Source organism: Megascapheus bottae, chromosome 6, assembly GCF_031878675.1.
Source record: "Megascapheus bottae isolate mThoBot1 chromosome 6, mThoBot2.hap1, whole genome shotgun sequence".
NCBI lineage: Eukaryota > Metazoa > Chordata > Mammalia > Rodentia > Geomyidae > Megascapheus > Megascapheus bottae.
Window position 1 is genome coordinate 26642129 of NC_143514.1, and position 144179 is coordinate 26786307.

Genomic DNA, 144179 nt, shown 5'->3' on the forward strand with positions numbered 1-144179 from the left:
GAGATTTATTCACTTAAGGGAGGTCTAGTTTCCATTTACTATGCATGTACAACTCAAATTAACACTAAGGTGGGTCATGTTTTTCATGTCTTGGGAAAAATAAACTTAAGTGCTTTACAAGGCTTTTATTTTGGCACAGGGACAGGGCCACCTTTTGTTCTCTGAGCTGCTATAATATGAAATCGTTGATTCGTTTTGGTTTCTGCAGCATTTTTTTTTCAACAGCAGAGAGGTAATCTCAGCATTGTGATATACTACAAACCACAGTGTATTCAAAGTAATGAGCACATTCGAAATGGAGGGCACTGGTAACAAGAAGATTGCTTAAATTGGTGGACTTTTTTTCCTAGTTCAGAGCCAAAAGCTGTTGTCTTGTTAGAAGACAACATCATCCACTGTTTCAAAAAAAGTTCCAAATGGTAATACGTAAGAGAAGCATCTGAGTTTTGTAAAAGATGAAGTTTAAAGTGCTTCTCTTGTGTAACAAATGAACCTTAGATGAAAAGGCCCACTGGGTGGAAAGAAAGGTAAGTTTTCCACATGACTGTGCATATTTTTAATAAATAAGCAAAGATCATTTATTCTTCCTGTGTCCCAGAAGCCTCCTGTCTGCCACTTTGCAGTTCAATTTACAGTCACTTTGACATGTTATTTTTACCTTCAGGGTACAAAATACTGCAAGGCAGCAGCCAAAATGCAAAAATCATGGCTTGTTGGACTGAATGAGCTTAGCTTTTTTTCTAGGGTTTTGGTCTGGTCACAGTCATACAATGCTTCTTGTCAACCAGCAGGAGGCATCACTGATTCTAGGCTGAAAGCCCTGAGGTCTTCCAACTTTTGAAACTGTCCTTCCCCACCCTCCATGAAGCCACTTTCCCATCTGCACTGAATTTCTTTGTACAGAGGGAGAGGGGTGAGTGCTACATGAGAAGACAAAAAACAAAACAAAACAAAACAAAAAACAAAACAAAAAAAACCTTTCCCTTTACATCTGCACTGAGAATAAGCAGGCTCTGGGCAATTTGTTTTTCCAAAAGTCATGTTAGCTAAGTGTGTATTACCTATATATTTGGTGAAAAGGAAAAAAACTGATCATATTTATCATTGAAATGCATTATTTTCAACAATCAAAATAAAGACATCTCATCATCCTATAAAACCATGTCAGCAGATCCAGAGTCTTTATCCTTAATTTAGAATCCACAAGCTCTGGAGGAAAGGGATCAAGTATCTCTTCTAGTACATGCCACACAGTACAGCTTTACAGTGTTAAAAGACAACCCTGCATGGACTGCCTTATTCATTTCCGGTTTGAAAAGTTAAATAGGTAAATAGGTCTTTTTTTTTTTGGCAAAGTGTCATTATAGGCCTATCCAAATTAACTCTGCACAGGATACCACCTTTGAATACAATCTTAGAGACTGTTGCTGCCTAGGGAAAAAGAGGAGGAATTAGTTCATTTAACTTACTATAAAGATTGGAACACATTTCTTTTTTTATTAGAACTTGCTATTAACACTGAATTTTTACATCCTATTTCAAATGTCATATTCTACAAACAAGTATTCAAGAAAGAAATGCTCTATGTGCAATCACTGGCACATAAGTTTAAGAACAAAATTAAAATCAAGCTGAGTCTTTGTATGTCATAGATACATATGGATACATATTAATATATGTCTATAGAATATATATCCTATCTAATTATATCTCCAAATGCATGTCAATGAGCTGGAGTACCTGAGTATTAAGTCATCAGTCTTGTATTGTTTAGATCTAATAGCAACATACCTTTGGTCTTGGCTTATCTCACTCAACATGATTTACTCTAGTTCCATCTACTTCCCAGTGAATGCCATTATTTTATCTTGCTTGGTGGCTAGGAACACATTTCTTTTAGAAGTTATATAAACGTGTGTCATGAATCCTGATGAACATGTGCGTTAAATTCCTGTATAATTATACTTTTTATGTAATCTTGCTAGGGCATAACTCAAAATATTTGGATTCACACATGATGTACGAAGGAGAACTTTCCACACAAAGAAATTCTCTAATTATATATAATGCTTGTCTCAGCTAGATGGCATGAAAGGAGGTGGAGAGGAGCTATTGTTTGCTTTTTCAGGATTTATTGTACCCATTGGTCTATTTCATCATGGAACTTCTCTATGCCCAGGCCATTAGGGTAAAGAAAAACACATATTTCAGAGTGTGTGCCAGCTGAAGAAAGGGCATCCTCCAGCAAATAAATCTTACATCAAAACTGTCACATGGCTTCTTGTCAGAGCTGGGCTCACAGTGTCAACAGGAACTGAGCTCTTCACATGAGCAGAGCGTGATCTGTTGATCTAAAATGAGCCCAGGTGATGGGCACGATGAGGATGGAGTCAGACTTCCAAGTTCCCACATAGCACCTAAATTTCCCTGTTTAGTTTTCTTTTGTTGGCTTTGTCCTCGGGTTTATTGACAATACTTTAGGTCCAGACTTGACTCCGCGAAGATCTGGTGTCCCATTTTTTGTTATTCTTCAAACTTTTTTTAGCCACATTCTTGCTATGGGGACTGAGTTTTGTTCATTCTTTTCTTGAATTTTAGTCTCTGATGTGAATTATGTAACACCTCAGCACTGTGAACCTTTATATGAGTACATCTGGGGCAAAGGTGTATCGACTAATCAAATTCAGTTTCTATCTTAATGAAAATGATTGCCTTGCCGGGTACAGACATGTAAATAGGCAGTTATAATGCACTGTTAGAAATATGTAAGGGAGGATAGTTTGAGTTTCAATCTGGTAAAGAAAAAGGTGACATGTCAGGCCTGGAAAGTGAGAGTGTTAAATAAGGAGAATGGAAGATATCTGACCTTTTCTGTTTAAACAATAGTTACGTCAAATGAATTTTGGTGGACATATGCATCTAACTCCTCATTATACTAGTCCACGTTCTAAATATTCTCAGTCTTTTACTCCCTCTTCTTTCATAATTTTTGTTGTTGTTGGTGGTGGTTGTGGGACTTGAACTCTGAACCTGGGCATTGTCCTTGAGCTCTTCAGATCAAGGCTACTGCCCTACCCCTTGAGCCACAGTACCACTTCCAGTTTTCTGGTGATTAATTGGAGATAAGAGTCTCATTGACTTTTAATGCCCAGGCTGGCTTTGAATCGTGACCCTTGGATCTCAGCCTCCTGAGTAGCTAGGATTATAGGCATGAGCCACTGCACCAGAGCCTTGAGCTCAGGACATGAGCTTGGGCTTTCTCAAGGGTAGGACCCTACCACCTGAGCGACAGCCCTATTTCCAGCTTTTTTTTGTGTGTATGCGGTACCTCGGAATTTAACCAAGGTCTTCGTGCATGCTAGGCAAGCACTCTACCACTGGGCCAAACTCCCAGTCTACTTTTGATTATTTTTCCAGAGAGGTTCTCACAACGATTTTCCTGGACTAGCCTCACACCATGATTTTCCTGTCTGTACCTTTTGCCTTGAAGGGATTAAAGAAAGGCATGTGCCACCATGACCAACCCATTTGGCAAACTTAAAACATCTAACATTTTTTTTAAATTTCATATTTCTGTAGATCAAATATCAGACATAGGTCTTCAACAGGCTAAAATCAAGGTGTCAGTAACACTGCATTTTCTTTCAAAGGGTTCACGAGGAGAGCCATCCTCTTGCTTTTTGGATTGTTGTTCCTTGTGATTTTAAGATGGAGATTTTTTTTTCAGGGATTGTTAATTGTTTGAAGATTTTCCACTATTGTGCCATTGCATACATGCATGATCAGTAGTTATGGAGCCCCCGGCTTAATCCTCCCTCCTGTCATTTTCAGTAACTTTCCTTTTCCCACACTCATTCACGGATGCAATGTTTTCCAGTACTGCTTCTCCCTCAGCATTCACTTTCCCTCCTTACAAACTCTTTCTTACACTTCTACAATTGCAAACATATTTTATTTATGCATATGTATAAATAAACCTGTATTCTATTTATGCATATGTATAAATAATCCTGTGCTTGTGATTATCCATATATTTTGGGAGGCACTTAAGGATATTCACGGTACTCTATTTAAGAAGCAATATAAAGTTAGAAAAGTGAAGTTCATTCCATAATAGTGATAAGCAAATGTATCAGGAATTACATCACAGGGGATTTCAAACATGGCTCCATGATCCTTTATCCCCAGGAGTGTTTCTTCCTCCAAGATGATCAGACTTCCTCTTTATGGCCTTCATTTCAGGCTACTCATTCTGAGTGGAGCTCTAAACACAAGCCTTTCTATTAATTTCAAATGATGCATTTCTTTTTTTTTTTTTTTGCCAGTCCTGGGCTTCAGCTCAGGGCCTGAGCACCGTCCTTGGACTTTCTCAAGGCTAGAGCTCTACCACTTGAGCTTCATCATCACGTCCAGCTTTTTTCTATGTATGTGGTACCAAGGAATTGAACCTGGGTCTTCGTGCATGCAAGGCAAGCACTCTACCACTAGGCCAATCTCCTGGCCCCAAATGATGCATTTCTATCTGTGACTATAAATAAAACAGATCAATGCCACCCCTCCCCCCCAAAATAAGTGAAGTTCAGTCTAAGCAGCAGAACCTGGTAAAATGAGAGGCCTTGACATTGAAATGTCATTAGTGTCTCCAATATCTAATACTACCTTTGTTTTACTTTGCACTTTCCTGCTCCAAAGTTTCTCTTTCACCTGCTCATTCCTGGATTTTATTATTATTACCATTTTTGGTGTTTCTATCATAGAGATAAAACCCCACTTAATTGACTTCTTACTGTCTCTGACCTTGTGTGACAGGAACCATGTAAGAAATGAGTGCTTAATTAGCATATTTATCATGTACTTATTGATTTTCCACAACACGCAGGGCACTGATCTCAGAGCAGTGGACACGATGATGATGCCATATGCTACAGTATGTGAGTGTCTTGGTTCTGACTGAGTGAAAGAATTCCTGAGGGTAGACAAGTAGGATTCAGAAGACAAACCTCTGAGACAAACTAGCTGGAACAGAATCAGAAGGCATGCTGTAGGAAAGTATGTCTCAAGACAGAAGATTAAGCAAATGTGAGAATCAGAAGCAGAGTCAAAAGCTCAAGGAGTTGGAAAAACAGACAGGTTTTACTTACGGATCCCATATGATATTCAAGAGAAGAGCCCTTGGAAACAAGTTGAATCTGGAGATTGTAGTAAATTGGGTGTGGTTTTGAAAAGAAACTTCATAAGAGCACTCTGCCTGGTCCTTAATTGCTCTTTATAATTCACCTTGAAGTCTTAATTTGGCATCAAAATCTTTTCCCAGATTTTTTTTTCATCAATCTTTTCTCATGTCAAGAAATACTTTAGGTTGTTAATCTCTTACAGACACTGTGATGTTTGACACATACTGTATTACTGGGATAATTGAAATTATTAATAGAAATTCCTGGGAAACTGAAGGCTCCTGGGAAACATATTTAAAATGAAAAAGTCAGGATTTTTTTTGGAAAGTCTTTTAATGAAGGCACAGAAAGTATAAGTCTCAAAAAGTATCCAATACTTTATATTGTATGCTTAGTTTTTGTTGGTATACAACTAATAATTTTGTGCTAAACAATTGCAGTCTGACAGATCTGGAGAATTTGCATGTATTTTATAGTACTTTCTTCCCTTTTATGGCAGTACTTGTTGTTGAACAAAGGGCTTCATGCTTGATAATAGTCTACCACGTAAATTACACCTACAGGCTTCGTTTTTTTTTTTTTTTCTGCTAGTTAGTTCAGAGAGTGAGTCTAGCAACCTTTGCTGCCTAGACTGGCTTCAAATCCACTCCTCAGCCTGTTAAGTTGCTGCATCTACAAGCATCTAAGAATCTTGATCATTTTGGTTAATTCACTTTTTGAGCTTTAAGTATTTAGGCTATACTCTCACCCACCCAACGATATACTTTCTGATTAATATATTGCTTATGTTTTTCCAGTTGTAGTGCATTCAGAAACTGTCAAGCTGGTTAGTTCACTGCTCATGGGAAATAAAAAAAGAAACGAGCAGAAAAAGATCCTAAATTAAACCTTTTAACAAGTTTAATCCTCCCATAAAATATTTGGCTATCTTTCAGCAATCATCTTCCTTTGATTCCCCTCAAATAAAGCAGGAGTACTAGGGAAGAGAGTGTAATCTCTTTCCTAGAGCTATTTTTTTTTTTTAGGTTTGATGAAAGCAAGAAAAGAAGGAATATCTGAATAGTCTCTTCAACTGCACGGACTTTGATTAAAAGCAGAGAATTTTCCTCTGTGTTAGAGCACACACTGAGGTAATACTGTCCCTCTTTAAAATGTGTCAGTCTATATTGCAATCCTTAGTTGGACTGATGGATTCCAGTAAGTGGTTGTGGTTATCCACAGAATGAGTAATGTAGTCTATTGATACTTTGTACAGAAAGGAGATTGTGTAGGTAGGATAGGAACAAGTATTTTGGATATAGGTTTAAACAAATTTATGATCATTTTATCATTAATTTATTTTGTCACTAACTTGTGTGCATACAGTACATTTTGTAAAGAGTTTTGTTCAGGCTTCCTGAAGCTGCTGTCCCATTCTCACATCATTTTATTCACAGGGAAGTAAATGAATTCAACCTGTAAGTAAAATCACGTGTGGAATACTAGCCTGTGAGTATGTTAGTTGTCTGCCTTAATACCCAGAGCCATATTTGCAACATTGGAGATTTTTATACGCTCCTTGGACAGTGGGAACAGATATTCTATTTATCTGCAGGAAAAGTATTTGACTCCAGTTAATGCATAGATGAGAAGTTGACTATTGCTTCAACTTAAGGGACACAGAGATGCATTGGACACATTTATATTGTGGGTTTTGACTTAAATCTCTCTTCTTTGCCCTGAAAGACACATTTGACTTTAGAAAATACCAGTGACCTTGAGATATTACCATACTTCTAATGACATTTTAGCTTTATAGAGAGCATCTGAAAACATTCCTTTATGTTGATTTTCTCAGCTGTTTCAGCTCTGTACACAGACACACATACACAACAAAACAGATGAATCACATTACTAACAAGGGTATTTTCTTAACAGCATGGATTGAATTGAAGGACTGGGGGGAGATGGCAATGAAAAAAAGAAACTTGATTGCTTCTGTTTGAAATAACTATCTGATTAAAACATCCGCAACAATAACAACCACACCAACAAAGAGGAAAATATACTCTACCACCAAAAACTACCACAATTTTCACTTTGGATGGACCATTTCCTTTGAAATGAAAAGAAAAAATGAAGCAGTTACACCATGGGTGTCCCAAATGCTAGATGTATCCAACCTATCACTTCTGATTACACAGATATTCACAGAAAGTAAATCCAGATAGGATTAAGGAAGCCTCCAGGGATGAACAAGTAGGAGAATATTTATCTGTTTGAACCAAATAGTTGACTGAATAATGAATAACTATTAGCTTAAATTGCAAGAAACACAGTTATTTAACTGAGACCTAACAGTTTGCTTTTTCTTTTCTTTTCTTTTCCTTGCTTTATTTTTTCCCCTCAACCAAACAAGTCTATGAAGTGGAATCTACAGAATATCTCACTATAATCTTTCTCACTGAATAGCAATATTTTTATTGTAATTAATAGAAGGGTTACATCAGATTTGCCAAATAGAAGGTGCATTACCTGACAATCATTATTACCCCTTCTCATGTTTTTGTTCCCATTTCCCTCACCCACCTCCTTCTGTCATCTTGTTTTCCCCCCTTCCCTATGTTATTTTAAATAAACATATATACAGTATATCAGATAACAAGGTAAGATACTGTAACAATATGAGATAACCAAGGGACAACAGAAGAGATGAAAAATAACGGTACATTAAGAAAAACAGTCACAGTTTATATGGCTCTTGTTTCTATATCTTGGAGGGCCTTTCATTTAGGTCATCCTATATGACCTTAGGAATCCAGGTTTTACTCTATTGTAAACCTCTGCAAGGAGAGTCCAAGGTTTATACTAATTATGACAAATGAGAGAAACCATTGAGCCTATGTTGCTTTGGGTCTGATTTACTTCACTTAATATGATTTTTTCCAAGTCTTTCCATTTCCTTACAAATGGGGTGATACCATTCTTTCTGACAGCAGCATAGAATTCCATTGTGTATAAATACCACAACTTCTTGATCCAATCATCTACTGAGGAGCATCTGGGTTGGTTTCATATCTTTGCTATGGTAAATAGTGCTCCAATGAATATAGTTGTGCTAGTGGATTTAGTATGTCCTTATTTCTGGACGATTGGGTAAATGCCCAGTAGTTGAATTGCTGGGTCATAGGGGAGCTCTATGTTTAGTCTTTTGAGGAACTATCATACTGCTTTCCATAGTGGTTGAATGAGTTTGCACTCCCACCAACAGTGCAGTAGTGATCCCTCCTGGCCACATCCCCTCCAGCATCTGTTGTTATTAGATTCTTGATTCTGGCCTGAGTAGCAGTATTTTAAAAAGCAATTTTGTGATTCTTTCCTTTTGTTCTTCCCTGTAACACTTACTAGAATATAGGAACTAATGTTCATTAAAATACTTCCAGTCATTAGACAAGTAAAAAGTACTATTGCTAGAAATATGTTTTATTTGCTATATGTAGTTGTCCTGTGAGATCTATAGGGCATGGCTTCCAAGACCCTTACACAGACATTAAAATCTACGCATGCAGCCCAACACTAGTGGCTCATGCCTACAACCATAGCTATTGAGGAGGCTGAGATCTGAGGATCATGGTTCAAAGCTAGCCAAGGCAGGAAAGTCTGTGAGACTCTTGTCTTTAATTAACCACAAAAAATTGTCCATGATGGTATGGCTCCAAATGATAAAGTGCTTCCGGGAACAGAAAGCTCAAGGGACAGCTGCCAGCCCCTAGGTTCAGGCCCCGAATCTGACAAAAAAATCTACAAATGCTCAAGATGCTTTATGTAAAATGATACAGAATTGGCACTTAACTCATGCATTTCTTCTCATTTACTTAGATCTCTAAATTATTTATGATACACAATGCACTGTAAATGATACGTAATGACTGCAAGAAATAAAAAAGACCCCCACCCCCAATTTGTTTTTTTGCTCTTTCTTCTCTGTGTTCAACAGAATATATGGGACTTATAGATACAGTGTGTTGGTGGTAAAATAATTAGAATCAGAGCAGAAGATAAAGTTTTGAATTAAAATTATATTTTCCTGAATCTGGTTATTACCACCTTCCCTTTAGCTGCATCTTTGCCAAAACTCTAAGTACCAGAGTCCTGATTCTATGAAAGTTGCTGCAGGATAGCATTCTCAGAAAGCAGAAACAGAAAGAGTGGTAGTATTTCTCAAACTTTGGGCCTTAGAACCTCTCTAAAGTGTTAAAAATTATTAGAGATTCCCCAGAGAGCTTTTGTTGATGTAGCAAAACTTATGCAACTGAGATATAATAAGGTTATATTGTGCTCTGCAGTAGCACAAAAATGCAAGTAATGAATTCACAATTCATTGTGAATAGCTGCACTGCTATATTTACTAAATGAAGAACAACAGTGTTACCCTGTTTAGAGTGTTGATTGTGCAGCAATCATTGGACAGCTTCCTTCCTGAAATATCTACAATTGTTTCTGTTAAGTGGACCACAAGAAAGGTCAGAATGTTATTTTAGGAGTAAAAGTATAAGGGAAACTAATTTGATCTACTCAGACCTGAAATAGAGGTATTAGCTCCCACAGTATCTATCTAGCTTGAAATGTAGAGGTATCCAGAAGGAAATTGAAAGAGGAGACAAAAATAGAAGTCCTTTTGACCTATATACTGTGATCAATATTTAGGTAAAGAATTTTAAAAAAGAAAGCAGTTGAATGAATCAATGAATAAATAAAACCAAGCATATATGAAGACATGCAGAAAATTTTAAGTACACATCTTAACAACTTGTATCTTAGACACATGTTGAAGCACATGAAGACACTGCTTCTTGAATACAAGCTGGGTGTCTTAATCAGATTTGTCAGCTACTTGGATTTCTATGTTATATTCCTTATCTTCCTTAAATAAACTATGGATAGTTACTGCTCAATAAATTTTAGATTTGATTTCTAGAGACTAAGAATTTAGACACATGCAATAATCTGGCCACTGATTAGTTTCCTGATTATGTTTATTATTCCAAATGCTTAGAAATGCGTATTCACAACAATTCTTCATAAGAGTGAAAAAGAGAAAAACTTACTCCTAATTTATTTTCTTAGGAAGCCTTTCCAAAGTACTCTATTAAAACTTTATAGAAAACACCATCTTTTGTTTATTTTTTAGTTAACTAAAATTTAGTTATCATAATGCTACTGGCAGAGAATGACTTTATCCATAAAGGGAATACATACATACATTGTGATAGTTATTGTAGATATATTTAAATATCATTTATATGTAACACTACTTTGAAATGATTGACTTTATTACACTTAGTGATAGATATTGTGATTTAATAGATAATGAAGTTAATAAAATACTATACTATAAATTCATTTTATTAACTAAAATTTGATACTATAACTGATTCCATATATTGTTTATTCTGTATATTTAACTTATTATCTGAGAAGTTTTTTTTATTAGAAGGTGAACCAATAAGGTCCATTTCATAGAAAGTTATGGTGTATTAATAAAAGTTATAGACCATTAATCTGAAGTTTTTCCAAAGAACTTTGATGCTACTGAGAATGGTAGTGACAAACTTTTCTAATAATCACAATGAATGATTTTAATCTGGTCCTCATATTTATTTATACAATAAGTTAATGAATACTTAGTAAGCTCCTATTTTAAGTCAGATGATGCTTTCCATCTTTAAAAACAGCAGTTAGCACCCTCCCCCCAAATAATCTCCACTCACGTGCAGTTCATATAGGGGAAGAGTGATGATAAGCAACATGAATGAAAGTGCTTAGATTATGAAGTATTCCCTAAAAGACAAAAGGAGGATTGGAATGGCAGAAAGGATTTGTGGCTGCTTTAAATAGTGTAGTCAGAATGTGATTCACACTGAGGTCTAAAATGTTAAGGGAGCTAGCCACTTACTTACAGACATAATTTTCTAGGCCAAGGAAACAACCATTACAAAAACATGAAGAAAGAAGCATGGCTTTTGCAGGAAGGCAAAATTAGAGGGGTAAGGGAGGGAGCAAAGGAAGGGAAGAAAGAGAAGAGGTCAGAAAAATAATGTGGGAAAGGACAGGAAGTGGTGCGCCTTGAAGACAATTGTGAGGACTGAGGATTTTAGCATGAGATAGGTGGAAGACACTTACAGTTTTGGTTTTTTTTTGCCAGTCCTAGGCTCGAGCTCAGAGACTGAGCACTGTCCTTAGACTTTCTCAAGGCTAGATCTCTACCACTTGAGCCTCAGCACCACTTCCAGCTTTTTTCTATGTATGTGGTACTGAGGAATCGAACCCGCGTCTTTGTGCATGCTAGGCAAGCATGTTACCACTAGGCCAAACTCCCGGCCCCAGGTTTTAGTTTTTTTTTAGTTCACTTTCTTTTTTTAAATATTTTTTTATTGTGATTAATAGAAAGGTTACATTATATTCGCCAGATAGAAGGTGTATAACTTCACAAACATTGATACCCTTTGTCATGACATGGTCCTCATTTCCCTCCCACCCTCTCTACCCCTGCTTATCTTGATTTTCCCCCTTCCCTATCCAATTTCAAATAACCAATTAAGCACATATAAAATATATCCGATAACAATGTGAAATATTGTAATAATATGAGATAACCAAGGGATGGCAAAAGAGATGAGAGATAACATAGTAAATTAAGGACAACAGTCACTCGTTATATGGCTTTTGTTTCCCTATCACAGAGGTCCTTACATTTAGTGTCATACTATTTGGCCTAATGTCTCTAGATTTTTTATTTTGAGGAAAAACTTCAGACTTGATTTATGTTTAAAATGTATCACTTTGAGTTCATTATTGAAAACAGGATGGAAGGGGTGTACAAAAGCAGGTAATAGTCATGAGGCTTGCTGAAAACTAGCAAGCCAGGCCACAGAGTTAACAAGTAGAGAAAATGACTACACACAAGAAGACTTTTTGTGAATGATAGGGATTAAGAGACTCTCCAAGGTTTTTGTCCTAAGTACTCTGGCTGTAGGGTTTTCATCTACTGAGATGGACAAAAAGCTATTTGGGGGAGATTTCCCCTGTGACTCAGCAATTCCACTACTGGGCATTTACAAATGAGGGAAACCTTTGAGCCTATGTTCCTTTGGGTCTGGTTTACTTCACTTAATGTGATTTTTTTTCCAAGTCTTTCCATTTCCCTACAAGTGGGGCAATGTCATATTTTCTGATGGCAGCATAGAAATCCACTGTGTATAAGTATCACATCTTGTTGATCCAATCATCTACTGAGGGACATCTGGGTTGGTTCCATATCTTCACTATGGTAAATAGTGCTGCAATGAACATCGTTGTGCTGGTGGCTTTGGTATGTCCTTGTTTCTGGACATTTTGGTAAATGCCAAGTACTGGAATTGCTGGGTAATGCGGGAGCTCTATGTTTAGTCTTTTGAGGAGTCGCCATACTGCTTTCCATAGTGGTTGAATGAATTTACACTCCTACCAACAGTGTAGTAGTGATCCCTCCTGGCCACATCCCCTCCAGCATCTGTTGTTATTAGATTTCTTGATCATGGCCATTCTAACTAGAGTGAGGTGGAATCTCAAAGTTGTTTTGATTTGAATTTAACATAACAAGAGCAATTTTGGAGGAATTGTATTGATAAAATCTGTCACAGTAAAGGGTATCAATATATGTAAATCAATGCACCTTCTACCTGGCAAATATCATGTAACCCTTTTATTAATTACAATAAAAATATAAAAAATAAATAAAATCTAAAAAAAAAAAGTCTGGTCACAGTGACTCCATGAGATAATGAGAAGACAGAAGTGATAGGCTCAGTGTAGAACATCTTTTACAGGTGTTTGCTGTGAAGGAAAAATAGAATAATGTCAATTAAAATAAGATAAATAAGGAATAAATAGAGTAGAAACTGGTAGAAGAGTAGGTCCATAAAAAGATTTTAATTTGGTTTAGATTTTTCTCCCCTTTCCAATGCTTATATAGGATTGAATCAGACAACCACATGTTGGGAAAAGGTTCTTTCACTTGAGACACAGCCAGCTTTTAGTTTTGCTTTCCAAAATTGGATGACTTAATAGGATTTCGGTTATTGATGAAGAGCAGTTGGTAAGAGAAAAAGATAAACTGAGTGCCAGTGGTTGACCATGCTAGCTAGCTACTCAGAAGCCTGAGACTTGAGGATTATGGTTTGAAGCTGGCCCCAGCTAGAAAGTCTGATCTGTGAGACTCTTACCTCCAATAAACTACTCAAAAATGTCAAAAGTCACACTGTTGTTCAAGTGATAGAGCATTGGCCTTGAGGAAAAGTGCTCAGCCAAATTCATGCCAAGAAGTGACAAAGAGAGAGAGGAAAATGGGTGGGGAGAGAGAGAGAGAGAGAGAGGGAGGGAGGGAGGGAGGGAGGGAGGGAGAGAGAGAGAGAGAGAGAGAGAGAGAGAGAGAGAGAGAGAGAGAGAGAGAGAGAGAGAGGGAGAAGGTCATGGAGAACAGATGGAAGACACAAAGTGGGAGCCAAGGCTTGGTGTCTAGTTCATGTATGGGAATACTGGCTCTAAAATCATCTCAGAGAATTCATCTTTCAATTCATAGCCAGAAAGGCAAAGTGAGCATAGATGCTTGTGTGTGACTGAGGAAATGTGATGGTGAGAGTTTAGAATAGCCTCTTCTGATTGCTTCATCTCAATAAAAGAGAAAGAAAGGTTGTGTGCTGAGAAGACCATTGAAGTAGCAAGCATTGCTTTAAAGTAGATATGCGGGCCGGGAGTTTGGCCTAGTGGTTAAAGTGCTTGCCTAGCATGCATGAAGATCCGGGTTCGATTCCTTGGTACCACATATATAGAAAAAGCTGGAAGTGGTGCTGAGGCTCAAGTGGTAGAGCTCTCTAGCCTTGAGAAAGTCCAAGGACAGTGCTCAGACCCTGAGCTCAAGCCCAGGACTGGCAAAAAAAAATTAAAAAAAAATGTAGATATGCAAGAATCACCTAGTAGAGAAAATTGAAAATGTTTAGCTCAGCAGTTCTTTTGGATGTTTTCTTGGACCACCAACATTAGTATTATTTGGAAATGTGCTAGAAAGGCATATTTTCCCAGTTCACAAATACAGAATCAGGAACTCTGAGGATGGCCTATTATTCTGTGTTTTAACAGAATAATTCTAATGCATACTGAAGGTGGAAAGTCATTGGATGGGTACTTATAACTGCTCAATGGTCCCAAAGACCTTGAGTATCAAGAACAGTCAAAGTATAGCATACTTTTTCCAGCCACGATTGAGTTACTTTAATGGAATAGAGACAAACTTGGATTTCCAGGCCCTATAGATTATCATCATTGTTTTATGAAGGGCAACATGATGAGTCTGTAAAAATTAGAATAATAAGATTGTTAAGGACTAACTTGTCCCCCTCCTCAAATCACATAAAAGTCATGACCCATTACAATTCAGAATGTGACTATAATTTCACTAAAGGGCTTAATAGAAACAACTAAGATTAAATGAAATCAATAAGGCTGTCCTAAACCATTATAACTTGTATTTCTATAAGGAGAGGAGACTGGGATATAGACAATTATAGAAGAAAGATCATACCAAGTCAAAGAGAAAGGAAAACCCAAGGGCAGAGACCTCAAATGACAGTACCTTGAGCTTGGATTTCTAGCCTCCAGAATGAGGAGAAAACACATTTCTACTGTTCCATCCATCCAACCATCCATCCAACCATCCATCCATCCATCCATCCCAGGAGCTCTATTAAACAAACAAATACCAGGATGCCAGAAAAAGGTCTTATCATCTAAACACTTAATATAAAGATATCTGGCTTGTTTCACTTAGTCAATACCTTGGCCAACTGAGTTAATCCTGTAAAAGTCTTTTCTGTGTATGTTAAGGGGAAGAACAGTAGCATCTACACAGGAAGGCTGAAATAATGAAGAGTAAATGGGAGACTGAGCACAATTACTTAACTCAGTACTAACCTACTATAGGTCCACAACAACATCAGCATGAAAGCATGGCCATCACCTCAAAAGAGCATGTGTTCTTGCCAGGATAGTTCTCCCTTGCTCTGGAATCCATAGAGCCCAAATTGTGAGGTCCTCAGGGGAATCAGGCTCTACAACTAATGATTTGAGTTCTGTGTTCTCTAGCCTCGTGGCAGTGCCCTTTTATGCTCTTCTGGGATTGATTTCTGAAGGGATCCCTAAAGGCCACAATGCAGGTTTGAGACTCTGAATTGATTTTTTTTATGTTGACACAGCAGGCCAAGCCCTGTCTGGTTTATACACAGATGCTAAATTATTTTCCAAGTGTCTTATGAAATGGAATCAGGAAAATCAGTCTTGTCTAGAGGGCAATGGAAGTGAGAACAGGGAAAAGGAGAAAATCGACTGAGATCCCTTTTTTCTTAATTTTGTAGTCATTTGAAAACATCACAATGGAAAAATACTAGTTAGTTGACACTATCTTAGTTTCTTGCATAAGACCCAATTTAGGGTAGGAATGCTTTGTTATCTCTTTCTGCTACAAAAAATTGTAAATGATAGATTTTAGTAAGCTAAATTATATCCTCCTTTAAAACATAGCTTTTTAGAGAGAGTTAATTAATATTGGTAAGGATGATAGTAATAGATTCTGTTCTGGGTAATTGAGTAATCCCTTGTCCCAGTTTACTTTATGCAGATCTGTCATTGAACAAACATCTTTGATTGGTGTTTAGTCTCCATTTAAACTAAAGCCAGTATCCCATGATCTCAAAGCACTTTCAAGATTGGATGCCACTGAATTTTTCTGTTGTGTTACTTAGTATCTATCTTCAAGTCTCTGCTGTCCTGTTTAGTCATGGAACTAAAGATGAGATTTATTGTCAAATCAAACATAACTTTTTAAGTGCTTGGTTCATTTGTTGGAGTTTAGTGGTTTTCTTCTGGCTGCATATGACTTTGATTTAATAAATATCACAACCCAATATCTTTTATATTTGTTCTGCTTTTTTGCAAGACAGTATTGGACAAAAATTTATTTCTGGTGTTTTCTGGTGAGTGGTATAACATTTCTATATCTACAAATCTACGCTTTTTCATTTGATATCTGGAAAAGGTTATTTCATTACTTTTTTTTTTGCAATAGCTCACTTAGTAGTTACTCCAACACCTACTCCTTGCTGTTGGAATACCTTCCTTGTTATATAGTATTTCTCTGCATATGCTAGCCCATGTCTGTCTAGCAGGATGAGGAAGCTTTTATTTTGTCTAAGGCATGTGAATATTGAAAATATCATTTGGAACCATACAAAATTATCAATACAGGCGCATAGCTGAGGGAAGCTTTTGAGAAGCATGCAAGAATGACCCAAGAGCTGGTGAAATAGATTTTTTTTGCCAGTTTTGGTGCTTGAACTCAGGGCCTGAGCGCCGTCCTTGGACTTTCCTCAAGACTAGAGCTCTATCACTGGAGCCACAGCACCACTTCCAGCTTTTTTCTATATATGTGGTACTGAGGAATCAAACCTGAGTCTTCGTGCATGCTAGGCAAGCACTCTAATACTAAGCTAAACTCCCGGCCCTGAAATAGAATTTTTTAGAAAACAGTAATTAATTAAATAATGTAAGACTATATGGAAGCTTGAAAAGGTATTTCCAAGTTAAAATTAAGGGATGTAGCTATGAATTATATATATCTACACACACACACACACACACACACACACACATATATATACATATATATATATATAAAGAGTTTTGATGTGTAACAAAACTAACAATATAGAATACAGATGAAATATGTACTATCTAGAAAATTTTAAATATTAAAGTGGACTCAATAAAATTAGGTAAATAATTATGAAAATAGTAAAATATAATCAATGATTTTCATTTAAAAGAACATTTATAGACATTGTTTTAGCAAGATATTTTAGAGTGATATTTCTTATTCTCTTAATGTAATGGACATCAATATGTAAGATTAATTTTGTATTGGTATTGAATCAACAACTATGACATAGGAAGAAAGGATTAGTAAAATGCTAGGAAATCAATTCCTAGCATTTCCAGGAAATAAGAGCATGACTGTCGAGCTTACATGGTGTGCCTTTTGGTTAGGAAGGAAGCAGCCCATTCGTTTTTATAATAAGAGTCTAAGGCTGTCAGGAGGAATTTCCATAGAGTTAGTTCTGGGAGGATGTAGAGTTGTGCTGCAATTATAGGTAGCAGGATATCAGTGAAGTAGAGGACAAAGAAAATGGAAGAATTAATGTTGGAAAACTAAGGAGAAAGAAGCTGTTACAGTGTCCACTATTATTTCTGGGCTCAAATCTGGTATAGTCTCCTTTCCACATACTCTTTCTAAAAAGAAGTACTTGGGAAATTATAGTCAAATAAAACAAATATAGAACAAATGCATAAACACATATAAACCAAAAACAACTAGGCTGTATGTATTAAAAAATAAAAAGAAGCCAGGTGCAGTGGCTTACACCTGTAATCCTTGCTACTCAGGAGTCTGAGAACTGAGGATTGTAGTTCAAAGCCAGCCTGGGCACTAAAGTCCCTGAGACTCTTTTCTCTAATTAATCACTAGAAAAAAAGTAAGTGGGGTTGTGGTTCAGGGGTAGGGAGCTCATGGACAATGACCAGGGGTATGGCAGTAGCCTTGAGCTGAAGAGCTTGGGAATAATGCCCAGGACTAGGGTTCAAGCTCCAGGACTGACAAAATAAATACATACATACATAAATAAGTAAATACATAAATAAAGGAAGAGAGTATATAATTCAAATGGCAAATATAGAATGCACTGTAAAACAAATTTGCCAGATATGAATGAACATTCTTTTTTTTGAAAATTCTTACTAAATGTATTCACAGAATTAACATAGAATTTAGATCAATCACTTTCATAAAACAAAAGCATGAAGAAGATATACAAGAGTACAAGGAAGGTGTGGGAAAACCATAGTAACAAAGATGAGATCAAGTGTTTTGGCATGTGATTATAATCCCATTACTTGAGAGGCATGGATTGAGAGGATCACAATTCAAGGCCAGCCTGAGATAAAAGATAGTAAATACCCCATCTCAACCACAATTTGGGCGTGAATGTATGTGTTGTTCATTATCGCAGCCTTTTGAGAAGATATAGGTAGAGGATTTCATTTTAAGCTGGGTCCTAGACAAAAACACAAGACCTAATATTAGAACTAAACCAAAAATAAATACATAGATGAATGAATGAATAAATAAATACATAAAAAATAAAAGGACTTTTTGAGTGTGACTGAAGTAGGTAGAGTTTTTGCCTGGTAAGTATGAGACCTTGAGTTCAAATCCCAGTACCCACAAAAGAAATAGTAACTGACATTTTGGAAAAGAGATACATAATTAAGACCTACTTGATTATGTAATTCACGCCACTGTTCTAAATAAAAGAAAAAATTTTAAATGTATATTTTTTGCCAGTCCTAGGACTTGAATTTAGGGCCTGAGTACTGTCCTTGGACCTTCTCAAAGTTAGTGCTCTACCATTTGAGGCACAGCACCACTTTGTGTGTATGGTACTGAGGAAAAGAACCCAGAGTGCCTTATGCATGCTAGACAGGCACTCACCCACTAGGCCACACTCCTGGCCCTTAAAAACTATTTTTAAAGGATATACTGTATTAAAATTACAGGAATAGAGAGAAATGAAGAAGTCCTCTGCCAACCAAAGAATTTGATTTGCTTTTCTAGTAGGAAAAAAATTGAAGACAGATTTCTTGGTTCCACAATAACATAAAATTATGGAGTTGACTGGAGTTATTACCACCGATTTTAAGGAAAAGAGGATATGATTAATAAATTTCTACCTAGAAAGGCTGTTGTTAAAAGGTAAAAGACATTTAAATCTACAAGGACAGATTACTTTCCCTAATCAGACTGCCAAATAGCAATACATTTGACAACATTGTGTTGGCAAGATGTATATAATGGACATAACTTTTATAATGTTGAGCAAAATGACAGGATCTATTAAAATTATTTCTGCATAAACATTGATTCAACAATTCAACTTTCAGGATGTATTTCTTTCCTTCAGAAAATAAAAATGCAAGAATAAGACAGTGGCTCATGCCTATAATCCCAGCTACTCAGGAGGTTGAGTTATGAGGATCTCAGTTCCCAGGCAGCCTAGTCAGAAAAGTTTGTCAGATTTTTATATTCTCACCCCGCCCCCGCAAAAAGCCTGATGTGGAACTGTCAGTCAAGTGGTAGAGCACTGACCTGGAGTTAAAAAGCACTCAGAGAAAATGAACAGATGCTGAGTTCAAGCCCCAGGACAGGCATCAGAAAAAAAAAAAAGCAAGGACATAGGATTTTCATGTATCAATTTGGTTACAGAAAATTATTTGAAGTTGTCACAAAATGGGAAATGTTTAAATACATCATCAATATTTCAATATAGAACTAAAGTATAATTTTCATTTAATAATATACACAAGGTAAATACATTTATATCAAAATAGCTAGATAAGATGCTTTTTTATTTTTTAATTTAATTTTTATTTTTTTACTCTTTTTTTTTTGCCAGTCCTGGGACTTGAACTCAGGGCCTGAATGCTGTCCTTTGGCTTTCTCAAGACTGGAGCTCTGCTACTTGAGCCACAGCATCATTTCTGGCTTTTTTATGTATGTGGCACCAAGGAATTGAACCTGGATCTTTGTGCACGCTAGGCAAGCTCTCTACCACTAGACTAAACTTCTAGCTCAAGATATTTTTTTTTAAAGAGCCATTTGGTTTCTGATTATATGCTCATATGTCTATGAATGTCTTTTATTCTAGGAATAAAACTTCTATCAGCTCCTGCCTTCACTTTTTTTTTCTAGTAAATGGCTGCCTTAACCCATACCATCTCCTTCCTCTAAGAACTGTTGTAGTTTGTTTCCCATTCTGATCTATTAAACCTCTAAGACGAGCGATGCATTGTATTTAATGCATAGCTGTATCCTAATGTCACTTTGTATTTATTTGATACTGAAGAGAAGACAACATTTTAGCAGAAAGAATGAATATTTTATCATAGAGTATCAATACCAGCTTGCTTATTGATAAGTTACTTGGTATATAATTTGGTGGGATGTAGGGGAATCATTTTCCGTGCTTCCCAGGTTTTGCAGTCTACTTATAATCCTGTCCTGGCTCAGAAATGCATGTTTGCATATATTGGAGAAAAGAGTTTTTTCTCTTTCTTTGAAGTTATGGGGAGTTGTTCCATACCTCTCATGAGTATTTGTGTAGAGAATTTGTTGGTTTGTTTTATGTCCCCACCATCGAATTAATGTGCCAGATAGTATTCTACAAATGTCTTGGGAATTCAAGATAAAATTTTTTTTCTAATTCAATATTTCACGTGCAAATCAGGTATAAGTACCCTCCAGAGCATTACAGGATACATTAGAGATTTTGCCTGAGTTTTATCTCAGATTATGATTCACTCAAATCCCAAATAAATAAGAAAGGATTTATTGATGCTCTCCCATCACTTTTAAAGTTCCTTTCTACTTTTTAAGATGCTTTCAACAGTCTGGCTAATTCATTTACTTCTCTACAAAGCCATTGTTTATGTCCTCAAACACAGTGATTGTATCTCTGGAAAAAGAATGAGCTCATATAACCCTTATTGAATGTATCTATAATGTGATAATCTACCAAAAATACAATGTGTTGTATTCTGTCTTTGGCATGATGGCCTCAAGTTCCAGTGTCAACATTTTATGAATGTGCTTCATGAATTGTAGCATTTGTTAAGGAGCATTTGTTTCACTGAACTAATTTATATCTATTCCATTTATATCAGTTTTATAAGCAATGATTTCGCATTACATTCACATGCTTAGTTCTTCTGAAGCTAGATAATTGATTTAATTATGTGTTTTTAAATAGGAAGGTATACTCACTCATTGTGCCTATGTTGGGAAATGACTGACTTGGAAGGTTTTATCAAGTCATGGAAGATGAATTAGAATGAGAAATCTCGATTTTTTTTTTTTGCCAGTCCTGGGCATGAGCTCAGGGCCTGAGCACTGTCCCTGAATTTTCTCAAGGATAGGGCTCTACCACTTGAACCACAGCACCACTTCTGGCTTTTTGCTATATATGTGGTACCGAGGAATCGAACCCTGGTCTTCATGCATATTAGGCAAGCACTCTACCACCAGGCCAAACTCCCGGCCCCGAAATCTCAATTTTTCATTCTTGTCTCAGAACCAAGTATTCCTGCAATATAGAATGGAGTCTACTACATGTTCTGTCCTGGGTTGGTTGTGTAGTCTCTGCTGTTTTCTGATTCTACTTTTTATTTTACTATTATTATTTTTAAATTTTTTGTTGTTGGGGGTAATGTATAGAGGGGTTACAGTTACATTCTCCAGGTAGGAAATGCATTACTTCTCATACACTGATTCTCCTTCTCATGTTTTTGCCAGGTTGTTTTTACTTACTCAGTCTTAAGATTTGGAATGCCTTTTTAGAAACCCCGTTTATTTAGACATATGATTCATGCTTTTTTTTTTTACCATTTTCCTAAGACTTTAGTGATTTATATGCTTGTATGTATGTGTATAAGTGAGTTTCTAATAAATATCCAAACCAAATATTCAATGGTTTTTTAGAATGCAACTAGTTCACTATGCATTCAGGGTTCCTATATCAAACAGTGGTTCCTTAAGAAGATTCTAAGTATTTTCATGTGCCCAATATATTGCTGCAATTGCCTCCTGTAGAAGGCACAGACCACAACAGATTTTTTAAACTAGCAATATACTTTGGCTGCCACATGTAATACATAAGACTGTGCTCCCAAAGTAGCTTGAAAATGTCAACATTTTCCCCCAACTCTGCTCCATCCTAGATTCAGGAAGAGTAGAGAGAAGACCTGGTAGCTGCCTCTTTCTTCACAAATGCTTACATTCATAGTAAGAAATGTTTTGAAAGATTCACCATGAGCTTACCAGCAGCCAGTTCTGACATTTGTCAGCAGCATTTTAAAAACTTGTTTTAGAATATGGGACATCATAATTCCAGTTCCAAAAGGAACCAATGGATGTTTTGTTTGAGTAATGGTGAAACACCACACACACACACACACACACACACACACACACGCGCGCGCGCACACACACACACGCACACACACACACACACACACACACACACTATGATTTCCAACCTTATTACTCTAACAAATGTAAAAGGTAGTGGTAGCTGGACAGCTTAACATATCCTTCCATGAACATGAGAATTGACACAGAGAAAATGGACCTGCAGGCAGCTTCCTATCTTTGCTTTTTGAATGCCTATATGGAGCAGAGTTAGAAGTACAGTTAACTGACATTGGAAAACTAGTCTTCCAGTAGCCAAACGACCTACTGGTTCAAGACTCAATCTACTCTTTCAGATCACATCTATTGGTGAGTCATTATCTCTTGGCATAAAAATAATGCAAATACCAAAACTCTTATTGGCCATAGTTCAGTCAGTGGGATATATCTTGAAAATGCAAAATATATCTCTATTTGATAAAATAAATGATCATAAATGATACTTTCTAAGGAATGTGCTTTAAAACCATCTTTTCATAGGTTATCAATAGAGAACTAATTCCGAAGTACACCCATATATATTTACAAAAATCTGCATAACATTATTTTAATGTAAAATTTTGGTTTGTAGCAATGATTGCTTCCAAAGCTTCTTTGAAAAAAGCCAATTATGATATTGGATGATCTCATATGAATCTTAGTTCAGCCCTCTTCCAGGAAAAGTGGGAATCTCATTGGAAATTTCTTTTACAGTTCATGGGAAATTTGGTAAAATCATATTAAAATAATAAACAGGAGTTGAATTATCTCTACAGTCCTGGAACATGTTTAGTAATACACATAAATAGTTCTTCTTGCCAGAGGACAGCTTGAAGATGTAAGAAATGGAGACCTATAAACCTTCCTTTAAAAGGACACTGCATCTAAGCTTAAAATTAAATCCTCCTGGAAGAGGATTATTTATTGAAATAATTATAGAAGTTGACAATTTTTTTTGAGAAAGAAAAATTCCTTATTGTTTTGTTCATAATTGAAGCAGTCTGAGAAAAAGGCTTCTTTTGACCTACATTCCTCGGTTTCCTCTGTAACAATAATTCACAGAACATAAATGTATATATCTGACATTTCATCAAACATAAAAATATTTCTGAATATATTCAATAGTGAATAGTGCAAGAAGTGAAACTTATTTCATACACCTTCTTTCATTCCTTCACCCATGCCATTACCTGCCCATTTCAGGCTATATAAAGGGAGATTGAGAGACTGAGAGTTACTTTAACAGCTGCTTGCAGTGTGCTAAGTTGAAAGCTTAGTGCTAGTTGAACTGATAGCAGTTCTACTTTATCACTGAGGACTATTGGAAGTGCTCCTACACAAAGTACAACATGGTTTAAATAGTGGAGGATATATTTTACACCAATTAAATATCTATCTACTTTACTTACAGCAGTCACAATGGCTTGTTTCAAAGATCAATATATCACCAACACTGAGCCATGAATCATAAAATCTTTTAGGTAAAAGCAAACTGCTTCTCTATCACTTTATGGAAGTTGGCTGTTGGCAATATGGACCTGCCATCTTTCCAACTGGTATAGACTTTGATAATTTATTTTGCCAACGGCGAGGTTTATATGTGTGAACCACTTTCATTCCAATAATAAATGCATTACTTTCTCTCAAGTGTACAGTGAAAAATTACTATGAAATCATTATTCTTGCTCAGTTGATGGAGCAGGGAATGAGGAAATAGTCCTCTGAAAACTTTTTGGCTTCTCCTCCTCCTTCTACATTTATCTTCTTGAATTCTCTGTCTTCAGGATCCCATTTTTCTACCAATGTGAGATGTACATGTGCTAGATATTCTAAGAGAAAGCCTATTCCATCTTGAGGATAAGACATGCCATTCTTTAGTGGACTCTTCTATGTGACCAAGCTAAAAAGCATACACTTCCAAGAGTCATTTGCCTCTAGGCTCTGTCACTTAGATGTACTTGCAGGAAACCCAGGAATCAGAAATGAGGCAGAAAATATTTTCTTGCAGCAGAAGTTGCTGAAATGTAATTTGACAGTGGTGAGGATTAACAGTGGAGCATTTAGTCTTCATTGCTATGAGTAGGCTCTGGTGGCTACTATGGTGGAAATTTTAGTAATAATTGTGGGTGCCTTACCTTGAGATTGCTTGTATATTGATTTGACATTGAAATTTAAAGGTTCAAAGATAGTTTACTGACACCCATCCCTCCATCCCTTCTAAAAGTTTATCCTACGTGTGGAAATTTTAATGGCTACAACCTGACTATGGCAACGAAGGTTATAAGGTTCATTTTTCTCACTAAGAAAGGAGGAATGGCACATATCTATACTTGTAATTAGATTGAAACAAACTGAATCAACATTGAAACCCTGGGCTAGTAACTATTGTAAGGCAATCTTTTATATATGAATTGGCCAATGTGAAACACTATCTGGATTTTTACTCTGGAGTTAGGTGTATGATACTCACCTAGAAATTTTGGGTTCTGTAGAGAAGAGAAGAAAGTTACTGGTAAGCCAGGTGTCACTGACTCACTCCTGTATTACCAGCTGTTCTGGGCATTGAGATCTGAGGGTTGTAGTTCAAAGCTAGCCCAGGAAGGAAAGGTGTGTGAGACTTTAATCTCCATTTAATTACCAAAATAAACAAGGCTGCAAGTGGAGTTGTGATTCAAGTGGTAGAGTAGTATCCTTGAGCACAAAAACTCAGGAAGTACTCATGTACTGAGTTCAAGTCCCTGTAGTTTTACAAAAAAAAAACAAGGTGAGGGTGGAGGGAAAGGGGGACAAAAACATGAGAAGGAGTATCAATATTAGAGAAATAATGCACTCACTATCTGATGAATGTAACTGTAACCCTTCTATACATTACCATGATGACAATAAAATACAACTTAAAAAACAAAAGAAAAGAAAAGGAAAAGGAAAACAAAAATTTAGCTACTGGCCCGACGATACATATTGTACACAATGTCATAACCAAGCACCTAAAAACATGACATGTATTCAATAGCAGTTCACTCCTTTGCCAAACACTGATGATGCTTACTTGACTGGCTCAGTCCTAGGCCAATCTAAAATAAAATCACATAATTTTAGAATCTCCACATGAAGGACTATATACTAGATATATCTAGGGAGGAGTCTTGTTATTACATAAAAGTATTCACTAAAAAGCATTTTTTCAGTGTCTTAGAGTTTTCAAATTAATTTCCACATATACCAATTAAAAAAAGAAAGAAAGAAAACCCAAAGAACTTGTTGCTGTGTTGCAAGGGAGAATGACATCAAGTTGTAATGTACTCTTACTACTACTACTACTACTACTACACACACACACACACACACACACACACACACACACACACTCTTAGTGAGAGAGAATGTCAACCAATGGTAGAAGACATAAAAGCCTTGGCATTTACTCATTCATTGATCACCTCATTATTCAATGTCTCCCTGTGTCTCACTGAACTGAGTGGAAAAGGGTCTCTGGTCTCAAGGCATCTATTAAAATGGGTGAAGAGTGAATAAACACATGACCCAAAGCAACTCCTTTCAGAGAGTGGCAAAGTGCTGTGAAGATGGTACAGGTAAATATAATCACAGATGCCTATGGGGTTACATTGTGTCAGAGGTCAGACCTCTTTAAGTGGGTATTTCATCCTTTAAGATGAAGGTGAAAGTCTTGAGAAAAAATATATATTCCTTTGATATAGTTGATGAGTTTTTTTTTAAGGTTTCATTGTTAGGGTTATAACTTTCTATTTGTCTCTTAAGTGTTTTCTCTGTTGAGAAACTTGCATGAGTCTTCCCCTGGGAAAATACCTTGTATTGAAAGAAGGAAATCTGGGGAAGGAGAAACTTTAAAATTGTTTTTGAATGATTTTATTCCAGAATTATATAGCTAAGGTTGTGTAAACTCTTCTTCAGCCTTTATAAAAGTTACACTCACATTTTCAAGCCTGGGAAATGGATTTTAGACAATAGAAACTGATGAATTCTGGACCTATTGCAATATCTTTTTATACCAATCAAATTACATGAAGAGGCAGAAGAACAAATAACACTCTACGACTGCTCAAGTTTCAAAGAAGCAAAGTAATTTAAGAGACAGTCTAAGCATTTTGCTACTTAGATTTTAAATTGCAACTGGAGTTTTCCTTTGTGCATGGATAGCACTTCCTGTTGTCTTGGTCCCTTGACCCAAGATAAGCTGGTGATGTTACTGTTCAATTAATGCTCTTGTCTCTCTAACAAGTATCTTCTTCATTCATGTTTCCCACCATTGAATCCCAAACCCTTCTTTCTGCTACAGAATGTTTCTCAGAGGAGCTTATAAACATTTAGACATTTGAATGTATTGCTAATGTGAAATGTACAGAAGAAAAATGGGATAATCTGGGAAATACAAAGGCAGCATAGGAAAGAATAATCCTGCCTGTAAGCAAAATTGACCCGGTTAATGTTTGTAATGATGGGTTTGCATGGATTTTAAATTTTTTTTTATAAAAGTCAGTTTTTCTTATCTGTTTCTAGTCATCATGGTGCTGAGGTAAATAATGACTATATTCTTTGCTCTGGAAAAATGTTAACTCATCTGTAATACTGCTTAAATGAAAAGTACAACTTATACATGAGTGGAAATACCACAATGAAATCCCTTATACAATTAATAATAAAAATTTCAAAATAAAACATCACGATTGAAAATTATTCATAAATGCTAAATGGTTTGAAGAAAAGAAAATAATATACTGCTCTAAATAAGAAAAATATTTTTAAGTGTTTTGCATGCTTAGGATATATCATGTCACATCAAAGTATCAATTCTGTAGTTAAATTCTGAATATTTAAATCAAGATTCTATGTAACTATCTTCTCTTTTGGTGGTTGAAACAGTCTTCATATTGACAGGGAATCATGGGTAAAAAGACATTGAATCTATCTTCCTTTCAAAAATGGCCATGAGAAGTCTCTCTGCAAATCGTTAACTCATTTATTAAATGGGTTGCTGTTTTCTGAGATTTTATTTTGGGGGATTCATTTTTTTTAAATATTTGAATATTAGGCCCTTGTTTTATGTATAATTGGTAAAAAAATCTCCCATTTGTGGGTTTTCCATTTAGCTGATAGAGTGTCCTTTGCCATTCAGAAATGTAAAAGTTTGATGTATCTATTTATTCAGTCTTTCTCTAATTTGTTGTGACTCTGAATCTTTACTTAAAAAGTTTCAACCCATGTTCAGAAGCCCTAGTATAACTCCTAACTCTGGTCTTATATTGAGTTATTTAATCCATTTTTAGTTGATATGGTTCAAGGTAATATATATATATATATATAGTGAATTAGTTTCTGTTTTCTGCATGTAGATAAATTTTCCAGCATCTTTTTGTTGAAGAGGCTGTCTTTCTTCCAAAAAAAAAGACTTCTCAGAAGTAAAAATGGATAATAGACACATGAAGAAATTTTCAACATCTCAGGCCATAAAGTAAATGAAAATGGAAACAGCACTGAGGTTCCACCTCACCCCAGTTAGATTGGCCAGTATCAACAATAATAAATACTGTCTTGGACATGGCCAAAAGGGAACTCTATTATACTGTTGGTGGAAATGTGAGTTTGTTCAACTACTCTGAAAAGCACTATCGAGGTTCTTCAATAAACTAAACATAGAGCTACACGATGACCCTGCTATTCCATTCTTGGGCATTTATACAATAGAGTACAAATAAAGCCACACTAAAGCTCCTAGCAAAATCATGTTTGCTGTAGCATTATTTACCATAGCCAAGATATGGAATCAGCCTGGATGCCCCTCAGTGGATGAATGGATCAAGAAAATGTGGTATGTATGCACAATGAAATTCTACTCATTCATCAGAAAGAATGATATTGAACCATTCATAAGGAAATGGAAAGACTTGGAAAAAATATAACTGAAGTAAGCAAGATCCAGAGAAGTATAGGTTGCATTGTTTCTGTTATTTTTGGAAACCTAGAAGTAAACACACTGGGTGGTAAGTGAGGGATTACAAATTAACTGATGTATAATCGATGCTACCAAGTGCACAAATAGTGTACTTCTTCAAAAATATTAAGTCAAAGCCCAATGAAATAAGTACCAGAAAATAGGTATTTGCAAGGGGGCTGGGTGTGGCCATGAATAGAGAAGAAGAATGAAGAGAAGTGGGGAGAACACAGGGAAGACTTATATATACCTTATATATACCAGAGAATTAAGAAATATAAGAAAAGGGGTGGGTGGAAGGATGCACAACGATTCTGTGCACAGAAATGGTGGGACAAAGGGTATTCAAATGCAGCAGTGATACTCACTAGGCATTATGTTGAAAATGAACTATAAAACTTGTGGACCTGGGACCAGGAGTTTTGCCTAGTGGTTAAAGTGCTTGCCTAGCATACATGAAGACCCAGGTTCAATTCCTTGGTACCACATACATAGAAAAAAGCCGGAAGTGGTGCTGAGGCTCAAGTGGTAGAGCTCTAGCCTTGAGAAAGTCCAAGGACAGTGCTCAGGCCCTGAGCTCAAGCCCAGGACTGGCAAAAAAAAAAAAAAAAAAAAAAAAAAACTTGTGGACGTGGGTAAGAGGAGAAACTGGGACAGAGTGAGGGAAGGGATAACATTGTTCAAAAATATGTATTTTTTATCTTATGTAATTGTAACCCCTGTTCACATCACTTTTACAGTAACAACAAAAAATGTGTTATAGAAAGATGCATTGTGTACAAAAACTGCTTTGTCAAATGGCAAAAAAAAATTCAATAGAAAACCTAAAATTAAGAGAAGTAAGGGAAGCGATGGGTGGGAAGGGGTGGGTAAGAATGTTGAAAAAGGTGACATTGATTAAGATGCACTGTATTCATAAGCTGTGCTGGTGAATGGCAAACCCATTGCAGAACTACTGAAAAAATAATTTAAAAAAATGAAAATATGAGAGTGAGACTGAAAACCAGAAATTTCTTTGATTCTCCAAAATTTCCTAAATTCTAAATGACTTCATTGAAATTTGGATTTCAGCTCATAGCTACATAGTACCAAAGTCTTTTGTTACAGCTCTATCATATACTTCAGTTCACATAAAGCCTGAGAAATTTTTGCCACCATTAATTGCTACTTGGATAAAACAACAATACCCATATAAGTGAATGGAATTATTGAATTATTTCCCTAAATTCTAACCCTTGAATTTTGCTTTATTTTGCTTCATGTCTATCCTGAGACTTGAACACAGGCCCTGAGCTCCGTACCTAATCTGTTATTAAAACTAGTGCTCTATCACTTGAACTTCAGCTGTACGTCTGGCTTTTGGTGCTTAATTGGAGATGAGTCTCACAAGCTGGTCCTGCATAAACCAGCTTTGAATCACCCTTCTCAGTTGTCTGCTTCCTAAGTAGCTAAGATTAAAGCCATTAGCCCCTGATGACTGGCTCTAATCATTGATTATTTTCACTCAAGATTACAGGCTAGATTACATAGGCTAAATTTTCCATGTGGCATCTTGAAAGCAGTTTCCAGCAGTCCAAATTACAGGTCCACTTATGACACCTTCTCCCCTTCCCTGAGCCAGTACTTGAGAGAAGGGATGTACAATTAAATGTCTCAGTTGAAGCTTCTTGACAAAAAGCCAAACATCTGGGGAGAGTTTTGGGACAATGTTCAGAGAGAGAGAGGGAAAGGTGACAAAGAAATATTGTTCAGTCTTACCGGGTGCCTGTGGCTCACACCTGTAATCCTAGCTACTCAGAAGGCTGAGATCTGAGGATCAAGGCTCAAAGCCAGCCTTGACAGAAAAAGGCCTGAAACTCTTGTCTTCAATTAGCCTCTAGAAGATGGGAAGTGGGACGTCCAGCCCTCAAGGGTAGGGCAATAGCCTTGAGCTGAAAAGCCCAGGGACAACACGCAGGCCCAGGGGCAGGGCAGTAGCCTTGTGCTGAAGAGTTTAGGGCCAGTGCCCAAGCCAAGTGCCAAGTTCAAGCCCTATGACACACCAAAAAAAATTTAAGTCGGCTTTCTACCCATCTCTAAACATTTGAAAAGGAAGAGAACATATTGGTTAATGTGGGTTTGCTACGATTTTAAAATAGAAAGTGTCCTTAATATCCATGGTAAAGGATTTTAGTTCTAAGTCTGGGCACTACAAAAGTTTTGTCATGTCAGTGGTGGTTATGCCTCTCCTAGCGATATTGTAGAATGCACAACACAGAATACACAAACACATAAGGAAAAAATAAACATCTGCTTTACTAAGAGGAAGAACCTCTCAAAAATTGCTGTTTCAAAGGGCATTGGTGGCTCATATGTATAACTGTAGCTACTCAGAAATCTGAGTATCACCATCATAAGCCACAATGGTCAGACAAGAGATTCTATCCCCAAAGAACTAGCTAAAATCCAGAAGTGGGGGTAGACTCAAGTGGTAGAGTGCCAACAGAACGTGTAAAAAGCTGAGCAAGAGCACAGAGCTCTGAGTGTTCAAGTCCTAGTACTGTAAAACAATCCTCCTTGCAAATATAAATTCAACCAAGAAGGAATTGCTGAATTAATGGTGACAAATGAAGGACAGTCCTTGTACAACATGTATTTCCTGCCTCCGAGCAAGGATTCAAACTACTCTAGCATGTATAGGGGACAATAGTTCATGAATAGAATTTACTTGCTAACATGTATTTTAATTCTAAAAGAGTCTGGGATCACCATTTCCTAAGCATGGTGACAACATTTTTTATCATTTATCACACAGGTGACTTCAGAAATTTTAATACAACTCAATGGACCTCCAGAAGTCAACAAAAAAGATTTTGAATTACTGGTGAAAGACTATTTGAAAACTTTTTTGAAATTTCCTAAATTAGGAGCTCATAGTCAATTGTTTTATTAGTAGGACAGGATTTCTGGAAGAAATTCATTCTTGCAATATGTATTAAGTATTATTTATGATGAAAAAATTTGTTATGTAGAAAGAACATTGAATTTATACTATGAAACATTAGGAGCTAAATAGTTCATTTGGCATTTATTTAGCCATCTACTTTTTGCTTTAGCTTAGTTCCCTTTGCTAGAATGAAGAAAAACCAGCAACAAAGAAGTCTAGTCTAATTTATTTGGTTTGGATTTAGAGTTAATAAAAATTTTCCATTCATCTTATTCACAAGAGACTTTCTTCAATGTATTTTCTGTTTGGTATTTGTAACTCATTTTTAAATTTGCTTAGTTTTTTTTACTTTTTTTAGATATGTCTACTTTGATACAGTCATTAGAAATATCTTCAATATGGAGAATTATCTTGCCAAAATATGAAGTATTTTGATACTGAAGTATCAGATTTAAAGACTGGTTTTGAAGTTTGTATCTAATGCAGTCAGAAAGTAAGTCTCCAATTTAAAAATTATGTGCTTCAAGTTTCCTAGTGGAAACCCCATATTGGAGCCATGTAATAATGTCAAAGTCTATGTCAAACAAAGTCTATATACCACAATATGATTTATAGGTTCATATGTAGCTGGGTACCAATGACTCATGTCTGCACTTCTACCTACTCAAGAGGCTGAGTTCTGAGGAGGCTGAGTTTGAAGCCAGCCTCAGGGTAGGAAAGTCCCTGAGACTCTTATCTCCAGTTAGCCAGAAATAGAGCTGTGACTAAAATGGGAGAGTGTGAATCTTGAGCCAAAAAGCTCAGGAGAGTGCCCAGGCCCTGATTTCAAGTTCCAGAATTGGTATACACACAAGAAGCTTGTGTGTAAAAAAAAACAAGAACAATTATCATGTTCTAATGTTTGTGTTCCTCCAAAATTTCTCTGATGATTGCATCAGGTGATGCAATTAGAAGATAAAACCTTTGTGACAGGAACAAAAACCTACCGAATAGGATTAGCACCCTTCCCAAACATAGGGACAAGAACAATCTCTCTCCTCTTCTACCAAGGGAGATCACCATGAATTCAACAGAGGGTTTATCCTCAGACACTAAATCTTCTAATGCCTTGTCTTGGGCTTCCTCCCTTCTAGAACTATGTGAAAGAAACTTCTCTTGCTTAGAGGGACACCTGTTGTGTTTTATTATAGCAGCCTGAATGAACTGAAAGAATACTATGTCAGCAGAAATAATATTGGACTACATGGTGTTTTATTTTATTGGAATATGTCTGATTTAAGAAAAAGCTTATCTACTTTGTCTCAAGTAAAATCAATACTTATTTAAAATTTTAATATTTTATTATTACTATTACTATTTTTTCTTTCAATAGTTGTACAAAGGAGTTTCCATTTAACAGTTTGTGAAAATAATATATCTTGATCAATGTTTCCTCTTTCAATATTCCTTTCTTACCTATCCTGACACCCACTCTTCTTAACTTTGTAGGATATACATTGGATTCTTGACAACATTCCAGTCCCCATCTCCTTGTCATTTGTCAACCTTTCCTTTTGACCTCATTCTACTCCTTTGTAGTGCCTGTTTCTGATATATTATTTCTCTGATCTTTGCCTTTGCCTTTATAAGGACTTATACTAATTGAATTTACCTTTAGATGTACTGTATTCCAAAAGCTAAAAATCATTTTATGTGATAAGAATAAGGACAGAAAAACAGTGCATATTTTATGCCTACCACTTTACTTTGAGAAGCCAGGTTAGGTTGAGGAAAAGACATTGGATTATATTTCACTGTACTTTCATAGTTGATTTTCTTGGCCAAAATAAGCTACTACATGTTTCCAATGAGGAACAAAGATAATATAGAGGGAAAAAGAAATGGCTCTAAGTTTATTGTTATATTTAAAGGGTACTTGGCAGTCAATTTTTCATAATTACTACATGCCCGCATTTCTGAAAACAACATAGTGACTGCCTCAGTTAGTATTTGAGTGCATTAGTTGAACAGCATTTCAATTGGGGTTAGATTTAGAGTGACAGGTTATTCATTGATAACTATTAAAAAATCAGTTTGAGAATAATCAAATTTAGAGGTTAGATTATTTTAATCCAATGTTCTGTGTCCTCGGTTCTTAAAGCTTGTTATTTAACCAGTTTCCTTGGTTAATAACATGACACTGGTTCAGTTTTTTTCAAAACTGATAAAAAAGGACCTGATTATTGTGTGTGAGTTTCTCATCCTTGTTCTTGTGAGAACTGGTAGAGGTACCCTTAGGTTGTCCCTCTTTCTTTCTTTCTTTCTTTCTTTCTTTCTTTCTTTCTTTCTTTCTTTCTTTTTTTTTGCCAGTCCTGGGCTTGAGCTCAGGGCTTGAGCACTGTCCTTGGAGTTTTCTGAAGGCTAGAGCTCTACCACTTGAGCCTCAGCACCACTTCCGGCCTTTTCTAAGTATGTGGTATCGAGGAATCGAACCCGGGTCTTCATGCATGCTAGGCAAGCACTCTACCACTAGGCCAAACTCCTGGCCCCTGTCCCTCTTAAGAAGACAAGACGTTTATCCGTTAAGTGTAGCTACATCTCTAATATGTAATTAGCAGGCAGGTCTTTCCTGAAACGTCAAATATTCACACTCATTCTTATATTGGTATCATTTTCTTTTGAATATTTATTTCCCCCAGTGAAACAAAACTATTAATAAATAATATTAACATTCAGGAAAATGTTAAACTGCTTTTGTTTTCCCTCATAGAGTTTGTATTCCATGCAAAGATATATGTATTTATATACACATACCGTATTTATAACTTACATACTAGAGATACTTGTTGAATTCACTTTAAATCACATTTCTGTCCAAACAGGGCACTGGTTGCTAAAAATTATAATCTCAGCTAATCAGTAGGCTGAGATCTGAGGATCTCAGTTCAAAGCTGACCGACAAATCTAAAAAAGTCAATTAACCAATAAGGCTTGAATAGAAAAGGCCTTGCTTACGACACTAAGCTCTGAGTTCAGGACCCAGTACTGGGCATGCATAAGTACACACACACACACACACACACACACACACACACACACACACGCACTTGTGTAGTATTCCTCTGAGTAGTTATATCTCTTCTATATATTAACCACTCCTCTATTAGAGGAAGGTACAAAATGTGCAGAAATTTGTTTTGCCCAATTTCTGAGACTCTTTATTGTCTGTGAAATTTCAATAGTGCAATGTTTTTGACTTGTAGAACACAGATGCCATCTCATATTTTATTTTAGAAAGTTCTGAGTTACGAACATAGATCGTAAGGTAGATTATTTTTTCACATTTTCAGAGACTTACTTTGAAATGTGACAAACATACCTATGACAAAATAAACTTATGAAAAGTATATTTTCTTTCTCAGGTAATTGCTAAGTTCAACACACAACTATATTTCCAGGTTGCTATACATAAATGCTATGTGTTATTTTAAAGAAGAAAAACTTTCAAATATATATAGAAGACATAGAAATTGTTTCTATTATGTTAATTATGTATTATTGGATGCCAATATGCATCAGGACAAACTAAAATATGGATTGACCTAGTTATGAAATTGTGATTTACTCAAGCTGAAGAGAGGCTGCTACTTCTGAATTTCTGGGTATGGTAGCAGATCTGTATGCTGACTTTGCTGACCTTATTCTTGCATCAGGGAAAATTATAGAATTATCTTTAAATAATACTCACTGATAAAGAGTGAAAGAGGGGAAATGAAACTGGTTGAGAGTGGAAGTCAACTTTAGATGCTTAGCTTGTACAACACTTAGAGAGTCCCACCAATGTGACAAGGATTAGCATGATTTCTCTATATTCTTCCAGCTGAAGTTAGACTCTTTCTGTGAGCTACAGAGCAGGCCATCTGCTTGAAGACTCCTGAGACTATACTTCTTCCTACTTAGCAACCAAGTAGAAATAACAAAGAATTCTTTCAAAAAAAACCTTGTAGAATTTAATTTAATAGCTCTTCATAGGTGAGGATAATTTAAACAATAGTAATCTATTTGGTGAACAAGATAATATATTTGCTGGTCTTATGCTTTCCTTAGTTACCCAGATACCCACATTTCAATCAAGAAACAAAAAGCCTCATGATATACACGAAGTTTTCTAGACATTAGCAAAATGTTCTGAAGCCAGTGGACCTTCTCATGAGCAACTTAAGTGTCAGTGAACAAAGAAAATAAGCCTTTGGAACAGTAGTCATCTATGTCTCCTGTCAATTATACTTCCCTTTGTTGTAAATCCTTTTCCCATTAGCTCCGTCAAACATTCACATTAGAAGTAAACCTATTAGGTTAAAATTTTCTTTGTGTTAATATCTCTTGTTGATATTAGGGATTAATAATAAACATCATTATTCTTGTTGAAGAGGTACAAGAAATTAAGACTGTAGTGACAATAAAGTTCCGAATGTATTGGGCCATGTAGCCTCCTCCACCCTTTGTCATTGCTACAGTCAATTGAAATACTTTATTAGCAAATCAATTCAAAGGTTCTGAACCTTAGTGCCTTCCAGGTGTTGGACTTCTTCCAGTTCTATGAAGCACATGCTACCTCACAATATAGGCTTATTTGATTCAGTCTTCCCCATGCAGGCCCTTCAGAGTTAATTTGGAGCATGATCTGTGATTATCATTGTTGAATTTTCAACTTGTACGCCTCCTTCCTTAGAGGTATTTCATCAACTACAGAACAGATTTAAAACTATTCCACAATGTTGAGTACATGTCCAGAGTGTCCAGGGTTTTCCTTCATTTTGCCCGAGCTACTCATATCTGTAAATGGAAACTTCAGTCTGCTGGAAATGAAGGGAAGGTATGAACACATACAAGGTCCTGATAATTTTGTATTTCTGCTAAGTGACAGACTAGAGGGGAAAATCTGCTTTCTGTTCTATGGGAAGAGAGTTGCAAAGACGTTAAATGAGATGTGGAGTGACACTGGGCAGGGAAAGGTCCTTTCTAAACCTCAGCTCTGAAGTGTGCTCTAAGAATTGGAACATGAAATTCCTAAAATTGAATAAAAAACTGTGGTTATCATTAGTGTATTCTCACTGCACATATAGCTACAGGCAAGCTTCTTAGCTTTTTTGTGCCTATTACTTAATGGATAATTCAGTATGGAGAGTGCAGCATTCAACTTGAGTGACACTGTACCTGACAGTGAGTTATCCCATCTCTCTCCTATTCCAAATGAGGATTCTTTTGATTGTTATGAGCAGAGAGTGAACTAAGTATCTTTTCAATAATTTATGTTATTTTTAACTTTTTTTCCTAAGGTAGAATTATAGAGCAAAACATAGTTTGTTTTTTGGTTAGTTTTTATCCTGATCCTCTGTATATGTTTTTGGTTGAATGACAATAGAACAATTATGCTCTAGAAGCGTTTTATTTCTGTCACCAAGGATTATGTATACCAATGTGATTTGGCATGTATTAACAATGTAAATGGACCCAATAACCACCACAAGCTAGTGTTCATGTTGAAGTCACAATCCACAGCCTTCTACAAATCATGCTTGATTTTAGTAACAGTTTTGCAAGGACTAACCAATATGTTTCATAGGTAATTCATAATGAAGAAATGAGCCAATAGGGTCACATTTTTAATAAAAATGTCCAATAGTTCCAAGGGAGATTGTTTACAAATTTACCTTAGGAAGAACTTGTGAACTTGTTTTTATTGTTGTGTAATAGTAGTACTTTGATGTGTGGAATTTGAAGTTCAGATGGTTGATGGATAGCATGTCCTGAATGTTAGGGTAACAATGGACATGGATATTCTCACTAACTTGGAATATCTGAAAGTTTATATATATTTGCAGATTCCTAACATGTTTCTAATGGAAACAAATGAAGATTCCAGTGCATACATGACCTTTTGAAGTTAACACAGGAAAAATTATGTTCTCCTACAAACATTCTGGAATGTCTTTGATGGCAAATTTACAACTGTACAGGGAAAAAATTGCATCTCTCTTAATAGAAAAGAAATAACTTTTAAAAAGTAAAAGTAGTTACAGAGCCTTGTTTTTTTTCAGATTGTTCTCTTTCATGTATAATTTGCAATTCTTACGAGATGACTCAACATCTGAATCATACTAGATTTTAAATGGATTCTGGCTGAATAAATTAATCATGAAAAAGAAGAACTGGAGGTAAATTCGGGGAGAGAGAAGCAAGGTGATCCTATGGATTACTATGTAATGTTTTTACTCACAAATATTAACCATGACTGCAGCTCCCTCTCAGTCACTTACAGATATCATCTTGTAAATAAGAATAAATGTACAAAATGAGGTAATGAAGTAAATGCTACTCTGTCATATGAGAAAACTGAGGCTTAGGAGGGCTACAAAATGGGACTCAAATTTTGTTAGTATGTTGCCAATTCCAAAGTCTGTGCTTTTAGCTTGTATATGAAGAAATGAGCCAACATTTCCTTAAATTTTCTCTGTGTATGGACTGTACTGATATATATATATGTATGCATACACTTATACACATATATACATATATATATAATTTTTATATGATACAGGTAGAGATTGATGCTTTTTTGCCATGAGCATTTACACTTCTTTCTGTTCTACTTATTGGTTTTTCCTATTTCATTGATGTATCCACCACTGTTTTTATTCATTTTCCTTGTCTTCTTCTTTGTTGCATCTGTTGACTTGAGGTAAAGCCCACTGTGGCATGGCCCATCTACTCATCATTAATGCTAATTGTTGTGCTGTCACTAGACTCCAGATTGTGGCAGTTCTACGATAACAGTGGATTTGACACCTGGGATATCTGCCATTTCTTTTGCACAAATGGACACTACATGTCTTTCTCTTAAAAGGAAAATGAAATTGTCCTGAATATCTAATTCATGACCTGAGATTTTTGTGCTTTCATCAAATATATATTCAAAGCCCTACTTAATTACAAAGTAATTCCAGAGAGCCAGTTGTGCCATTTTCTCTTAAAAGAAACTTCAAAAGTGTCAAAAAGTCATCAATTATTGAATGCAAATTTCTTGAGTTTGTCTCTCTGTGTAGTATTCTATAAAGAATAATATTTGAAGGAGAAGGTCATCTTAGAGGCAGCAGATTTAAAAAGTCTACTTTATTTTCATTGTATTAAGACCTTGCGTCTTTTGCTTCATGACAAGTTTTTTTTTGTTACCCTTTTCTTTGTAGTGTTATCATTAATCCATCTGTACTGAGGCATGTGATACATGTTTGCAAAGTCCAAAAGCCTTTATTTAAACTCACAACTTCTTTTTCCCTTTTCACGCCTTTTAGCTACTTCAGAAAGAGCCTAGCACTTTAAGAAGTAAGTCCTTGACAAATCTCTGTGGACCCTCAGAAGCATTGCTTCACAAGCCAGATAACCAGGAAGCCATTAAACATCCAATCTAGGATTGTTTCCTTGCTCTAACTCTTTGGATCTATAGTCTGTTTACTTTCTCAAACAAACAGGATTACCTTTGAAGAAAGGCTAGTGCCTCCTAAAATTTTCAATTAAGTAGTAATTGCACCTATGAATGGAAAACAGAGTAATCAACAAGTAAATGTTAAATTTTTCATGAACTCTAGGTGATAGTTATAATGGACATTAAAAGACAAATGATCTATCACCTTGTTAAAGTTAATGTTATTCTCTGAATGAATCTACAAACATTAAGTATCTCTTTGTATAAAGCATAAGTACTGTATCCTGTTTCTGACCTTTTTAAAGTTTTCTGTAAGGCAGAGGAAATATTCATTAGTATTTAGCCTTTATCCAGATTTGAGCTAAGAAAAGTTAGCTCATTTATGAAAGAAATCCCAGTAACTTGCCTTTCTGGGATTACAAATTCTTACATGAATCATTCTGTATTGTCTGATGTGTTTTCTAAATTTAGGATGCAATTCATTATCTAGATCTTTGTATGTTTCAAGACTTTTGCCCTCCATTCTTCAGTATATAAAAATAATATTAAAAAACACCTTAAATTCACATCACTGTGGAACACAAGAAAAAAAACTTCTTTGTTTTAGAAAATTACATGTCAGTAATGGATAATCTATTATACCAATTAACCAACAGTGATAATTATAAGGTTTTAAAACTAGCAAATTTGTTGCTACATCTTAGGGATGCTGTTGCTTTTAAAGAATATTATTTTGAATACTTTCTCTGTGCTTCAACTTTAATGGCCCACTATTTTTCAGGGCATAAAACAATTTATAAGAAAAGATACTTTAGGAATTGGAAAACTCTGAATCCTAGATGGAATAGCAGAATAGACCCTCAAGGAAAAAATGGGATTTATTTATTCTTAGTGAATTCCAAATATACAAAAGTGAAGGGTTTGCCAGTTGCAGGTGGGAAATGAACATAATTGTGACTTCACAGCTGCTTTTTCTAAAGAACAAATGTAGACACACACACACACACACACACACACACACACAAATGGAGAGAGAGAAAGAAGGAAGAAGAGAGAGGAAAAAAGGAGAGGGAGAAGAACTACACTTAAAAAAGCTTCTGCATTTAAATAGTGTATGCACAAAGTTACTATATTTACTCTCAATATTTAAAAATAGTACCAAATTTGGTAGTATCAAATTCATGTGAAGAATTTTTAAAAATTTTATCAGACTGTAAATCAGAATTAGAAATGGACACTGTTCTAGTTACTAGAACAAGATATACAAAACCAAATTCCTTAAATATGCTCATTAGCTCATTAGCTTGTTTTACATGATGGAAGAGAGTCGACCTGCAGCAAAATTTCCATCATCTGCTTTATACACTTTATATTTGCAAAGTGTGTCTATCTAGAAAACCATTCAATAGGGTCTGACTTCAGGGTGTGTGGTCTCAATAAAGAACATATGGAAAACTTTGCTTGGTGGCTGATAAATTAAATTTTATAAGTGTTGTGATATACTCAAGGTTACTGTTCCCAAATGCCAAGGTTAACAGATTGTATAATCTACAATAATTATTGACAACATTTTTTTGGTAATAGGATTGTAAATATTTTAAACTCTGTAGACCATATCATTTCTTCCCCAGCTACTTAACTTTGCCAAAAAGAATAATTGTAAACCATATGTAAATGGACAAGAAAGCTCCAATCTTTCTCTTCTTCCTCTTCTCCTTCCTCTTCTTGTTTCTCTTCCTCCTCCGCCTCCTCGTCCTTTTCCTCCTCCTCCTCCTCCTCCTCTGCCTTCTCATCTTCCTCCTCTTCCTCTATTATCCCACCAAGTGCTGGAGACACCCAGAGCTTTGTGTATGCTAAGCAAGAGCTTTACCATTAAGCCCCAGCCAAAAGATCTAACTTTAAAGCCAGAAGTGCAGTAGTCAAATGGTTATACAAATATCGATGAACAGCAGTATTCTTTTAATGTAATTAGTGCTTTTCAGAATGATTTGAAAATACAAAGTAATTTTGTTCAATACTTTTTCATTTTGAAGTGGAACGTTAGGCAATTACAAAGCAAAGAGCTATCTTTTATCAGAAATACTACAAAATCCATGGGTCCTTCCTCTATTACAAAATCATTATGGCAAGCAACTGCATGCATGAATTTATGCTGAACTTCAAACTCCAAGTGTTCTTAACTTCATTGGCCCCCTAAGAGATATATCAAATAGGAAGAAAAATCAACCTGAATCCAATATAGACATTTTTAGAAATGGAACAAGGTGAGAAAGGGATACTATTTGAGCAAGAGTTAACTATGAATCTGCTTGAGAAAGCCTCATAAAGAGACAATCTCTTTAGTACACCTCCTGAAATCATAGGTCACTTCAATCTGCTGAAGGAAAGTTGAATGCTCTCAATAATGGCTATAGTTTAGTGCAGGGTGATGTCTTTCTCTGTCTTCCAGTAATCTGTATCAATCTCTATATTCCCTTTAACTTCAATTTGATCTGTTTTTCAATTTATAAAATAAAAAAGAATAAAGAGATGTCTATACAGTGGTTTGAAAGAACTGGTGAATGGTCCTAGGAAAACCACACTGGTTAAAGATGATACATTTTAAAATCACCTAAATGGACACACTATATTTTGTGAATGCCATTTTTAGCTCATTTGCAGATAAGGAGAACATGCTATTTTCACATTTAAAAATGGCATTAGACAATTCCATATAGAAGCTAATTTTTCACTGAGAGTTGTCATTTTATGATATCAACATAGATCCATAGAAATAAAGTCACCCAGATATATTAACAATGTTTTATCTATAATCATCTTACTTACTTTTTTTTTTTTTGCCAGTCTTGGGCTTGGGCTCAGGGCCTGAGCACTGTCCTTGGACTTTCTCAAGGCTAGAGCTCTAACACTTGAGCCTCAGCACCACTTCCAGCTTTTTTATATGTATGTGGTACCAAGGAATCGAACCCAGATATTAGTGCATGCTAGGCAAGCACTCTACCACTAGGCCAAACTCCCGGCCCCCTACTTACTTTTTTAATGTTGATTCATTTTGGGTTACTTCTTTCTTATTCTGTTTCCTATTGTTGTCTTTCTTTCTATTCTTACAAGGCTCAATCTAGAATATTTTTAGAAATTTATATTGCTAAAGCATCTATCATGGAACAGCATAAAGTAGCATAATCATGTTGGAAATATATCAGAATGTATGTGTACATTGTCATATCCTCTGAGTTTTTTTATCAATAGGAAGAAAATAAAAAGATTCCAAGTCCTTTAAAAGGCTAAATGAGACACTGACTGAGAAAGTACTAAGACGGCATAGAAGATCAGTAGTGAAGACACACATGCAAGTCTCAGGATGGTTGCCCTTTTAAATGAGACATCTGGACTTGGTTGATTTCTCTAAGAGACAAGGTAGAAATCATTGTAGTTCTGTCAACAAAAGAAACATTGACAGGACAGCTTTAGTTGTGTCACAATGTTCTCATTGCAGGATATTTAAACTCTGTTGAACATGAAAAATGCCAGAGCACCCTGCCATGGTATTTTGAAGACTAAAAATCTTGTTTCATGTTTCTTCCAAAGCATCAATTTGACATCCAAAAGATAATGTAAATCATCTGTGAATCCAAATATTTATGTTTGCTTTGGTATTTATAAAGAGTTGTAGATACTCATGAATATACCATCTAGTCCAATCCCTTTCCCTAACGACCTGTGTTCAGTGTCTAAGGGTTGAGACAAAAACAAGGAATTTTATAAACTAAATACTCAACAAAGTCTGGCCCGGTTAATTATATCCATATCCTGCTCTCATCACTGCCTCTTGGCCGGGCAATAAAGAGTCATAGCAAACAGAATATGTATGTACCTATGTGTCCCAGGCCAATGGAAAAAAAAAACTGAAAGATAGATTGCCAGCTCAAGTCATTCAGGGATAGTGATGCTAAAGTCTTGGGGCTGGCTAATTTATAATTGAGTTCAGAGGAGCGTGAATGCAAATGAAGTGATAGGAAAAAGGGCAAGGTGGAACAGAGTTCTGCAGTCCGTTTTTACAAAGACATGCTCTTTATCAAAAGTCAGAGAAGGGGGGCAGTGAGAATTAGAATTATAAGATCATTTAATTGTATAATGTAATTGGGGAACACAGTTTGGATACATTGTGAATTTTAGTTCCTATATAATAAATGGTCAAAATAACTATGACTTCAAGGGAGGTCATGGGAAACTTAAGAATTTATGAAAAACCTTTTCTAATGCTTTATTTGTAGTATAGTATACTAGGAATTGATTTAGAAACTTCATGTCTGCTATCTTCAAACAGAGTACAGGACTAAGTGATTTGGGGACAAATAACCCTACAGTAACACCATCCATTAGTTATGTCTTAATATGTACAACTATTCTCCAAATAACGATACATATTCAGTTGTTCTCTTCATTACACTTATTGCTTACATTATCTTTGGCCTCATTTTCAGAAGGAAATTTAAAAGCTTGATAGTTAAATACCTTACTTGAAGACACAAAGTCAATAGGAAGACAAAGGAACCTGAGATCAGAGCCACACTGGTAAGGCCTAGCTATTTAGCCTATTGGAGAGTGAGGGTAGGTAGGTGTGAGGAATTGTAATTCTTGAGAGAGCAGAGCAAATAAATACTAAGGCACTTAGTATTATATCAATAATACCAATGATATTTCTTGGGATGCTGTATGTAGAGACCTTTAGGAAACCATATGCTTAGATTTTATAGATATCCACATTCTATAAATATCTATTCACTTTAATTAAGACTTCTTGTTCTCCAGAAAGGAGGTATCTGTATACCCACCATGAGGCAAACGAAATCACCAAGTGAGAGAATTATTGACATGTTCCTTTGAAGCCTTTTTCCATGTCATCCTCTGAATCTAAAAGAAGATATTCAAAGAAAGATATCAATGCATATGGGGTGGCCATGAATTTATCCTTGACTCAGAGAAAGATAAAAGCACTTTGACTTCAAGTCACCAGGAAACAGGAAGTCTCTCCCTTGGTCTTTTGATCTTTTGTTGTTCCTAGGAGGCCTACATATATCATTGCTTTGCCACTTTAAGCCATTAAACACGTTTTCCTCCTTTATATATCTGCTAAACATAGACACTGAAATGAAGAAATACAGCCTAAATAAAGACACCAATAACTGCTTGCAGGAAGTATTGGAAACAATTCTGCAGAAGGCTGGGGGTCGGTGCCTTTCCCATTGTGGGCTTTAAAGGTGCTCTTTTTGATCAGTTACAAGGTCATTTCACCACAGGTATGAAATTAGAAATTTTGAGGATTATTGAGCACTGAATTTTCACAGTGGATCAGCAAGAGGTTATTAAGCACAGAGAACGTCAAAGTCATAATATGATGTGAAGACAGGGAACTTGAGAAGACTCCTGTCTCTTGTTCTACAGGCCAGCCATAACTGCAGCCACTGTTGTGTCACCTGTCATTCTGCTCTCTCAGGCTGTGCCTAAGCTACTGGAAGGAGGACCTGAAGAAAAAGACAAGTAGGAGACTAGCTGAGCAAAGACCACCATACAGATAGCATAGCAGAACACAGACTCAGAAGGTTCCTCTCCCCTGGTACATGATGGCAGACCCTAGTCTCTTGTAAAATTACCTGACAATTTCAATTATATTCCCATTTAGTATAGCATAGTAAGTAAGCTTGATTCTTTTGGAGAGAAACAGTTAATGTTCTGTGAGTGTGTGTGTGTGTGTGTGTGTGTGTGTGTGTGTGTGTATGAATAATGAGGCTTAACTCAGGACTTTGTTTCCTTTCTTGGATTTTTCACTCATATCTGAAGCCCTATCACTTAAGCCACATCTCCACTTCCACTGTTTTGCTAGTAGAAGGTTGTCAGCCTGGGCTAGTTTCAAGTACAATTCTCAGATCTCAGCCTTTTGGGTAGGTGGGATTATAGGCACGATTACTGGTGATAGATTAAACAGCTGAATTAGATTCCTGACACCATGAGGTCACATATGTGGTCGTTGGAAAAAAACACTTCTTTCTAAGGGAACTTTCTATTGTCCATAAACTGGGATTAGCATTAGTTGCTATGGAGATTAAATGTTTCCTACACTATCTGACTTTGTTCCTGGAATCACTGATATTCAGCAATCCAAGGATAGAGTCACATGGCTAATATATTCTCTTCACCCTAAACTCAGTTGCCCCTCTCTCACTGATCCTTGTTACTGACCATTCCTTACTAGATAATTAGAGAAAGGAAGAGGGAATAGGGAAGTTTGAAGTTAATAAGTACAAAATATCTAATAGAAAACACAGGGCTGCCCATATAGTATAGGGTATAGAGAATGGTTTAGGGGAGCCCTCAGAAAGCCATTTGACCTTTAGAAACACTGGAGAGGCCCATGATATAAATCCATAAGAACAATAGACAGGAAAGCTTCTCTTCCTTCCCATGAAAGCGATGACTATCTGGCCAGGCCTTCTAATGTAGTCAGAGCTTCAGAGTCTCATAGCCCTTTTTCCTAACTACCTGTTAGGCTTTATCCCAGAGGCACTTCTGCTCTTCTTTGACTTTTTTATTTGTTTAAAAAATTGTGAGTTTTTTTTCCTCTTTACCATTCTCTTTTTTTGGTCTCCAGTTCTCTCTTTATTCCTTTTTCTCTTTAGTGGTCTGGCTTTACTGCTGACCCCTGGGTACACTCTCAAGGCAGAGCTGTTGTCTCAGGCTCAGGTTTTCTCCTGTCCTCTGACCAGTAATAGAACAAAGAACAAGAGAGCACCTCTCCCAGTAACAATATCTCTTTATCGAAGCTTTGTTCCTGTTTCTTTGGGCCGCTTCTCTCTGATTCACTAGCCTTACATCTGAGTGACTCACCCATTACTTTTGCATCTATCACCTCTCAACTTCTGCAAGCAGTAGGCTAGACTTACTGTGTCTGGTTTCTCTCTTCCAATAAATTCTCCAATACAACCTACTAAAATGTGATGGCAATATGAGAAGATGGAAATATCAAACCAATGCCAGTCTCTATTCCTAGGCCCCTTACTCTGGCTTGCTGGAAGGAGCCAGGGTTCTGTAATTCCCCTTAAACCACCTCTGAGATTGGCCTCCAGATGCTAAGTCTAGATTGGCTGTTGAGACTGGTGATACCAAAGGCTTCCCACTTAACAGCCCCTCCCTAAATGGCCTGGTGGGATTTGGAAGCAATTTCAGAAGGCTGTGGAAAGGAGACCATCAACATCCAAGCCAAGCCACTATGTCAGGGATTACTTCTGGTTCCATATTGTATTTCTACTTGTCACTGCTTCTCTGGTCTTACATCAAGTTGAGTACTGGCCCACCATTCCCCTCGGCTCTGTTGTGCTGCCACTGCCTTAATTCAAGATCTTATTACCTCTTGAATCAAGTAGTCCCGAATGTTTATATTACTTTAATAGGACTACCATACAAAACATTATCACTGGGTAAGGGCCTTAAGAAACCAGAAATTTATTCTCTCCCTGGAGTCCAGAAGTTAGAAACAAAGGTGTTCACATGGTCATACTTTCACTAAATGCTCCAGCAAAGAATGTATTCCTTTCCTATCTCTTAGCTCTGGTTTTTACATATTCTTTGTAGCTGCATCACTCCAATATCTTCCTTGGTTATCATACAATTTTCATTTCCACTGGTTTCTGTCTTCTTTTTTTAGGTTCCATCCTAAGGAACACATCTTAAGTAGATTACATCTTCAAAGATACGACTTGGAGTTATTAACTCCCATTTCCTGCACTGAACAAAGGAAATGTTTCTTTCTTTTAATATTTCTGCCTACTATGACTTTGGTATATTGAAATAAGTTCTTGGGAAACCAATCTGTGCTAATTTTTTAAATTTGAAAGCTTCCTGGAAAAATCAATTAATGGGGCCTAGAGTTTGGCCTAGTGGTAGAGTGCCTGCCTAGCATGAACAAAGACCGGGGTTCGATTCCTCTTTATCACATACACAGAAAAAAAGCTGGAAATGGTGCTATGGCTCAAGTGGTACAGCTGTAGCCTTGAGAAAACCCAAGGACAGCACTCAGGCCCTGAGTTCAAGACCCAGGACTGGCAACAAAAATAATGAATAGATAGATGCATAAGTAAGCAATTTAATAAAATTATTGCCCAAGGGTTTACACTTGAAATTAAAAATTGTAATTCTGGATTCTTTTTCAGGTAAAAATCTTCAGAAATATATTTCAGGAGTCTCAGGTAAGGCATCTACTGTCGTCTGGCTGGTATTCTGGAGCTTCTGATATACTCTCTTCTCATTCACAATCTGAGGTATTATTTTTGTTTGTTTGTTTCATCTTAGCCTTATTTCTTTATTAGATGAGTCAATTCACCAGATATCTTCCCATTACCCTTAGTTTATTGTATACTATTGAGATTTCTCACATTATACCACTGCCATCTTCATCTTACATTTCTTAATGCCTAGATCCTATTATCTGAAAATAAATGATTTTTAATAAGCAGTTCCATAGAGGAATATTACTATTTATAAATCCAACAAATCTTGTCTCTACTGTGATCTTTAGAAATTCTTACTTGATAATTGACATGTGTGAAGGTAAACATGACTCAGATATGTACAGCTCAAGGGCTATGACAGCAGATTTTGAAGCCAACCTGGTTCCATGTAGTTACATGATTATAACTTACATGACTACATTGTAACTTATATGATTGGATGTTACATGATTTTGAGTCCTTAATTTAACTTCCTTTTGCTCGAATTTTTTTTTTCATATCGGACAGGAACATGAGTTCCTAATCTACCCATTTATTTTCAAGATAAAAATAGATCCATAGACCATATCATGAGAAAGGGTTTCAATGTTTGTGAAGTAATGCACCTTCTATCTGGTGAATAAAATGTAACCCTTCTATTAATTACAATAAAAAATCTAAATAAAAAAAGAACAACAATCACAAAGATAAAAAAATAGATCCATAGAGCAGTAACAGATGAAGACAAAATAGTTCAAGTTTGTTTGCTATCATGTTTATGAATAATACTATTATCAGTCTTATTAGTTGTCAATTATTGACTCAAAATTATTCAGTATATGGCTTGAGGATTTAGTTCATAGTTCTCTTTTCCTATCAGATCACAATTCAAAGTCACAATAGGAGGAGTAATAGATATAAATAAAATTTTATGCTTCATTTTTGACAAGACTGCTGGAGACTATGGCTTAGGTGGTTGGCACTAAGTCTTCCCATACTCCCTATGCTCAACTTTAGTTCCCAGTCCTAGACAAAACTAAGAAAGCATATGTTTCTATAGATGCCTGGTTCCAAAGGAACCTAAATCTGTGCAGATCTCCAGTTAGATTTATTCTTAATCCAGACCTGTTTTGCTCCTTTCATTACTGTTCAACAATCATTCATTATATGGCTTTTGTATCAATATCCTGGAGGTCCTTTCAATTAGCTTCATACTATATGGCCTTATGTATCTAGGTTTTGCTCTATTGCAAATCTCTGCTAGTAGAGACCAAGGTTTCTACTGATTATGACAAATGAGGGAAACCATTGAGCCTAAGTTCCTTTGAGTCTGGCTTACTTCACTTAATATGATTTTTTCTAAGTCTTTCCATTTCCTAACAAATGGGTCGATGTCATTTTTTCTGACAGCAGCATAGAATTCCATTGTGTACAAATACCACATTTTGTTGATCCACTCATCAACTGAAGGACATCTAGGTTGGTTCCATATCTTTGCTATGGTGAATAATGCTGCAATGAACATTGTAGTGCTAGTGGATTTAGTATGCCCTAGTTTCTGGATGGTTGGGTAAATGCCAAGTAGTGGAAATGCAAGAAGGAATAGGAGATACACTAGGCCTCCTTGGCACAAGTTGAAACTTTCTTAATAAGGACCAAGAATCACAACAAATCAGAGAAAGGCTGGATAAGTGGGACTGCATTAAACTGCAGAGCTTTTGTATGGCAAAGGGCATAGCTAGTAAATTAATTAGGAAGCCTACAGAATGGGAGAAGATCTTCACTAACCATACAATGGACAAATGCCTCATATCTAAAGTATATCAACAGCTCAAAAAATTGAATCACTCCAAAAGTAATCTCCAAAGTAACAACCATCCCATTAAAAAATGGGCCAAAGACTTAAAGAGAGTCTTCTCTGAAGAAGAAACAAAAATGGCCTATAGACACATGAAGAAATGCTCAACATCTCTGGTCATAAAAGAAATGCAAATCAAAACAACTCTAAGATTCCACCTCACTCCAGTTAGAATGGCCAGCATCAGGAAAACTAATAACAACAGATGCTGGAGGGGATGTGGCCAGGAGGGATCACTACTACACTGTTGGTGGGAGTGCAAACTCGTTCAACCACTATGGAAAGCAGTATGGCAGTGCCTCAAAAGGCTAAACATAGAGCTCCCCTAAGACCCTGCTCTTAATATTTAAATGTAAAGATACTACGTAAAACTACCACTCTGTAAACCTTTGTATAAACCTTGGATAGACACATAGAAGTACCTACAGAGACACTTGTCAAAACATAGGTAATTTATAATATGGCCTTTCTAGCTTGTATCTCCAAAATATACAAGCTACACCTAATCTGTGTGATGAAGGTGTATGTTTTCCTTATAAATTCTCTTTCATATCTTAGTTTGTGTGACTTTTTTGGGTCCTTACTTAATTTCATAAGGTTCTTTATTTCACGACAGCTCCTATTGGACTATATTATTGCTGAAAATGCTGTGGTTTGGTGATTTGTTCAGTTTGCATTTAAGGGGAGTAAAACATCTATTACTTTGTTTCAAGTTCTAATTATTTATCTCCCAGCTTCTATTTGTACTTGAGTCCATTTACTGCTGCTACACCTAGGCCATGTGTGCTTCCCATCCTCTCTTCCTGTTCCTCCCTACTCACACCTGTGTTTTCTTCACATTCTCCTCTTCCCCCATTTTCATGGAGATTTCTGACCATGCTATTTCAGATACCAAAAGGCTTGCTGTATTAATCAGCAAATATATGTTACAGTAAAATTTTTTATGATAATGATAAGTGATGGAATTATTTGTTAGCTTTCTAATTAGAGTAGAATAATTTCCAACCTGGAAAAGAAATCTGTAGTTAGAGCTCTGAACAAAATTGTCACGTTTGTGTAACATGATCAACTCTTCTTTCAGCTCGAGTAGCCAATGGCAGTCTCTTTAACTATTTTACTAGTTAAATTTCTACAGGGAACAATTATATTTTATATCAGCAGACTCTGTTATAATTAGGAATATTATATCTTGTTGTCTCCCTCCAGCCACCCAAAATTAAAATATTTAGTTTACAATCCCAGTGAATTAAGTCCCTATTGGATAGAATTAAAGATGGCTTGAAGTATAGTATCGTGTTTAGGAATAATAGCTCTAACTTTTCTGGAAACACAAAGCTCTTTAATAGTTACTGCTTTTTGATGGGAAATTAATGATAGCTATCACTGTACATAATCTTAAATCACTCAGAAAGGTATTAAGTGTATATGCCATATATACATTCTATTAATGGCATATATTCTTATGAGACTAGAAATGTTTGTTTCCAGTCCCATTCAAGTGCATGGTATAAAGCAGTTTCTCAAAAATGGCTTTTTCATCTATATAATAATTATTTTTGTAGGGATGGTAGCACATACCTATGATGAAAACATGTGGGAGTCAGATGCAGAAGGATTAGAAAGTCAAGACCAACCTGGACTACATACATAGCAAGTTTGAGGCCAATTGGGTCTATCTACCAAAACCCTGTCTCAAAAATAAGTATAAATATAAATAAGAATTGCATATAAGAGTAGCAACAACTGATGGTACTGACTTTTCTTTCAAGTCATATAAGTAACTTCTAAAACTCAAATGTAATTTTTACATTATATGCAAAAGCATTTTTTGAAAAAATTGCATGTATATATGTACAGCACAAAAGATTCAAATTTAGAGAAAATGCATTCATGTCAAAAATTATATTCAGAATTTAATTTTATCAGCATTTAGCTTTGGTTAACTTTCCTTTGGTTTTGCCAAAGGAAGCAGAGGCAAAGACTGAAAATTTGGTCTCCTATAATCTTTCTTCCTCTGTCTTCTTGATGTACATTAGTTCCCATGAAAACTACAATAGGATGGCTTGAGAGTGACATCCACAAATGTAGTGTAAGGTCATTTTTGTCTAATGCTTTGAAATTTAAACCATGATTTGTGCTGTACAGTGACACCTCCTTAACATACTCTGAAAGACTAAGAAAAGCCCATATTCAGAATGCAGAAACAAGAAGTCAGACTTCACATGTCAGAAAGTTCAGTTCTGCTTTGTATAGTGAAAAACAGAGAGTGTCATCTCGTCACTTTGCCTCAATGGGAGGCCTGGAAACACATCTAGCCCCCTTAGCACAGAGTAAAGGAAACTGCTCTTTCCTTCTCCCCTTTTCTTGCTGATATCCTAGAAGGCCACCAAGGAAGAAACAAGTGTTCTGGGCTTAAAAGGCTGAAATATGTAACTGCATGTGGTCAGTGATAAAGCTGCAGGGAAGATTCTTACTTTCACTGGATATCTAACACCTCCCTGGCTAGTCCTCTTAGGGGACTAATGTGACTTTATTAATTTGCCAATACTTCATTTATAATTTCTAGGTGATTTTAATGTAAAATATATTTCTAAAGAAGGGAAGTAGAGTTCTGAGATAAAAAAATGATTGGAGATTTAATGGTATAGAATCAGCTGTCTTCTCTTTAGGAAACACATACACATACACACTCACACACACACACACACACTAAAAATACACATGAGGTGAGAGGTTTGGGTTCAAATATTTACTCATTTCCTTCCTCACTATTTGTCTTGAGCAAGTCAAAACCTTACTGAGCCTTAGTTTGCTAATCTGAGACAGATCATGTATAGGACAGTGCTTAGTATGATTTGCATTTTTAGCAATGCAGTATGTTCGCGTTGCATAAATGAAATAGTAATTTCATACAGCCTCTTCAACAAGTGGTACTGGCAGAACTGGTTAAGCACCTGCAGAAAACTAAAGTTGGATCCTTCTTTTTCACCCTGCACTAGAATTAACTCCAAATGGATCAAAGACCTCGAGGTAAAAGCTGACACACTGAAAACTTTACAAGAAAAAATAGGAGACACACTAGGCCTCCCTGGCACAGGTCGAAACTTTCTTAACAAGGACCAAAAAACACAACAAATCAGAGAAAGTCTGGATAAGTGGGACTGCATTAAACTGCAGAGCTTCTGTATGGCAAAGGACATAGCTAGTAAATTAATTAGGAAGCCTACAGAATGGGAGAAGATCTTCACTAACCATACAATGGACAAATGCCTCATATCTAAAGTATATCAACAGCTCAAAAAATTGAATCACTCCAAAAGTAATCTCCAAAGTAACAACCATCCCATTAAAAAATGGGCCAAAGACTTAAAGAGAGTCTTCTCTGAAGAAGAAACAAAAATGGCCTATAGACACATGAAGAAATGCTCAACATCTCTGATCATAAAAGAAATGCAAATCAAAACAACTCTAAGATTCCACCTCAATCCAGTTAGAATGGCCAGCATCAGGAAAACTAATAACAACAGATGCTGGAGGGGATGTGGCCAGGAGGGATCACTACTACACTGTTGGTGGGAGTGCAAACTCGTTCAACCACTATGGAAAGCAGTATGGCAGTTCCTCAAAAGACTAAACATAGAGCTCCCCTATGATCCAGCAATTCCACTACTAGGCATTTACCCAATTGTCCAGAAACAAGGACATACTAAATCCACTAGCACAATGATGTTCATTGCAGCACTATTTACCATAGCAAAGATATGGAACCAACCCAGATGACCCTCAGTTGATGAGTGGATCAACAAGATGTGGTATTTGTACACAATGGAATTCTCTACTTCTGTCAGAAAGAATGACATCACCCCATTTGTTAGGAAATGGAAAGACTTAGAAAAACTCATATTAAGTGAAGTAAGCCAGACTCAAAGGAACTTAGGCTCAATGGTTTCCCTCATTTGTCATTATCAGTAGAAACCTTGGTCTCTACTAGCAGAGATTTGCAATAGAGCAAAACCTAGATACATAAGGCCATATAGTATGATGCTAAATGAAAGGACTTCTAGGATATTAATACAAAAGCCATATAATGAATGATTGTTGTCCTTAATGTACTATGTTATCTCTCATCTCTTTTGCTGTCCCTTGGTTATCTCATATTGTTACAGTATCTCACTTTGTTATCTGATATTTTGGATATATATTGTATTTGGTTATTTGAAATTGGATAGGGAAGGGGGGGAGGGAAATGGGCACCAAATCATGAGAAAGTGTATCAATGTATGTGAATTAATGCACCCCTATCTGGCAAATATAATGTAATCTTTCTTTTAATTACAATAAAAATATATGAAAAAAAGCCTGGGTTTCTAATTCCTAATCCAGAATTGACAAGCAGCCCCTCCATTTTGGCTACAAAATCCAACCAAACTAGAGAATTAGGCTGAATATGGAAAAGTCTTGCACACACTGTCTTTCCTACAATTAAGTAAGTTGCTTATTAAAATTCACTTCTTAAAACTGATGGCAATAAGAAAAAGTATATCATAAAAATCACACTTCAAAAAATATAGCAAACAAACTTATTTTCCAGTGACATTTTTATGACTTGCCATTCGAACACTGCTAATTTTATCTACACAAAAGGAAAAAGAACAATACATTCTTCATTGATAAAGTAAGACACATTCATGTCTCCTGCCTCCAGACTTAAATTTTAAGAGGCATATAAATAAGCAACTTAGCATATGTGACCTCCTGACCGTGAAGTGTTAAATTCCAAGAACTATATTACTCCACCACTTTTATTTGTCTGTGGGAAATCACTTGATTTATGCTTGATCCCAGGATACAATAAAAATGTGCAGGTATGCCAGACTGGAACTATTGGAACCTGTCAAATAAAAAAATTTTGTTACCCTTAAAATGTACAAATAAAAATAACCTTTGATTAAGGATAATAGGGTTTATATCATACTTTTATCAGTGTTCAGCCACAAAACATATCCAAACAATTTAATTTCAATACAGTATAGTACACCATAACTCTTTTGGAGAGGAAGAGCTCATGTGTGCTGAAAAAGCGAGTCTTGTATTTGTGAGATAGTTGGAGCCGAATTGCTGTTCCAGGCCAAAGAAGCTAAACCAGCCTAGACAAGGTAGATTAACAGAAATGTTCGGTCAAGCAGGATCTGAAGTTTCTTATGTTTGGTATATTTACATTGACCATTCTTATTTTATAGGTCTTAGAACTTCATATGGGGTTCAGCTAGGATTATAAACCAAAGTGCCAGAATAACACTGCAAAAGAATGCCTGGTGAAATTTTCAGACACTAGAGTTTGTGATCATTCCAGAATGATTCTCAGCTATTATGTGTTTAGGCATGTCTATGATGGTGCAGAGTGAAACTCAAAAACCAACATTGAGCAAGATGCTGGTGGCTCATGACTGTAATTCAGGAGTCTGAGACCTGATGATCATGCATTGGCGAAAGCCCTGGCAGAACAGTTCATGGAACTTAACCATCACAAAGTTGACCTAGTGTTAGAGGGCTTTCCTAGCATGCATGATGACTAGGGTTCAATTCCTCCGTGCCACATACATAGAAAAAAAAGCCAGAAATAGTGCTGTGGCCCAAGCAGTAGAGATCTATCCTTGAGAAAGCCCAAGAAGAATGCTCAGTCCCTGAATTTAAGCTCCCAGATTGGCAACTAAAAGTTGGAAGTGGAATTGTGAGTCAAGCGGTAAAGTGGCAGCCTTGAGTGAAAAAGCTGGAAGACAAAGTCCAAGACTGAGTTCCAGTTCAGGCACTCTTCCTTTCTCTCTACTTCAAAATACCTTGAGAATTTCTATCTCATGAGGACTTCATTTATAGCATGCCTTTGTCAAGCCTTAGGCTTGGACTCTGGTCTTAGCTTAAAGGAGTGAATTAACACTTCTCTGAGAAAAAGTTCTGTTTTGCATGGTCACAGTTAAAGCATTCTCACATCACCTCTGAACTCAGACCTCTGAAGAAATTGAGTTTCTCAAAATGATGAAATACTTAAAAATTTTATGTTTTATTTTTATCATTAAACAATGTATTCTTATATTCCATGATCCTTCTCAAACTGGCTATTTGCTGGTTTAAATTAACAAAACAAATTATTTATATTTGTCCTTATACATCTTTCTGAAACATTTACAGCCCTGTGAAAAAGCTCTATGTAAACGGGTGTCTAATAGAATGCCACTACCATGGAAATATAGTAGCTGTGAACTAGGGATCATGCTTCACTCATCCCTGGTAGTAAAAGATGTACCTGTCAAGTTGCAGGTGCCAGTGCTTGGGAATGAGGAGATGGATGGCTGAATGAGAATGAAGTCTTCCTGAATTCTTCCACAGTTTACTTCAGACAGACTTTGGTCAATGCTTTTCTGTGCATCAGAACAAGACTTTTGTCAAAATGTGGACTGCATAAGATGATAGAGGCATATAATCTCCTGGCCTGTGTCAGGCAGCAAATAAGCAGGAGAAAATGAGATAGACACCAGGATCTGGTAGAAATAGTATCAGAAGCTTGTAGGATCTGATTGCCGGGGTGGAATCCTGTGATACTAAGAAAGCATAGGAATAAGACATGTGTCTAACAACTTTCAATTACTTATGATTGTGATTAGCTGGAGAAAGGTAGCAGGGGCCTTTAGCATTATTTGTATTAATTTTGGTATGCTATGCATCAAATTTGTATTTTTCATTATGACTCTCACAGGTAAAGACTAACATCAGTCATTCATACTGTTTTATTCACTTTCACAAAGCTTGTTTAAGATTGAAAGTATGGGGCCGGGAGTTTGGCCTAGTGGTTAAAGTGCTTGCCTAGCATGCATGAAGACCCGGGTTCGATTCCTCGGTACCACATACATAGAAAAAAGCCGGAAGTGGTGCTGAGGCTCAAGTGGTAGAGCTCTAGCCTTGAGAAAGTCCAAAGACAGTGCTCAGGCCCTGAGCTCAAGCCCAGGACTGGCAAAAAAAAAAAAAAAGATTGAAAGTATGATGCAAAAATTTAAAGATCACACAGACTACATGTACTCATAATGAATACACCATATACTTATCAAATTTTCATAAACATGCATGGTTACATAATAGCAACTCACATACAATTCTGTTTTATGCACAACAATATACTGTAACTATGCTTGTATTATATTCAAATATAGTCCCTTCAATCTTTAACTATTTCACATCAAGGTTTCATTCTCATATATGCTACATAAAACACTTTGTTTATATAATATATGCAAAAGGTATTTGTTGAACAGATGATATTGTTATAAAAATATGTATAGCTTGTGTGGCTTACATCTCTAATCTTAGCTACTCAGCAGGCTGAGGTCTGAGAATCGCAGTTCAAAGCCAGTCCAGGCATGAAAGTCTGTGACTCTTAACCTCCAATTAAGCAAAAAATTGGAAGTGGCACTGTGGCTCAAAGGGGTAGAACCTTAAGCAAAAGATCTCAGAGACATTGCCCAAAACTTGAATTCAAACCCCACAACCCACAAAAAAATGCGTATATACAGCCATGTGCTCCTCTGTTTCTCAATCTTTCCACTGTTGTGATATATACCTGAGAAAAACAAAAGAGGAAAGATTTATTTGGGCTCATAGTTTTAGAGTACTCAATCCATAGTATTTGGCTAAATTGACTTTAGGTAGTGGGCAAAATACTGCTGTTAAATCGCGTGGCAAAGGCTAATCACTTCATGAAGAAACAAAGACAAGAAACAAAGAGTGAGACTGCTTGAACCAATAGACTTTCTATTTTTTCCCTTTTATTCCCTCCAGCCCATTCCCCTTCATGGGGGTAATGTCCACACTTACCACAGATCTCCCTCAGTTAGTACCCTAGACACACTCTTTCCAACACATCAATGCTGTGCTTCCTAGTATCCTTAACCCTTCTCAATCCAATTACAAGGATAATCAAATGAGCCATGACGGCTCAGTAACAACATTTTGGTCAATGAAGTACTGTCTTTATGACAGAGGGCTTGTAAGTTTATAATGAAGAGGAAAAGCTCCTATCACCTAGAGACATTATTGAGGTCATAATCCCACAGCCCAATGTATTTCTCAAGTATTTGTGATGAAATGGTATATACAAAGCCATCATATGACCAGTTATAGAGCAAAGATTAGTATTTACAGTAATGGATGATACATAATATTTGATAATGATCCTAATGACTAATGAGGCTGTATAATTAAATATTGCTAGTCATATATCTATTATAGCACCAACTATATATATCTTGTATTTACCAAGTCTCATGATTGCATCAACACGCCATCTGAGGGATTGCCCTGTACCAACTAATTTTTGAAAATGCTCAATGACACTCAATGAAATCACCTAGTAATATATTTCTCAGAATAGATCCTCAGTAGTAAGCAATAGATTTTTATTTCTCTGTAAGTATATGTATATGCACATACATATTCTCACCTAGCAGCAATACTTTGCTAGCTCCTTATTATATATAATGTCTCATTCAATATGTGAAAAAGAATATCTATACATATATAATACCTATGCAAAAATTGCAACATATGGAATTTTATGGGTGCTACCAATGTATGCATACATGCATGTGTGTATTTTCTTCTGTGATAGCAATATCCATTATTCACTGAATGATTATTATGTATAGGGATGTACTTGGAGGGTGCAAAAAGGGAATTTGCCAGTCTCTTTTTGCAAAAATATCATAGTGTAGTGGGGCAGGCAGACACATAAACCTGTAAATGAGACACTGATGTATGCAGATATCGTGCAGAGGGCTAAAGAAAAAATATTTCAAATAATCACCCATGTTTCCACCTACCACATGCAACTCCTTCCTCATTTTTTAAAATCCTATCCATCTTCCAAATAATGACACTGCAGATAGCTTTTTTACCTTAATAAAACCTCAAAACAGTTGAAAATGTTGGTGGGAAGGCTTTGATTTATGTTTCTTTTTCTTTTTTTTTTTTTTTTTGCCAGTCCGGGGCTTGAGCTCAGGGCCTGAGCACTGTCCTTGGACTTTCTCAAGGCTAGAGCTCTACCACTTGAGCCTCAGCACCACTTCCAGCTTTTTTCTATGTATGTGGTACCGAGGAATCGAACCCGGGTCTTCATGCATGCTAGGCTAGCACTTTAACCACTAGGCCAAACTCCTGGCCCCTTTGATTTATGTTTCTATGGGCTATGAAACATTTTGCTTTCCCCATGTCACATGAAAATCTATTGTCTGAACTTTGGAGAGGGTTCTTCCTTTTTGAATTTATCCCCTTTATCGTATTTTAATTTGTGAAATATAAAAACCTCAAGGTTTATAGAGCAACCAGAAAGTAGGCACAGCTCTGTAAATGTACACACACACACACACACACACACACACACACACACACACACATATACATGTTCAGATAGACAAATGGCATGGTTGCTGGGTGCTGATGGCTCATGGCTAGACTCCTGGCTACTCAGGAGACTGAGATCTGAGGATTACAGTTCAAAGCCAGACTAGGAAGGGAGGTCCATGAGACACTTAACTTTTAATTACACAGAAAAATCCAGACGTGGTGCTGTATCTCAAGTGATAGAATGCTAGCCAAGCGATAAAGGAGCTTAGAAAAAGCACCAGACCAAGAATCAGAACTAGCCAAAAAAATAAAAAAAGAGCAGTCTGTATCCTAATCTACAGTGGAGGTTATGGTTGGAAATTTCTGGTGTATTTTGAACATTTTCTCTCAGGATATCATCTGTAAAGCAGAACTAACTTCCCTTCCCGATCCTTAGTACTGCCATGAATTTCAAATTAGATAATATGAGAAAGTGGTTTACGAGGTAAAATATACTGTATAAGTACATGTCTGGCCAAGGTGTGAGAGACATCTGGCTGTATGTCAGTCTCTCACAGGTTCCTCAGCTTGCAGGATGGCGTCTGCAGGTAACTACAGATTGCCCTTTATATGCATACTTTTTTCCAAAACTCTCTTCTACCTCTGTCAAAACCCAAATGCTGTCATTAACTTGAGATCTAGGTTCTGTCTTTGCTTCTGTCTTGGCATATAATATTTTCTACGAGAAACATTTTCTTCTTTAGCAACACCATTGTATTACCCAGGTTATGTTGTCTATTCCCCAGTTTTCTTACTTTGACTCAAAATTCTTCTGTCCTCAAGTGTCCTGTCTCTCAGACTCAATCCCCTGTGACAATGTGGTTTTCATTTGACTTTTTCTTCATTTCTGCAATGTAGCAGATGCTAGAAATTGTTACTTAACCACCTCTCTTTTATAGCAGTTAAAAATGGCTGATTATTTATTTTCAAAAAATGGCTGAGATTGATGAGGATATTCTGGTCATGATCATCTGAACCTTTTTTTGAAAAAACAATAGGAAATATTTGTACTTTAAATTTGCTTAGAGTAAGAAGTTCATTAACTCATTGGCAAATTGCAATGTTACTTCCAGTGTGCCATTGGAATCACAAGGGAAATGAATAGATCTGACTAGACTTAAGATACTTAAAGTGTGGTCCTGCAGTGATAAAGTCACACAGACTGCACTATCATATCAAGATAAAGGTCTTTACTTCAGGAAAATCTGAGTTTCAGATATGGTCATGACATTTCACAGATCTATGATACAAGGAAATTCCCTTGGCCTTCCATAGTTTCAATTTTCTCACATAAAATGGTCATACCTGGTTCTTTTTTCCCCCCTAAGAAAGTAGAAAGCTGCAATATAATGTCATTTTGTCCTAACTGAAAGAAAAAAAGATGACATCATGTATGACTATTTTTAATTTCATACAAGGGATGACACTTTTGATCACATGAACTAATGAGACACTTTCTTCAAAGGAGGGACAAATAAATTACTTCATGTTGTAAGATTACAGACACAAGGTAAGGAAAAAAATAAAATTTTAACACATTTTTAAAAGCCAAGTATTAGTTAATGTAAGAGATGGGAAGAGATGAGAGTTGTAAATGATGTCCATGTTTTCTCAAGTGTTCCTTTCTTTTCTTTTCTTTTCTTTTCTAGGTCTCTTTGTTCTCAGGGCATGAGGGAGGATAAGTAAGTGAAGCCCTTCAATGATGCTTTTTCCCTTTCTCTCTAATGAAACAGATGTCTCCAAGTTTCTAGGAAAGGGGTAACACCCAGGCAACTATTCACTGGAGAGCATAAATCTAAGTAGTTTGCTTTGCAGGGCAAGGGTGAAAAACCTGCCTCCCTCTCTCCAGAGGCAAAAGAAAGGAGGAAGGAAAATAAGCAAAGATGGCCCTTGTGGACCACTGAAGATGTATTAGACATTCTCTGCCAATAGGAGGAGCAAAATATAAACTGAAGGTGGAATGGAAACAAATATCATATACTTTATAGGCTAGAAAGAAAGAGAGCAGAGCTCATAATTTGGTGATATATGTTATCATTCCTTCCCACACAAATCCTCTTACCTTCTTATAGGAATAAGGGAGCATTTGCCTATTATGAGGCTCTGTAGGAACATGAAAAACTCCATTCCGAAGACCTAACATATAGAGATTCCCTAAGCATGACATTTGTTAAGAGAATAATAAAGATCCCACTTTGCCTACTCTTAACAAAACACAATAGCAAGTAACATTAGTTTGAAGAGAAACTCCTTCAGTTGCTAAAAATACAAGGACCATTCAATGCTGAAATTGGAGGAAGACCATCGGAAAAAAAAATTATCCTACAACAATACCAAAACTAAGAAGATTTCTGTCATGAACTGTTCAAAGACTATGAAGTTATTGTTGAATAGGATATAACTAGAGCAATACCAGAACTCAAAATAAGTCCACAAACCAATTGCAATATGTAAAAGTTTCCAACACAACATACACACAAATGGTATGAGAGAGGCATTACACATTTTACTGAGTACATGCTATTCAATTCAACTTTATTGTCCTGTGCATAATAGTCAGCACTTAACCAAGATACTGCTCTCATCTACTAATTGGTAGAGCTGGTAGATAGAACTTTGACAAGAATGGATTTGGATTTGAGTATCTAATTGCACTAACCTATCTGACCATGCAAATCTAATTGATACTTACAAAGCACTACATTCAAAAATAGCAGAAAATTTAAAGTTTTTAATATATGCATGGATTACTTACCAATATAGACCACGTTGTAGTTACAAAATTAAATAATCAACTGGGGAAAATAGTTTATTTTCAAGTACAAAGCTGTCCATAATTAAGAAAGAGAAAGTACTCTCAATGTGATAGAGGATATCAAAGAGAATCCTGAAACTTTTAGATTCAATAGTAAAAGAGCAATATCTTCCCTCTAAGAATAGCTACAAAGAAGGGAATTTACTTGCAATGTTTATTCAACATTGGAATCACTGCTCAATTCATGTAATACAGCTAGAGAGAGCAATTGTATACAGACAAAAAAGCATATGGAAACAGGAGGGTTTTTTTCTTGATTGCTCGTTTTGTTTCCTTTTTATTTAATCTCATTCATTCATTTAACTGTCCTTGAGAGGGTAAAGAAATGGAGGGACATAAGGTGAATAAAGGTAGCAGGGGTACTTTCTAAACACTCTTGTTGAGAATGAACTTTACAAGGTAGGTGGGTCAGGAGAACTGGGAGAGAGGGAAGAAAGGGCTGACATTGTCCCCCCAAATACAGACTCTTTACTTGACTTGTGTAACTGCAACCTCTCTGTATGTCACCTTTATAATAACAAAGTAAAACTTGAAAAAATGAAAATTAAAAACAATAGCCAGAAGCAGTGTCTCGGGCTTGTAATCCTATCTACTCAAGAGGCTGAGATCTGAGGATCCAATTTGAAGCTAGTGTAGGCAGGAAAGGCCATGAGATACTTATGTCCATTTAGCCAGAAGTGGAGATGTGACTCCTGTCCTCCTCCTCCTTCTTTTCTTCTTTTTTCTCCTCATTTTTCTTCCCCTTATCTTCCCGACTCTTCCCATCTGTTTATTTCATTCTCCCATTCTCTCTCCCTTTTACTATGTTACCTTCTCTATTGCCTTAATCAGTTCTTTTCATTCTAGCATTTTAACAGAAAGTTGAATTTGGATTTTAGAGACGTTTCTAAGTGTAATACAGTTACTTCTCATCTGAATAAAATGGCTTCCAGAAATATTTCTACTGTCTTCTATGATAACTTGGTATTTTGTTATAAATGTTGGAGTAAAGGCAAGTTGTGAATATCAGCCTCATAGTTTGGTAACTATTTGAGTAGTGGAAAAGAAACAGAATGTGCAGTATCAGGAGCTAGAAACAGTGGAAAGGTCTTTTAGGCACAAAGCATGTAAAATTGCAATGAACTAGTGTGGATATAAATTCTTGCAGTTGCCTAGTCAAAGTGGAGGATATCTCCTACTAGAAATATACCTGAAGTATATGCAACTATAATCCAAACAAGTGCATCTTAATGAGAATCGTGTAAAACAGAATTTACCAGGAGTTTTACAAACAGCATACCCCTGGGGAAAATGCATCTCACTGCATCTGACCGTACGGAGTGTATCTGACATATCTTCTGCAGAGGAAGTCTGGCAGTTCCTGAAAGAACTGTGTACAAAATTGCTGCAGACATGGATAAGCAGCCTGAAGAAACAAGTGTCTCAGTGACAGATCATCCTCACACATTCATCAATATGTCAAGGTAGGGAGTATGTGAGAGCAACTTGATTATATACTTATCCAGCCTATTGCAAAAAGAGATTTGGGAGTACATTTGAATTTCTCCTATGTGTGAGAAAAAATTCAATATTACCTGTTCACAGAATCAATGCTTACTTTAAGAAATATAAAGATTATTACATAGTGTTAAGCCTATAGGTTTTTCATAAAAAGCATCTACTAATTATGACTCTGATATTATGGGTTTGAGAAAACAATGCACCTTTGACAAACAGCAACTATTGATGCTTAATAATGCTGTCTGGTTGCTTATTAAAGATTTCTCTGAGAACTTTCCAGTGAGAGATGGTATACAATGACTTGAGGACTTTGAACAACACATATTTCTGTGCTGTTCCTCCATCCATGACAGGATTCTTGATCTAGATTTACCCTGCTTTGAGTTTAGGCTCTAAGCACTCCTCCACCATCCCTTCATTTCTTGTCATTCATGGTCAGTCTGTGTTCTTGTCACCTTGCTAAGACAGTTTCCAAATGAATTGTGTTTAACTGTACATTTTTAAAACTCCAGATATTTTGGCATAACAATATAATGATCATGGAAAACAGAGACTGGATGTGTTACCAGAACTAAAAGGTATTTTATATACAGCAACCCTACAAATTCCTTTATTACTTGACTTTGAAATATCTTAGCAGCATTTTCTACCTTTCATGCAGTCTCTTCTATAAATAAATGCAATGTATATTAAAGATACATAATCAATACAGATGAAGATATTAAACTACTAATAATCATATATGGTAGTATTTTGCATATAATAAATATACATTCAGCTATATGCAGTCAGTTGTGTGGTCATATAGAAATAAATATTTATGTGAAGGCTTATTTTCCTTAAACATTGTAAGTTAGGAAACAGTGAAAGGCTTTTAAAGCACATACTAATGGCAGAGAAACACAGAATCCTATAGATTGTTTACACAGGTATGCTGAATTTGTGTCTTTGTTCTGTTAAATACCTAGTAATAATAAGATGGCTACTTCACATCCAACATCACATTCTCTTTTCAAAGAAAAACAGAAAGCATTGCAAGGGAAACAGTATTATATTACATCTGTCCACTTTTCAAAATATCATTAAACTAGTTTTCCTAAGCTCTAATCTGCTTCCATCTCAGCCAGCCTTGGGCTGCATATGGCATAAATGCCAGCTCTCAGACAGCAAATGAGTGTGGAGTGTACATAGGTAAGCAGAAAAATACATATGCATGCATATATTTTGAAGAGTGCTCTGCTCCCACAAACAAAATCTGGATTGTTTTAGGGAGCTAGAGAGACAAATATCTTGAGAAGGAAACAATCTAATGCTGCTATACTTGGAAGTCTTCGTGAAAGTCCTCTGTGCTATTATCCCTGTGGTCCTGTCTATAGAAGTTGTTTCAAATTAATTTTAAAAGTTAAGGCTACCTTAGAAAAATCACATTTTGTGGGATTTATTTCCTACATAGCTCCTCCTCCTCCTCCTTCTCTTCCTCCTCCTCTTCTTCCTCCTCTTCCTCCTCCTCCTTCTGTGCTGAGGATTGCAGATTTTTGGGTGTGCCAAGCAAACCTTATACCACTGGCTTATGCCCCATATGACTATGGTACTGTTTTTAATTTTTTCTTTTTTGGTTCATTGACTTATACCATATATTAGATTTGATGTTTGATAGATGGTAGAATCAATATGTATGTTTGCTTAGTTTCTGAATAACTATATTCTGAGTGGGTTGGAATCCTGTACCGGTGAGGAGTAAGAGACTGGGCACCATACAGATGTCTTCCAGGATCTGTTCAGTGTCTGTAATCCTGTAGGAATCATGGATGGTGGTAAATGGTAAGATTTCGGCCCCAGATAAATGGCTCTACCAAGCACAATAAAGCCTGGGAGTGAGCGTGAACAATTACCAGACTAAAGTCAAACCATCAGGACTTCTGGCATAAGACTGGTTGGGTTAGTAATGGTGTTTACATGGAATGGTGGGAAGAGAAAGCACAGAATGCTTTGTGTGTCTTTGAAGTCTTAGAGCACTTATTGCATAGACATCCGGCATGTCTGGAAAAAATGTATAACTGTGCAGAAGGCACCAATTCCTAAGACATGTGGGTGACATGAAGTATAGTTCTGAGGAAGGCTTAATTCAACCCAGAGAGCTCAGGAATGAGCCTCTCAGAAATCTTTAATTCCATGGTTATGAATGTTTACTTGAGTGGAATAATAACTAAAGTGTTTTCCCCTTGCATAAGAGAAGGAAAGACCTTTATGTTCTTAAGCAACATTTTCCCCAAACTATGAATTGTGATCCAGCATGTTGTATTTTGCTTGCAGATGTTACAAGTAACAGCAGAAACTAGTGGAGCTTCTGAAACAACTTAAAAGGTTAAACTTGTGACTTTAAATAAAGCTGGTAAATTGTGCTTTGGTTACTCATAAATGTTTTCTTTTTCTCAAAATTTGGACCAAAGTAATTCTAAAAAACTGGCTTTTTTGTTCTTAACATGAGAGATTATTTCAGAGATTTTACATGATTTTTTTTCTTTTAAACAGGCAAAACCACCTGCATTATTCTGTATGGAGATTTCCCCCTGGCTTGTGTTGACAGTAATCTCAAAATAATCCTTTGAAATAAAAACTTATAAAAAATATTGTGACAGGACAAAGAGATAACATGTGTGGCAGAAGAAATGAAACTAAAGTGTTTATTTTTCTGATAAAATAGGAGTGCCTCTTCTTTCCCAGTTGGAGCATAGTGACTCAGTTCAGTGAACTATATAATTCTCTCTAGAGCTCAATTAGAAACCTTGTAAACTTAGTGCAAGAGGCCAGAATATATGTTGGATGAACACAGAAAAGGCTTTTTATGAAAACAGAAATTCTCTGTGAATCACCTTGCAATGGGGTCTAATGACTGTAATTGGATTAGCCCACTGGGTTCAGTAAAAAGGATCTTCTCTTTGAAACAGAAGTATGATGAGAAATATGTTCTTCACATGTGTACAGCAAAAGCATTCTTCCTTACTTCCATAAATTTCAGATGTATAAAGTACATTGTTCCAGATTCTCCTGGGAGCAGACTTAAAGACTGAGTGAAACATTGCAGTAATTTTCAAATAGTTCCCTGATTAACAGAGAGTAAATTCTAACTCTTCCCCAGGTATTAATGTTCAATGAACACACACACACACACACACACACACACACACACACACACACACACGCACACGCACACACACCAGATATAACAGGCTATCTGGAGGGCAATCTATGCAGTTTTCCTTGAGTAATTGCACCCACTAGTTCCTCTGTTCAGATAGACAAAGTGAGGACTCCTTTTAAATGGGTCAGTTGATTTCATATCTCTTGAAAATGAATGCACTCTCTATTTTATAACAGAAAACAAACTGAGGGTGCCTTCTAAATATCTTCTGCCTTTTTATTTGCCTTTCCATAACATTTTATTTATTCCTCTATGCTGTAGCTTTTGAACTCTTGTGTTAGAATGGGAACTTCCACTATTTTTACTCTTATTCTATAATTTCTCACTTTTGGATTATTAACATTTAATGGGAATGGTCTCCATTTTGAAATTCAGTTAGAGTCATTCAAAACCTATTTTTTATAAGGGTGTCTACATTTGTCATTCTTAAGCTAGAAAATGAAAATACAGTAGCAAGTAAAATGGATAGGTGCTTGCCTTGAAATTTACAGACTAGGCTAGAATGATTATTTCAGAAGCTACAAACTCCATTCATTATAAATCAAGATGCATTTTGATATGCATGGCACCACATAATCCTGTAAGAAATATTTTATGACTCTTCTTCATCAGATATCATTACATATATACTATCATTTGTTTAATTATCTGACACATATACTAGTATGTCAGTTGCTGTAAATATAAAGACACAGAGTTTGATACCTAGTTACGTTCCTTCAATGCATAGATTTTCAATTGACCACATTTCCCATTTTCTCAATGAGGTTGAAAAGTATACGACCTTCAGATAGATGCATTTTGACAATATTTTTCCTTATTTTTCAAATTTTTATTTTATCACCTGATGATAATGCAAAAAACCTTTATGTGTTTTTCAGTACTGTCCTGTTGATATGAGGCCTGAGAAAGCAGAGACCAGTGATATCCATTGCATTTGAAGCACACCACATGATATTTGTATACCAGTCCTCTTTTACTAAGAAAGGAAACAAAACAAAACAAAAAAACATAATAAAGCCAACAATTTAAAGTAGATAAAATTAGGTCCTTTACCACAAATAAGCTATTACAGTGTTTTAGTTGCTTTAGATGCTACCCAACTCCTTAATCTGGCTGATATTTCTGCCTGTTATATTTTTATTTTAGCCAGTCCTGCAGATTAAATTCAGGGCCTGGGCACTGCCTTTGGATACTTTTTGCTCAAGGCTAGCACTCTGCCACTTGAACCACAGCCCCACTTCTGGATTTTTCTGTGTATGTGGCAGAGGAATCAAGCCCAGGGTTTCATGCATGCTAAACAAGCAGTCTCTACTGCTAGGCCCTCTGCCTACTATATTTTAAGGTATTCAATTATTATGATTCTTTGATTTCTTCAACTGGCAGTCACTATGTTAATGGTTAAGACATAATGGCTACCTTTATGAAATAAGTACAAATATATGAGAAACTTGGCCAATATAGAAAGTCTCCAAAGAGTATATGTGCAATAAATTTTGATTCCATTCCTTTCCCCAGCTCTGCAGGACAGGCTGGATCTGGTTGGAAGAATAATTTTGATTCTTAAGAACAAGGTGATGAACAGAAAGAGAGAGAGAAGGAGAGAGAGAGGAAGGAGGGATGGAGGGACAGAGGGAACCTTGCCTGGGTATTTGAAGGCTCATTTCTTCCAGTTTTCACTAATGAAATAATCATCTGAAATAGAAAAAAAAAGAACAAGGTGATGTTATGGCTGGACAGCATGGGAAATGTCTGTGAAATGAAAAGCAACTAAATAAGGTTTGGAAGTAGCTTAATATAGGAAAGAAGTCGACATGATTTTAGTAAAGGTACTAGACAGTCTGCTTTGGAAGGCCTGGCATGTCAGAGGGGGAAATTTTAACTTTCTGTGATGACAGAGAGCCACTAGCCTATTTTAGTAAAAGGGAATCAAATAGGAGTGTAATTTGGTGCAACATCTGTCATCTCGCTTGAGGTAGCTGATCTGGCTGGCTTGGTAGTTGTCTCCTTCTTTTATGAATCCACAGAAAAAGGATGAGGGACTCTGTAGAAAATACACTTTCAAGGGTATTTGACTAGCTGGACTGCCTGCTAGGATCTCCAAACATTGTGTCAAGGCCCATTTGGGAAACACATTGTATGGTCAAACTCCCACCATTCCAGACTGCTACCTGTGGTAGTCTGACTTGATTTATTTAAAAAGGTAAAGATCCCTGTTAGGACCCATGCTGTACAGACAGATTTTGTCAGCCATGTAAAGACAAATCTGAGACAGAAGGGCATGCTATGATTTGCATATACCCCCCCAAAGCATATGTTGGGAAATTAATCACCAAAGCATCAGAAGAAGGAGGGATCTAAAAAGTGGATCTAAAAGGTAATGAAGGTTTCACCATTATCAATGAATTGAAGTCACGATTGTGTTCAATATCACATGAGCACATTCTGCTTATTATAAAAATCATGTTCTTTCCCCTTCTGCCTCTCAGCATCTCACTGTCTCTCAGCATTTCACTTTCTTCTATAGCAAAGTATAGCAAGCAGTCTCATCTGATGCCTGAACCCTGATACTAGACTTTCCAGCCTCCTGACTATGAGAAATAAATTTCTTTGAAATGATCTCATCTCTAGAATTCTGTTACAGCAGAATAAAATTACGTAACAAACACAAAAGATGATTTTAGGTTAGTCCCATAAAAATACTGATAATTGTTATCTTTGCCTTTGTTGAATGCCTATAGGGAACATAAATTTTTGTGTACTTCTATCTTTCAGTCTCAGACATCTCACAAAACAAATGTCTTCATAGTGCTGGCTAAGGGTATGAAGCTTAGTGATGTACAATAATTATGCAGTATGTTCCATGCCCTTGCCTTACTCAAGGCATAGTTACTGAGTAGTTTATTGAGTGTGGACAGCCACATTTCTCTAATTCCACAGACCAGAGTAAAGCTGTAGGACCCATCTTGCCCTTAATGTGACCTTTATAGGTCACTTAGATTTCCTAGGATTCAGTTTCTTCATGTGAGGAAGAAACTAAATGCTGTAATCTATCTGAACCTATGCAGCCAGTTTTTATTCTAGCCTGTGTATATTTGTGACCTATGTGTCTGGGGAACTAAATTGAGACTAGTGTAGAATTTCATCAAGAATTATTTTATAACTGAACTAATGGTTCAGACTGAAGTGAAATGAGTTTGAGCAGTTTTTAATGATATACTTTTAAAAAACTAAAATGATATTATAGATAATTTACATTTTTAAGAGGTACAAATTCTGTAAGAGTCAGATAATATTTAACCATAATTTTATAAGAAGTACATTTGAAAAGATCCAATCAATGATATTTTACTTGCAGATATTCTAAGTTAAAAAGAAAAAGTTTGAGGAAGAATATAAAGGCTCAAACCCCTTATTTCTTCAGTTCAACAAGGAATCAAGACTAGAGTTCGTCAAAGAAATAATTGAAGACGCCCTGGGAAGAGAGGACTAAGGTTTTCAAGTTTATCATAAATCATTCAAAGCCTTTGGCAAAGCCTTGCTGGAACTTATGATATTATAATGAATATTATAATGTAATTTAAGTTTCCACTAAGGACTTAATTCTGATTCTGATGGGAATTTTACCCTAGAAATGACTGCAGGACTGATTCCCTCGAGACAGATTCTGTGGATCCTGATAATATTTTCCTTGTAGCAGAAAGGTAAAGGGGCAATTTTTGAACCCAAATGAGAAGCAAGCCCCTCATCTGTTTCTTTTGTACTAAGCAGAGGTAAAGCAAGGAGAAGACATGAAATCTGTGCTTCTTCTGGAGAAAAGATAAATGATAGTACCGATATTTGTATAGTCCGAACTCAGACATTGCCTGTGAAATATCTATCAAATATTTCTAAATGGTAGAGGCGTGCGCATCAGTGATGGCTCAGTAGATCTAAACCTGTCTGAAAATCAGAGCAATTGGAAAATGTTTGTGCTCACTCACCTCCTGACAAAGGAAACAATAACTAACACAGTAGGAAGCTGCAGCTATCTTCTGACACATTATGTTTTCCAGTCCCAGAATGTCACTTGAAGCCCACAGAAGGGAGATGAATGAAGCCCAGCAGTGGTCCTGCAACACAGCAAAGGAGAAAAAGGCTCAGTTGCAAAATGCTCTAGCTTCTTCAAAGCCCAACAAGCTGTTGACTCAGACCTTTGCAAAGTCAAGAGCATGTATTTTCTGATAAGGCCAAGGGTCTTATAATTGACCAGGCAGGGAAACTTAAAACTCTAATTTGAGATGTAACTGCAACTTGCGAATTCTTTACAGAAGCCCGTAGAGAGAAAAGCCATAAACCTTAAAATGATTTTCTTTTTCTCTGTCATTTGAAAAATGTAAAGACTTCGGAGCATATAATGTTTGAAGCAAAGGAAACCCAGAAGCTTTCCAGAATTCAAACTTGTTCTGCTAGGGTTGATTCTACAAATTTCAAATTGAGTGCCCTGTGGCACTAACAAAAGAATCCTTTAGAACTTATGTAGGTTGAGTTGAAGATAGTTGATGAACAGAGATGAATTATTAACTTTATAATGATAGCTTTTTCCAGCTTTATCCTTTTTTAGTGAGTATTTTTGAGTCACTATGAACTTAAAAAAACACAAACGTTTCTTAATGCATCAAGTTAGAAATTCATGTACCTTAGAAATTAAATGGAAAAAATTCAAAAATATTTTTAAGATCTGAAGTTCAAACATCACAATCCTTTAAATATACCTTTATAAAAGACTTCTTATCATAATTTTATTTGTTGTTTTACATTTCTTAAAAATCAGCATCAATTAGTTGTACAAAGACGAGTCAAGTCATGGAACAATGTATGAATATATTAATGGAATCTTTTTGTTCAAAATAACTTTAAAGATTTGGAGTTATTTGAGTAAATAGCATATTTTGAGACTCTTCAAAGGAAAGTTATTCTAATCACAAGAAAGATCACTAAGTCTAGTGCATGTGCTAGACATCAGAATCTTCCATTTTTATGATTGTTTTATTTCCACAGATTGTTTACTTTGAAATAACAAGTGTTTGGACAGTTGGCTATCTTCCTAACAGATACAAAGCAATGTCTTATAAGAGCCAAGAAAGATGTTCCTGTAAAGCTTTCCTGAAACTTTTGTCAGTCTATAATAGCAACACATTTTTTTTTTTTTTTTTTTTTTGGCCAGTCCTGGGCTTGGGCTCAGGGCTTGAGCACTGTCCTTGGGTTTTCTCAAGGCTAGAGCTCTACCACTTGAGCCTCAGCACCACTTTCGGCTTTTTGCTATGTATGTGGGGTACCGAGGAATTGAACCCAGGTCTTCGTGCCTGCTAGGCAAGCACTCTACCACTAGGCCAAACTCCCGGCCCCAATAGCAACACATTTTGTAACTAATTTCCGATTTCAATTATTATTGGTATTACTATTGTTTGAAATTGGCACTATCAGCCAGGTGCTGGTGGCTCATGCCTGTAATCCTATATGCTCAGGATACTGAGAACTGAGTATCCAGGTTCAAAGCCATCCCAGGCACAAAAGTCATGAGACTCTTCTTCAATTAACTACTAGATAACTGGAAGTGGCACTGTGGCTAAAAGTGGTAGAGTGGTAGCCTTGAAGTGAAGATCTCAGGGACAGCTCCCAGGCCCAGAGTTCAAGCCCCATGACTGACAGAGATTCACAACAGAACAAAATCTAGATATATAAGGCCATATAATATGATGCTAAATGTAAGGACCTCTAGGATATAGAAACAAAAGCCATATTAATGAGTGATTGTTGTCCTTAATGTACCATGTTATCTCTCATCTCTTTTGCCATCCCTTGGTTATCTCATATTGTTACAATATTTCACCTTGTTATCTGATATATTCTATATGTGCTTAATTGGTTATTTGAAATTGAATAGGGAAGTGAGGAAATCAAGATAAGCGAGGGTGAGGAGGGTAGGAGGGAAATGGGGACCATGTCATCACAAAGGATATCAATGTTTGTGAAGTTATACACCTTCTATCTGGTGAATATAATGTAACCCTTCTATTAATTACAATAAAATATACATAAAATTGTTATTATTCATTAGCATTTGATAATATTTCAAGAATATGCAACAAACTTAAATATATTTGACCATCTCTTGTTGATTATTTTGTTGATCAGTATGATAGCATTTGAAGTCAGATAATTGGTTTCAAAAGTGTGCTACTGAACATGGCACCAGGGTTTACACCTCTCAGGAGGCTGAGATATTAACATAGGGATTTGACAGGAAAATTACATGAGAATCTTCTATTAACCACCATAAATGCCTAAATGGCACAGTAGCTAAAGTGGTATAGTGCTAGCCTTAAGCATTAAAGCTCAGGGACAGGCTTCCGGTCCAGATTTCAAGCCTCAGAAGGGGTACAACATACACACACACACACACACACACACACACACACACACACACACAGAGACACCAGCGAATGACTGGCAGGACAGAAATTTCACATTATTCATGCTGCTCATTTCAATAGAAAAATTATATTTTGAACTTACAGACGATGGAAAAAATAAAGTAACTTTAGAAATTTCTTGTATTTGTGATAAATATATGTTAGCTTTGATCATTTTCAGATTTATTTATAAATTCTTAGATTTTTCTTTTCCCAAGATGTAAAATTTTATTTAAAAGAAATCAATCCTATCATAGCAATGATGAAATGTGGCTTTATTTTTTTCATTAGAAAAGAAAAACTCTTTGGCACCAAGGGTTCATGTCTGTAATCCTAGCTACTCTGCAGGCTGAAATCTGAGGATCACAGTTTGAAGCTAGCCAGGGCAGAGAAGCCATGAGAATTATTTATAATTGGCCAGCAAAGATAGTTGGAAGTACAGCAGTAGTTCAAGTGGTAGAGAGTTAGACTTGAGCAATAAAACTCAGTAATAGCACCTAGGACCAGAGTTCAAGTCCCAGGACGGGAATGCCAAAAAAAAAAAGAAAAGAAAAACAAAAAGAAAAGAAAAGAAAAGAAAAGAAAAGAAAGAAAGAAAAATCAATTCCATGTTGGAATTTTGATGAAATTTATGTGCACTGACCAATACATGTCACCATTTTAGCTCAAGTGAAGCACTAAATTGCCAACACACAGTTCTAATTGTAACCAAAAATTGATTTCCTCAATTTTTTTCAGTATTTAGAATTGCCTGGGCTTAATGACTGTTCCATGATTAATAATAAAGTGATTCCTGTCAAAAAATGAAATTATACTGATTTTATTTTCCCAAACATTGGTTCTGTTGGCAGGAAACCCAATAGGATATATCAAACACTCAACTGAAATGCATATAATTCCCCCTTAATTCTAAAGACATTATTTTATTCCTGTAGGCGTTATGCTCTGATATTTTACTAGGCAGAATATATTATAACAGTTAACATACTTTGAAAAAGGAAAAAAAAGAGTAGATTTCAGACTGTTAAGTTATATTAACTTTTACTAGCTTTGTTTAACAAATTGATGTAATAAATGTCACATTAAATATTTTATCATACATTTAATCTGGAAAAGCAGAGGACTGACAATTTATTATTGAAAATAATGTTTCTTAACAAGGCTTTTCATACATGAAGTTCATTAGTGCTTAGGATAAACGAATTTGAACCTGTCTATTGTCAGGCTTATATTTTGTTGGTATACTAAGGTAAGTAAGTATAGTTCATACACAGCAGATTTTTTTCTATGCACATTATCACAGTGTAAAATGTCCAATTCTTTCCATTTTTATTTTTGTCATAGTATGGCCTACTTATATTTGCTTCTAAGAATCATGCCTCAAAATTTCATTATGTCAGGTACTATTTTATACTGAAGTTCAGTCTCTCTTTTGGTATTTGGAATGGTGCCAGAAAATAAAGAGATTGATTGATTAATTGGTGAATGGACTCATTCATTGATTCATGCATGCATGCATGAGTATCCTGTAGGTGTTTCTTTAGGGACTACCCTTACAGTGGTGAGCTGCTTTCTTGGATGTGTGTGCGAATTGTAATCAAGGCCAGTACTTGGTGTTCTGTCCTGCAGTGCCAGCATACAAAGTTCAAGATTCTACAGCTCTTCTCATTGTTATTACTCAGAAGACCTGTTTCTCTAGTTAGTCATCTATCCTACATCACCTATTCTACAATGAGGTTGTGTCAGATGTAGAATTTTAATTTCTACTGGGGCAGGCATACACACACACACACACACACACACACACATACACACACACTGTATATAAAGGCTCTGTCTTACACAATCTTGACTATGTCTCAGTCATATCCAAGCAAAGAAGTTTTCTTCTGATTTGATCCTGAAAATAAGTCTGATTTCCATGGAGTTGTAGTTCAGGTGGCATGGGTGTGTCAGAGAACAGACTTAGAAGCTAGGAGATCAATCCCCTGAGACTTTTCTGGTGACATGAGAGAAAGACCCAGTACAAAACTGGTGCTCTGTCTGGGGTGGGGTAAATAAAGCCTCTGACCCTGGGGAGAGAAAGGTTTGGGTCATTTCACCAGACCAGCAGCTAATAAATGTGCATGAAGAGGGTGTCCAATGGCAGCGGGTGGAAGGAAAGTGTTAGATGGTCAATTAGGAGCTCAAGAGCAGCTGCAACAATAAGAACTCTAGTTTTTCCCCACAATTCTACACTGATTCTTCTGCTATCTTTGGTATTCTATAAAAAGTCAGATATTATGATAGATGCCTATTTAACCAATGTTTTGTGGAACTTAGTATGTTCTAAGCATAGTCATGTGACTTGTTTAATTTCCACACTAATGAAAGCATTTCATTTATAATACCCCAATTAATTCTAGTACAATCTTATGAGAGTCTTCCTATTTTATGTTATTTTTTATTGTAATGGAGTCTTCCTATTTTGTAAGATGAGGTAGTACAAGTTAAGTAAGTTACTCAATATCAACATCATCATATATGCTATTTAAAAAATAAACACTCTTTTTCTTGTGTCAGTTGTGGGGCATGAATTCAGGTCCTGGATGCCACCCTTGAGCTCTTTTGTTCAAGGCTAGCACTCTACCGCTTTGAGCCACAGTGGCATTTCTGGCTTTTGAGTGGTTATTTGTAGGTAAGGGTCTCATGAACATTCTTACTCAAGCTGGCTTTGAACGGTAGTCCTCAGATCCAAGACTCCTGAGTAGCTAGGATTACAAGTATGCCTGGGAAAATAAACGCTCTTAGTCCTGCAATAGCATGGCTTTTCATCATGGGTACATTCAGTTTGTATTATATACACTATCTTGGTTTGTCGGAAAAAAAAAAAAACAACACAAAACAGGAGTTCTCATTTTTTCCAAGTTCGAATGTGAGGAAACTGAAAGATGGAGTGTTCCTTCCCTTGCCTGAGGCCTTACATCTGGGAAGGCACAAACTCAGGACATGGATAGAGAAATAGTGTCTAGAATCTTAGATAGATCGCAGCATCTAAAACAGATGCAGGACCTCTAGAACTTCTGGATCTTTTCTTTGGTTCCTTCTTTGGTGCGTCTCTCTTACCATCTAATAGGCACAAGTGGAGTTTTTTTGTTTGTCTGTTTGTACAGACATTTTGTACAGCAACAACTAACAACAAAACCAAAAAAAATTAAAAAAAAGTTCTCAATGGTCTGGACATGGATGAATCACGTCTATAATTTTAGCTACTTGGGAAGCTGAGATCTGAGGGTAGTGTCTTGAAGTCAGCCTGGTCAGGAAAGATCTTGAGACTCTTATCTATAATAAACCTACTAAATGTAGGGTTTTTTTTTTCAGCCAATGACACTGTCAGTGATTGTAGGAGTAACCAGAGAGTATTTTGACCCAGCTTTTTCCACAAGACTGCTCTTTGTGGAAAACTCATGGGAACTGTTCACTCATTCTACACCTGAACTAAGCACATCAGGTCTTAAAACGTGGGAAGCAAGAATAGAACAATAGAACGTGTGACTGAACAAATCCTGAAGTGTATTTTACAAAGCTCATCTGACTAGTTCTAATCATACTGAGCCCTGATTACCAACTCGATAATGCTGGATTAGCTTCCTTTCCTTCTTTTCTCATTATTCTAACTTCTTTTGTTTCATGGCATTATTTTCAAAGGCAAGTTACCTACCTTTACTTAGGACAATGAAGAAATAGGAGGTGAGGAGTAACATTTGAGCCTAAGACCTAAGGAAAAGATAAAGAATGAGATGTGGCTAGGCAGGGAGAGTACATTGTGGGCAGATGGACCCATAAGTGTAAAGATCTTGTGAACATTTGTCTGGCACAGTTGAGAAACAGTAGGGAAGCCAATGTGGCTAGAGATGAATGAATAAGGAAGAAAGGAAAAGGAGGCAAGTTTATAAAGGCAATTGGGCCAGATGGAAGAGAGGCCTTTAATGTTTGTGTCAGGATATTTAGCATCTCTGGGCTTTCATTGGTAAATGAGGCTAATAATGCTGACCTCATATGGTTCTGAAAAGTATTCAGGAGGATGTAGTATCTTGGAGGAATAAGTCTGTTACTATCTACATATATAGCTGCAATCTAGGTCTTTCCATATAACTATCTTTGGCTGTATCCATCTGTCTAATATCTGTCTCTTTGTCATCAGCACCAATCTCCATTGCACTGCAGGAGAAAACTTACTTTTGTCACTTACAGAATTATAGGCTTAATGTGTGCTTTCTTTGAGGCAGCCTAGACAAACATGGGGGACTTCAGCTCTATCATATGCCTAGCACCAAAGTCTGTGAAACTTCTCTTCATTTAATGATCAGTAAACCGGAAGTGATGCTGTGGCTCAAAGTTGTACAGATAGCCTTGAGCTAAACCGCTCAGGGACAGCTCCCAGGCCCAGAGTCCAAGCCCCATGACTAAACCCTTGCTACCCACTAAAAAGATGTAAAAATGAATTTGAGTCACCTATTGACAGAAAAGAACTAGATAACCATACACAAATTGACATCCATCATAAGCTGTCACTGGTTTAAAATACCCAACATATCCTAGAGCAACTGGTTGTGTAATATACTGACATTACTTTCAGCGTTACAGTTTTGACTGATCAAATATTGTATTTGTTGACTTCACTACTGCTCACTTCCATGAGTCTACTGCTTATAGACTATAATGACTATTTAGAACCCACGCAATATTTAATTTTATAGTTATAAATATGTTATGCTTTGGATTGGGCACCACTGGCTCACACCTGCAGTCCTAGCTAGTCAGAAGGATGAGATTGAAGGATCACAGTTCATAGCCAGTCTGGACAGGAAAGTCTATGCAATTTCTGTAAAACCAAAAGTATAACTGTGGTAGAAATGTTAGAGTACCAGCCTTGAGTACAAAAGCAAGAAATAGTACCCAGGCCTTGAGTTCAAGACTCAGTTCCAGCACACACACACATACAAAGTTGTTATACTATGCCCTGTCACTCTTCTTTAACCCTTTCTTTATGACTTTTACTTTTTAACCAAGAAATTCTTAACCTCTCACTATTTATTTCAACAAATATTTGATTATGTCTGGCAGAGCATCTTGTACCAGGCATATAAAAACATACAAGTTCCTGGGGACCTTAGAGTACTGAGGTGAAGGTAAAAGTAGCTTCAACTATGTTGCATCAGCAAAAGTAGGAACAATACCAGAGCTGGTAATACTGGAGAAGCTGATCTAAAATGAATTGCCCTCTAATGGCTTACATATTGAAGGCTGGAATGCAGCTGTGCTCAGGAGGGGGCTTTGCGAAGATATTAGATCTAATTGTTCTAATGCCACTATAAGTTAATCCATTCAAAAGTTCATAGCTGAATGAATTCTTAGTAAACAGGTCTATTTGAAGGAAGTAAGACATTGGGGGTACACAAAGCCATGGACGTATGTCTTTCTAAGGCATGCCCTCTGTGTTTCTGTTTCTGCTTCTGCTTCTGCTTCTGTCTCTGTCTCTCTGTCTCTGTCTCTGTCTCTCTGTCTCTGTCTCTCTCTGTCTCTCTCTCTCTGTGTCTCTCTCTGTCTGTATCTCTCTCTCTCTCTCTCTCTCTCTCTCTCTCTCTCTCTCTCTCTCTCTCTCTCTCACACACACACACACACACACGCACACACACACCTGTTTTTGTCTTCCCTGGAATTATTAGTACTCTCCACCATGATATTCTGTCTCACCACATGCCTACAGTGATGGAACCAGCTGATCTTGGGTTGAAACCTCTGAAGCTAAGAGTCAAAACAAATTCTTCCTCTTTTGATGTGATTTTCTTAGGTATTTGTCACAATGATGGACACCAACAAATACTATCTTACTAGGTGATATTTCAAGTGGCAAAGTTTCAGATAAAACTCCAATACTGGTGCCTAAAATCACAGGCAGTAAATGAAGCCCAAATCATAAAATGAATTTTGTGGTCCAAACATTTCAAAGCTTTAAGTGACATAAACTGTGTCAAGAATAAGAATTCCAAATATGAAACCTTTGGCTTCAGAAAAATCTAAACCAAGAATAGTAAGAAAAAGATATCAAAGATGAGCTCTAAAGTATTGTTTGTTTATTGATAGTTTGTTCCCAAACTATTATTCCCTAAAGCAAACATATGCATATGTTCTTGTGTTTGGGTGATATCTCATTACATGAATCTTTAAGTAGACCAAGATAAATTGGCATTGGGTTGCACGTTTGAACAACAAATATGACTATCATATTTGAGTATTTTAATTAATGATTACACTGTAGTCCTAGTCTATTTTGTATTGATTAATAACACAGTGTCATTGACTGGGTAAGTTACAAAAAAGTGAGGTTTAGTTTGGCTCCTGGTCGTAATACAAGTTTGAAGGGCTATATTTAGTGATAGAGTCAAGAAGTACAGAAAGCCACATGGTATCTTTCCAGTCTAGAGCCATCTGTGTTCAGTCTAGAAGGCTTCACTCTAATGAGTTTATATAATCTTAATCACTTCCCTAACTGTCCAAAAAAAGATTGGGTTAAATTTCTACCATATAATTATCTCATAGAGGGGATTAAATTTCACCATGAGTTTGAATGGTGATAAGACATATTCAAATCATATCCACTATGAAGATAATTTAGGATTATTTAATTTATTTAAACATAATTTCTACTATATTAAATGATTCCTTATATCTGTAATATTTATATTCATTTAACACACTGCATGCACATATATAATGTAAGGCGAATTCCACCAGAACACAGACTTTTTGCAGTTTTACTAATTGTTATTTACCTGTGGTGAAGCTATGATTTAAAAAAAACAATTTAAGCCCACTATGAAATATAAATATCACACATTTAATAATCCAAATGAGGTGTGTGCTACAGTGATAGCCCCTGTGGACTTTGTTCAGAAAAAAATCATAGTTAAAATTCATAACATAATTATGTTTATATTTCCATTACCATGTCCATAGCTTTGGGTATGCAGTTATTGAGTCCTTAACATAACTATATAGACATAAAAACCTATGACTCTATAGACATAATGTTTTATTTCTTAAATTAATATGTTTCTATGACATACAAACCCTTAGCCTAATTTTGATTAAGTTCTAAATACTAAGTCCCAGTGATTGTAAATAGAGATTCCCTCCTTGAACACTTGTTTGTTAAACTTGTCATTTAAAATATGATGTAAAAATCAATATTAATAAATTCTTTAAAAAATTCATAACATAATAAGAAAGAATTTGACTTTTGCTTCAATAATGTCAATAAAGAGTTCAAAGTTATAATATTGAAACCAAAAATTTACATCAATTATTCTGAAAATCTTGTTTTTGTTTAATGTTGGCTACCTGTATGAGAGTTATTATCCACAGATTTCAGTGTATTCACAAATATTTTTTTAAATCTCAAGAATGTAGCAAAAGTAATTTTGTCATAGATAGAGTGGAGAGCTGACTATCATAGAGGGAAATTCTATAATTTGCAGTATAAGGTAAATTTGCATGACCATTAAAATAAATCCGTATAACTCCCAAGGGATCCAGATAGAGGAAGCCAGACATCTCAGCATCCATGCAAAATTAGGTGTGACAATTCATTCAAATTGTCTTTTGTAGAAGAAGATAGAGGATTTCCTTAAATTTAGAGCTGCAAAACCAACAAAAAAGAAAATCCTAATACCACGTTTAACTGTCGGACATCCTTTACTTTTTAATTAAGAGAAAGGGTTGTCAAGTGCCACAATACTATATTTATTGCCAAATACAAACATGGTTTATATGAATAGGAAATAAATGGAAATGAACACAATTTACATCTTGGTCTGAACTGATCTTCTGAGGTTGTATGTATTTGAAAGTTCTCCTTGCTCTGTACTTTGCCTTCTTGGTAACAATAATTTCAGGAATTTAGAACTGTTTGCTTATAATTTAGGAATATAATGTTTCATTTTTCTTAACATGAACTGTACTGCAATAAGCAATGGCATCATCTTATTGAGAAACACATATTTCTCAATAACTTCACAGCTTGGTGCTTTTGATAAAAGAAAATGCCATTTAAAGGACAGAGTCCTTTGTAAACTGAAACCTGGTGCAGAAAAACAGCAGTGAAGAAATTACTGAAAATAAAACTCATCCCACTACTGAGACAAATAAGCATTATTGAACCAATCAAGGTTCTAATTTGGGATCTTATTTCTCCTGTTAATGAGTAATTTGTTCATAAATGTGAAGGTTTTGAACTCAGGTTTTCTATATTTTATAAACTTCAGAGATTAAGCTGAGATTTGATTGTTTTCCCCCATACTTTACTATATTCTTATTTCTTGTAAAATAATTGTTAGGCCTATTGTAGACATCTTTAAATACTTCATCTCTCCCCTGTAGATGAAGTCAAATTGCCAACAACTGAATAATCGGTAGTTGTGCCCATATAACATACTACTAAACAAATATATCAAAGAGAAGACTGAAGCTTAGAGAAGCAAAAGTGATCTCAGCTTTGGAAAGTGTTAGGATTTCAACCACAAGCAGAGAGAACAAGACTTGCTGAAAAAAACAGTCACCTACACTGTGTGTGTGATACACACACACACACACACACACACACACACACACACACGGCAGCCTGATGTTATTTAATAATCACAGACTGCCCCTGTCAAGTCAATGCAGGGCTCCTCTTGAAGCAGGAAGGCACACACGGCCCCTTCCCGGGGATGCACATTTGGATGTTTTTTTGGCAAAGCACCAACAATCACTTCAACTTGCTTAAAAGGAAAGAGCAACATACTTTAGATAAAGAACACAAAATCCCATGTGATCTTGGTTCTTGGAAACACCTATTTTCTTAGAAAATGTAAAGCATGGAGGAGTGCATCTTGTATTATTCATTCCTGGCCAAGAGTGGATGTTCAGACTGGAAGGGCTTTTATTGTGCTGGCATGCAGGACTGGAATGAGACATACAGTGCAATACAAATATTCTATTGTTTGCCTCTGTAGAGGAAAGGACTGAAGACAAAGGCGCTAGAATGCTGGGGAAGCAATTTTGCAGAAACACTCCTGAGAAGGACTAGTGATGACCCTCCCTTCTCCCCAGTTTACTTTCTTTTCTCTGGAGTTGGGACAACGATAAGTTTAAAAACCACAGAAAGTCAAATGATAGGTGATGCAAGGAGTCCCGGATACAAATGAGACCACTCTCGTCACATTTACATAAACTGGGAACTGACTTGGATTCCCCTCATCTCCATGCATACACCCTCAATTAAAACAATGCCCCTGATAGCAGGCAGTATAATCTGCATTTTATTTCACTCATGAGCAAAATAACAAGTTACTCAGGCCTGCGGCACTCATGAGTGATATGGGGCGTGTAATATCCTTTCCATTGAGTTTCCTATTATTAAGCTTGAAATAAGGAGTTCAGAATTAACTGTGACAATGATTTTATCTCGTGTTGGCATCACCATTAGCTTTTGCAGTTTACTGCTAATAAAACTTTAAATTTGCTATTACTTCTAATAACCTTCTTGCCACCTTAGCTGTAGAAATTAGACAAAGAACCCTGCTGTCATGTGGCTAGTGACATTTTCTGGAAGTGAGGGAAAACTCCAATGACAACAGTGACTGTTACTTACCAAAGTATAATAAAGCCAGGACCTGCTGGCCTTGGACAGCCTAATCTAAAGCACCTGTTTGGGGGCTTTGCAGGCACTTGTAAAAAAAAAGAAAACAAAAGCACGAAATGTTCATTTCTGTTACTGTTGTTCCAAGGGCCAGAGTTTGGTTTTTATAGAAGTCCAGGCAATTCTAAAGCAGAAAGAGGAAATTGTGATGTGGCCTTCAGGATTGAATGAAATGTCTAAGCAAGTCATTGGCTAATACAGTAACTCACAATTCGCTTACAGCATTAAAAAGAAGCCAAGGTGGCCATGATACATTTATAGACTTTTTATCCATTCTTTAGTGTCATTCAACCCTTCCTATGTGATATGCTACATGGCTGTTTTTCAATGCATGCCCTTATTTATAAGGAATGCTTTCCTTTTCTCATACTGTAAGTAGAATTAATTCATCTCTTTGTATTTTAATCTCATTATAACTCAGATCTATCTATTACCTTTTCTTCAATAATATTCCCCTATGTAACAGATATAAATGAGAAAATAGGCTTAAGAACACACTCAAATGCAATGAGTAATATTTGGTTGTGTGTGTGAATGGGAGAGAGTGAGACAGTGAGAGGGGAGGAGAGAGAGAGAGAGAGAGAGAGAGAGAGAGAGAGAGAGAGAGAGAGAGAGAGAGAGAGAGAGAGAGAGAGAGAGAGAGAAGAGAGAGCACGCTCATGCACACGCATGTTTGTCAGTAGTAGGGCTTGAACTCCGGTTCTGGGAGCTGTTTGTGACCTTATATTCTCAAGACTTGTGCTTTACCACTTGAGCAAAACTTCCACTTCCATCTACTTTGGTTAATTGAAAACGAGTCTCATGGATTTTCTAACCTAGGCTGGCTTTCAATTACAATCTTCATATCTCAGCCTTTAAATATTTAGAATTGCAGGCATAAGCCCAGCTTCTTAATTGCCTTCAATCATAGAGTAAAAAAAAAAAACTAGCTATTTCATTTCCTGGGCTTGGATTTGGGAAATTATGGGTCATATCCAGTCACAGTTATGTAGAATCTTTGTCTCGTACATTTTTTTTGCCAGTCCTGGGGCTTGAAGTCAGGGCCTGGGCACTGTCCTTGAGCTTTGTTTGCTCAAGGCTAGAGCTCTACCACTTGAGCCACAGCACCACTTCCCGCTTTTTCTATGTATGCGGTACTGAGGAATCGAACTTGGGTCTTTGTATATGCTAGGCAAGCATTTTACCATCAGGATAAACTCCCGGCCACCTGTCTCACACATTTTATCTTTCAGAACAGCTGCCACATTGGATGATATGTTGTACTTTCATTTGGGTTGAGTTGTTTGCTAAGAAGTTCAGATTTTCGGCCAAGTGGGAGGATCAGAGTGAAGTGAAATGCAGTAAATCCTTCTCATCAACCCTCTTCTCATTTTGTGAAATTGAGTTTTATTTAAAAAAAAAAAAATTCTCGGGGCCGAGAGTTTGGCCTAGCATGCACTAAGACCCAGGTTCCATTCCTTGGTATCACATACATAGAAAATAGCTGGAAGTGGTGCTGAGGTTCAAGTGGTAGAGTGCTAGCCTTGAGAAAGCCCAGGGACAGTGCCCAGGCCCTGAGTTCAAACCCCAAAAAGAAAAAAAAAGGAAAAAAATGGGCTGGGAGTTTGGCCTAGTAGTAGAATGACTGCCTAGCTTGCATGAAGACCGGTGTTCCATTCCCCCGTACTATGTACATAGAAACAAGCTGGAAGTGGTGCTGTGGCTCAAGTGGTAGAGCAGTAGCCTTGAGGAAAGCCCAAGGACAGTGCTCAGGCCCTGAATTCAAGACACAGGACTTGCAAAAAAAAAAAAAAAATTCCCACAAGGCATCCCAACGCTGATGCTTTCTTTGCAAGCAAGCAAGCAAGAAGTCAGCACTTCTAGCAAGGGCTCTGAGTGAGGCTAACTTTATGCAGCAGAGGAGAAGCTAATAAGTCCGGGAGAATTTGGGAACTGTGAATGAATTGTTCCTAACAGGAGAAACAAACCCAGAACTTTCTCAACCTTAACATCCATTGATGATGGCTGCAAAACATGGTAGTATATTTCTTCCCCTCTGGAGAAACCAAATTGCTTCCCAAGTGAGTATTTCGGAATGCATCTTTTTTTTCCCCCTTTCACCTCACATTTCTCCTCTCTCAGTCTCATATTCTGGAGTGACTAGATACTCTGTTTTTTTGAAATAAAATCTAGGTCAAACTTTTTTTTTTTAACCAAGGGAGGGGTGGAAAACTATGGGTGCCAAGACTGAATCTAACAAAAAATACTGGGAAGGGGGACTATGGAAGTTGGTCAGGAGATCAAGTGCTGGGGAAGCACATGGGAATGGGCAGGATTTCAAATGGCATTTTCCTGTGATGACTTTCTTGGTGACCCAGGAAGTACTCCTTATGGCTTTTGTTAAATTTCCCCATTCCGTCTCAACTCTAGGAAATGCTATCTTGGCATTCGGAGCCAGAAAGGAATGATATCTTTTCTTTAATGAGCCAGGACTTCATTCCTCTTGAATTGAACTGTTCTTCTCACATCTGGGATTCATCTGTTCAGCCACAAAATGTCAGTTCAGAAAGAAAGAATTTAGCAGAGAAAGTGATACTCAAGGCCTGCACATCTGAGTTGACTGGGAATTTGGTTGGAAGAGATACATGATGACTGAAAGTCAGGTGAAAGCTACTGATGGCTATATAATGAAAAGAGATGCACTCAGCTCCCAGCTCCAGGTCTCTGAGCTCAACCTTTCACACATGCATTTGATTGCTCTCCCTTTCAAACTCCCATTCTGAGTTTGTGCCTGAAGTTGAAACATTCTGTACCTGACAACTGTATTTAAAGACATGAGTTTTATAACTTTTATTTTGTTATGCTGGGCATCGAATCCAGGGCCCCTCTCTGGCTTAGTATGTTTTAGTTCTTTAAGTGACAAATATGAACGGGCAGAATAGAAGAGAATCCACTGCTTCGGCACTGAGAGAGGCTTGCTCTGGACAAGGCCAACTCACGAGTATGACTGTGTGGTGTACGTTCTCAAATACGTTTTGAGGAACACTTAGACCTCTGTCAGTGAGATTCAATTCACTTGTACTAGAATATAGCTTTACTTATAGGAAATAATACATTTGGGTTTACAAAATATCTCCTTTGCATAGAGCTTTGGAAAACAGAATTAGTCAATTTTTCTACCAAGCATTCTGGCTATGCATAGATATCACTAGATATGCATTACTTTTGGATAACTATGAATGTTCTGTGTTTGTTGAAATTCTTCATTATTTAAATTTGTAACAAACTCCAAAACTTTGCTAAAGTCATAATTTACCCCACAAAACATTGTATTAAAAGTGCTTTATATTGATCTACAAATTGTTTTCTCTTCTGGTACTTACTATCTGTTTGTACAATTCATGTCCGTTCCTGAACCACCAGAAGAATCTAAAAGATAACTTTTGTTGTATACAAACAGCTTTCAATCTTCTAATTAGGGCTAAATGAGAAGCCAGTTGAACTTGACTGTTCCTGTTTTGTTTTCTCTTTAAACTCTAGTCAGATGGCATTTTTCAGACTAATAGAATGAGTAGCCTTCCTTAGCCTTTTGCATGTTCTTTTCATTATGCTACTGGGACTATATTTTCTTGTCAGTGTTGCTATATAGAAACTCTGGGAGTTTCTATATAGGCTAGGGAAGACTAATTTAAGGTGACTGCATACAGCTTGTTTGGCTCTAAAGGATGCCTTTAAAGTAGGGTGTAGGAAAAGGCATTGGCTAGGTAATCTCTTAGGATTCACTTATTCTCTGTTATTTAGCGATTTTTTTTCCCCTTAAAGCAAAGACACTAGATTTTTCTAAGTTTCTGTCTTGTCTTATTAACTGGCATGATTTCTCTTGCTCCTCTTATCAGCCCTGTGAGATGGGTAGTTTTTTTATTTTTGTTTTTTCTTAGCCTCTTTCTTAGAAACAAGTCTGGCATATTACCTGGAAAAAGGACAGGACAGAGGAGGAAACACAGGATATAAGACTGGAATTGTTTTCTTCATTTGCTTATGGAAAGTTAAAAGTTTTGATAAGAATGTGGGACTTCAAATTTAACCCCAGAGTCATGGAAACAAAAACAACAAGATACTGAAACAAAAACAGATCCAAAGACTAATTGTACAAATTAAAAGACCCATAAATGAATCCATATATTACAACCATAAATAAATCCATGTACTACAACCATCTCAGTTCTGGCTAAGGAGCCCAAAATATACACTGAAGAATAGATGGACTCTTCAAATAATGGTACTGGGAAAACTGGATATTCATATACAGATGACTGAAACTAGACTCTGTAGCTCACCCTGTTTTAAAAATCGATTGTGTCAGTTCTTAAGGCCTGAAACTTTGAAACAACTCCAACAAAAAAAAATACAAAATCATTACAACTTACTAGAATAGGTAGTAATTTCCTCAATGGAAGTAAAGAGCTCTGCTTGGTGGCTCACACCTATAATCCTAGCTACTCAGGAGGCTAAGATCTGAGGATCACCATTCGAAGCCAGCCCAGGCACTAAAGTCTGTGACTCTTATCTCCATCTAACATCTAGAAAACTTGAAATGGGGCTGTGGCTCAAGGGCTAGGGTGGTAGCCTTTAGCTGAATTGCTCAGGGACAGCATCCAGGCCCAGAGTACAAGCCCCACACCATTATTTTTTTTCTCTTTTTTTTTTGCCCTTATGGTTAAACTCATGTTGTTACTGCATCTAACTTTGTTACTTGGTATATTGTATATATGTTCATTTGTTTATTTGAAATAGGGAAGGGAAGGGGGGAAAACATAATGATTGGGAGGGGTGGGAGAAGGTAACCGGTACAAAAACATGAGAAGGGGTATCAATGTACAAGAAGTAATGCACCTACTATCTGACAAGTGTAACAGTAACCCCTCTCTACATTATACTGACAATAAAAATAAATAAAATAAAATGAAAGAATCAGAATGTACAGAGTGCTTAAAACACTAAACTCCTAAAGAATCAGCAATTCATTTAAGAAATATTCTAAATAGACACTTGTCACAAAACAATTATACAGCTAGCCCATGATACATGGAGAATTGTTCAACGTTCCTGGCCCCGAGGGAGAAAGATCAAAATGACAATGACATTCTATCTCACACCAGTCATAATGGCAATCAGCAAAACACAAACAACAAATTCTAGAGAGGATGGGGGGAAAAAAAGAACTCCTACACACTGTTAATGGGAATACAAACTACAACAACCAGTGTCTGTCTGTCTGTTTGCCTGCTTGCCTACTTTGCTGCCTTTCTATCTACCTTCATATCACATTTTCTTCATTCATATATGTAGCGATGTAGTATTCAGCAACAAAAATTGAAATTATACATTTACAGAGTCAAATGGAATGGATCTAGGAATGAACTACTCACTAAGTGTGGTTCAGCAGGACAAAAAAATTTCACATATTTTCTCTCACAGGAAGTGCTATATCTAGAAGATAAATATACACATAGACTACATATACATAAAAACCATATATATACGTATATACAAATATGATCAACTTGATTTGAATAATCTCAGCCTCCTGAGTAGCTAGGTGTGGGCCACCATGCCTAGCAGATCCCTGAGATTCTTATCTCCAATTAACCACCAGAAAATTTGAAATGGCACCAGGGCTAAAGTGGTAGAGTGCTAGCCTTGAGCTAGCAAATATATATGTATATACATATATATATGCATACGTGTATGTATCCATCAGTGTGGATACACATTACAATCCTCTTGTGATGGAGCAGAAATAGTGATGCTTTTTCACATAAAATTCAGCTTTACTTTTATTTATGTTATCTGTTTTTTTTAATCAACAATTCAAGCCATTAAGGCAGTTTGTGAAACATGCAAGTTTTAAAACATTGTCTTTGATGAGGGTATAGCAAAGAAGGAAAGCATATATGTATGTACATATATATATATATGAATAAGAAAGTTGTCCTATTTAGTGTAAAATTGTAAAGTTGTGAGGGGATAGAGGATGAATATTGATGGTAAATGAGGTACATATGATCAAGGTATTTTATGTTCATGAAGAAAATGGAACAATGAAGCTTGAAGGAGAAAGGGGAGGAGGGAAAATGAAATGAAGAAGGAATGTCTGATCAAGAAGTATTAAATAAATGTTAATAAATGTTAAATGATCTACCCATAAAATTAATTGATACTTTAAAAAAAAAGGCTTGGTGAGGCTGGAAATAAAGACTTAAATTGAGTGAGATCAAGATTTATTCATTCCTAAAACTCTCACTGGAATTCTACTCTGCGTAGTATAACATAAGATACAGGAAAAACAAAGGCAAACAAAATGTTGTCTGTGCCCTCCATGGAATTTTGATCTAATGGAGAAGACAAGTGAGGTAACAGAAAACAATAATGCAATAGGATAGCACAGTCACTCTGGTAATCTATCTGGTAATTATTTGAGGGCAGAGCTGAGAGGTTGAGCATGGGGAAATGGAGTAAAGCCCAAGTTAGTTAAATTAAATGCTGTGTAAATTGTTGCTGTGACAATACTTAGAAAGCAAATGAGTAATAGCAGGCAGCCATAAAATAATTCAGGAAATTATAAATATGTAAGTTGTGAATGAGAACCTAGGGTTCCTTGGGGCAGCTGGAGATGTAATTGTCAGGGTAAGAATTAGGGCAAATACAACATCCTAATTAAGAAAGGATAGAATCACATTTGAATAAGGTTATTCTATTTTCTATCTTATCTCTTATCATGCAAAGTCTCATCCCACTCACCTAAACTGTGTGTGTGTGTGTGTGTGTGTGTGTGTGTGTTCAGCACGTGTGTAGCCATATGTCAAAATGAGTCTTGCTCTTAAACTATTCTTTTTTTATTTTACGTTTATTTTTTTATTTGAAATAGCAAAGGGAAGGGGAGAAAACAAGATGAATGGGAGGGGTGGTGGGAGGGAAATGGGGACACAAACATAAGGTACCAATGTCTTACACTCTTCTTTACCATCAATGTGGATACACATTACAATCCTCTTGTGATGGAGCAGAAATAGTGATGCTTTTTCACATAGAATTCAGCTTTATTTTTATTTATGTTTTTATTTATTTATGTTTTTTAAATCAACAATTGAAGCCATTAAGGCAGTTTGTGAAATATGCAAGTTTTAAAACATTGTCTTTGATGAGAGAGAGAGAGAGAGAGAGAGAGAGAGAGAGAGAGAGAGAGAGAGAGAGAGAGAGAGAGAGAGAGAGAATACCAAAGAAGGAAATCAAAGCAAATGTGGGTCATGCACACTTACCATATTTTTCTGCTGAACTCCACCCATCCTAATGGACTGGAAGAACTACCAAGGTTTCTAGTGATTGGCCATTTGTGGACATAATTCTGTAAGTAGGCTACCTTTTGCACATTGAATTACTATGAATTTAGATTCTTAGATTGGTGGATAGTTGGGAGAGAGATAGATAATTTACCTATATGGAAAAGGAGCTAATCTTGTTTTTTTTTTCTTTCAAGGCACAATCAAGCATGTATAATATAAGACCTGGATTCTATATAAAATGTAAATCATCTGCCAAGTTTATCAGTTGTGTAATGGTGATAAAAATAAAAATACTAAAATTTGCATGCTTTAGGTGACATTGTGTGTGGAAGCCATGATGTATAAAAAAGTACAAGCGGGCTGGGAGTTTGGTAGAGTGCTTGTCTAGCATGCATGAAGACCTGGGTTCAATTCCTTGGTACTACATACATAGAAAAAAAAAAAAAAAACAGAAGTGGTGCTGAGGCTCAAGTGGTAGAACTCTGGCCTTGAGAAAGTCCAAGGACAGTGCTCAGGCCCTGAGCTCAAGGCATAGGACTGGCAAAAATAAAAAAAAGTACAAGCACACAATAAAAATAACCTAGCCCACATCTAATACCTAACAGATTTAAATATTTACAGTAAGTGTCCCTTTTAAGAGGGCATGATTTATAAAACAGCTTAGAGTTCATAAACCCTTTTAATCCTGTTCTGGCAAACATATGACTGATTTTTTGGTCTTTATGGGTCCAATGCATTATTTTAAAAAATAAAATTTAGATTTGAATGCTTTATATTGTTTTTCTTCAAAGGTGTTTTAATTCAGCTTGTCAGTTTATAAGGATAATGCATCTTGGTTTTTTTTTTTACAAACTGCAGGGCATGAAAAATATTGTTTGTTTACAGTGGGGGACTGGAGAAAGATAGAAGAGACAAAAAAGATTTGTTATTCCCTTATCCACTAGGAATATTGTCACAGTGTTTACACTTTCTATGTTATATGTACTAAGAAGTAGATGAATGAGGTTAACAGATTCTCATCTCCTTTGTACTGTTTTGTTTAATCTGAAGTTTATTTTTTTTCTCAAGGTCTGAATAGTCTCTTTTGTGCTGACAGAGACGCTAATTTCATACTCCTATGCTTCAGAGCTATGTATTTTCCTTAACTTGGTCAAAGCATATTGTATATCTAGAAAAAAACTAAAAATTTCTGCTTTTCCTCTGAATGAAGATTCACAATTATAATGTCTATTTTATAACCTAAAGCATATATCTAACATGAATGCTATTGCATATATGCTCCCACTAATGTGTTGTTTTTCAGTTTATTCTTCTAAATCATTGTGGGGATTTTATTCCCTAATCTGTGTCCCATGAGATTGATAGGAAGGGATGGTAAATTTTGAGGTGTCTCTACGGCTTTCATTTTTGGTGTAGCCAATGGGAACTCCTGGTAGCAAAGTGGAGGACATGGAGAAAGAAAAGTTGAGTAATGGTTGCTTTGGTAGCTACCCTATGCCACCGATTCTGGGATTGACAGTGCCTGGATTACTATTCCTCTGCCTATTACTCCAATTAGATAGTCCTCTCTTTAGAAGTAGACCTTCGTATGTCTCTAAACATGCCCTCCTGTTTCATTTGGGCACTGATGGGAGTTGGGGGCATCAGGAATGCTCGTTTTTCACTGTCCTTGATTATTTTCCCTTAGTCTGCCCACCCATTGTGCCTTGGCTGAAACCCTCTTGCATGAATTCTTTTGACTGTCCATCTGTATCACACCAGAATCCTGATTGAACTTCCTAAAGCCCAAAATGAAGAAAACAGAACAAGCTGAAATTTGTTTTCTTGCATCTCAATATACTGTATTAAGCAAAAATACATGAATGTAAAACACATGATCTTTGGATAACATAGAGATCCAGTTAGGAATTGTAGATTATTTGTATCATACTGTCTTCAGCCTTTAACATGCATCCATAATAATGCAAGTGGTACTAATTTTCACTGCAAAGGAAATTGTATTTCTTCTGTTCCCAAAGGCCACAGCTTTTAATATGACCAATTTTTTTTTCACACAAAGGGATGTAGCAAAGTTGGAATTTCAGAAGTCAAATGTGGGTGGATTCAAGCTATCATACCGAGCATTTCGTGCATTCCTCATTGTCTTCTACAGAATGCTTTGATTATGCTAAATTCCTGCCCATCAATAGGTCTATGCTAAAAAAGACAAACTTGATTGTGTAATGCCTAACTATTAACTCCATTAACACAATTCAGGGGGTTGGGTTTGTTTCATTTCGTGGCTCATTTCTTGCTCCACGCTTCTTTGGACTCTTCTGCTGCTTTGTACCATAAGTAAGAAATGAATTTTTAAAAATAAGCACTTGTACTTTGAACCATAAAACAAAATTTGAAGCTGAAATCAAAGAAAGAAGGTAAATTACTTTTAGTGCTCTGCAAAGAAACTTTCACTTGGCTATTTCCTGTTGTTTTGAAACTCTGAAAATCAATACAGAAACATATCATATTCTGAAGGCAGGTCATCTGTGCAGTAGGTGTTTTTAACAGTTGGCTTTGAAGGGGATACTTATGCCCCCTTGACATGAATCTACAGTTTTTTGCACTAAGTGTCCCCATGAAACTACATTTTTGCTTGGGCTATCCATCTCAATAGTTATTACTTTTTACTGTTCCAGGCTCCCATCTTCTATTATAGATTCACTGATAGATCAATATGACAGAGGCAAGATAAAAGTCAGTTAGCTTCACATGTCTATTATAAGCCTGAAAATTCAGACACACACACACACACACACACACACACACACACACACACACACACACACACGTCTTAACAGAAGCCAGGCATGTAACTGAGCTGTTTCATATCTAGTTGGTTTTCTAGTCCTTTCTGTACAAACACATATGTGGATGTGTTTCTTAATATCCATGCTCTCATGGCCTGTCAGGGAGTTAGGAGTGAGTGGTTCCTTGGGGAAAAGTATGATTTTTAAAAATACAATCTTCACTTTTGTAAGGAGAGAACAAAACACATTTGCTGCTACAACGAAGGCAGTAAAAAGGAATGCTGACAGGCTCAGTTTCTAAACCACAGACAAGCAGAGTGTAAAGCCAGTGATGATTCCCAGACAAGGAAAAATCTTTGCAATCCTCTGGCGGGTAATGGGAATGAGGAAAATGGCTTCGGGTTGGTAGGAAACTTCAGGTTTCTTCTGAGGTTGATGGCTTTGGCTAATAATCAGTAACCATTTTGAGAGAGAAGTGAAAGTCTGCCAAACATCTGAGCTACTGTCCACAGGATAGTCTATACTATCTGCCACCAATAGAGAGAATGCTTGAGGGACATTTTACGAAAGGAAGGAAGGTAAACTGAAAGAAATTGAGGTCGTAATAGTATCCTGTTTCAAGATTTTTGCCTCTTTTGAAAGATCTTACAGGTAGATTCCTGACAAGAGATAAGAAACTTGAAAATCTTAACAGAGGTCAATAGAAATTCCATTAAAATTTAGCCCTTCTCACTGGTTAATATATTGTCTATGACATGGGCTTAATAAACATTTATGGAATTTTTTTTACTCTGTGTCAGATGCAGTGCCAGATGTTCTGTTGGGGAAAAGGCAATGTAATGATGCTACTCACCTTTCTATTGCCGCCACAAAACACCCCACCAACTTCAAAGAGGAGAACTTTATTTTGGATGAGGTTTCAATCCATGGTTGATTGACCACATCATTTGGGTTATGGCAAGGCAGAATGTTATGATAAGGAGCACATGGCCAAAAGGCAAGGGTAAAGAAGAATGGACTGGATCTCACTATTATTTCTCTTTCCTCCCCCTCCTCCTCCTCCTCCTCCTCCTCCTCCTCCTCCTCCTCCTCCTCCTCCTTCTCCTCCTCCTCCTCCTGCTTTTTCTGTGCTTCCTTCTCCTTCTCATCTTCCTCTTCCTTCTTCACTATACTGGGGTTAAATTCAGGACTTCACATTTGTCAGGGAGGGGCTGTACACTGGTGCCATGTTCCCAGCCCTTTCTGCTTTTCTTAATTTTTGAACAAGATTTTGTGTTTTTGTTTGGTCTGACCTAAAACACAATTATCCTGTTGGAGGCCACCTGCAAAGATGAGATAACTCCCAGAACTGCCATCAGCTAGAAACTATATATTTGACACATGAGCCTTGGATGCACAATTATGATGTTCCCTCTCTTCAAGGAGCTTATAACCAAGTGTCAGGGAAAAAAACAGATGAATTAATAATTATAAGGAGAATGCACACAAACATGGAAAGATAACCTTTTCATAACGAGTTATCCAAAAATCATGATTGCAAACCTATTTATGGATCTAGGATCGATCAAGTGCAGGGGTTATATATATAACATGAAGATTATGACAAACTTTTACATGAGATTCATGTTAAACTAGTAGTGTGAATTTAAATGTTCAAGCCACAAACACTATCAAAAATGTATAACAATGTGATATAATTGGTATGTTATTTTGTTTCACCATAGTAACCTTTGCCAACTATTTTTGTTGTTGTTTTTACAGGTACTCCATACTAACATATTGCATAAAAATATGCACCATGGAAATTATTCTTTTAAAAGAACACTTATTTAGCAAATGTTGTACATAGGAGCAAGAAATATCAAAGAAATAAAGATGAAGAAATGCATGAAAGAAGAGAAAAACATGATGTAGAATGATGATAATATGTTATAAACTGAGATTAGAGGAAATAGATTAAAACCTACAAGCTTTTTTTTTCATTCGGTTAAAAAATGCCCAGCACAAATCTACCCTCAAAAATCTAAGTGTGCAGTGTGGTATTGCTCACTATACAATGTAGTAGAGAAGATGTGCCAATTGAGCAGTAACTCTTCATTTCTACATTTTCAAAGCTATTAAAGTGGTGTTAGTGTGTGTGTGTGTGTGTGTGTGTGTGTGTGTGTGTGTGTGTGTGTGATTTTGTAAAATCTAGTAAGACCTTGATTTCAAGACCTAATATTTCAACCTCCTGAGTAGCTAGGATTGCAAATATGAACCATGGATACCCAAGTATTATTGTAATGTTTTCTAATAGCTCCCTTCCACCACTTGCAAAGGAGGATGCTCTTATTGAAAGACATGAAGAAAACAGCACATTTTTTACTGTGTCAGAGGGTAGAATTGGTAAGCTTCACGGGGTTGTTAGATTATAAGAGGTTTTACAAATTCTGCCATGAAGATTCTTTTATCTGGAATGAGAGGAAGCCCAAGAGAAGTTCCTGTGTAACATGTGAAATAGAATATTCATTTAAGAACTATCACTGTGGGACAACTAGAATATACTGGAGTAGGATGCCAGAATCAAGTGAACCAGTATGGAAGTAGGAGTGATTTTAGACAAAAATAACGAGGGTCTGTACACAAGTATGCTGGAGTAGGTGAAAGGACTGTCAAAGGAGGCAGAAGAGGGGTTAGCTAAAGGGGTGTTCATTTTCTCAGTTTCCATTGGAAAGGACAGTTCTTCCTTGAATCTACTGTTGGATAAGAGGTAGTGAAGTTCAATTAGGAGCATGTTCAAGATACTTGGCACAGCTGAAGTTCAAATTACTATTATTTTTCTTTGTACAGATCAATTTCAAGACGAGGCTGAGCATTTATGAGTATCACAGAAAGTAAGGCAAGGACAGAGAGGACTGCTGCTCTACAAATGACAAATTTCTCCATCATTTACCTTTTTAATGTGTTAATACTGTTCCAGAGGAACAATAGCATGAATTTTGTTTTGTTTTCTCTATTAAGTTCTTCCAATCAATACCCACATCCTGTTAGATAATAATAACCAAGGTCCAGGATTCAAAAGACAGAAATATAAAAAGAGAAAACAGTTTAAAGACTAAACCATGTTGTAGAGACAGGTATATTTTTAACAGCTTGGTTGAGATATAATTCATGTATCATAAAAATCAACCATTTCACTCGGGGTTTGGCCTAGTGGTAGAGTGCTTGCCTACCATGCTCAAAAACCTGGGTTCGATTCCACAATACCACAGTACATAGAAAAAGTCAGAAATGGCAGTGTAGCTCAAGTGGTAGAGTTCTAGCCTTGAGAAAGTTCATGGACAATGCTCAGGCTCTGAGTTCAAGCCCCAGGTTTGTCAAAAAGAATCATGCTTTAAAAAATAAAAAATAAAATTGACAATTAAATGAATTTTAGTACATTTGTAGCTTTGTGCAACCATCATCATGGTCTAATTTTACATTATTATCACTCCAAAAAATATATATTCATTATATTTCTGCTCATCTCCTCCACCCTTGCCCTGGCTCTAGGCCATGATCAATCCATTTCCTTTACAGGTTTGTCTATTCTGAACATTTTACAGAAATGAAATTGCACAGCATATGGTTTTTAGTGACTGAAAATCACTTTTTCACTTAGTATATAAAGTTTTCAAGATGTACATATTACCAAATGCATCAATACTTCATCCTTTCTACTGTTGCCTAATATCTTGTTAGATGAATATATCAAGCCGATCAACTAAATTAACCAATAGCAGTTTACCAGGAACAATTAACCCAAGGCTGTTTCTTTCCATTTTCCATTTATATAAGGTTTTTGTATCATTTTTATGTGAACTTGTGCTTTCATTTCTCTTGGGCTCACACAGAAGGTACAATTACTAGGTTTCACATTTGATGGAACTGCTATAAAATTTCCAAATTGGCTTTACTCTTTTAACATAACCCCACAATATATGAGAGCTTCAGTTCCTCCCCATCCTCAGTAAAATTTACTATCATCTGTCTTTGATTATAGTCATCCTAGTGAGTTTGAACTGATACCATATTGTGGTTTGATTTCCATTTCTCTCTATATTTTAATTTGGAGTATAGTGACTTAATGAAGTAAAAATTTCTATTTATGGAATACATTTTGTTACATTTCTATTTTGTAAACTTTTATGAAAACCTTCCAATCATGTAATGATATTTCACAGACAGTAAAATAAAATCTCAGGGACTTCAAACATCCAATATCTTTTTAGCTTTTGAATCTATGAGAGGATGCTTTCAGTTGGGCTTGACTCTGAGATTCTGTCTTAAGCTCACTCAGCTACCTGGAGAGTTGTTGCTTGTGGATTGACACAGGAAGTCCTTGGCAGGACATTTTATCTCTCTTATGTGTCTTCTTCTTCTGTGTTAGATGCAAAGCCAGACATGTCCCTCCCAGACAGGAGCTAAGTAGTGTAGGCAGATATGGTAAAGGCATTCCTGAACAGGTTTCTGATACTACAACATAAATAGTATTGATTGAGAAAAAAATTATGTGACCAAACACAGAATCAAGGGCCAGAAATGTACAGCTTGATGTATATAACAGTAAATTCTCACAATGAATGGAATAGATAGAAAGGGAGAAATCCTGGGATCACTTATGACCAGTCCACAACAAGTATGGAAAGGTAGAATAAACACAGTTTATAAATTATTGCTTCGTACCCTTACTTCACTAAGGGCTACACTTGTTCTCAGGTATGCCTGTATGAAAAGTAGATCCATCAACTACTTGCTAGAGCTAAATATTCTCCTAGAAACAGCTATTCTATTTTTATATAAAAGGGAGGGAAAGATACTTAGGAGGCAAATGAACATTCTGTCATATGAAAACATCTCCAGTTATATAATGATAACTCAGGACAATCCTAGATCAAATAGCAGCAGGTTTCCTGAAATATTCTGGAAAATGTTTAAGCCTGGGATAGGTGACATTATTTAAGTATTTATAAATGTCATATCATCTGCTTTAGGAAAAGCTAATAGAATATCGCACAGACAGTTAAGGTCCACACAAGAATTGCTTCTGTAATCTATTTCTATATAATCAGCATATGAGGAAGCAGACCTATTATGGGCCAATACCAGCGAAAGGATGCTCCACACACAAACATAGAATTCACAGTCCATTAAGCTTCAGGTCTGTCCTGATGTGGATTCCTCTGATGTATTACTGTTATGTCCTATTTTTGTTGACTCAGTTACTATGTCAGCAAAACCAAACATTTTGGCTTGTGGCCCAGCCTCGAGCTGTCTATGGAGAATATGTTTTTGCCTTTACCACCATGACAGTAATGAGCAACTGGCATTAGTTTGATTTGCATAATTGTGTGCTTCCAACTTAGACTCTGTGTCAGTAGGAGACAACTTATTGTGATGATACCCACAGCATATTATCTGTTTTGTGCTATCAGCATTTATTTATGTAAATTCTATCATTACGAGGGGTCATTTTCCAACCTTCTACCATGAAATCACATTCTCTGCCAATAAGAAAGAAGAAAACACCATAGGAGAAGAGTGGTGCATATTTTGTCATTCACAGCTCTTGGTCATATGTTGGAAAGGGTGTTTTTGGAGGTTGCTTGTTGTTTGTTTTTCTAGGAAAGTCTTCTTTAAGGATTGATAGGCTGGATGAGGATTTGATAGTCAGTCTATCAGATGTAGAGCTACCAACATCAGACATTGTTCCACTCTCTCCCACAAACATGCATATATATACCATAAAGGTTGCAAAATTCATCTAATTTTCTTACAGAATAATTTATGGTTTAAAAATATTATGTGTTCCCTAGATGATGAGTGAATGTTTTCTTTGATACAAACCAGAAATCTGTAATGTATTCATAGCAGTGATTTAAAAAAAGATAGAGCAATGAACAAATGATAGTATTCCACTTATAAAAGTACCTGAAAAAAGCAGGTAGGGACCAAATAGAAACAGAGATTCTCATAAACTAAACTTCATAACTCCATTCCCAGAAATATAGTCAAGGTCAATTGTATATCTATCTTGTCATTAAAAGCAGATGAGCCAGTTAAGCTCAGTGTAACTGGAGCTATAATTTATGCATTTCTTTGATAGTTGTCTCTAGTTAAGCACAAAGGGATGTCAGCATTTAACCCTACTTCAAGACACAATGTAGAGGCAACAAAAAAGAAAAGAAAGAAAAAAATCTAGCAGCTCACCACTTAAATCTAGTTGACACTTGTCAAAAGGAGCCCTTGCTAAGAGGAGGATAATTAGGATATTACTATGTGGTGAGCATGTTGCTCTTAGCCTGGTGTATATTATTTTTCAGGCTGGATGGAGAAGAGGCAGACTGGTGAAAAATTGGAAAACAAAAAATAAAACAAGCAGCCAAAAATCACATTTCATTTCACACTTCAGCAAACTGATGGGCTGAGATGCGCAAGAGTTGTCTTTGCAGAGGCGTCTAATGGAAACGTCAATTATCACTCAGCTCTAAAAGATCTTGGGAATGGCATCATCAGGGCCACACACACAGCCCAAATTTGGGAATATTAGTGAGGATGACTTCATGACTTTTTTTACATCCTCTAATATGTCTTGTTACTAAATCAGAATACATCCAAGAGGTATTTCTCTCTTAAGAGCATCTTGTTATGACTGAATTTTACTTCCTTTCTTTTCAAATTATTCCATTCAGTTTTTGTCACCTTGTCATGTGGGATGGCACTAATTTACAGTGGTATAATGCATACAAAAATATGGAACATTCTTTCCTTGGAGAGCTACAACTCATTACCATGTTTCTGATAATTTTCCCCATTATTTCTTTTTCAATGTCTTTCTCAATAATATTATTTTCTCAATAATATTACCAGTTAGATTTTATTTCATGACGGTAATGTCTCACTATAAAACATGAAACTAGCTTCCACTTTTTACTTTTGATTCCGATTACACAGTGGTAAATGAAACTGGGTCAGAAATCGGGACGCAGTGGCCGACATTAAAATGCACTGTGCAAAGCACATGGTTAAAGTTATTAGACAAGATAAATTCCCAGCAATTTCCTACTATTTATGTAATAGAGGCCAGCCTTTTAACACACCGAGTCCTCAGTCACCTCATTTGTACAATGCAATCAAGAACAATAATTATCCTATCATTTAGAATAGCTCCACGACTTATGTTTTCATTTGGTCAAACTTGCATGTGTAATAGAGCTAGAAATGGCAGTTTAGCGGGACTGATGTTATTTCTCACATTAAATAAGTTCTTGAAAGGAAAGAAGGAGGTGTTCTGAGAAACACAAAGGCAGACAATCCTAGCCCACGCTGCCTTACGAAACCTACCTACAAAGAGTTCAAATGAGAGACTGACGAGAAAGGAAAAACTGGCCATAGAAGAAAAGCTGACAGACGCAAACGTTTGGCCACTGCTTCATCTACAGTGGGGGAGTTACACAGCACACATGTGTCAAAGAGAAAAGGCAGCCTTTCTGAAGAGCCCACTGTGTATTTAGAGGAGTGGAAGGTTGAAAGCCAATGTGAAATGTTATCTAAAAGCCAGAGGGGAGAGCGAGAACACTGGGATGAAGAATACCATCCCCCACGTGAGACAAGACAACTGAAGGCTGTAGTTGAAGCAACAGAGGGAGAACTGAGTGAAGCAGTTGAAGAAGAAGAACTGGACGAAATGACAGTAGCAGTCAGAAGAAAGTTAGTATGTGTGGCCCCAGGGACTGACAGAGAGGCATCTGGAAACAATGAAAGGCAGAATGCATTTTTCTTGAGAAGTTGGCTTTGAGAACAAGTCTCCAGTGAAAGAAAACCCATAATAACAATACTTTCAATGTTTTTTTAAATTGTTATGCTTTAAGAACATATCTAAGAAACAAATACAAAGTTCTGGATTTGTTAATCAAGTGGAATTAGAAGTTATACAACAATCCTTTGTTGTTTTTCTGTTTTCCTGGGGTCTAACTTTGAAGAAGCTTGGGGCTGAGGAAGATAGTTTAATGAATATTTTTTTCTGTATTTCTCTAGTCACCCCTTACTCTACTCATCTTCTTTTGGACATATGGAAATATCATGTAAGGAGTGAACAAAAGACTCAAGGATGTCTTTTCTTGGCTAATGACAAAGAATGAAGCCCATGCTGTTCATGGATAATATCGAATGTACTCATATCAAAGATAACATAATCAGAAGAGAGTGGGTTACAAACTACCCAATTGACACAGCAGGTATCACCAAAATATTTGTAGGTTGCTTGGTAACCCAATTAAAAGTCTCTATTTAAATCCCAGATCATTAGTGACTGAAAATCACTATCATTTGATGGCTCATCTCAGTCCAGTTCTTAGGGGAGATTTTCCTACATCAAAAAACCACCAACATATTTGGCACTAATTGGCTCCCTTGGTGGAAATCTCAGCCTATAGGCCAAGAATTGAGTGGACCTGGGAGGATAAGCTATTCCCCATCCTGAGAACTGGTGTATCTCTGCACAGAATGAAGGACATTGGTGGGTTAAGATGGGATTTTTACACAGATATTACCTGTCTTTGGATAAATTGAGATGTTCTATTTTTAAGAATGTTATATTAGTGACATATTCTTTAAAAAGAAAAGCAACTTATTTAGGACTGCTGTCTTATTAAAACATACCTCTTCTCTGTCTCCCATTCTCTAGAACTTACACTGAACTTACAATGACTCACAGGAATATTATTAAATTTTATCTGCTTAAAATTAGAAACCTAAATTAAAGACATTGATGTGACCCAAAAGACAGGATGATTGTAAAAGGGAAATCAAATTGTTTCTTCACTAAAATTAGGTGATTGATAACCTTGTTACTTTCCTGGGAATAATAAGATGTTCGGTAGAGATGGAGAGTTTTATATGGCATTCATATAAATATATAAGTGCATTAGTATCACTTTAATATTTTTTGAAGATCACTCTGAGGTTGGGTGTTTTGAGGTACTGGCTTTCTATTATGGCATGAATATTCTTAGCAAATTTAAAATTATCTGTAAAGAAGCATAAATCTGGAGTACACATTCTTAGAAAATTTTCAGTTTGCTACTAGAAGTATAGCTATTACTAAGTAGAATATTTATTGTAGCTATGGAAGACCTCTTTTACTTAAGGAATGTGAGAGTCCCTCAGATATAATTTCTTTCTAACTTTATTCTACTGAAATCTACTATTGTTGAACTGGGGATACAATGAGTCGATATATTTTATCTTCAAGCTTTTTTGATAAAACTTGTAAAATGACAAGCCTGCTAACTTTATTGGACTGCACCATATTTCTGAGCCTCTGTGGAGTTTTGGGAGAACAATTTAGCCATATAAGAATAATTTGTCTCATGTGTCCACATTGTCATGTAAGAAGAAGGTATATATACTAATTAGTAGTCAATGATGAACTAAAAGAGGAAAGACATGATCAAAATGCAATGTACTGGTGTTGGGAGCCAGAGTGGAATCAAACTGTACCTTGACTTGCATCAGACGATGGCTTTATTGTCTTATTGTCTTCTGGCCCTATTTTATGTAAATGACCTGAGAATTACCATATGAATGTAACACCTGGAGGTTCCCTGGGTCAGGAGGAGGGAAGAAGGGGGAGTGGAAAATAAACGCGGCAGTCTCGGCAGTCTTTGCCTGGACTGCGGACATCCCGGACCCGGTGTGTCTGTCTCTCTTCTTTTTCTTCCTAGTCCTTGTCCCCTATTTCAGGAACCCCAATCTGAGAACCCTGGTTTGCTGCCAGTTGGCCCCGGCATCTGGCGCCCGAACAGGGACCCTGAAAATCTGGGACGAAGGTGAAGGACCCCTCCCTGTGGTGAGTAACACATCGTAGGACTATTAAGAGAGGATATTAAGAGAGTGTATAGTCAGGAGTAAAAATTATGGGTCAAGTTAATAGCCATAGGATATATCTACCGATCTTAACAGGCCTACTTGAAGCCCACGGAACGTGGGTAGAAAAAGGGGTGCTTCAGAGCTTCCTACAGTTTGTCGAGGAGGCATGCCCTAGGTCTATAGAGGAGGAATTCCTAAAAACCTGGCAGCGGATAGGAAAAAGAATTCAAGAATATTATAATGTATATGGCCCCGAAAAGACCCCAGTAGAGGCTATTGATGTATGGAATTTAGTAAGTGAATGCATAGATCCTCAACATGAGAATGCTGAACTTAATCTTGAATTAAGGGAACTTTATGAGTTAAAGGACCCTTCTGAAAAACCTGAGGCTGAGCCATATGCCGCAGCCCAAGAGAGTCTAAGTGAGATCTTGAAAAGGGAACAACAACCAGTAGATATTGAGTATCAGAATTCAGGTTTGAATATCAAGGAGGAAAGTTATGATGAGTCAATGGAGGGCCGGGTGGCTACGATAGAGAAGAAGTTAGAAGAAATGCTACATTTTCTATCGAAAATGGGGATGGAGCAGAGAGCCCCCCCAGAAGTAGGAAAGAAATATGACCCTCAGGCCACTATGGTGTCTGATTCTAAACCTTACCCCTCACACCCACCGCCTCCGGCTGCAGCCTTACGGCCTCAATCCCTTTTTCAACCTTTAGGCAAGCCTAAAGGCCCTAGCAACAAGTCCCTTTTAACAGGCAGCAAACCAGGGTTCGCAGATTGGGGTTCCTGAAATCGGGGGCAAGGACTAGGAAGAAATAGAAGAGAGACAGACACACCGGATCCGGGATGTCCGCAGTCCAGGTAAAGACTGCCGCGTTTATTTTTCACTCCCGCTTCTTCCCTCCTCCAGACCCAGGGAACCTCCAGGTGTTACATTCATATGGTAATTCTCATTTACATAGAATAGGGCCAGAAAACAATAAGACAATAAAGCCATCGTCTGATGCAAGTCAAGGTACAGTTTGATTCCACTCTGGCTCCCAACATACTGGAGCCAGGAGTTTGGCCTAATGCTACAGTGCTTGCCTAGCATGCACGAAGACCCAGGTTCAATTCCTCAGTACCACATACATAGAAAAAGCCAGAAATGGTGTTGTGGCTCAAGTGGTAGAGCCCTAGCCTTGAGAAAGTCCAAGGACAGTGCTGAGTCCCTGAGCTCAAGTCTGGAACTGATTTTTTAAAAAAGCAATGTACATATAAACTGGCTTGTGGAATGGTAAGTCCTTTGCATCACTACTTGAAGATAATTTTAAAAAATCACTTTAAGATGATGCTATGAAAAATGATGCATTTATATCAGCTTCCAATTGTTGAAAAAGATATCAGAGCAATCCTTTCTATAACTTATTGAGGATTATATTAAAATGTCAATAACATTTACGATTTTCCTTTTGCAGTGTTTTCTAAGAGTAACAGGTTGTAATAATTCCTTCTTGTCACCCCTCTTATTAGACATTTCCTTAATTTTGGACTAGCATTTTAGAATACATTTTGTGTTTAATTTAATTTCCTGCACACTGTGGAGGCAAAATTGTGAATACCATTTTCTGGTTTGCTTATGTGTAAATATACATTACAATTAAGTTCCATAAGCTTCCAAGCAGAAACTGCTCATTTTCTACAGCTTCTGTTTATATATTTGGCTCTCATTGGTGATGTGTCCTGAAAAAAAGGGATGAGATGGCATGATTCTATCAGGCCATTCTCCATGATGCATGAATTCCCCATAAAACACAGCAATTTACCCATTCAAGTGGGTAAAACCTAGTCTCAAAGGCCTCTTCATGAAAAAAAAAATTCAGTGTTTAATTAATGAAAAAGTTCACATATTATACTCTTCCATCAGAGAATTTCAGAACTGTAGTAAAACTTGGAGACACCTTGGAGTGGAAGGAAAGCACTATTTGTTTAATCTAGACTTTTCCTACACACAAAAAAATGACCACAACGCTTTACTCCATTTCATAATTATTCAGATGCTAAAGAACAACATATCTAATAAAGTTTTTAGGTATTCTTGGTATGTGTATACAGAGACTTTGAAAATGTGTTTTAGATAGTTCTTCTGGATTATACCTGAATTGTTTCCTATTGCCTTTGCCTATCCATTGTTACTTTGTACCTTAATATACAATAAAAGTATGGACCCTGAGGAAGCACTGTAAACATTTAAAGTGAAAAAAGGACTTACTTTGTTCCCAAAATTTATGTCCAATATGGTAATTATCTGAAGACATGGCAGTCATTCCTAGCATGCCAGTTTCAAGAACATTCTCCATCTCTCACTATGTTCTTAGTTTTGTCTCTAATAAGAGCATCATTGGAGGAGCCTACAGTCCCCCAAGGAGTTACAGTAGAATTGAGCAGCAGGAAAACTCACTTCCCCTTTTGATGCATCAGTAGTTTATCAGGTTGATAGGGACCATTGCTCTGCTTTGGCTGAAGAAGACTTTGTGATAGCTGTCCATTGGGGTAGACTGAATTCCAAGATGTCCCCTGGCACTTCCCATCCTTAACTTACTTTGGGCTCTGTTTGAACACAGTTAACCTTGAGATAGGTTGTGCCTTATAAAGCCAGATAGATTCCTTAAAAGTAGAATTTTTCTCTGCATGCCCACGGGCACTAAAGAGGAGACTGGAAATAGGAAATTGACTCAAAGTGTTCTTGCTGGCTTGAAGATAGAAAGGCAACATGGAATGTGATGCTCATGATGTTTAGGAAGGAAATGATTTGGTCAAAAACCTGAGTTCTCTGGAAAGAAGATCTTAGAGAATTCAAGTAAAAAATTCCAGTGTGGTAAACAGCCTTTTGGCATTGTGAAATCCTTAGCAGAGAAATTAACAAACTGTGCCAATTTCTGATCTGAACAACTCTAAACAAATAAATGCTTTATTTTTTTCTCTCCTTCATGGCAATTCATTAACCAACAATAGAAAACTAATAAATCCAAATAATTAAAGCTTGCCATCTTTACCATATTGTTCGTATGTGTTTTGTGATACATATCAGAATGGCATTTTCTATTTTCTCTACCTGAACAGTTTTAAGGATCCCACATAGGTAAATATTATCGCATGCCAACTGTCTTGATTCCTATATGATTCTGCCAGTTTGCAGTCATTCTTTCCTTACAAATTTGTGTTTCATGGACATAGATTCCTCTCAATTTATGTACTTTATATAGACTATTCCTTTAAGATATTACCTCACAATTCTGGACTATAAGTCTGAGCTATATAGCACAACTGACTAACTACTCAAAATAGCTATTTACCCTTATAAATTGAAATTATAAATAGACTCTGTTAAGTTCCCAGACTCCAGAACTATAAAGATTGACTTCAAAAATATCACTGAGCATCAGGAACTCATACAGGCTGAGATGTGAGGATCTGGAAGCAACCCAGGGAAAAGTCTTTTAAACCTTTACCTTCTTTTAATCAGCAAGTGATAATAGCATAGTAAGTCTCAAAACTCTAACATTTTATCAATACTCTTTAAAAAGTAAAAAATTCCTTAATGATCATTTATAATTTCAACCTTCTAATTTCGCTTCTGAAAACACTAGCTATTCCTTGTTATTTACCTTAGTGGCCTCTTATTCTATTGGTTTCTCTTTGTTTCACTACAGGCATAGCTGAACTGAGGTGTAGCTGTGACTATGAAGTAAAAGCAATTAGTTGGAGTCTCGTGTGCATGACTTGTGAACTATACTCTCTGGTGAAAAGTCTTTTAACTCTTTCTGCTTTTTAATGCTTATATCGAACTTTAAAAGTACATTAAAAACAACCACTACAAAGATAAACCTCTTGTTTCCATATCCTAGAGTTCATTTTGCTTATGTACTATGTGAAGTTATTTCTTTTCTCTTTTTTCCCCCTTATGGTTGATCCCCCATGGTTACTGTGTCTGACTTTGGTACCTGGTATATTATGTGTACGTTCACTTGTTTATTTGGAAAAGGGTAAGGAATGGGAAAAACATGGTGATTGGCCAAGACCCAGGGGGGGGGGGGACGGTGGGGGGAGGGTAAAGGGTACCAAGACATGTGAAAATGTGAAAGGGTATCAATGTATGTGAATTAATGCACCTTCTATATGGCAAATATCATGTAACCCTTTTATTAATTACAATAAAAAAAGAAAAAAAACATGGTGATTGGGAGGGGGTGGAGGGAGAGAAAGTGGAAGAAAAGTATGGAAAGGGGTATCAATATTCAACAAGTAATGTACCTACTACCTGACAAATGTAACTATAACTCCTCTATACATCACTCTGACAATAAAATCAAGTTCATAAAAAGTGCAATTCCATCTAGCACATATGGAAGGTCTGTGTTCTATTCCACTAAATATGAACATTTAACACCAAATGTCATTTTCTTGAAACTTTCACCTGAGTCCCAGAACTTGAAAAGAATAGGACTGGTCTGATTGTTTAGATAACAAATTTCCGGGGAAGTTTTATCTTTACTCTTGATAGCTCATAAAGTTCAAACACTTCCATTGACCTTTGCTTTACTCTTAGAGTATCCATCTGTCACTCTTAGTTTACTTAGTATGCTTTTAATTCTGAAATTCAAGAAATTTGTAGGTATGGTACAGGCACATGTATGTAAAAGTATGGTTCATGTCATTAATTGTGTTTCTCCAATTGTGTTTTTCCTTCGTTTTGTTTTTCTGTTAGTCTTAGGCCTATAATTCAGAGCCTGGTCACTGTCCTTAAGCATTGTTCGACAAGGCTAGTACTCTACCACTTTGAGACACATAGCTACTTTCTCTCCAAGTACTTTTCTTTGTGTTATAGTCACACCGTTTCTTCTGAAACTCGTGATGATTATTTTGTTTTCCATTATGCTACAAAATGGTAGTAGATATACTTAATTTTAGTTTTTTCTCTTCCAGTTAATAAGTATCTCCCTAATTATTTAATGCTCACTGAATGTTTACTATTAGCTATGTTCTTCTATTTCAAAGCAAATCACCAAATTTGAAAATATTCCTTTAAGTTCTCAAATTTCATAACTAATTAGTAAAAGTGTTCTTTCTAAAAACAGTAAGTGAAAATTACTTGAACACATAGATAGTACTTATGTAGTCTTTTTCGTTCAATTTCCAATTATGTAGGCTGTTTCTGAATAATAACTCTGTTAAATCCTGTTATGTTCTTTGGTCTTAATTCAGTATAATAACAAATTAAGTGTGAATTAAATTCTTAAAATCACTAAGTGAGGAGAAAATTTCCATTTTTAATGGTTTCTTCTCATTAACTGAAAACAATTACACTGGAAATCCTGAGTAAAAGGTTATGTTGAAGACTGGGAAGCTAATACTACTCCCCTTCAGCATTGAAACAGAGTGTTATTTCCTTGTAGACTCTCAGGTGAAATAGTTGGCATGAATTGGCTGTAATCTTATGCTGAAAATAAACATTTTTATATGACAAATTTGTTCTTTGCTCAGTAATAGGCATTGACTGAAGAGAAAGCTAAATCATGTTTTTCCCTTCTTGCTTACTATGAGATTCATGTTATATTATTGGAATGCTATTGATTTTTATTTGTTCTTTTCATTGGCATACTTCTTTTTTCCTATTTTCAAAGACAGTTGAATCTGCTAAATTTTATGAGTTATGTTGGATGTATTGGCACAATAGCATTTTTAGATTTTTAGTTGACTGACCTCAGAATGATGAGACAAAATAAAATATCCTCTGTCAGAACTAGGTTGAAATTTTCTGTTAAAATATTTTCAGTTTTGTTAGGCATCAGTGGCTCATGCCCTTAATACTAACTACTCAGGGGGCTGAGATCTGTGAGGATCGCAGTTCAAAGCCAGTCCAGGCACAAAAGTCCACAAGACTCTTCTCCAATTAACCACCAAGAAAAAAAAAAACAAACTGGAGGTGGTGCTGTGGATCAAAGTGATAGAGCACTAGCTTTGAGCTGAAAAGCTCATGAACAGCTCCCAGGCCCAGAGTTCTAGCCCCATGACCAACCAAAAAAATTCACTTTTATTTTGAAAAATTTGAATGAGGAATAATGAAAGTGAGGAAAATTTAAAAATGAGGAATTGGTGAAAGGAAAAATTAGGAAGAATGACAAATGATGATTTATATGCTAATATTGAACAAAATGCATCATATTTATAAAGCAACTTGTTGAATGGTGATTCATTTGTGCAACTATATAAAGATAATAAAAATGCAATACATAAATAAATATAAATGAAAAGAAAGAAGAGTACAGAATTGAGTTTTATTGAAATTATAATCTATGTTTATAATTTTGTAGGCATCATACTATTACATTCATAAAATTATATAGATATATTTTTATCCAAATTATGGATAAGAGAATACACTCAAAGTAAGGTAGTTAATGAAGTTCACATGTCCACTATGCACAATCTTTGGCCTATAAATAAACAAAACAGTAAAAATCAAAGCCCAATGGAGCCCTTGTTATCTCTTTTATTTTCATAGAGAGATGAAAGATTTTGGACAACAGATGGAGGTTTCCTGGGCTTTGTTAATGAGTCTCATAATGTAAAGTATCTTATCCATTCATAGCAAATAGAAAATTTAGTCTTGATTTTTGATTCATCTACATTAGAGGTGTAATTTTTTTGACAGCTAATGATCTGCTAACTTTTACAAGAAAAAACAATAAATAAATAAAAACAAACTAGTGAAAGTGAAATGTCAATGAAAATAGAAGCACTTCTAACTGTAGAACTGAACACAAAATTTAGGTGGGCATGGTGGTGAAAACCTATAATCTTTGTGACATTGGAGGTGATATCAGAGGATCATGGTTTGAGCCTAGCATGAGCTCCATGTCACCCAATGCCTGGACTCTATGACACAAGTTTGTTGTGAGTGGTATGGAAAAATATAAGTAGAAGTGATGTAACCCAGTAAATGTAACTCCAAAATAACTAAGGCAAAACAGGACGTGGTTCAAATGATAGATCACTTCCCTTAAAGATGAAAAGGCTTAAGTTTAGTTTCCAGTATTGGAAAAAAATCTAAATTGAATTCCTTTAGTTTCATACCCATAATGATGTACTCTGAACTTGTAAAAAACATTCTACAACAGTAAGTTAATATCACACAAACAAAAATGTGTCTCCCCTACTTAATGTTTACCAAATGAATGAGTGGGGGGGGTCTTGAACTTCTGATTCCTCTTAAACATTTACTGGCACCGTATGTCCTCTAAAGAATATCAATATTGCTAGGCATTTTTAGTTTGTAAATCAGTTTCGTAGATAGGCCTAGCATTGCAGCTGTACTTGAATAAACAATGCCAATGAACTCATGCAAAGTGGAGAATGTTAGTTTTTAAATCATAGAGTGTCCAACAACATTAAAGTGAACTTTCTAATTTCTAATTGATTTAAAAATAGTTGAGATCTTGAAGAAACGAAAATTCATTGGAACTTAGTGAACTGAAGAATAAATCGTACTCTGTAGATCGAGTTTCTATGTCACAAGTCAATTTGGAAATTATGCACAAGATAAATATCTTTCCTCCACTTGTACAATGTAGTTAGTTTAGTCATGAGCATCACTGGAGACAGATTGAAAAATAAATTGCTCACTGTCTCCAAAACAAACCCAAATAGGAAATTTGATATTCTGCATACACCCTATCTCAGAAATATGCTTTGGAGAAAGCATGGTATAATTATATGTAGAATTACAGAGATTCTTGTGTTTATAAATATTTTTGAAAGGCTTTGAAATTGTTTGTAAACCCAAAGTTTATAAATGACTTATGAAATCCACAAATTTGCTAAATATGTTTCTGTGTTTTTGTATTATGGGCTGTGATTTTTCTTTCTATGTGGTGTAAGTCAAAGAATATGATACACAATAGGGCTAGATGGGGCTATATTTTCCAAACAAAAGAAACATCTGTTTTTCTAATTTAGTTTTTGAATTTCTGTTGGTTTCACAATTGGTTACACTGCCAACAATGTGGTTCAAATGACAATGTCAATGATTGCAATTTTACATTGCACTAAGCATGCTTTTTATCTTAAACTCTCAACTCCCCTGACTAACAGTAACTAAACCTTTCAGCACCTCTGCACCTTGGGTATTGTTTTACCAATATGAGATAGATTGCACTGTAACTTTGCAGACGATTAACACAATTGTCATGAAGCCAGAGATGCTTAGATTTTTCAAAGTTGTCAGGTTGCAATAGCTTATATTTTGATGTACTCTTAAAAAATTCAGAGCATGGTCCATTTGAACAAGATTTCTCTACAGTAGTCAGTTTTTCTAGGGCTTTGAAACTCAAATGAGATTCCCAGGTATTTGCTAACCATTCATTCTTATTTTCTTTGGGTTTCTGTGTTGTGTGTCACTCTTCCTCTTTACTGCTAGTAAACAGGCAATGTGACATGGGCAGAATCATCTTTGAAGTGTCATCCTGCTTTCTTTCCTGAGGATCCTGTCATTTATTGCTAAAATTCAAAGTTTCATTATGTAGGTCATTTGAATATCTATGTCTGAAACTCGTTCTTCAAAATCTCTTTATGACAGACAGTCCTTTGGAAACAAAGGGAGCCTTTTCTTCCATGCATTTTCATCCATCCATTTATTACTTTAGTAAGTATGTACTGAGTACCTGCCATGAGAAAGATTATATGCTAGACAAAAGTAAATGTATTTTCTTTATCATAAAAAGAATTGTTGCAATAAGCTAACTACTTCTTTGATAATTCAATGTGTTTTAAAATATCAATTTTGTAGGACCCCTGGGGAGGTTAGCCTAGTGGTAGAGTGCTTGCCTACCAGGAACAAAGACCCAGGTTCGACTCCTTTGTACCACATACATAGATAAAAGCTGGAAGTGGTGCTGTGACTCAAGTGGTAGAGCTCTAGCCCTGAGCAAGTTCAAGGACAGTGCTCAGGCCCTGAGCTCAAGCCCAGGACTGGCAAAAAAAAAAAATACCACTTTTTGGCCTCATGTCTAAACTATATCAACAGCTAAAAAAATTGAATCACTTCAAAACTAATCTGTAAAGAAACAACCATCCCATTAAAAGATGGGCCAAAGAATTAAAGACATTCTTATCTGAAGAAATAAGAATGGCCTTTAGACACATGAAGATATGCTCGACATCTCTGGCCCTAAAAGAAATGCAAATCAAAACAACTCTAAGATTCCACCTCAATCCAGTTAGAATGGACATGATCAAGAAATCTAATTACAACAGATGCTGGTGGGGATGTGGCCAGGAGGGATCACTACTACACTGTTGGTGGGAGTGCAAACTCGTTCAACTACTATGGAAAGCAGTATGGCAATTCTTCAAAAGACTAAACATAGAGCTCCCCTATGACCCAGCAATTCCACTACTTGGCATTTACCAAAAGATCCAGAAACAAGGACCTACTAAAGCGATCAGCACAATGGTATTCTTTGCAGCACTATTTGCCATAGCAAAGATATGGAACCAACCCAGATGCCCCTCAATTGATGAGTGGATCAACAAGATGTAGTATTTATATACAATGGAATTCTATGCTGCTGTCAGAAAGAATGACATTGCCTAATTTGTAAGGAAATGGAAAGACTTAGAAAAAGTCATATTAAGTGAATTAAGCCATATTCAAAGGAACATAGGCTCAATGGTTTCCCTCATTTTTCATAAACAACAGAAACCTTGGGCTCTCCTAGCAGAGATTTACCATAGAGCAAAACCTAGATACATAAGGCTATATAGGATGGCACTAAATGAAAGGACCTCCACTATATAGAAACAAAAGCCATCTAATGAGTGATTGTTGTCCTTAGTGTACTATGTTATCTCTCATCTCTTTTGCTGTTCCTTGATTATCTCATATTGTTACAGTATTTCACCTTGTTATCTGATATATTGTATATATGTTTATTTGGTTATTTGAAATATAGTAGGGAAGGGGAGAAAACAAAATGAGGCGCAGGGTTAGGGGGAGGGAAATGGGGACCAAGACATTAGAAAGGGTATCAATGTTTATGAAGTAATGCATTTTCTATCTGGTGAATATAATGTAACCCTTCTATTAATTACAATAAAAATATATGAAAAAAAACAGTTTTAAAATTTCAATTTTGTTTTATAAGTGTGATTTTTATTTATTTACTTTAAATACATTTTATTATCATTGTACAAGTGATGTAGAGAGTAATCACAGTCACATAAGTCAGGTAATAAGCACATTTCTTTTGAACCATGTCACTCTTTCTCTTTGTTTATCCTAGTTTTTCCCTCCTATCTCTACCCACAACATGGACACGGAATCATAGCAAAGTTCTAAACAGAGTTCCTGTCTCAATGATGAAACCAAACCAGATTAAAGATATGCTTTATGAAATTGTATTCTGTTGCAAGCGAATTTTCTAGATGATATTTACTTATTACCTTACTTAGTCAAAAAGGCCTGTTATTGGTACCTGTTTGATACTTTGGAAATTAAACATGTGAACCTTACTTGATAAGTAGCATTCCTTCTGGATTCAGTTAAACTTCAGTCTGAGACTAGATTTTTCTCTCATACAAATTATGTAATCATGGAGAAATTATATTTTAAAACTCAAAGGCTTGTGTTTGCTAGATCATGAATGTGACAGGGTTCAACAAAGGCAATTTTTCTGGTACATTTTTTTCTGGTACATTTTTTCTGGGTAGATTGTAATACAGAGCTAGATTTAGCACTCACCCTATTTATATTTGCATGTTGCATCTTTTCCCACAACCTGTCATTCTAATTAGCATTTTTAATATAAGTAACAATTATTTCTCTCAAGAGAGTTAAACCATCAATGCTGACTTAAAAATTAGTTTACTGCATACCAGATTACTACAGATTTTCCTAAATATTTTTCTTTTTTATATATTTTTTATTGTAATTAATAAAATGGTTACATGATATTTTCCAGATAGAAGGTGCATTAATTCACATATATTGATATACTATCTCATGCCTTGGTCCCCATTACCCTTCCCTCCACCCCCCCATCTTGGTTTTCCCCCCTTCCCTATCCAATTTCAAATAACCAAATACAAATAAATCCAATATATCAGATAACAAAGTGAGATACTGTAACAATATGAGATAACCAAGGGACAGCAAAAAAAATGAGAGCTAACATAGTACATTAAGGACAACAATCATTCATTATATGGCTTTTGTTTTAATATCCTGGAGGTCTTTTCAATTAGCTTCATACTATATGGCCTTATGTATCAAGGTTTGGCTCTATTGCAGATGTCTGCCAGTAGAGCCCAAGGTTTCTACTGATTATGACAAATGAGGGAAACCACTGAGCCTAAGTTCCTTTGAGTCTGGCTTACTTCACTTAATATGATTTTTTTCTAAGACTTTCCATTTCCTAACAAACGGGGCGATATCATTTTTTTTGACAGCAGCATAGAATTCCATTGTGTACAAATACCACAACTCGTTGATCCACTTATCAACTGAGAGACATCTAGGTTGGTTCCATATTTTTGCTATGGTGAATAATGCTGCAATGAACACTGTTGTGATAGTGGATTTAGTATGCCCTAGATTCTGGATGATTGGGTAAATGCCAAGTAGTGGAATTGTTGGGTCATAGGGGAGCTCTATGTTTAGCCTTTTGAGGCACTGCCACACTGCTTTCCATAGTGGTTGAACGAGTTTGCACTCCCACCAAGAGTGTAGTAGTGATCCCTCCTGGCCACATCCCCTCCAGCATCTGTTGTTATTCATTTTCCTGATTCTGGCCATTCTAACTGGAGTGAGGTGGAATCTTAGAGTTGTTATGATTTGCAGAAAACTAAAGTTGGATCCTTCTTTGTCACCCAGCACTAGAATTAACTCCAAATGGATCAAAGACCTGGAGGTAAAAGCTGACACACTGAAAACTTTACAAGAAAGAATAGGAGATACACTAGGCCTCCTTGGCACAGGTTGAAACTTTCTTAATAAGGACCAAGAATCACAGCAAATAAGAGAAAGGCTGGATAAGTGGGACTGCATTAATCTGCAGAGCTTTTTTATGGCAAAGGACATAGCTAGTAAATTAATTAGGAAGCCTACAGAGTGGGAGAAGATCTTCACCAACCAAACAACGGACAAAGGCCTCATATCTAAAATATATCAACAGCTCAAAAAATTGAATCACTCCCAAACTAATCTCCAAAGTAACAACTATCCCATTAAAAAATGGGCCAAAGTCTTAAAGAGAGTATTCTTTGAAGAAGAAACAAAAATGGCCTATAGACCCATGAGGAAATGCTCAACATCTCTGGTCATAAATATTTTTCTAACATAGTTCTTTGTTCATTAGAAATAGTAATTGAGCATCAATTCTGCCACTCTATTATCCACTAGGAAGATACCATAAAAGATACAGTTCTTCATTAAAAGGTTTGTTGGTTATGTAAACAATTCATTTTTAGCATCATTTTTAGAGTAGTCACATCAAAATCGAGAAGAAGGTGCAAAGAAGTTCCAAATAGCCCCTTCCTGTCTACCTGTTACCATCTCATTCTCATTCATACCAGCCATTCCTGCAGAGGGTTATATTTGCTGTAATGAAATGAATCTACATCAGCCACAACACAGGCATGCAAAATCCATGGTTTTCACATAAAATCCTTGATTTATATTAGGGTTTGTTCTATGGATTTTGGAAAGTATTTAATGAAAAGTACTTGGCATTTTAATTTTACTTGTCTTAAAATCCCCCTGTGCAGTCTTGTCTTAAAAAATTATCTTCAACACTGAGGCATCCCTCACCCCAGTCCCTGACAACCGCTGACCTCTATGGATTCTATGGCGTGCCTTTTCTAGAATATCATGTAATTAGAATCATAGAGCATATAATCCATTGCTTCTTTTACTTTACAGTGTGCACTCAAGTCTCTTCCATATTCTTTTTTTCATATATTTTATTATAATCTTCTATATTCTTGATAACACCTTTCATTATGTGGAAATATGTGTACCATGGTTCACTTATCTATTCACCTACTGGAACAACCTTTCTTTGTTAATTGCCAAGTTCACCGTTTATTTAGCTATCTTTTAAATTTAGCTTTAAGTTTTGTAATTAGCTCATACAAAATTTTTATTTTATATTTAAGTGTTTTGTTATTTTCAGGAGTACAAATCAAGATGTATATAATGTATATAAATGCTTTATATGTTAATGTACTATAAATGTTAATGTATTGTACATAAATGATTAGAATATATAACCTTCCACTCAGTAAACTTATAATTGCTTAATTGTTCATCTTCCTTGGTAAGATGAACAATAGGCCCCATCCCTCTGACTGAGTCTATTTTTCTTTATAAGATCGCCAATCCTTATTGATCTATATTCTTCATAGAAGATCTTCATACTATTTTCATATATACATGCAACGCATTCAAAATTCATCACCCCTCATGTATTTCCCACTTTCCCTTCTCCTTCTTAGTATCGCTTGAGTTCCAAGCATACTCTATGTTTGTCTGCATAAACAATTACGTTTATGGATAAATATACATATGTTCATCTTCATGGAATGTGTCTGTATTTGAGATCTAGCTTCCACACATGAGAGAAAACCTCTATTTTGGGTTTTGAGGGTGGCTTCTCTCATTCAACATGTTACCCTCCAATTGCATCATAGTTCTTTCAAATGTGAAGCACTTATGTTTTATTCATGGCTGTATAATATTCCACAGTATATGTTCATTATGCCTTCTTTATCCATTCATTTATTTTGGGGCATTCCAACTGGTTCTATCATGTGCTCCTTGAAAAAGTGATGCAATAAACATAGTTATGCAGGTATTTTATTGGATATTGATTTAATTTTCTTGGGATATATACCCAGTAATGGCATGGTATATTCATTGAAAGGGTTTAGTTTTAGTCTTTTGAGGAACCTCCACAAGTGCTTCCCATAGTTTACATTCCCATTAAAAGTATGTGAGGCTTATCTTTCCTTGCTTCTCCACCACAATTTGTTATTCTTTTCTCGATGACTACATCATACCCAAGATGAGATGGAATCTTTGGTGTGGATTTGATCTGTGTTTTCTTCAGAGATTAAGGTTTTGAACATTTCTTCATGAATCTATTATAATCTATTGTATCTCTCCTTGTAAGAAATGTTTACTTTGATTGCCGATTTATTGATTGAATTATTAGTTCCCTGGCTTTTTCTAAAATTCTTTGTATATTCTGGGATGCTAATCCTTTATCTGATGAATGACAGATGAAGATGTTCTCTGATTTCATTGGTTGTCTCTCTATTAGTTCTCAAGTCTGTTTCTTTGCCATGCTGAAACCTTTTAATTCGACATAGTTACATTCATCAATTCTTGCTCCCTTCCTCTAGGCATCTGATGCCTTAGTCCAAAATATTTCATCTGTGCTGTGAGTTTCAGAGGTTTTGTATTTTTATTTTTCTGTATTAGACTGAATTTTCAGGTCTTCTTTTAGCTCTTTAATTCAGAGTTAATTATTTTACAGGATGAGATTTACAAGTCCAGTTTCTTGCTACTTTTATTCACTCTTCCTAGCACCATTTGATGAAGAGGATGATTCTTCTCCATTTTACATTCTTGGCTCCTTCATTGAAAATAGGTTCGAAGAACTGAATTATGCTTTGTCTCTTATTAATTTCCTAGTCAGTGAGAGTTATTTAACTTTTCACTTCTTTAGTTTTCTTCATCAGTAATAAAACAAAAATCCTATTGTATCATTTTATGGCAACTGCTTTATTGATGCTAGTTAGCATTAATTATGATGCTCCCAGTATGTACTCATTCTTTCCATGCCACCTCTTCTGGGCTAAAGAATCTATATTGATTGATTTTTTTGTTCTTTCATAAAGCATACCTGGCAATGTCTATAATTCTGAAAACAGAAGTTGAGCTAAGATCTGGGAAAATAAAGATGAATGGAACACTTCCTGATTCAAGTAAAACAGAGTTTCTTGATAGAGAGCAGAGTCATGATACAACAACAAACCAAAAGCTATGAAAGTACAGGGTCATACTTCTTGCAGGAGTACAGGGCATATTTCTTCCTAGATAGACACAGAAAGGGAAGTAGGTGTGGGGAGGCTTGACCTCAAGATCATCCACGCTGAGCACAAGCATTTAAGGAATGCACAGGATTATCTTGGAAAAATAAGGTGAAAAAAATCTACAGTGAAATATAATCTACAAAGTCACAGGTGTAACTGAGGTTGTAATATATTTGACAAAATGAAGAAAATTGATTTCATCTGAGTGAAAGATATAGAAATGGAAAAAAATATGAGAATTGTGAATGAAGAAGGGATCAACACATAAAGAACTTCTAAATAAGATAATGATACCTCTCATCATTTTAATAAAAAAATTTGTCATGTGAAAGGGGTAATGATTTTACCTGTACCACAAAAACAAATCAAGAATCTTTCTAGTGAAGTAAGAATAGGGGATTTCTAGGCATGAAATATATTAGATTTCTTTTGCTATTTATTACTCCTAATTTCCTAATCTGCACTTTAGATTTCTATAGGTATTGTCACCTAGATTTCATACAAATATTTTAGACTCAACATTACTGATTTGATTTCTTTTATCTGACTGTACTTTATTTCTCTCCTTATTTATTACTACAGTGAAAATAATCTGCATCAGAAATCTGAATATTCCTATGTTCTTTATACTCACACATCAGTCTCTTAGAGAGACAAGCCACTAATGCTATTAATACAGGTATTTTACTTTGACTAGTGTGGTTGTGTATTCTACTTTGCCCCCAAACTGTTTGGCGTTTGAAACTTTTCTCCAGTTTGGATAACATATTTAGTGCATTGTACAAGTACTCTATGAATTAACCCTGCTGCTAATTGCTCATTACTAAGTAAGGCAATCCTTCATTATTTCTTCTCTGCTAAAAATACGTCCCCTTCTTATCTCTCCAACTAAGTTTCCTACCACATTTCCAAACTGAAAATGAGTTCCAGTTTCTCTAAGCTATTTGCAGTTTCTGGAGTACGTTCTTTAAGCTTCAAATCAAGTGCTTCCTTCAGTGTAGAAATTCCCTTCTCTCACCCACTCATAATTCACTGCCATCAATTCTCAAATAGGTAACCCTTGTAGTGCTGCCTGGCCCATCTCTATTTAGCACTCCTGGGTCTACATTGCAATTGTTCACTACTTGTCCACCAATTGCTATCGCCATGCAGTGGCCGTTGTGGGCAAAGATTACCTTACATCTCTCTTCATGTATATTAAGCATCTATTTTAGCATCACAAACTTAAAGTAAAGATGGCTCCACATTCTACAACCTCTCCTACAGTGCTGACAAATCACACATAAGTTTCAGAACAATACAGCTTAGCACATCAGCTTGGAAAATTGTGCCATTATTCTTTTAAAAATTTTTTTGTGATCTTTTTCCTAGTGGTATTAACATTCTATGACTACAATAAAATAAGAAAGTGAACTTTTCATTTGATTTGCCATCCAAGTTTGTCTAGCCAATTGACTTTATTGTCACTGATTCCTCCTTTGCTTTCACTTTGCATTTTAAACTACCAGACATATTTCTGAATGATTTGTCTCCTGCAATGACACCTAATTCTCTCTGAGCATCTTGTACATGCTTATTTCACAAATTATGATATTATGCAGGACAGAAAACAGAATTTAAACTTTGTTGGCCTTCTAAGATGCTATATTTTGAATCTTAAGTGTTCCCTAAAGTTCAATTTGTTAAAGTCTTACTTTTATGTTGCCACTGTTGTATATAGGGTAAACTTTATGACGTAGTCCCAATTGTTGGAAACTTTGGTTGTGTGGCATGCATTGACCTATTTACTTTCCCATGCTCTAGTCAGAATGTGAACAACAGTGATCCCCAATGCATTTTTCAAGATTATGTCTGGCCTCAAGACAGGCGTGAAAGCAGTGGGGCCTACCAGAAATGAACTGAAGCATCCAAAATAGAGATGCAAAATATACCTTAATTCTCTATAAGTCTTGGGCATTTGTGACAGTCTTAGAAAGGCAAGAAACAGAAGACCTGAGATGTATGGTTGCTGAGATCACGCCTGATGGATGATGTGGTTCAACAAATCACCTCATCAGAAATAAAGGATATGGTTCAGTGGTAGATTGCTTGCCAATCATGTGCTATTTCCTGGGTTTGATACCCAGCACATCAAAAAATTCTGAAGGAAACCATGGTGCCTATGTCTCTTTGGGTTCAGCTTACTTAATATGATTTTTTTTCCAAGTCTTTCCACTTCATTATCATGAAAGCATAGAATTCCATTGTGCATATATACACCACATTTTCTTTTTTATTTTTTTTTACTTTATTATCGGCGTAATTTACAGAGGAATTATAGGTACATTCATCAGGTAGTGGGTACAGTACTTCTTGAACATTGTTACCCCATCCCATGTTTTCTCTCATTTTCCCTCTTCCACCCCTTCTACTCACCTTGTTTTTCCCTTAACTTCCCTTTTTCAAATAAACAAATAAATATATACCACATTTTCTTGATCCATTCATCTACTGGTGAGCATCTGGGTTGGTTCCATATCTTAGTTGTGATAAATAATGCTCTAATGAATGTAATTGTGCTGGTAGCTTTAGTGTGGGCTTGTTTATGGTCATTTGGGTAAATGCCTAGGAATGGCAGTTCATAGAGGAGTTCTTGTAGAGGATAGCCACTAGCTCTGGTAGAGATAGCTCACCAGCCAGGTACATATGACAGTGTAGAATGATGCTAATTGAACTGAACACTAAAATATGAAAACAAGAAGATTTTTTTTTTGTTTTTGTTTTGGTCTTTGCTTTTTAAAAATGTGATTAGAGGGGCCGGGAGTTTGGCCTAGTGGTTAAAGTGCTTGCCTAGCATGCATGAAGACCCGGGTTCGATTCCTCGGTACCACATACATAGAAAAAAAGCCAGAAGTGGTGCTGAGGCTCAAGTGGTAGAGCTCTAGCCTTGAGAAAGTCCAAGGACAGTGCTCAGGCCCTGAGCTCAAGCCCAGGACTGGCAAAAAAAAAATAAAAAATAAATAAAAATGTGATTAGTGAAAATATTTATTTTCTTTCCCCTTTATTCTTTTTACTTTTTGTTGCCCCCTGCTCTCACTGTTTTTAATTTTTGTGTCCTGTGTTTTGGATATATATTTATCTGATTTGGAGAAGGAAAGAGGAATAACAAAATGATTAGACAATGGACAGGGGTAAACTAATTCAACAGCAATACTCACAAGACACCATGTTAGAAATGAACTTTACAACTCAGAGCAGAGCCTTCAGAGGAGGGAAAAGAAAAACAAGGGAAAAGGTAACAATTTTGACAAGAAATATATTTATTACCTTGCTATGTAAGTGTAAATCCTTTGTATATTATTTACAATAAAATTAAGAAATTTTGAAGCCAAGGTCCGTCAGTAAACACTATAGTACATAAGTTAACATAGAATGTTTACATGATTTCAAAGTACTTTCCAATCCACTAAAATTTTGGGGCTGGATATGGAGATGTGCCTTAATGGTAGGGTAGCCCTGTGCTGGGGTATTAGAGACTGTACAGCAACAGAACAAAAAATATATTTTTTACAATAGTAATACAAATTTGATTGTTTTGTAGACAATTGAGCATCTCTTGTTTAATTCAATATGAGAATTATTGAAGCCTTGCAATGATTTCTTTGTAAATTTATTTAGTTAACCCTCCATAGCACTAAATGATTTATAATAGATATGCAAATATGGGATCATATAATTAGATAAATTGTTGTGATTATATTTGCATTTTTTCACCAGTACTGTTGCTTTAACTCAGGGACTTGTACTTTTTCATCTTTTTCATGTTTCGTTTTGCTCAAGGTTACGACTCTTCCACTTGAGCCACACATACCCTTCCAGCTTTTTGCTGGTTAATTGAAGAACAGAATCCCATAGATATTTCTGCTCAGGTTTGCTTTTGCTTTTGCTTTTTTGTTTGTTTGGATTTTCTTTTTTTCTTTTTGGTTGTTGTTGATCAGTCATTGTGCTTGCACTCAGAGCCTGAGTGCTTAGCTGAGCTCATTTGGCTCAAATCTAGTACTTTACTATTTGGAGCCTTAGATCAAATTACAGTTTTTCACATGGTTAATTGGAGACAAGAGTCTCACTTTCTGGCTTCAGATGATGATCCTCAGATCTCAGATTCCTGAGAAGCTATGATTACAGGCTTGAGACACCAGTGCCTGGCTCAGGTTGGCTTTGAATCATCATCTCAGACCTCAGCCTCTTAAGTCACTAACATTAAAGGAACCTCTAATGTAGCCTCACAAGGCTACATTACTGTAAAGCTTTGCAATAGTAGCTCATGTCTCTAATTCTATTAAGAAAAATAAACAATTGAACAAATGAAGAGCAAAACTGGTATAGAAAATAGAACTTTGAACTTTTGCAAGAGTATATTGAAATACGTCAGCTACAGGTAGTAAAAGCTCCTCTTTTAAATATGCAACATTATAGAACATGAACAGAAGATTTATTATAAAACAGCAATGAGTTGTACATAATAATGATACCAAAATGAAATTTTATGTGAATTAATTTATCATTTCACCAACAAGTCTAATTACAGATATTATTAATTGTTCTTTATTTATGCAGCTATCCACTTTTAATATCAAAAGCATCCTCAAAAGTGAATAATGAATGGTATTGTCATTCTAACATTTACTGTTATTATTGGTAAGAAATTATATCCAACATATCAGTTAAAAAATCAGAGAAAAATCTTTCTTTGTCCTTAATAGAATATAATCTTTAAAACTCCACTGAAATTCATTTCTAACATCTCTTTAGGTATATTCTCAAGGAAATTCAATAGAAGAAATTATATATTAGATGTTAAGGCATTCCGTCAAGTTTTGTAATTTACTTTATGTTTTGTTTTAAATAATCTAGTTAAACCAGGGTCCTTTGAGATTGTAATGTTTAGTTTAGAAAAGCAAGTTAGTACCTTTGAAAGTTAAACTAACATATTTTACATATGTGAAAAATGTTTGTATTTGTTTAAGAGAAGAAACTTGTCGATATCCTGGAAGTTGTAAACTTCTTTAAAATCAGTCCATATCTCTAAATGAATAATAAGTCAGAGTTACAACATTTGCTTACAACAAATAGTATCTTATGTGCTTAGAATTTTCTTTGAAAAAAAATTAAATAGTAAAGGGTAAGTTAAAAAGTCAAACATTGTTTTTACCCCATTCTCAGTAGAATAGTTTCAGTATAAAATTAGTGAAAAGCAATCTTGCTTAATTTTCTTAAATTCCATGTAATTATTCACACATCATATTCTAAAGGTGAGGGGAAAGACTTAGATACACTGGTAATGCAGATCAGAAATGAAAACTTAAGACCCTTATCCAGTTATTTAACAGGTGTTTATTGACTAGCACACCATAGGCACAATTTTGGTGCTATGTCGCAAGTACTTTATTTGATTAAATATAATGATAGTCAAATATTTGTCTGTGAGAACTATGAAACAGGGATATAAACATGGTATTAACCTAACATCATAAAAACAGTAGTTCCAAAAAAATCAACAGTATTAATGGCTGTGAATTACATATAAGTATCAATATGATAAACTCTACAAACAGTTTTAATGCAAAATTCAAGTTACAGGAAAGATTCAGTGAACATGTATAAAAGTCAACTCACAAATAAAATTAAGTAATAGAACTTAACAAATAATAAAAATTAAAGTCATGTGATAATATAGTTTATTGTTCTAATTAGCAAATAATTTATTAACACATTTTTCATTGTAGACAAGGATATGTAGATAACAATTTTCAGAGCATCTGGTAGGATAATAACCTAGAACAAGCTACCTGAAATAAATTTCAAAAAATATACATGAATAAAATTTTAAAATCGGTTCCCAAGAAATAATAAAAAGTATCAACATAATTTATACACAATGGAATTCTATGCTGCAGTCAGAATGAATGACATTGCCTAATTTGTAGGGAAATGGAAAGACTTAGAAAAAGTCATATTAAGTGAAGTAAGCCAGACTCAAAGTTACATAGGCTCAATCGTTTCCCTCATTTGTCCTAATCAGTGGAAACCTTGGGCTCTCCTAGCAGAGATTTACAATAGAACAAAACATAGATTCATAAGGCCATATAAAATGGCTAAATAAAAGGACCTCCAAGATACAGAAACAAAAGCCATATAATGAGTGATTGTTGTCCTTAATGTACTATGTTATTTCTCATCTCTTTTGCTGTCCCTTAGTTATCTCATATTGTTACAGTATTTCTCCTGGTTATCTGATATATTGTATATATTCGTATTTGATTATTTGAAGTTGGATAGGGAAGGGAGGAAAACAAGATGAGAAGTTGGGGTTGGGGGAGGGAAATGGAGACCAAGACATGAGAAAGGGTACCACTGTATGTGAAGTAATGCACTGTCTATCTGGCGAATATAATGTAACCCTTCTATTAATTACAATAAAAATATGTGAAAAATGTCAACAGATTTATCTGTAGTTATTTTTATCACTTTCAGTTTATAACACTAAATTTCAAACATTAATTAAATATGTAACTATAGAAGAGTTTAAATTATTGTGATGCATCCATGGAATGTCCAATCTGGTAGATGGAAAAAGGTTTTAATAATAATATAAAAATATTTCAGTAAAACATTTAAAGTAATTGAAAATTCCTTTAGCTTTTCTTTTTGCCAGTTCTGGGGCTTGAACTCAGAGCCTGAGCACTGTACTTGGGTTTTCTCAAAGGTTGAGCTCTATCACTTGAGCCACAGCACTACTTCCAGCTTTTTATTATGTATCTGGTACCAAGAAATCAAACCCAGATCTTCATGCATGCCAGGCAAACATGAGTATCTTGTTGATCGGTCCTCACATGGTCGGTTCCCCTTTCACACTGTTGATCTCACTCGAGTGCTTTACCCCAAAACATATTTACTTTTAAAAGATCCTACCACCATCAGTTTCGAAGGTAAGATGTTACCATAGGAATTTAAGGAGACTCAAACTTGAGGAGTCATAGCATGTGTGTTTTAGTTTGTCCTTATTGTTATTTAGTTAAAAGTGTGAGACTGGGTACCAGTGGCTCATGTGAAATACAAGTTGCTCAGGAGGATGAGACATGAATATATGGGTTTGCAGTCAGCCTGGGCTGGAAAGACTATGAGGATCTTACCTCCAATTAATCACCAAAATGCCAGATTTGGAGCTATTTCTCAAGTAGGTAGAGTGCTAGCCTTGTGCAAAGAAGCTCAGAGACAGAGCCCATTCCCTGAATTCAAGCCCCAGAATAAACAACAACAGCAGCAGCAACAACAACCACATTGTAAGTGGTATCAATAACCAGTTAATTTAGTCAAAGTTGGAAAAGCCTTTGCGAAATACTGTCATGAAGTATGTCTATATAATCACTCTGGAATATATTTATATGACAATTTTTTAAAGTCACTAGCTTTATGCCAGTGTTTATGAAAATATTTGTCTGATTTATAATCTGATTTATTTTGGCATTTTCATATATGTCAGATAAAATACAGAAGATGCATCATGGCAGAATAAAACTTAAGTTCACTAAAGTACAAATAAAGTATCTTGATAATCGCTCTGGAAAAGTACTTGAGGGCCGGGAGTGGGAGGAGGGAAATGGGAACTAAGACATGAATAAGGGTATCAATGTTTGTGAAGTAATGCACCTTCTATCTGGCAAATATAATGTAACCCTTCTATTAATTATAATTACAATAAAATATATGGAAAAAAGTAGTTGGATAAGAACTCAAATAGCCAGCTAATTTGAAGGTTTTATTTTCCTTCATATAAGTGGACTACATATCTGAGTCTGAAATGTGAGGAAAACAAGTTGTTGCTGGGTCCCCTAAAACAAATTAGCTTTGAAGTAAGAAATCCATTCCTAGTTATTTGCCTGCTACCTGACTAGGAAAAATCATGCAAAGAGAGTTTGAAGTAGCAGAGGTTTACCAAATCTATCTGGTCTTAATTTCACTAACAATAGTCATATTTCATGATTAACCAAATATCAGAGATTGAAATAAGATCTACTATACATAAAATGAATAAATCAAAAAGCTGATTCTTTGAATGAGTCAAAAAATTGACATACCCCTGGCAAGATTAATCAAAAAAAGGAGAGGGGAGACGCAAATAAACAAGATTAGAGACTCTATGGAAACAATAATGACTGACATTCAAGAAATTCAGTTCATTGTGAATAAGTACTTCCAGAGCCTACATTCAAAGAAACAGAAAAATTTAGTATAAATGGATGGTTTTTTTCCAGCCCTGGGCTTGAGCTCAGTCCCTGAGCACTTTCCTTGAACCCGGTGGCATGCACAAAACTGTTCTCAGCAAGCCAATGACAAATCATAAAAAAAAAAAACAAAAACAAAAAAACAGTCCAGTGTCAAATAAATGTGGATGGAAAGTGTGGGGCTCCATTTGTCAATAATGGACACTTCACATGGAAGCATGTGAATGTTTAATTTCTGAAACCTGATTTTCTTAGCGAATTTGGCAGATTAGTCAGGTACCAGCTGTGTCCCTACATGTTTGAGTTACATTCCCATACTATGTGCTTGATGGAAGAAAATGACCTTTCCTTATCAGTTGCATTTTTCTTCCACTAAGATGTGTCTTCTCCATTCCAATTACTACCATTCATCTAGTGAAAGATCTTAGTTGCTCCACCAAAATCATTGCCACAGCTACCTAAATCATGTCCTTATTTCTTCTCATTTTAAATAGTTATCAGATCGTTTTACTTCAAACACAAATCCAGGCACATCCTCTCTGAATTAAAACTCTTCAGGAGGAATAAGCTTTCAGTCAGTGCTGGCAATAATGTGAGATAGTTATAGTTAATTTGGAAAATGGCTCAGCAATTTCTAAAATAGTTAAGCATGACATTACAATAGGACCAATAGGAGATACTTGAGCATCTCTACAATAGAAAGTAACACACATTTATGTATATACATACATATACACCCACATATATATGCAAAATATTCATACTAAAGAAAAACACAAACAACAAATATGTTCATTAACTTGCCAACCAGGTAGGCACATAATAATTTATCCAACCCATTAGACAAGCTATAGAAATGTGGTACAAAAAAATGAGTGAACCTCTCATACCTTGTGCTTAATGAAAAAGTCAGAAGCAAATGAACACAAATGCATGACTACAATCATATGGAATATCTAGAAATTTAAATAACGCAAATAGGGAAGGCAGCTGTGTCAGGGAGGAAGAAAAGGTTGTGGTGACTTTATAAAGGATATTGTGGAAATAGCCTTAAAACCACATTAGAGCAATGGTTGTGGATTTCTATAAATTTAAGAATAATCACTGAACTGTGTGCTTGAAACAAATGAATTTAAGATGTATAGACTATCCTTTGATAAAGCCATTTTAAAAATGAACAAGCAAACAATAGCGACATGTTTAGGAACTCCCCACCCCAGGAGCCAGCTTAAACTTCTCCTTGTGGTCCACAAGATGTTTTTCCCTCTCATTTCTCACCTGCCTCTCTACTCTGATCTCATTTGATGCCAGCATCACGAAGTAAACTCTTTGCGCATCACTGCTAAGTCCCTTGACCATTCTAAGGTCTCTTTTGCCTCTCTGCCTTTCTGCTTTTGTTCATTCTCCAATACAACAAATGCACTTCTTTATCACACCTATTTCTTTTTAAAAATATTGTAATGGTGATTTACAGTGGAGTTATATTTACATAAGTAAGGTAATGTGCGTACATTTTTTTGTATTTAATAATCAAAAAAATTTTTTATTGTAATTAGTAAAAGGGTTACATGATATTTGCCAGATAGAAGGTGCATTAATTCACATACATTGATACCCTTTCACATGTCTTGGTACCCATTTCCCTCCCCCCCCACACCCCTCACCCGTCTTGGTTTTCCCCCCTTCCCTTGTACATTTCTTTTTGAACTGTTACATCCTCCTTCATTTTCTTCCTTCCCTCCCCCCTCTCCCACCAGTTGTAAAGTGTCTTATGAGTATCATTGCCTTGGTTCAACCTTTGTCCCACCATTTCTGTGATTCCTCATCCCTTCCCAGATCAGATAAATTTATATACAAGATAAAGTGTAGAAAAATTAAAAAACAGTGACAATAAGGAATAAACCAAACGGGTTTACAGGGGAACTTCCAACAGTACACTACAAACAAATGAAAAACAAAAACAAAAACCGTTGTTTCCTTTTCTTGGAGTTCCATTTCAATATGCATTTTTTAAAATATTTTATGCACATAGTTGTTGAACTATTGTGTTCCTTTGCTAGAAGTATCCTACACAAATTCCAATGAGAGACACCATGCAGCCTACAATTGTTTGAGACTTTGGCTTGCTTTTCTAAATATAATCTTATTTTTTCCAAGTCTTTCTATTTCCCTATGAATGGGGCAATGCCATTCTCTCTGATGAAAGCATTGAATTCCCTAGTATATATGCATTTTCATGTTGATTGCAGCATTATTCACCACAGCTAAGATAGGGAATCAAACCTACTTCTTACCCTTTCAGCCTCAACCAATGCCACTTCTCCAAAGAAAAGGACCTGACTCTCCGTAGTATCCTTTCTACCTTTGACCAATGAAAGAGGCATACTAGCTTATGCTCCCATCATAAACTCCAAAGAGAAAACTCTGCATTTGTAGTCATTTATTTATATGATTGGCTCTTTCTCTTGACAATTAGTTTGCCAGAATTACTATTACACTTTTTAAAACTAGCACAGCAACTGGCATAGATCACATAGTGGTATGATAATGAATCAATCTATGTATTGGTTCCTGGAGTCTCAGAATCAGCATAAGGAGGATATTCTCATTGAATCTGACATGAACTGCAGCTTCAACATTTTCTTTCAGTGGTTAATGCTCTGGAAAGATGACACAATGACACGTATATGAGATCAAAGATTAAAATATTTAATTTATGAATTCTTATCTTTTGACCAACTCCCTCGTGTATACATAGATGTCTCAATGTGTGTATGGGTGATGGTGGCTCCTCACAGTGATGACAGATCACATCTGTAACAGGTTGTCAGCTCCTGTCATGATTTACAGTCCACAGCAGATACCACAAGGGAAGATGGACCATCACGGGGGGATTACCTGTTACAGGGGAGCAGTGCTATATCATTTTCCATGGTTAGGTTGAAATGTAGTACCATTTTCATCTGATCAGGATGATGTAGAAGCCAGTCAATGTGTAAACAAATATTCCACACAAACTGCATAATGTGTATCAGGACTGCAAATTTAAGTAAAGCTAGGATTTTCATACTACTCTATTTAGTATTACTAGAACTGTTCAGAATTATGGCATTGCTAAATTCTACTGAACAATGAATGGAATGAAGCCACAAAAAATTAATTAATTACACTAAAAATATATGAAAATATCAACACTATTGCCTAAGATACGGATACCAAGCAGATATCATTTCTGTACAGTATAAGTGACTTATTTGAAAAACGAATTCATGGGAAACGTTTGAAAAACAAGCTATAAACAGAAACAAGCTATGCATTAGTGACCATATAAACAAAATAAGACCACATAGAAAGCATTTGAATGAACAAGGTATAGACTTATGAATTTTTAGTGTGAACTTGTATATTTGAACAAAAATTTCAATTATTCCAATAATGTTATCTATCCTAGGCTTATAGAGAGGAAAATTATGTCTTCCTAAAAATTTATGAAACTTTCTAAAAATGCAGTCTGACTATACAAAAAATAAGTTTTTTTTAGTTGGGCAAAAAAAGTTGAATATTTTTTTCCTGTGGCTTTATGTTATTAAGGGACAGGAAAAATTAGGGAAGACACAGTAAAAAGTCTATCCCTGCAATCTTTTTTTGAACCAACTTAAAACCAAAACACACAATGTAACAAAGAGGCAAAAATAGAAATATGGATGGTACTGAAGGTTCATAAAATTTACATTTAATTGAAATGAAGCAAACATATAAAGTATGTTTCTCTGTGTTCAAAAGGAAAATATAGACTTATTCATAGGTAAATTGCACTTTGAGAAATGAGATGAGTCTTCTCATCTTGGATATGGCCAAAACTCTTTTGGTTTGTGAAATGTGGTTAAAAGTTGTGATTAAAATCAGAAGCCAATATATCAGATAACAAAGTGAAATACTGTAACAATATGAGATAACCAAGGGACAGCAAAAGAGATGAGAGATAACATAGTACATTAAGGATAACAATCACTCATTATATGGCTTTTGTTTCCTAGAGGTCCTTTCATTTAGCGTCATACTGTATGGCCTTATGTATCTAGGTTTTACTCCATTGCAAATCTCTGGATAGGAAAGGCAGGAAAACAAGATGGGGGTGGAGCTGGAGGGGGAGGGAAATGGTATCAATGTATGTGAAGTAATGCACCTTCCATCTGGTGAATGTAATGTAACCCTTCTATTAATTACAATAAAAAATATAGGGAAAAAAAGAAGCCAAGAGAAGTTCTTAAATACCATTTCTATAAAACAAAAGCAACAGCCACCACCACAATATTTAAAAACCAAACAAAAACAGTCTTCACAAATCATTATCAAAACCAGGAACAAACTGAACAAAAATCAATCCAAATATCCAGTTGGAAAACAAATTGCTTTGTAAGTAATTTTTTAGATGATTAGTGATAAAAAATAGCAACATGAACTTTACATTACTACTGAAAATCTGCTGTTCCTTTCATTATGTAATATGAGAACTATACTAAAGTTCTAGGTAAATATTTTGTTGTGAAATATTCTAAGATAACAAATTTGAGTGGACTACCTAGCTATGGCATTTCTGAGATTATCCTCTAATACACTCCTAGCCTAGGGAAAATAACTCTATGTATGTGATATATATGTATACTTTTTCATATAATTTTCTAAGATATAAATATTTATTGCCACAGACTATTAATATGTGTTAGGTATATGATGCAGGTATACATTTACATATATCATACATATCAAATTTATTATACAATATATATCATAAATGTATATATGATATATGTACCACATAACACAAATGCACACATTTATATACATATACATTTATCAGAAAATATACAAGTGAAGAATATGGTTTCCAAATTTTAAGTGTTAAAGATGCATACAAATAAATACAATATGGCTAAGTAACTAAGTAAAATCAGTAACATACTTAAAGTTCAACGTGAAATAAGATATTGGAGCTAATTATCCCAACAGAAATAGAATAAAGTCACTCATTACAATTAAAAAGCCTTCAATTTTGTCACCAATTTAGCAAAGTGACATACATGATATTTATCTAATATTAATTAAGAACTAATACCAAACTATAGGTAAACAAAATCAAATTAAAAGCAAGTAAAGGTCATTTTTTGAAGTTCTGTACAGTCTAATGTAAGCAAAAATATTTTAAAACTAACAAAACTCAATAATTAAAAGATTTAAATCCACAATTAAAGTTTTTATGAATTTTCATTAATTAAATAGCATAGTATTGAGATTTAAAATGCCAAATTTTTAGTAAACATAAGCATCAGGCAGAAATACAATAATAAATCCTGTTTAGAGGAAACAACTGTTAAAAATAATTATTCTTGATAAACATCAAAATTTACACTTACATTTATATTGATTTTTCTTGCCATTGATAATTAGAGGCTGGGGCTGTGAGTGTGGCCTAGTGGTAGATTGCTTACTTAGCATCCATGAAGCCCTGGGTTCAATTCTTTGGTACCACATACACAGAAGTGCTACTGTAGCTGAAGTGGTAGAGCAGTAGTTTTGAGAAAGCTCAAGCCCCAGGCACTGAGTTCAAGCCACGGCCTGGCAAAAAAAATAATAATAAATGCAGGCTGATTATGTCTCATGTTAATAAGAAAAATCTTTAATAAATTTCAAGAATATAGTACACATTCTACATTCTAAAAGCATAGAATATCATAGCAAAAAAACTGTACAAATTATAAAAAAAAAACCCTTAACCTAAAAGTATAAAACAATACTTGATGGAAAAACCTGTCCTAAGTATAAATTATAATGATAAAGTCTATAACTTCGATATTATAAACAAAGTGCAGTTGTAATACTTGAAATGAATTGTGCTAAATATTTGTATTGCTGAAGTGGTAAAACAGAAATGATTTAAAAGATTTGTGTGATGGATGAAAAAAGTTCTGTGAAAGCCCTAAAGAAAACAAAAAGAAAGATGGGCATGATGGCTCACACCCATAATTCTAGCTACTCAGGAAGCTGAGATCTGAGGATCGTGGTTCAAAGCCAGCCTGGGCAATACAAAACCGAGAGACTCTTATCTCCAAGTAATCATTAGAAAATGGGAAGTGGGCCTGTGGCTTAAGGGGAGGACTGTAGCCTTGAGCTTAAGAGCTCAGGCACAGCACCCAGGCCAGAGTTCAAGCCCTAAGACACTCCCCCTACTAAAGAAAAAGAATAAATAAAGATGTAGTGAAGAAAATAACTGGATATGTAACAAACTAATGTTGATTAGAAAATGGAAACAAAAGCAAAGTCCCTTTAATTTGATATGAAAAACTCAGTTACGAGATGTAGTTATTCATTAGGTAAATTGATAACAGGAGAGAAAAGACTTCTACTCAAAAAAACCCTGAAAATTAATCAATAACATCAAATGCAAATTTCCAAGAAAATAAGTCTGTGCACATTAGCTACATAATGATTAGAACTTAAAGGAATTGGAAGATCTTATGGCAAAAGGAAAATTATCAAAGCTGTTGTCAGGTTTAGAAAATCTACAAATGTTGACTATAAATTAAGGAAAAAGAGGTTGTCATAGCACTTGTAAAATGATACCAACCCAATTTCCCAAATAATTTTACATTGAGGTAGAATAAAAGCTTCAAGAGGAGTCAGAGTGAAAGCAGGGGCAAGAGTGAAAGGCTGAGACATTTCTAGTCCCCTATGGGGAGATAACTTGGTCTAATTTAAGTCTTGATCTATATACTAAGAATTGAAAACAACACACAATACACACACACACACACACACACACACACACACACACACACACACACACAGCAGAAAGGAAACATGCTTCATGCTTCAAAATCCTAAAAGATACTTGCATTGGGTGCAGTAATGATACTCACTATGTTGAAAATGAATTCTACAACTTATGCAGGCTTCGAGGGGAGAAAATGGGAGAAAAGGAGGGAAGAGGAAAGAGGTGACACTGTTTAAAAAAAATGTACTCACTAACTGATTTATGTAACTATAACCACTACTGACAAAGTCTGCATGCGTATGTTCATATAAAAATATGGCAGTATCATCTTCAGATGAAGAACTATTCCAGCATATCCAAAATGAAAATGAAACCCTGGATAATGAAAGAATCTATTTGCAAATCAAATATTCAAAAAACAAGAGCATATCTATTTATACAGCAATACATTTGACAAAGTCCCACACTTATTACTAAAACATCTTACTAAATTCATAGGAGTGAGTTTGATTTGATAAAGAACAAAAAAATCTGCAGCTAATATCACAATTAATGATGAAAGGCTGAATGATTTTTTCCCCTAAGACTGAAAAAAATTAAGCATTTCCATACTTATTTTACTACTTTTTCATGTTTGAGGAAAGTGCTAGAAATTCTAGGCAGTACAATAAGGCAAAGAAAAGACATACAGACAAGAAGAAGTAAATTGTCTTACTTTGCATTATGATCAATGTCACAAATATTATACCAAAATCAAAGCAGATTAAAAAGACAAATGCAAACCTCTGTAAGACTTGAGATTCTTATCCACACCCCAAGAGAAAAGATCACCACACAAAAATCAAATATATTTTTTCTACTAGCAGTAAACTATTGAAAACCAATATCCAATGCACAAAATCCAACACAATTATGCACAAGCAAATGAAATCTTTCCCTATGGGCCTTGGAAAACAAAGATGGTCTACTTGATGACTGAAATTGTAACTCCTCTGCACATCATCCTGACAATAAAAATTTTTAAAATGCTAAAATAAACCCAAAGATGGCATACATAAATTTGAGCTGAAGTGAAGATAATAAACTAAAACTATTTTTAGAAAGAAGTATGGTGTTAAAAATTCAGATTAACATTACACGTATGGTAATTAAGATTGTCTTCTGTTGGCAGAGGGACAGTTGTTTGAAATGGTGAAAAACAGTGTTTGGGGATGGATCATGCCTACACTAGCTACTCAGAAGGTGGCCTTGGAGGGGATTTTTTTCTTTACCAATCTGAGCAGATTGAAAAAGTTAAGTGATAGTGGATTTCAACTACAGCAAGAAGTAGTGGTGTGCTCATGTCAACACAGCTAAGAGTCTGAATTTAGGAGGACAGTGATTCTATGCATGCCACTTCACCAAGCTCTGGATGTACAAGGATACTTCTAATGTTCCTATAAGACTATGAACATGATTACTTTCTATTCATTTGTAATAACGCCAAACTGGAGCGAACTCAAATGTGTTTTTAGTGTATGAATGGAAAACGTACTACCAAATATGTACACAATAAAATATTGCGCAGCCATACAAAGGAATGAGCTATTGATAACAACCTTAATTGGAATGATCACAAGAGCATTGTTCTGAAAAGGAAGATTGTACATTTTTTGGTCACATTTAGATAACAGTTTGAAATGAGAAAGTTATAGAGAGTAGACTTGTGATTATTTTAATCTTGTGATGATATTGTCCTGTATCTAGACAGGATGAAAGTTCACAAGACAGTATATGAGTGACAAATATACACACAGAAGACTAAGTACAAAACAGATGACATCTGAAAAAAGCGAATACTTAGCTTTAATTCAGGTTCTGAGCAATGACATGATGTAGGTATGCAGAAATGTTTCCAGTAAGGGAAGCTGGGTAAATAATATATGGAACCTCTCTAGCGTGGCAATAAATTGCACATTAATAGACAATAATCTCTAAATCAAAATAATCAGAAATGTAGTTATAATTAAAAAGGCCTTGAATAAAGTCAGAAGAAAAATAACATAGGGAAAAATGCTAAAGTATACAGGAATGAGGTCACTGTTTCTACATTACTAATTTTGTAAAAGTGGGATATAACAGTATGGTCAGATAATTCACAGAGAACATGAAAAATGAAATGAAAGTGCTGATGTTGGAAATGTAAGTAGATGTATTACTTTGAAAGATATTTGCACTATTTATCACTATTAAACATTCACTTACAAATTGAAAACTTCCATTTCTAGCAATTTAATAGGTTTCTTATTCCATGCATGAAGCACATTATGTAGTAGAAGCATTGTATATAATAAGGAATTAGTGGGAAAGTAAATTTTCATTACAGTCAATGCTTCAATATAATCAATGCATTACATTCAATGAATCCAGTGAGTCAATAAATTGCAGCATAATAATGTAATAAAATATATTAGGAAAAATGAAAGTGCTCTCTCTATTCTGATATGGAATAATATTTGAATTGCTATGTTAATAGAAAATTCACAGTTATGAAAGGTATATAAGAATATAACCACATCTGCAGATACATACATGTTTCTGAGCGTTCACAAGATACTCAAAAGCCCATTATCCTGCTTGAAATAATGAATGGCTGTGTCTGCCTGCATTCATTACTAAAATGACCCATGATTAGATCACTGTACAGCTAAATAACCATTTGTTGGGTTAAATTCAACAGTGTTTCAACAGTGTTATTTGCACAAGAGTAATTCTTTACTTATAATCACTAATTAATTTTATTTGTATTGAGCTCTGTACTTTTAACAAAACTTTCCCACCATATATTCTTACCTGATATTATTTTTCAAAATTTTCAAAGATTTAACATAGTACATTAAGGACAACAATCAGTCATTATATGGCTTTTGTTTCTATATCCTAGAAGTCCTTTCATTTAGCGTCATACTATATGGCCTTAAGTATCTAGGTTTTGCTCTATTGCAAATCTCTGCTATGTTATCTCATCTCTTTTGCTGTCCCTTGGGTATCTCATATTGTTACAGTATCTTACTTTGTTATCTGATATATTGGATATATTTGTATTTGATTATTTGAAATGGGAAAGGGAATGGAGGAAAACAAGATAAAGGGTGAGGGTGGGGGGAGGGTAATGGGGACCAAGACATGAGAAAGGGTATCAGTGTATGTGAATTAATGCACCTTCTATCTGGCAAATATAATGTAACCCTTCTATTAATTACAATAAAAAAGGAAAAAAAAATCAAAGATTTGCATATCCTCATATTTCAATTACAACTTACTGTTAAGCTATTGGTACATTTCCAGCAGCTACATTCCTTGCATAAACTCTGTTAGTATATATTTGTTGCTTTTTTAAGACTTGGTTCCTAATTCTTTTCTATAAGATTTTCACATTTCAGGCCATTTTTTCCTCTGATTCTCTTATGGTTGTGACTAGCTTGCTACTTTGAAAAAATTAACAGAATACTAATGGGTTTAAAATGAACAGGATAGTAAAAATCAGTCCTCTTAGATTTCTTCAAGTTTGGGATGAAATCTATTTAGATGTTAAGTGTGGCTTTTCTAACTTATTATCACAGCCTCCTACCTTTCTACTAAGCAACAATTCCTCCGAGTTCAAGAATTATTGGCTTAGGCCAGCCGTTTGTCATAAAATATTCTACCTGACATCCATGCTTTGTCCTAGCTTTCCTATTTCCTGCAGACTCTAAAGATCTTTTTAATATCCTTATTCTCAAATCCATCAATTTCCTTGTTAGAAGGAAAGAAGGTCTTTGCAATTACTCTCTCTAATACTTTCATGACTTCTGTTTAAAGGCCTTCATCTTGTATTTTCATTTAATGTTTCCTATTGAAAGGTTAAGTGGGGAATTTTCTCCCCTTCTTTGTGCTGAGCCTATACATTAGTGTTATTTACACTTTTTCCACCCAGCTGTGATCCAAGGATCACAGTTCAAAGCCATACTGAGCAGGGTGGTATGTTAGTTCTTATTTCCAATTGACCACAAAAAAAAAGAAAGAAAGAAAAAGAAAAGCTAGAAATGGAGCTGCGGTTCAAGTCATAGCCTTAAGACACAAAGTTCAAGGACAATACTCAGGCCCTCAGTTAAAATTCAAGTTCCATGACGAACATACACACACACTGTGCGCGTGCACACACACACACACACACACACACACACACATACACACACACACACCCTTTCTCCTTTTGCTAGACCTTCTTGCTATCTTAAATTCTATAAAAATTGAAGTAGTCTACTCCAATATACAATTGTACCATGTCCATTTTTCTGCTTATCATTTTTGCTTTAAAATATTTTTTTTTGCTGATCCTGTATCTTGAACTCAGACGTGGGTACTGTCCCTGAGCCTCTTTTTGCTCAAGACTAAAGCTCTACCACTTGAACCACAGTGGTACTTCTGGCTTTTTCTGAGTGATTTTATTGGAGATTAGAATCTCACAGACTTTTCTGACCGGGCTGGTTTCTACATTCAGCTCTCAGCCTCCTGTGTAGTTCAGATTTCAGGAGTGAGCTGCCAGCACCCAACTGCTTCTCATCATTTTTACGGCAAATTCACAACTTTGTAGTTAAATTTCTTTCGAAGTAGTTCCTTAGGACAATAAAACTTTTTATCATTTACCATTCCTCTTGCAGAATTATTTAGATGTGACATTCAAAATTTTTAAGCTTCAAATGATTGTTCTAGGAGGCTACAATTCAGCATGTATATTTATGTATCCAGTGCATCTTGATCACAGACACCCTCCCATCATATCAGATTTCCCATTTACTTTTGAGTCTTCTAACTGTCCCTTTTCATCTCTTGGGCTGAGTTCTCTCATCTTTCTGAATACTTCAGGAGATTCCTATAGCTTTATGCTTTTCTTCTCTTTTGTTGGTTTTGCACGGTCAAGAGACTGCAGTTTTCTCATTTTGTGTTTCCCATCTCTTTAATGACTATTGATTTGGTCGTTAGCAGCTATTGATCGCAGTGGTATGGAACAGACTCATAATGCTCTGGTTAAAAATGACAACACTAATTTCCCTCAGTAAGACAGTCAGAGGGCAGAGTTTTGCTCTAAGCTGAATATTGGCTAAGTAAATTTTGGTCTAGCCCTTGTTATAGCTGGTCCATGTTTCCTTACTCTTTTTAAATTAGAAGTTACTAAGCATGTTCTGATGGTGAGGGGAAGAGGCACACATAACACATTTTAGGGCTGTGGTTGCTCCCTCTCCAATGTGGGATTTTATAAGGAAGCCGAGATACTCATTTCCTCTGCTGTACTGCTTAGGGAGGAGTGAACAATTGAGAAAAATGGTCCAAACTACCACTGCAAAATCAATCCACTGCACAATGGATACTCTATGGCTGCATATCAGCTTCTTTACTCAAGTAGAGAAGTCTTGGTTTCTCTCCCACAATACAACATCCTGAAGGAAGTTCACTCTATAGAGGAGCTATCTACTCTTTCACCCACTCTCAATTTGCCTACTTATGTTCTAGCACTCTAGATGTTTGTATTAACACACAACAATCTTCATCTTGCTGTTGTTGTTCAGAAATGGCCAGTGTCTGCTGGCCTAGCTGTGAAAGGAGTTTTGTAGTCTTTTTCCTCTGCAGACCCAGGTCCTGCTTTTCACTAAGAACTAAGTTGGCTAATTCCTTCCTTCCTCCCTTTCTTCCTCCCTTCCTCTGTTTCTTCCTTCATGCCAGTCCTGGGCTTGAATTCATGGCCTGAGTACTGCCCCTGAGCTTCTTTTGTTCAAGGCTATTGCTATGCCATTTGAGTCACAGTTCTACTTCCAATTTTTGATAGCTAACTGGAGATAAGAGACCTATGGACTTTCACATTTGGGCTGGCTTTGAATGGTAATCCTCAGATCTCAGCCTTTTGAGTAGTTTGAATTACAAGTGTGAGCCACCAGCACCCAGATCACGTTAGAATTTCTTGATTTTTAAAAATTAAAAAATTGGTTTTCTTTGGTAATTTATTTTTTCTATTTTTTTATAATTAAAAGAAAGGCTACAAGGTACTATGTTATCTCTCGTCTCTTTTGCTGTCCCTTGGTTATCTCATATTATTACAGTATCTCACTTTGTTACCAGATATATCGGATATATTTGTATTTGGTTATTTGAAATTGGATAGGGAACGGGGGAAAACAAGATGAGGGGTAGGGGTGGGGGGAGGGAAATGGGGACCAAGACATGTGAAAGGGTATCAATGTATGGGAATTAATGCACTATCTATCTGGCAAAAACCCTTCTATTAATTACAATAAAAATATATATATAAAAGAAAGGCTACAGTTATATTCGCCAGATAGAAGGTGCATTACTTCACACCCATTGATATCCCTTCTCATCTTTTTGTCCCCATTTCCCTCCCCCATCTTCTCCCCTCATCTTGCTTTTCCCCTTCCCTTTCCCATTTAAAATAAACAAATAATTGTATATATAATACACCAAATAACAAGGTAAAATACTGTAACAATATGAGATAATCAAGGGACAGCAAAAGAGATGAGAGATAACATAGTACAAAAAGGATAACAATCACTCATTATATGGCTCTTGTTTCCATATCCTTTCATTTAGCCTCATCCTATATGGCCTTGTCTATCTAGGTTTTGAGCTATTGTAATTCTCTAAGCCAGACCCAAAGGAACATAGACTCAATGGTTTCCTTCATTTGTAATAATTAGTACAAACCTTGGACTTTTGGGTAGTTTCTGATTGGAGTTTAGAAGTAAGTTCTTTCCTCTTCTACCCTTTGCCTACTACATCTGTGGAGAACACTGGGAACCACTTCTTTTCTAAAAAAAAAACACATATGTTGCAAGCTACTTCCCGTGAACATGGGTTCACTATCCAGTGGATTGGTTTTGAACAATATTCATCTCTTCAGACTGTGGTTGGCTTTCATCATACTTGCTTTTTTTTTTTTTTGACATTTCCAAATGTGAGTAAACAGGGCCAAGAATCTTGGATAAATGGGATTTTGTTAAGTTTGAAGACTCTGCTCTTTTATTTATAGACCTCTGTGCTCAGGCCTTCCAAATAATTTTCAGCTTGCTGTGTGCTGCACTGAGGCCATCTGAAGCAATGCACGATCTTTGCCAACAGGCTAACAACTTTTGTATGATATGGTACCAGCCATATTTATTTCTAAGACTAGAATTTTCAGACACTTCCTCTAACTGTTTCAATTTGAGAGATAAGCAGTTGGCCTTTTTCAACCCTGAACGTTTTCAAATTATCAGACACACATTCATCTGAGATTGCAGGTTATAGGCAGAGTATCTCTCTTAGCAAAGATGCTTGGCTTTTCCATCTCTCAGACTAGCCTGCTGGTAGTTCCACACGGAATTCATCATTTATTTTTGTTTTACTACTTTGCTAACAATATATGCCAACATCTTGTGTGTCTTTTACCACTAGCCTATAGAAACATTGTCATTATATGTATAACACATGATGATTTGACTAAATATTTTGCAGGTATATAATAAAGTTCGCAAGATTTCCAGCTTCCATGGAAATTACACTCATGGATTATTACACTCCTACTCAATTCAATACTGTAACTTTAGTTTCCATTACTTCCTTCCTTTCCCAGACTCAGTCCATTTGATAAAGCACAGTTTACAAAACAAAAACAAACAATAAGAAAAGAAATAACGGGCTGGATACCAGTGGCTGAGGCCTCTAATCACAGCCATTTTGTAGGGCTCAGATCCTCAGATCTCAGTCCATGAGACTCTTAGTTCCAGTTAACCAACAGAAAACAAGAAGTGGTTCTGTGACTCAAATAGTATAGCGGTAACCTTGAGCTGAGGAGCTCAGGACAGTGCCCAGAGTGAGTTCAAGCGCAACAATCATCAAAAAAAGAAAATGAAAGAAAGAAGGAAGGAGGGAGGGAAGGAAGGAAGGAAATAGTGGAAGGTGGGAACTGGTGGAGCACATCTGTAATCAAAGCTACTAGGGAGGCTGAGATCTGAGGATCATGGCTCAAAGGCAGCCTGATAAGAAAAGCCCCCGTGGGATTCTTATCTTCAACTAAGCTTAGGGACAAGGCAAGCATGGTGGCTCACACTTGTAATCCTAGCTACTCAGGAGGATGAGATCTGAGGATCAAAGTTCAAAGCCTGCCCTGGTACTAAAGACCTTGAGATTCTTATCTCCCATTAACCACTAGAAAATAGGAAGTGGAATTGGAGCAGAGCTCTTCAGCTCAAGGCTATCACCCTACCTCTGGAGCCACAGAGCCACTTCTGTCTTTGTAGGTCAATTCTCATGACTTACAAAAACAAAAGGGACTCAGGAACAGTGCCCAGGCACTAAGTTCAAGCATCCCAAGGGATAAGAAAAAGAAATAATAATAATGCTAAAAATACTAAAGGCTAAGTCAAATCAGAAATCGTTTCTCTTTGATGTAAAAAAGAAGTTCAAATATTAACCAAGAAAAACTAGACTGGTGGTACCAGGATATTTTTATCAAAGATACAGTCTATTTTCTGTCTACTGACCCAGATTTACCATGAATCTTGCCACTTTGGAGGTTTCCTGTGATCTAAAAGAGCCCAGCCATTACTTCTGTGTTACTACAAGGTAGAAATAAATACAAGAATGTCCCTCTATTTTGAATTTATTAGCTTCTTTTAATTAGCTATATTTTCAGAAAATTATCACAAAATAGTAACTTTACATTTCATTGGCTAGGATTTTCAAATAATCTAATTTTGTTGCAGAGGCTGAGGAGAGATGTAGTATTTTATTTGTTATGTGACTATAATAGGAATTTGGTGATTAAAGAAGATCCTAGGTACTGGATTATGCAATTGACAAGGTTTCTACTAGGGAAGTAAATTTATTCTTTGCCTTGAGACTTTTATTTTCATTTTAAAAACATGTTCAGTTAAGCTCTGACATCTTGAAAGGACAAAAAAAATTCCCTTCTTCATCATCCTTGTAATTTAAATCATCCCTATTATAACAGCAATTTACTCATCTCTATATACATATGCCACATTTCCAACCTTTGTGAAAATTAATTTCATTCATTACTCTAGTCTTATTAAAAAAGGAAGAGTCTTGTTCTTTGTTCTTTATATAGTACAACAATAATTCTTTTACATAGACCTTGTCAACCTCACTGGGCCATTTCTTTTTTTGTAAAGAACATTACAGGCTGCTACTCTGTTTATCTAAATAGACTTTTAAAAATTGGAAATAACCTTCGCAACCATCTAATTTAATCCTCTCATCTTGCAGATGAGGATGCTGAGGCCTGGAGAAAGCACATTAGCTTACAAAATTCATCCAGGAAGGACTTATTAAATGTCTTCATATCTGCATTCTTGGCTTTGTTTGTAATTATCTATGTACATATATTATTTTCATCTGATTCCTTCCCCAATCAGAAAAAAAATGAAAAAATTCCCTTATACATTTTTTACCTTTGTTTCTAAAGTCCTTGTCTAATCATCTTCAGCATATTCAGGAAGTAAGTCATGACTACAAACAAGATTGCCTTTTCAAACTTCTCTTATGGATAAGGATGGAGCAGAGTATATTCATAAATCTGGTATTTGCCATCACTGAGGAAATCACACATATGATCATAAATCTTCCTCCTCAATACTCATATATCTTTGGAGATACATTTATGTGAGCAGCAAGCCTTCTCCCTTTATGAATTTCTTTTCCATTTTTGGCCAGTATGAAGAGCCAAGTACTAAGCTCCCACCTATGTGAAAGTAGATTTCACTCTTGTTTCTTCTTCTAAAATGAATCTTGTTCTCCCTGTATTTATTGTTTGTGGATTAAGTTAACAGAATTTGCACAATCCCTTTGACAGTCAGGTTACCAGATCAGCCTATAACTTAAAGAGAGAGAATGCTGCACAAATAACATGAATCCATGCATGTTTCGCTTGATTCAAGGAAGCTCCCTTTCAACTCCTAGCTCTCTTACCTGCTGTGATTTTTTTTCCTACTGTTTCTCTTTATCACCAGAAGACAGCAAGTTGTAAACAGACATAAAATGTTCTTGTTTTTTTTTTTCTGTATTGTGTTGAATTTTGGATTCTGGATACTTTCTTCTCTATCCTTCAGTTTTTCATTTAGAGTAAATATATTGTAGGTCTTGTTTTGTTGGGGGAAGAAGGTTTGCATTTAGAAGTCACCAGGTAAATTTTAGATTTAACACTCTCATGCTTATGGGCTATGTTTTTGGTAATGTTGTTATTGATGTTAAACTTGTTTTCTTTTTGTTTTTGATTTCACATGAAATTCAATATGATCTTGCTTATAAGCAATGCTTCCATTTTTCCTTCATCACTGTGAGGGTATACTTGGCCTTGAACTTCTGCGTTCACTGTCCTATTTTTCTTCTTTCAAGTCTACTCTACTTCCGATTACCTCCCTGCAGCATTATTGAAGTATCAATGTAATTAATAAATAGCATAATTTTATTCTTGTTCATTATACATGTTACATAAGTCCTCTTTAGTTTTCACTTTTTTATCCTAAGGGGAAAAAAGTTTTCCATGATATGCATCTGAGTCCTCCAATAAACCTGAATGGAATTGGGCATAAGCTATGAACCTTATGGAATTCAATTGTTTGGGATAAGAATTAGAAAATATCTCACTAAGTAGATATGTTAAAAGTACTTTACTGTAAATTTATATTCCCCTTTTCTATGCCAATATGGGATCCAGTATCACTGGCAATTATTTTATTCTACTATACAGGCTTTTATATATGTGTACTTTTTTCCCTATGTGTTTATCCAGAAATGCTTTGTTAATTACTTTTTCAATTTTTTGAGGGGGGGAAATCTATCAATGTAGGTTGTTTTACTCTTTCAGAAAAGAAGATATCAAGAAGATAACCTAGCATTTGCACAAAGAAAATAAAATTTTTTAGTCAGTTTAAATATTTATGCTGAGGAATCTTCTTTACTTGAAAGGCTGTGGTTAACTTGGATTGTGAAGAATTGATGTGATTTTATTTTGAATAAGCTTTGCAGGGCCAACCATATTTCTTTAGCATTTTCTCATCTTATCTGTATAAAATGGCAGCTGATTTAGGTAAAAGCTCTTTAGGAACTGGTCTTGTAAACTTAGCTCTAATAAACTAAATGTCAATGTGATTATAAAAAATGTACTAAGGAAAAGAAAATCTATTTCATTCTAACTCTAAAAAATGTGTTGGTTCTGCCTGAGAGTCTTTTGGTTTTCTCTTGGGGTCTATTTATCTAGTTTCTGCATCGTACAAATGACCAGGAACATTCTCTGTGAAATATACTTGGTATTTCTCCCAGTAGATGCTTACAAACAAGTTCAAGAAGGGCTCATGGTCATTTTGCTTCATGATGAGCCCTTTTCTGAGGAAAAGGAGCCCCTTCTACCACATTCAGAAACCATGAGGACCCAGGATCTAAGCTAAACAATGAGTCTAGTCGTGCCTCATATCAACACACTGATATTTAACAGAGAATACTAGAACAACTTTTACTTATATGTCACAAATGGATTACCCAAGGACAGGTGAATTATGATGGATCTTCAGAGGAGAGAACAGCCTGTTATTTAGGCTACCACTCAAGCTCATTCCAAGCTACTACTCCCCCTGAGCTGTGACTTGCTCTGCTGCCCTACATTTTTTCTCTCTCCTCATATCACTTTTGTCACACTCAGATTCTATGAGTTCCTGAAACATTTCCTGTGGCTACTTGACCTTGGGTCTACTCATGTCATTTTCTTTTTTTATTTCTTTATCTGGATTTCTTTTTTCACCTTCTTATTTTTGTATGACTAACTTACCCATCCAGGTTCCAATTAGGTTGCCAAACTTCCAAACTTTCGATGAGTTGCTGGCCTACAGAGTGTCCCCAACTTCTTCCAGTACCAATGCATACTATTTCCAGATAGTACTGCAAAATGTAAGAATAGCTGTGGCTGTGGAAGAGGTTACCATTCTTATCTTACAGAACACTTTTCCAACTCATGGTAGATGGGTGAACACCAATGAATTTCTATCTCTTAGACTTACTTGATGAAGTGTAG